The sequence below is a fragment of the Corylus avellana genome, chromosome 6 (assembly GCF_965113065.1).
Source record: "Corylus avellana chromosome 6, dhCorAvel1.hap1.2, whole genome shotgun sequence".
NCBI lineage: Eukaryota > Viridiplantae > Streptophyta > Magnoliopsida > Fagales > Betulaceae > Corylus > Corylus avellana.
Window position 1 is genome coordinate 1804560 of NC_142495.1, and position 108283 is coordinate 1912842.

At 35.8% G+C, this 108283-nt stretch overlaps 18 protein-coding genes and 1 pseudogene across 31 annotated transcripts; 9 read left to right on the plus strand and 10 right to left on the minus strand.

Annotated features, from left to right (window-relative positions):
* Positions 1-1141: 1141 nt before the first annotated feature.
* Positions 1142-4975, minus strand: PEX11C (peroxin 11c). Of its 3 annotated transcripts, XM_059603044.2 has the most exons (9): positions 4874-4975; positions 4537-4687; positions 2882-3098; positions 2387-2461; positions 2234-2308; positions 2057-2137; positions 1871-1945; positions 1572-1745; positions 1142-1392 (listed from the first exon to the last, which is right to left on the minus strand). In XM_059603044.2, the coding sequence occupies exons 3-9, from the start codon at positions 3071-3073 to the stop codon at positions 1357-1359; spliced, it is 708 nt and encodes a 235-aa protein (XP_059459027.2). In that variant the 5' UTR covers positions 3074-3098; positions 4537-4687; positions 4874-4975; the 3' UTR covers positions 1142-1356. The 3 variants fall into 3 exon arrangements, with proteins under 3 accessions (XP_059459027.2, XP_059459029.2, XP_059459028.2); XM_059603046.2 differs by lacking the exons at positions 4537-4687; positions 4874-4975 and adding an exon at positions 4439-4530; XM_059603045.2 differs by lacking the exons at positions 4537-4687; positions 4874-4975 and adding an exon at positions 4431-4530.
* Positions 4976-6937: 1962 nt separating this feature from the next.
* On the minus strand, positions 6938-9859 carry LOC132187035 (ARM repeat superfamily protein). 3 transcript variants are annotated; one of them, XM_088517089.1, is made up of 2 exons: positions 9772-9859; positions 6938-8855 (listed from the first exon to the last, which is right to left on the minus strand). In XM_088517089.1, the coding sequence occupies exon 2, from the start codon at positions 8817-8819 to the stop codon at positions 7134-7136; it is 1686 nt and encodes a 561-aa protein (XP_088373215.1). In that variant the 5' UTR covers positions 8820-8855; positions 9772-9859; the 3' UTR covers positions 6938-7133. The 3 variants fall into 3 exon arrangements, with proteins under 3 accessions (XP_088373215.1, XP_088373216.1, XP_059457170.2); XM_088517090.1 differs by lacking the exon at positions 9772-9859 and adding an exon at positions 9135-9747; XM_059601187.2 differs by lacking the exon at positions 9772-9859 and adding an exon at positions 9152-9746.
* Positions 9860-13765: 3906 nt separating this feature from the next.
* On the minus strand, positions 13766-18392 carry LOC132187424 (serine/arginine-rich splicing factor RS41). Of its 2 annotated transcripts, none has more exons than XM_059601729.2 (6): positions 18262-18392; positions 17224-17363; positions 15459-15571; positions 14748-14980; positions 14119-14382; positions 13766-13993 (listed from the first exon to the last, which is right to left on the minus strand). In XM_059601729.2, the coding sequence occupies exons 2-6, from the start codon at positions 17327-17329 to the stop codon at positions 13957-13959; spliced, it is 753 nt and encodes a 250-aa protein (XP_059457712.1). In that variant the 5' UTR covers positions 17330-17363; positions 18262-18392; the 3' UTR covers positions 13766-13956. The 2 variants fall into 2 exon arrangements, with proteins under 2 accessions (XP_059457712.1, XP_059457713.1); XM_059601730.2 differs by lacking the exon at positions 18262-18392 and adding an exon at positions 15754-15994 and having other exon boundaries at positions 17224-17312.
* A 1963-nt stretch (positions 18393-20355) lies between these two features.
* Positions 20356-21213, minus strand: LOC132186490 (uncharacterized). Its single transcript, XM_059600468.2, has one exon. It carries the CDS (start codon positions 21211-21213, stop codon positions 20356-20358), a length of 858 nt encoding a protein of 285 aa, XP_059456451.2.
* A 4795-nt stretch (positions 21214-26008) lies between these two features.
* LOC132186491 (xyloglucan endotransglycosylase/hydrolase protein 8) lies at positions 26009-27006 on the plus strand. Its single transcript, XM_059600469.2, has one exon. The coding sequence runs from the start codon at positions 26111-26113 to the stop codon at positions 26750-26752; it is 642 nt and encodes a 213-aa protein (XP_059456452.2). The 5' UTR covers positions 26009-26110; the 3' UTR covers positions 26753-27006.
* Positions 27007-29161: 2155 nt separating this feature from the next.
* On the plus strand, positions 29162-31337 carry LOC132188220 (RING-H2 finger protein ATL80). Its single transcript, XM_059602629.2, has 3 exons — positions 29162-29589; positions 30538-30635; positions 30789-31337. The coding sequence occupies exons 1-3, from the start codon at positions 29431-29433 to the stop codon at positions 31141-31143; spliced, it is 612 nt and encodes a 203-aa protein (XP_059458612.2). The 5' UTR covers positions 29162-29430; the 3' UTR covers positions 31144-31337.
* A 2412-nt stretch (positions 31338-33749) lies between these two features.
* On the plus strand, positions 33750-38256 carry LOC132186980 (Protein kinase superfamily protein). The gene is made up of 9 exons (XM_059601112.2): positions 33750-33869; positions 34723-34876; positions 35042-35132; positions 35239-35313; positions 35393-35481; positions 35630-35748; positions 36354-36494; positions 37479-37555; positions 37927-38256. The coding sequence occupies exons 1-9, from the start codon at positions 33773-33775 to the stop codon at positions 38071-38073; spliced, it is 990 nt and encodes a 329-aa protein (XP_059457095.2). The 5' UTR covers positions 33750-33772; the 3' UTR covers positions 38074-38256.
* A 433-nt stretch (positions 38257-38689) lies between these two features.
* Positions 38690-39786, plus strand: LOC132188392 (AP2-like ethylene-responsive transcription factor SNZ). Its single transcript, XM_059602829.2, has one exon. The coding sequence runs from the start codon at positions 38982-38984 to the stop codon at positions 39498-39500; it is 519 nt and encodes a 172-aa protein (XP_059458812.2). The 5' UTR covers positions 38690-38981; the 3' UTR covers positions 39501-39786.
* A 194-nt stretch (positions 39787-39980) lies between these two features.
* Positions 39981-44953, minus strand: PFC1 (Ribosomal RNA adenine dimethylase family protein). Its single transcript, XM_059600698.2, has 10 exons — positions 44678-44953; positions 44358-44507; positions 43824-43880; positions 43464-43565; positions 42980-43075; positions 42742-42826; positions 42243-42295; positions 41088-41171; positions 40658-40768; positions 39981-40538 (listed from the first exon to the last, which is right to left on the minus strand). The coding sequence occupies exons 1-10, from the start codon at positions 44909-44911 to the stop codon at positions 40473-40475; spliced, it is 1038 nt and encodes a 345-aa protein (XP_059456681.2). The 5' UTR covers positions 44912-44953; the 3' UTR covers positions 39981-40472.
* A 1331-nt stretch (positions 44954-46284) lies between these two features.
* On the minus strand, positions 46285-49106 carry LOC132186687 (putative disease resistance protein RGA1). Its single transcript, XM_088517376.1, has one exon. The coding sequence runs from the start codon at positions 48835-48837 to the stop codon at positions 46300-46302; it is 2538 nt and encodes an 845-aa protein (XP_088373502.1). The 5' UTR covers positions 48838-49106; the 3' UTR covers positions 46285-46299.
* A 1209-nt stretch (positions 49107-50315) lies between these two features.
* On the minus strand, positions 50316-54004 carry LOC132186688 (two-component response regulator ARR14-like; annotated as a pseudogene). Its single transcript, XR_015912635.1, has 6 exons — positions 53741-54004; positions 52684-52835; positions 52016-52168; positions 51523-51900; positions 51349-51425; positions 50316-50939 (listed from the first exon to the last, which is right to left on the minus strand). The product of XR_015912635.1 is annotated as a two-component response regulator ARR14-like (transcript).
* A 1009-nt stretch (positions 54005-55013) lies between these two features.
* LOC132186815 (5'-3' exonuclease family protein) lies at positions 55014-59455 on the minus strand. Its single transcript, XM_059600891.2, has 8 exons — positions 59114-59455; positions 58541-58717; positions 57695-57865; positions 57179-57360; positions 56782-57028; positions 56450-56585; positions 55817-56289; positions 55014-55502 (listed from the first exon to the last, which is right to left on the minus strand). The coding sequence occupies exons 1-8, from the start codon at positions 59306-59308 to the stop codon at positions 55260-55262; spliced, it is 1824 nt and encodes a 607-aa protein (XP_059456874.2). The 5' UTR covers positions 59309-59455; the 3' UTR covers positions 55014-55259.
* Positions 59456-61208: 1753 nt separating this feature from the next.
* LOC132186816 (DUF4378 domain protein) lies at positions 61209-64428 on the plus strand. Its single transcript, XM_059600893.2, has 3 exons — positions 61209-62088; positions 62863-62983; positions 63682-64428. Exons 1-3 carry the CDS (start codon positions 61525-61527, stop codon positions 64212-64214), a joined length of 1218 nt encoding a protein of 405 aa, XP_059456876.2. The 5' UTR covers positions 61209-61524; the 3' UTR covers positions 64215-64428.
* Positions 64429-70832: 6404 nt separating this feature from the next.
* Positions 70833-77452, plus strand: LOC132186492 (UDP-galactose/UDP-glucose transporter 2-like). Of its 2 annotated transcripts, XM_088517487.1 has the most exons (8): positions 70833-71421; positions 71929-71957; positions 72072-72273; positions 72812-73054; positions 73171-73272; positions 73360-73467; positions 73989-74158; positions 77188-77452. In XM_088517487.1, exons 1-8 carry the CDS (start codon positions 71296-71298, stop codon positions 77282-77284), a joined length of 1077 nt encoding a protein of 358 aa, XP_088373613.1. In that variant the 5' UTR covers positions 70833-71295; the 3' UTR covers positions 77285-77452. The 2 variants fall into 2 exon arrangements, with proteins under 2 accessions (XP_088373613.1, XP_088373612.1); XM_088517486.1 differs by lacking the exon at positions 77188-77452 and having other exon boundaries at positions 70838-71421; positions 73989-74411.
* Positions 77453-78383: 931 nt separating this feature from the next.
* Positions 78384-79456, plus strand: LOC132186773 (uncharacterized). Its single transcript, XM_059600832.2, has 3 exons — positions 78384-78602; positions 78762-78973; positions 79058-79456. Exons 1-3 carry the CDS (start codon positions 78419-78421, stop codon positions 79439-79441), a joined length of 780 nt encoding a protein of 259 aa, XP_059456815.2. The 5' UTR covers positions 78384-78418; the 3' UTR covers positions 79442-79456.
* Positions 79457-79509: 53 nt separating this feature from the next.
* LOC132186772 (SET domain-containing protein) lies at positions 79510-87587 on the minus strand. 5 transcript variants are annotated; one of them, XM_059600828.2, is made up of 16 exons: positions 87444-87587; positions 87249-87339; positions 86642-86816; positions 86432-86537; positions 85707-85789; positions 84490-84516; positions 84196-84362; positions 83934-84047; positions 83357-83437; positions 82365-82429; positions 81551-81607; positions 81252-81323; positions 80820-81065; positions 80316-80431; positions 79979-80074; positions 79510-79818 (listed from the first exon to the last, which is right to left on the minus strand). In XM_059600828.2, exons 1-16 carry the CDS (start codon positions 87495-87497, stop codon positions 79671-79673), a joined length of 1698 nt encoding a protein of 565 aa, XP_059456811.2. In that variant the 5' UTR covers positions 87498-87587; the 3' UTR covers positions 79510-79670. The 5 variants fall into 5 exon arrangements, with proteins under 5 accessions (XP_059456811.2, XP_059456810.2, XP_088373618.1 ...); XM_059600827.2 differs by having other exon boundaries at positions 79961-80074; XM_088517492.1 differs by having other exon boundaries at positions 79961-80074; positions 80820-81078; positions 81223-81323.
* A 1331-nt stretch (positions 87588-88918) lies between these two features.
* LOC132187124 (uncharacterized) lies at positions 88919-93860 on the minus strand. 2 transcript variants are annotated; one of them, XM_088517747.1, is made up of 2 exons: positions 93570-93860; positions 88919-90179 (listed from the first exon to the last, which is right to left on the minus strand). In XM_088517747.1, exon 2 carries the CDS (start codon positions 90153-90155, stop codon positions 89871-89873), a length of 285 nt encoding a protein of 94 aa, XP_088373873.1. In that variant the 5' UTR covers positions 90156-90179; positions 93570-93860; the 3' UTR covers positions 88919-89870. The 2 variants fall into 2 exon arrangements, with proteins under 2 accessions (XP_088373873.1, XP_088373874.1); XM_088517748.1 differs by lacking the exon at positions 93570-93860 and adding an exon at positions 91050-91217.
* A 268-nt stretch (positions 93861-94128) lies between these two features.
* On the plus strand, positions 94129-99716 carry LOC132188396 (ribonucleases P/MRP protein subunit POP1). The gene is made up of 12 exons (XM_059602834.2): positions 94129-94597; positions 94756-94859; positions 95007-95477; positions 95723-95819; positions 96047-96154; positions 96238-96465; positions 96793-96911; positions 96985-97512; positions 98273-98381; positions 98460-99049; positions 99160-99327; positions 99410-99716. Exons 3-12 carry the CDS (start codon positions 95026-95028, stop codon positions 99600-99602), a joined length of 2592 nt encoding a protein of 863 aa, XP_059458817.2. The 5' UTR covers positions 94129-94597; positions 94756-94859; positions 95007-95025; the 3' UTR covers positions 99603-99716.
* Positions 99717-102081: 2365 nt separating this feature from the next.
* On the plus strand, positions 102082-108001 carry LOC132187173 (Serinc-domain containing serine and sphingolipid biosynthesis protein). Of its 2 annotated transcripts, none has more exons than XM_059601387.2 (7): positions 102082-102190; positions 102686-102904; positions 104126-104365; positions 105518-105629; positions 105797-105971; positions 106994-107234; positions 107493-108001. In XM_059601387.2, exons 2-7 carry the CDS (start codon positions 102721-102723, stop codon positions 107783-107785), a joined length of 1245 nt encoding a protein of 414 aa, XP_059457370.1. In that variant the 5' UTR covers positions 102082-102190; positions 102686-102720; the 3' UTR covers positions 107786-108001. The 2 variants fall into 2 exon arrangements, with proteins under 2 accessions (XP_059457370.1, XP_059457371.1); XM_059601388.2 differs by having other exon boundaries at positions 107499-108001.
* Positions 108002-108283: the final 282 nt, after the last annotated feature.

Consider the following 108283-nt stretch of genomic DNA (forward strand, 5'->3'; position numbering starts at 1 on the left):
AATTTTTTGCATGACTTTTGCAAATCAAACATGAAATTAGTTAGTTAGGATTGAGGAGTTAGACCTTGTATTAAAGTTGAGATATATAGTCTTAGAGTAATGTTATATACTTGCCTCTTATCTTACTCTTATACCACTTGGCTGATGTGACCATTAGTTTTTGGATAAATCTTTATTAAAAAAAAAAAAAAAAAAAAAAATCAAGTGCTAATAAATATTGTCCCTACAACCCAGTGATTGAGAGTGAAATGAAAGATGAGCATTTAAAATTATTAATAGTTTTACACACTCAAACCTTGATACGATACGACTCAAATGTGACACGCAAACATGAATCGCCACCCTTTTCTAAATCGACAGAATTTGGAGCCTAAAAGGCAACTTAAGGTTCTCATTATATGATAATAGCTTGATGGCCAAATGATGTCCGGCCACTACTCTAGACAGCCTAATGAAAGTTTTTCACGGAGAGGCTTTTTATTTGCTTATGAAACTTTTCATGGTTTTTTTTTTTTTTTTTTTTTTTATCTGAATTTCCGAAAAAGATAACAGTTTTACATTTGACATCTTTTTATATTAAAGTCTTTCTTCTTCAATTAATAATCTTAAAGTGTAAGCGGAAAGACCCACTTGTAACTCCCCCAAAAAATCTCAATAGTGTTCATTTGTAGTCACAGGTAAATAATATTTCCAAATAAGTTTGGGATCCTATCTTCCTATATACTGCACATCGTTTGATTCGTTTCTCAGGATGCTGTGGGATTTTTCAATTATATAAAGGGAAAAATAAAATAAAATAAAAATCCAAGAGGCTCATGTATAATTTGTAGAATTTTGCATAAAAACACACAAGAAAATGACCTATATAGCAATCCAGCAGCATCCAACGATTCAAAAGTTTCACTCATAAGGGTTAATCTTGTTAATTAGAAAATTATAGGATGCTTTTCTTTTGATGAAGTAAAACCTCACCAAGGCAAGACCTACCCTGGGCAGTAAACCCCGAATACATAACCCACCTCGCCGGGCACTTTAACCACTAGGCTGCACCGGGTTAGGATGCTTCCTACCATACGATATAGAAAAATGATCAAGCATATTATGGATTTGCAAGTTTGTATGATCACTAGTAAAACCACCATACAATAAGCTGATATAATCATGCAATTACCAGCAGCTAATTATTAGTTAAACTATGAAACAAGACATGACCATGTGATATTTCGATTGTGAAAGAACACAATGAAGTGCTACAGTAGAGGCAAATTGCTTAAAGCTCAAACCAAGTTTATCTCATGAGTCTAAATAATTATTTGAATGACATTGGAGCACATTGAGGAAAGCATGATTCTCATTTCAGGATGCCTTGGACTTTGGCGGCGATGGAAGCAACTGCATAGCAGAAACCAGAAAATCTACATCAGCAAAATATGGAAGATTTGCAAGCACTAGTTGCTAGAGAAGCTTAATGTCATCAATATCAAAGCTAATTTTTTCATCATAATGGATTTTCTTTTTCCTTTTTTTTTTTTAATAATGAACAAGATTGGTGGCAAAGAATTGATAAGCACCTGATAACAAGAGATTAGCGAGGAAACAAATCCAAAGGCTCCAGTTACACGGGGGTTAACTTTCTTGGGTGCCAATTGAAGCAGCCCAACAGCTACCACTATATCCATGCCAGCTTTAATTAGGGCCAAAGACCTCTCATTTGATTTTTTAAGTTTGGCACGGTATTCCTCATTCTGCATCCATGGAGACCAAAGCATACAAGGGGGAGGGGTTCATTGGAACAGAAATCAGAATGGCAATTAAAAAAAAAAAAAAATTATGATGAGCAATCCATTGTAAAAAGGAATGGTAAACTTACTTGATATTTATCGTCTTTCTTAAGTTGCTTTTCTATCTTCTTCATTGATGCAGAAAGTCTTCCAAGCTCCCCAAGCTGATATAAGATGGGGCAAAAACACATAATACCAATATTTCCAGTTCTTTGGGGGTGGGGGGGAGTGGGGATAGAAGCCAATTGTTAAGAAAAAAACAGACAGCAGCAAACCTCAACCAAAGTGGTACAAATCGAAGAACCCATCCAACAGAAAAGAGAGATGCGGCCAATCACGTCAGCCCGATCCTTGTTCTACAACAAACCAAATATCTTTATTAAGAAAAAAAAAAATCAGAAATCAATATAGAACACCTGGAAACAGAAAAGAAAGAAACTTGCACTCCATACCTTATAAATGCCTGTCCTCCCAAGCCACACAATTTGATCAAGAAACAAGAATGTGGACAGTAACGCGTTTTTGGACTGTAGCAAGCATTAAAATAGGGTCACCAAGAAGAAGAGTATGAACAAGATCTTAGAGGTGAAAAGACTCATTCATACCTTTCCGAGCAAAACAAGGGGAAGGGGAGTTCCTGCCGGAGTTGGACTGATAAGAGCATGCAAGTCATTGACAAACTGCAAATCGACACAGTGAACCATAAGATGTTCCAGACTTAAAACTACTAGAAAGAAAAATCAGTCTCAGATTTCTTATGTAGCACAAAGTAGTTAAAAATTTACAACAAGAAAGCTTCCCTTATTATGAATTATATATTCTCTTATCTTTTTCTTTTTCTTTATTTTTTTTTAAAGTAAGTAATTAGCCCCACAGGGAGGGAAAAGGGGAGATTCTCTCATCTAATTATTTCTAGGAAGCAAACAAAGCATCGATAATTAAATAAAGCTTATAGATAAACAGTTATCTATAAAATGAACAAAAAGGTAGGTGACAGAACACAAGAAATTTCTTGGGCTTAAAAGTAAGAAGTATCAAATTATGCAACAATTCCAAATGAAACTAAATAGAAAGAGTTGGTTCACATCGTAAAACCAAACCTTGAAAAGACGGAAGACCTTCCGTGCCAAGCTGGTTGATTTGTCAACATTTTGGGCTGTACCAGGCTCTCCATTACTCAAGTATTTGGAACCATATTGTATTGCCCTGCATATCTTGTCCCTGGCTTCTGCCTTGTTCAAATACAAAACAACGAGAGCAAGTTCTGCCCTAGCTGCATCCAGCGTACTCATCTTTTATGCTGAATAGTGAATACACCTAAAAAAATTGAGGTCCCAGTTAATTTCATTGTAACTGACCAATAAAATGAAGAATAACACCATAAGGTCATGTTCTAGCATTATATTACCAAAATATAAGAAGAACAATAATCAACTTTATATACATGAGGAAGGGGAAGAACAGGTTCTTCTTGCAATGAAAAGTCACTAAGTAACAGTTCTTACCAATACCAACGATTTATTTATAACATGTCAATTAGAAGTAACGACATCAACCGACAAAATAAATTCTGTAATAAGATACACTATAAGAATCAAAATTTCAAACTTCCATATAATAGTATGTCAAGTGAACACTTTAAGAGTCGATTTCGTAAGCCAAACGTGTGTTTTTAAACAAATTTGCGAAAAGTGTCCCATTTGGGAATGGGCTTGAAAAACGAATGATGGTTTAAAAACATGGAAAAAGTCACAATTTCAAATTGCAGGTAAGAAGGTGTGTTTTTTAAAACGCACAATTTTAAAGGCAAAACTGCGATTTACCTTCAACGCTTAACTGCATCTTTAAAAATCACATTTTCATTACTTGCAACTTGAAATTGCTACTTTTCAAACTGCATGTTTTGAAATTGCTAAACCAAGCAGACCCTCAGTAGCACATAAATAACAGCCTATTAGCAGCCACTAAACAATGCAGAAAGGAAAGTCCCAACATCGTCTTCCCACGAAAGAATCACTACAACACCCACTACAGGAACAGGAACATTTGTACACTTATCCAAGCTCAGAAATCAATACAACGTATCTAAATCTTGCTCAATAACTGAAATCAGAAAATCAATTCCGTTTATACAAGGACAGTAGTATGAAAAACATTATCCAAGACCAACCAAACTGTTTTGTCTTTGGGAATATTCATTAAAGTCTGTTTCGTTGCTGAAAAAGAGTAGGATGAGGAATGAATCAAATCAATTACTCGGATTTAAGAATTTTCTGTTTAATTGGGTTTCACCAAAAGAGAGAAATTCCTTCATTTTTCCGGATAATACGAGGCTATGGCTTTCCCGGTTAACTTCTACTCTAAAACAATAACAACAATAACAAAAAAGAAAAAGAAAAAAAGCGAAACAGGAAACAAATCTTGATATAAAGACGATTTTGAATTCACCAAATTAATCAAATTAAAATATCTCAATCCACAGTAACACAAAAGTACCAATATGAAACCAAATAGCAAGCAATACCCAGCTGAAAAAAAAAAAAAAGAATCATTTCCGCAGAAAAAGAATACCCAGCTGAAAACTCAAATCTTTGCCTATAAAAACAAAATACTCAAATATTTAAAAACAAAAATGAAATTTCCCATTACCGGTGTACCTGAAGTGCAAATCAACGATAAAAGACCTGGGGTCTGGGAATTCTAAATTCTATATATGCACAAAGAGAAAGAGAGAGAGACAGAGAGAGAAAGGTACCGAAGCAAGTGGCCGATGAATTGGCCTCGAAAAGCGTAAAACCGCTGTCTCTGTGAACCTCAGAAGCTTTCTCTGGCGTCACCTCTCTCTGTGAATCGTTTAGCTTTCCTCTTTGATAGGCTCTGATAAGGGTTTCTTTGGTCCTTCTTTCCTATAACAAACAAACAAAATAATATAATTCTTATACCCACAAAAAATATATATATATATATATATATACACACACACACACACACACACACACACACAAGCTTTTCCAATGTACATTCAATATATAATTTAAGTTTATTCTTGACCGTTCGATATCAGTATTTTTATGAAGGCAATGGATCATCACCTGGGCCGCTTCAGCAAATTATTATCTACGCCGTTGTGATGAGATCTCTAGTATCTGATTCCTGAATGATTCAATTTCGGGGTGCCATAGTAATATTTTGGTCAAGCACGTATCTTAAGGAAGATATAGATGGACCGTTCATGATTTGTCATCTCTCATCCTTATCTGGATTGTTGACACTCCACTACTCTATTCAGACAAGTTTCCCAGACAAGCATTACGTACGCAGGGAGGTGCTTGGACACAAGCACAATGGAATTCTTATACTTGGTTTTCTTTGATTCTTCCTTTCCTTTTCTTTTTTTGCTTTTAAAACTATTTTCAGAAGTCTGTTGTTATTTATTTATTTATTATTATTTTTTTCTATTTTTAGATTATACATTAACAAATAATTCAATTTTTTTTTTTAAAAAAAAAAAAATCTGTATTCTTTCTTTATTGTTTGAATATTTGGATAAAACATGTAGCCAACTTATTATTCAAAAAATTCAAAAAAAAAAGGGTAAGTTGGCTTGGATGCACAGCCATCCCTCATAGGGCTGGGAACGGTCTGGTCGGTATCGGTTGGAGCATTTCTACTTATTGATTCATGAAAGTTGGTTAAGTCGGTTAATTAATCGACTTCGTACCGACAATAAATAGTTTCGACTTTTTTAGTTAATTGGTTAATCAATTAATATGTAGTCGGTTAGTACAAAAGATATGCTTTTATTAGTTTATAAATGAAAATAAAAAGTAAATTCATAGAGCATACACTAAAAAAATAACCACAAATCAGCTCGACAAGCACAGTAAGAAAACATACCAAATAAAATTCAAAATTCACTTAAAAAATATATTAAGTTGGTTAACCGACAAAAAGAAATTCTACCACTTACCGAACCGCACCGATGTTGAAACTGTATTTTTATTCCGCCTACCAACTACCGAAGTCGGTTGTCGGTTAATAACAGTTCGATGGCAGTTGATAGGTGGTAAATGGTACTTATACACTTAGACTTAGTCATCCTAATTTTTTTAAAATAATAATAATAATAATTAAAAGAAAAGAAAAATTATAGTTTTTTTTACGAGTAAAGCTCTGTTTTGGTTTCTCAACATTATAAGTAGGTGTATTTTATAAAAAATATTTTCTCAAATGTTGACCTCACTATAAACACTTCTAAAACACAGATTTTCCTTTTATATCACATAGAATAGTTTGAAACATATTAACAAACATTCTCCAATTTAGTTTTTCATAATATATTTTAAAGCTTTAGTTTTAAATTTGATATAAAAGGAAAAATTAAAGTTGTGAGATCGGAGACCTAAAAGCAGTCTACCTGCTGCATAAACAAACTAAATCTTCCATGATGTCATGTTACTTTATCTTATCATCAAGGAAGATAACAAATCTTTACAACGTCATATCCAAAGGTTTAACACATAGGATTTTGGCACCATTCCCTGTCACTAGTTTTCTCATTCAACATGAATGATAACATGTTTGCTTTTTTTATTTTAGGGAAGCTCAAAAGCAGCATTTTGAAACATCCTATTACTATTAAACCTTAATGCAAAGTTAATTTATTTGTATGCCCTATCCATCTTGTTCGGTTAGGAGCTTTAACACTTACTCAAACTGTTTAAACTCCTGTCCAAACAAGGTTAATTCCGTACAACCATCGGAATTGAGAGTTAAATGCACAGCAATGAAGCCATCAAGGTTCAAAAACCAGCTGGCAGCTGTCATGCTCAATTATTTAAATCCTTAAATTCTCTACCAACAAAGATGGACCATGGTGAATCATATACCACGCACAAAGACAAGAAAATTTATGAAGCACATGAACAATCTTCTATAAATTGTAAAATCTTTCCCTGATTCAGACGCTTAACAGCTAGCTTTTGATGTACGCGGGGAATTGCCATTATTATGGCTTCACAGACATTGTAGCAGAATGGATATTCATTTATGAACAGTATAAAATTCGAAATTTAAATTTGATCACACAACTCCACCAAAGAGGAAGAAGAAATTTGATTGCAAGAGGATTGTGTTGCATAGAGAAGAGAGGAAAATATGAAAGGGGACATATAGAGACCATATATTGAATAAATAGTACATTCACTGCATAGATCAATAAGCTTGCGCATTCCAGTTCAAATCAGGAACTACTTTGTTTCATATAGACTATGAAACAGCGATCATACAAAACATAAAAGAAAAAAATAGAAGGGAAAACATCATTATACAGAAGACACTGGAAAGTTTTATCTATTTCCTGCTGAACAAACTTCTTAGTTTTCCTCTTTCCAACCGCTCCAGTAGCTTCTTGGCACCCGGGATGTCCATTTCTGTAAGCTTTTTAAGATACCCAATTGCTCCATAAGAGATCATCAGCTTCTTACATTTCTTACTTGAGGATAGAGATGCAAGGCAGGAAACGGCGTACTTTTTCGAAGTGTTTTGTGGACTTGGGTCGAGCAATTGGACCAGATTCGGCACACTTTTATCATCCTTCTTAACTTCTCTGCAGTTTTGTGAAAGGATCATCAGGCTTGAAATTGCCTGCGCAGCAACCTCTCTAACACTGTTTGATTTAGCCTCAAGCATCTTGACAAGCAGAGGAATGCACCCAGCTTCACCTACCATTTTCTTCATCTCTGTTGAGCTACAAACCCGACAAATTGCCGATGCAGCGGCTTGTTGTGCACCCAATGATCCAGATTTAAGCACATGAACTAACCGGGGCAGGAAACCAAGAGAAAGCAAGACTTCTATGGAAACCGACGCAACCAAATTTCTTAATGCACCAACTGCAGATTCTTGAGGCAGTGGACCATCAAGATAAACCAACAGGCTCCTAACACCACCTTCTGAAATAACAGACCTTCTTAGATTGTCATTGCTGGCAGTGAGATTCTGCAAGCACTCTGCTGCATATTCTTTGGAACCCAACAAAATTCCACAATCAAGAAGATTGATCATAACCCTTACAATCCCTTCCTCGGCTAGGGTTTGTCTCACCTCCGGGACAGCTGATAGATTCTTCAAAGTACAAGCACCTGCAGCCTGAGAAACAGAATCACCAGTCCAACAGACTTCAATCAGTGGACGAACGCCACCATGCCCAACAATCGCACGAGCTGTGTCCGGTGACATAGACAATCTCTGAAGAGAGATTGTAGCCTTCTCTTTGCCCACTGAGCTACCTGACTCAACAAGCCTAATCAGAGGCGGCAGGACTCCTTCTGAAACAAGCCAATTCTCACAACTCCCTGATTCTGCTAGCGAACAAATTACAGTGACCGTCTTCTCCCGGATACGAGGAGATGTTGCTGTGAGTAATTGAATTAAAGCAGCAATATTGCTCCGCCCCAAAACAGCCAAAACATTCTTTTCATCTTCTTTCATTACTTCGACAAGGCTGTCAAGAGCTCTGTGCTTTGCTTCTAAGTGCCCGATCTGAAGGCGCGCAAGCAATTCCCTTAGATTACTATGAGTTGCAGCCTCTGGTTCGGCTGAAGAACCAACCACAGATAAAGGCAAAGTAGCCTCACCAAGCACCCCGGTCTTGATCAAAAGCCCACAATCCCTCAAATTCAAGTCCAGTTTCCCTAACAAAGCATCCAAGTCACTCTGCATCCTAAGCTTCCCTTCATACTTCTCCCCCACACACAACTCAGCTAATTCTATCGCGTTCTTCAACGTCTTCGACATGGCCTGCAATTGCTCCTTACAAAGTGCATTCTTTGAGAAGCAAGGGTGGCTCGACAAGTCTGATAAACGCAATGGGATCTGCTCCAATTTTGATATTATCATCTTCCACCTACCAGGGAACCCCTTCACCTCCCTAGCCTTAATAAGTGCCACTGGAACGAGCTCTTGGGCATGAGACGAGCACTCTTCAGCAGTCTGAGTATCTGCTAAAACCTCAGCTCCACTCTCTTCCACCATCATTTCAATATCAGTCTCGATCCAATTTGTTGGCGGAAGCTACAAGAAATGGAATTCAGAGAAAACCAAGGCCTGTTGTAAGCTAACAACCCCAGATGAGAAAACTCGGAAAGGATATGATATTTGCATAGAAAATTAGATGGCAGTGGAGCAGTTGCAATCATAAACACATGAATTATAAATTAAGACTGTAATAAAATAAAATAAAATAAAAAAATCAGGGATTAAAAAAAACTAGAAAACAAATGCGACAACATCAAGAGCTTCGAGAATCTTGTATGATCACACACAGCTTTTTTGCTGAAAACAATACCCGACCAACCAAATGGAAGTACCTAAAGATGCCCCACGAGTCCTTTCCACTGCTCTGTAAATGCAAGTGCTCATTTAATGCCAACACAACTGGATTTGATTATTCAAAGTATTGTGATGAAAATGAAAGAAGTTACTTTTAACGGCTAAGCAGTGCCGTCCAATTAAGATTTAAGCAGCCGTCGGCACGATTTTTTTTTTTCTCCCCAATCACCAAAATAGCCCTTTAAAATTAAGGGATGTACTAATTTATGAGGGTATTTTGGTAAGTATGAACTAAAGCTACAAACTTTACTTTTCCAACCAGAATGTGGTGAATACTGAATACTGTATCTTTTATCAGGTTTATCTACTGAGTTTTTGCAAAGCTGATCCTGATCTGTATTCAACGGTCAAGATTTCTTGGAGAGGTTGGGAAAAGTTGGAACCTTAGCTGTATTTTCCATGTTTCTCACATAGATGGAGCTTCCTGGTTAGAGAGAGAGAGAGAGAGAGAGACTTTGCTTTGAAGAGAAGGTAGAAGTCTCTATCTACAGGTGTATTTTATTGAGTGTATTTAATTTAATCAAAATGGACAATCCCCACAGAAAAAAGAAAATGTAAAGAAAATTCTAAGCAATCAATAAGAAATACAAAATTTTACCTCGAATTGACTTGACTTTCCTTAACTTTCAAAGGATTCTTCCACCACTAACAGCCACCAAACAGCGCCCCTCTCTCTCTCTCTCTCTGTGAATTGTTCTGTAGGAGCAAGGTAAAATAAAAATGATACATAATGAGCAATAATTCCATAGTAGCAGAAAACAAACTAAATTCCAAAATATAAAACAAAAGAGAAGAACGAGTAAAACAAAATTGCCTTTTTTGAATTAGGCATCAAAGAAAGGAAGCTGAATCAGCTTCAAGAACCAACCTTTAAGACTCAGTAACTCAGAAGGTGTCCCTTTTTCACGCAGAAAGCAAACCAACATAGCTTCATCTTCAAACCTCACTCTGTCTCTCTCACACTAAGCTGTAACTCAGAAATGCTTCCAAGGAATCAGCAACCCACCATACCTTGACTTCAAATCTTTCTCCTCTCTTTCTCACTCACTACAAAGAAAACCCAGAAATGCTTCCAAAATCAGCGATCAAAAAACAGCTGGATCTTCAAAAACTCTCTTCTCACTCTCACTTTCAGACGACACTGACCCGGAAAACAATTTCTCAGAATCAGATATAGCTAGGGCTAATTTTTGTTCCCTAACGAAGAAACTGACATCAAACGGTCGAAATCATTTAAAAGGAACAAAAAAAACCCAAGAAAAATATGCAGAAGAATCTTCCACCTGGAAGAATAGGAAGAGATCCAAGTTTGAAAAACGCTCCTAAAGAAATTCAGCTTTTTCCACTATAAGACACACACAGAAATAGTGCATAACAATCGCAACTAAATTCAAAAATCAAACTTCCTCTCTCTCTCTCTCTCTCTCTCTGTGTCTCTCTGGGTTAATGGAAGGAAATGTCTCCCTCAGATTCTCTGTAAAATAACGCATTATTTTACTGTGCATGTTTTAAAGGTAAATGCCGAACACGATGAGAGATCAGACGGCTGTGGTTGAGGTTCAGACAGAGTATCCGACCGTTGGGATTGGGTAAATTTTGAATATGCTTTTCGAAAGTTTACGTTACCAATGTGAAGAGATGGCCGTGGCTGCCACGTGTGCGGTGGAACGGTTTATGACTTTTCAAAGTGGTGCATAGGTTGAGGATTGAGATAGATACCACGTGCGAGGGAAACAGATCATGGGAAAGTGTGTTTCAGACGGTTGGATTTACCTATTTGACCTTGTAATGTTTTTTTGAATTCGGATCGTTTGTGGAGAGTCCAGCAATATATAGGGCCCGGCCTATGAACGCTCCATAATATTGTGTTTTAAACGTGTAATTGTTAAATTATTTTTAAAAATTAAAATGCAAATGTGGACCAACCAGAATTTGTTGCATTTGAAAAAGAACAAATAATGTGACAACAAGTCTATTTTTAATTAGTATATTTTGATTTCTCTCGATCATCAAATGCAAATATGCATTCTCAAAGCCTCAAATGATAGTTTAATTGGATGTGAACCACGCCTCATGAAGCGGAAGTTACTCGTTCAACAAATATGCATAATATGCATTCATTTTACAACTCCAAGAAAACACCCATTGAATTAAGTGACAAATGGGTTATAGTTTTGAACTAAAGAATGCAATCATGAGCTTGAGAAGAATCAAATAGTGTGATGTTGTTATAATATTGATCTCGTAATTAGTAGGAAAGAAGATGTGGACACCGAATGATTAAGCTAATGCATTTTGAATGTTTAAACCAAGGAAAATAATGATTAAATGGCTCATTAGAGTCATGTTTTTTCATCTCTAGTTGACATATCAATATCAGTATAAAAAGCCAAAGTGTCCAACCAATTGGTCCATGCCACTAGTACATTGACTCTACGACAAACATACCCATCTCATTTCTTTCAACTTATCCCTTTTTATTGTTGAATTTGTACCCACTTTTTCTTTGATATGTTTTTAGTGGGCGAGGTAGTGATGTACTTCCCAATGGCTGCGGTAACAAACAAGAGCTCCATGCAACAATAATAATATAATCAAATATATGAGGGAGAGGGTTGGGTGAGTGAACCAGGACGCGTGAGGATGGTCAGGGTGCGGGTGGGGCTTTGGCGTTGCGTAGCCAGGACGTGACGATGTTGCCTGTCGACTACGCACAATTTTCCCGAATTATTTTATTTTATTTTATTTTTGTATTTCCGAGTAGTGGTGGCCTATGTGGCTATGTTGCATCCACCCACCACTTTGCCTTCAACACCCACTGCTTTCAACTTTACAAGTAGGGCCGTAGCCCGGTGGTAATTCGACCACTTGCATTGAATTTGAGTAATATTAAAAATATGAGTATAAAATTATATAAATTAATTTAAATTTGAGTTCACCTTAATTATGACACAAGCCATTAAAATAGGTATGGATGATACAACCCGACCCAAAATACCATTTAATAATATAAATCGTGTGGAATTAACTCGACTTGACCCATGTGTATATATATATATATATATATATATATATATGAATTATGCAAGTGAATCATGAATTAAGCAAGTTGACACAAAATTGACTTGTTTATTAATCAGTTTTAATCGGATCAAGACTGTTTGACTTTAATTCTATTTTACTAAACCATAACATGTTAATTTAATATTAAGTTCGTATTAAGTTTGTAAGTCTTATAAAAAATTGTTAACCTTGCTTATAAGAAATACACATATATTCTACAAGTTGAATGCACTGTAAAAGGAGTAAGGGTATACATCACTCTCTATCTCTCTTTCACCCCTCCTAAAGCCTATATAGAATGGTCCCCTCAGCATTTGGTACATGAAGATCTTTATGATTTTTTGGTCACATAAGTTTTGAAAAAACATGAGGGAGATTGGAGGCTAATAATGAATAGATTTTTTTTTTTTTTTTTTTTGCCCTAGATACTATTTCCTGGTTTTAAGCTGAGTTACATGTATACCCTTTAGAAGTATGAAAACTTTATTTATTTGCTAGACAGTTTTAAGGGCATAAAAGTGATTGAATGACTCAAAATGGATTGAAGGCGGCGGTAGGAAGAGAACCAGAGAGGAGAAATAGTAAATGGAAAGCTTCCTTGAGGGCCTATTTTCTACTTGTCACCAAACGTGATGAGAAGTGATGGAAAAATAGTAAACCTTTTGTTATGCTCAAATAAATAAATAAATAAACCCAAGAGCTTTTTTTTTTTTTTTTTTTTTTTTGCGTAATGTGATAAATACCACCAGACAAATAAAAAAGGGTAAAATATACATTTCAAATAGAAGATCTCTCCTTATGAATATCCAATGAGTAATGTTATTTAGTAAATTGTTATACAATTACCCTACAACTTAATGATGTCACAATAAAACTAAACCGTTAGATCAGCATATAAAATAAAAATAAAAAGATAAAAAATAAAAACATGAGCTGAGTTTCACTACCACTTCATTATAATTGTATAACAATCTACTAAATTACATTACTCATATCCAACCAAAAATGGGGAAATTGTACACTTGTTCAACCATCTCTCTTTCCAATCTTGTTTTTGGAAGCATTTCCACAAGATCTCTCCTATTCTCTCTTTCATTCAGATCAGGAATGAGAAAGATCATCTCTTGTAGTCCTTTCTTCCTTATTCAATTAGAAAAAAAAAAAAAAAAAAAAAAAAAAACCATCTCTCTTTCCTTAGTTCCCACCAACTTTATCATTTCTTATCTACTTTGATTGCAAAGCACGGTTTTTGAGATGATGAAAATTACATGCTTTGAGTGTACACATCATAAACTCAGAGCGTATAAAATTTGGGCAACTTCAGAGAAGATGTTGTAGAGCCCATCTGTCTTGGACAAGTAGATTCCACCTCTTAGACTGTCCAGAACAGGTGAGCTCAATAACATTTCACAAAAGCAAAGAGGTGAGCCCAATAACATTTCCCAAAAGCAAAGAAATTTGGGCAGCGTAACCACTGAGAATGTTTATTTTCCTGCGAGCGAGAGAGAGAGAGAGAGAAGGGGGAGGGCTTGATGTGACCACTATGTTAAACTTGCTAACCAATTCAAAAGCATACGGAAGTTCACAATTACCGTACAAAAATACAAATAACAAGTAGATAACTGAGCCCTGCAATGTCTGCAACCAAACAACAGACTACAAAGTGAAAGAAAAAGCAAACCTACCAACGAACTGACTGGAACTTTTATTCTGCCTCTGTTCAGGAACGGGATCTTTCCCGTGGTGGTGGTGAACGGCTGCATTGTCAAATAGTATAGTCAAGATTCAAGTATCATCTATTAACATATCGTACAAGGTTGGTTGAACAGACGGACAAACAACTGAGAAAAGCAAATGTCTCAGAAAGATTTGAAGTTTGAACCTGTCATATCTCCCATTGACTGGGCTCTCAGGTCTTTCAAACTTGGGACTTCCCCTTGTTTCAGGTCTGGAACTTGGATTTGATCCATGGCCATAGTCTGGGCTATCCCTATTCCTACGATATGGACTTGGGGATCGCACACGATCATAGCTTCTCCTATCAGGAGACATGTCCCGGCCTCTTCTATCAGGACTATAGCCATTTCTTTTATCATCATCATCTCGAACTGCATATTCCACTGAAATGACCCGATCCATGAACTTACTGCACACCTCAAATATGAATAAGCCATAGTTAATATAGTGAGCAGATTTGCAAATAAGTGTTAGGCACCCATAAAACTAATTATTTCATAAGAAATGGTAGCGGTACCAAATCTTTTGCCAAGATATGAGTACCAAAATGATGTGGAGCTTATTCATTAGAAAAGATCAAAATAATTAATCAAAAAAAATGCTACGGGTACCAATGAATAAGCTCCTTGATATTCATCTCTCAGTAAAAAATTTGTTATCCATAGCATTTCTTTTATTTCATAGGGCTCTTTTGAAAAGCAACTATATTGATATCCAATAACTTCTTGATCAAGTATACTACCAGTCTAAGCATTTGCTGAAGGAAAATACAACCTCATATTCGTTGCATCCAATGCTTTGGTAGCATCATCCTGTGACTCATACTGAATAAATGCAAAATTCCTTCTAATCCTTATGTTCAATATTTTTCCATATTGATCGAAGTGCCTCTCTAGATCCCTTGTTCTCGTATAACTTGGGTCAAAATTAATGACAAACAAGGTTTTTGATGGTCGCGTGCTAGCTGAAGATCTTGAACCACCAGGCCTTCTAATGCCACGTTCATGCTGCAATACAATATATGGTGATTGGTTTGAAGGCTACACTTGGAGTAAAAACACCCAACAACTGTTGGGCACTAAATGGGTATAACGCTTGTCCATTTCAATGATTTCATCATGTTTAATACAAAAAAAACTATCCTTCTGACAAGAGTAAAGAGAAATGCAACATTCACAAGTGTGTGCCGTAGCATGAGCATGCACCACCAGGGAAGGGTATGTGGAGATGTAATAACCAAAACCATCATAACCGTTGAGGTGAGGTCTTCTGTGGTGATGTTTTATGAAATGAATCATTTGTGAACCTTAAGATAAATTTAATTAAAAAATAACTCATGCAAATCTGATATGTGTATGGGAGAGAGAGAGAGAGAGAGAGAGAGAGCATGCCTAACAAACATGCTCCAAAAATATGCGACACAAATATCGTAAAATGATCACATATCAATGTTCAGACCCAAGCAACACAAGCATCTTAAATCACCTTGGTCCACTCAACACGAAGTCGGCGGCCCTTTCGACCAAATTCTGTCCTGTCAAGTCTTCGAATTGCATACTCAGCATCTCGTTCATCTTCCATATAGACGAAAGCAAATCCTAGGAAACCAGAATGTTAAGAACCAGAGCAGGAAATTTTCAGTTATGTAAAAAAGTTGCCAAAAGCAAAAAATTCTGCTCGTGGACAGTTTAGAAAATGGGGAAATGTTGACTCGTCAAGCACCAAAAAATATTCATATTACAAGGAAAAAGAAAAAAACTGTCAGAAAGTAACACAACACCTGCCACTGGCTGAAAATCATCATGATTTCTATGTTGAAACGTGTCGGAAACTGAACACTGAGCAAAAATCATGAGGAATGAAAAAGCAATGGTATCTGAGGTAGTGTAGGATGGCAGGGCTAGGGCAGATCAGATTAATTCTTCTGGAAAAATACAAGAAGATGAAGCTTGGGCACATGCTAGAAAAGAAATGCAGAGAAGTACATCCACCCAAGAAGAGCATGGACATTCCAAGTAATCCTGCGCCAAAGAAATGGTTGAGTATGGGGGTTTACACTCTAATGAAACTTGCTTCTGTTGAGGGAAAATAACATATACACCCATTTGAAAATGATTATTTAAAAAAAATTAAATATTGACCCTCTTGAATATCAGCTATCTTTTTCTAACAGCTATCAGATCATGAATTTCATGAGAATCGAAAAGATGACATTAAATGCCATTTTTAAGGGTACTCCAAACAGCCAGAAGAAAGAGCTCAATTGATTAAACATGAAGGTGCCATCACATATGTGCACCCTCTGCGTCCACAAACTCAGCTTCTGTCTCTTTTTAAACTAAATACTATAATATTTCAACTGACAGGAAAAAGGCATTTATGTCATGCCAAGATTTTGATATAGTAGCAAAAAGTAATTTGGCTATAAAACTGACAAAAAAAATTTGTTTTTGTTTTGATAAATAATAAAGCTGACCAAACTGAGAAGAAATAAATCGATAATGTAACTGGTCAGTATTATTGTTGGGTCCTATGACTGATATACAAAAAGGGTCAATGAGTTCTTTCGATATTATCATTTTCAATGGGTGTATGCTATTTTACCCTTTCTTAAACATGTCAAAACCCCACTATAACTCAACATAACAGGACATTTTCATCGTTGAGTTGTGTAGTCCGAATAGCGTTTATTCATGCCCACCTTTGTTCAGGGAAATAGTTGCTGTTAGGTTTTTCCATTGCATCAGGACTTCTGAACATAAAATCTGTATTCTACCATACTTATAAAAATCAACCTAGGCATCAATACATGTGTTTAAACTTCAATATATACTCACCCGTACAGAATATGAGGAACTAGGATAACTCAGTAACGACACTTTTCCAGATTTCACCACATCAATGTAAAGCAAACCTTTATCACACTGATGGAAGCAGAAGTAGATACTAGGCATCATAGCTCAGAAACCCACATATAAAAATGTAATCAAGAGAAATCACCAAAACCAACAGCCCAAAGAATCTTTCATTTTTCTAATAGCTTGACCACTCAATGTGAGCTCAACATCCACAGAAGAGAACAGAAGTGTACAAAAGAAGCCAGTGGGAAGTAATTAACCATTCTATATTAGGTAGATCAACAAAGAATAACAAAACAAGTAACTGAACAATAAATGTCACCTTGGACTAATGCAAGATCAAAACACTAACAATAACATTGTAGGGAAAAAAAAAAAAAAAAAAATCTTACCAGACTTCATATCCACCCTCTCAACCCTGCCATATCTTCTAAAAAGTCGCTCAAGATCAGACTGCCGTGCATCAAATTCAATGTTACCGCAAAAGATGGGCTTCATATTCCTCAAGTTCCAAGAATCAAATTTTTTAACCCTTTAATGAAAAACATGTGGAAGAAAAAGGAGTAAGGATACAAGTATTTTATCAAAACAACGTTCAAAAAGGACCGCAAAAAGGTATACTTGTTTTCTATTTTTGCTAAGAATAATGTGAGAAGAAGGGGGGAGAATGAGGACGATACAAAGGTTTACTTAATTACCTAGCAAGCTTAGTCATTCTTAAGAAAGTTGATCTACAAACATAGGAACAAGCACATCCTATTGAAATCGTCTTAAAATAGCTTTTTCAGTTATCAAACTTGCATATGCATACACAAACAGCTCAAGTGAAAGAACCCACACAATAATACACAATGTTGATACCATACATTCTAATGCAATACGCAATTGCAAGCAATGAACTATGCCTTCCCATTAGGTAAATCATCAACTCCAAGGTACAAGTATGATCAGTCTTCTAAATCCTATTTTCCCAATACTTAGAAAACAAAACAAAAAGGACCTTCTTAAGAAGAATTCATGCCACACAAAAATAAAAAATCTGAATCGCTGAAATGAGCTCTGGCTAAAACAGCACCTCCTCCCTGTAAGAACAGAGTGGAGGGTGAAGTTGTGGGTTCAAAACCCGTCGGCTGCAAAGCCAAGTATCTACGCAATACTTAGCTACCCAATCTACAACTGCAGACAAAAGATCCATACAAAGCGACAAGCACACAATTTCTGATCCTACATTCACCCACCGAGCTTGCACATAATTACAAGCACTACGCCATTCAGTTCTTCAACTAAATAAAAATAAGTCAACAGCAAACAGATCGAAACAACTAGCTCAGATAACAGAAATAATTGTTTATAGCATACGAACTAAAATGAAAATAAACCACAAAAGAATTGGAAGTCTGAAAAAACAGAGTCGGATCCGTTGATATTACCGGAAAAGGTTTCAGTTTCGCACCCACGAAGCGTTGCGACGGAGGCGGATGGAGGTCTCAGAGAAACCCTAGGTGTAATTGGACAAAATGTGGCTCAGAAATGTCTTTTTCTTTTCTAGTTCGAAAACAGCTTGGACAGAGACATACCATCAGAGATAAAAGGGGAAAAAAAAAAAAAAAAAAAAAAAAGTCAGTAAAACGACGGCGTCCTTGAAGGAACAAATCTACACTTGGGGTAGTGTTTGGTCATAGGGATTGTCTTGTCCTACTCGGGAGATGTATACTAAGCCGCCAAAAAATGAATTTGCGTATATATATCCTGAAAAAATTTATTATTATTATTATTTTTTTTTTATGAAAAATGAAAATTCAGTCCTTGTGGTTTACTTGATTTGCAATTAATTTCTTGTGGTATTAAAATGAACTCAAAGGTCCCTGAGGTATGCCAAAAAAATAATTTAATCTCTACAGTCAAATTCCGTTCACTGACTTAACAGATTCTAATAGCGTAAAATATTAGAGCTAATATAATTGTGATACTTGTACTATTTAAGTCAGTGTCATACTAAAGGAATTTGTTAAATTAGTAGACGGAATTTGATTGTAGAGACTATATTATATTTTTGACATACATCAGGGACCTTTGAGTTCATTTTGATACCATATAGAGTTAATTGTAAATCAAGTAAACCACAATGACTAATTTTGCATTTTTCCTCTTTTTTTTTCTTTTTTTTTTTTCTTACATGTTCATACAAGGGAATGGAGAGACTTGAGAAATGGAAGATTCCAACTAATGACTTCCGCTTCATGAGATGTGGTTCACAGCCAATTGAGCTACTCATTGGGAACGAAAAATTTTATGATTATTATTCTAACATCTGAAAATGTAAAAATAATCCATAAATCTAACTAATTTTTCATCGATTTTATTTTTATTTAAAAAAAATTCCAAACTATTTTTTAACATAAATTTTAAAAGAATAAAAAATATATGATTACTCCAACATATACTTCCTGGATGGGGTCAACGTGTAATCAAGAAGACCTCATGGCCATGGGCCAAGGCTTAGCAAAGCGACCTCCATTGCAAGTTGGTGGGATGCTCACCTAATATCTACATAAATTTTTTTTTTTAAAAAAAAAAAGTATTGAATATACCTATACAACATGCTATGATTCCCCATAAAACGGCCAAAAGAAGTAATGGTTCCAAAAAAAAAATTAAAATTAAAAATTTAAAAATCTTGAAAAAAAACTATTTCATATACTTACAAATCTACATTCTTCAACTTGATTACGGCTTAGGCATTGATTATCATTTCTCATCTGCTGGGGAAGTACCAAACTTTGATTAGATCCCAATAATATAATATTATCAACCATGATTACGATTGATCCAGGTTTCATGAAGTTCATGGAAAATCCAAACACCAGAGACAAGTGGGCAAACTTGTCGAGAGAGACAAGCTAGTTTTGTAGTTTGCATTGTTTTCTTCTTTGTTTGTTTAATTTCTCTTATTATAACTAGATCTTCCAGCCTCCTTTCAAGTGTAAATGTCAACTTTAAATCTGTCCCCATTTCACCAATTCACTCTCCATAATGATTACCAAGCTCAGTAAAGAGAGCTAATATGAAAACATCAATGGGAAATTGAAATCGGTGCAATACCGGCCAACATATTCAAGAGAGAAAATGGGTGATTTTGTTGCTGTGGTGATTTAACCACCATTTTTTATTACGAGAAGTTTGGCCACCCAACCCAGCTATTTGAAGGTGGCCTAACTATTCTTGAAAAAAAAAATTGAATCGGCCAATTCTTTTTTCTACTAAAAAAAATAAAATTTATTTAGGACTTCGATTATTATTGTGTACCATAATAATGGAAAATGTTATATATAAAAAAACAACCAAAAAAAAAACATATATGTTATCACATATCTATCTCTCTCTTTCTCTCTTCAAGCGAAGAACTTATAGTATCACTTGAAAGCAACAGCAACTTCATATAAGTTTTATACAACATAAGACATGATTAGCAACCACTTGATTGCTGCAGATTAGCATCCATGGTGATCCATGCCTAGCTGGCTTTAATTTTCTCCATTATATGGGGAGCCGCTGAAGGTTGGAGGGACCACCACAGAAGAAGAAACCTTGAACCGCTTACTCCTGGTGCCCTGATCAAGATCCACATCATCAAAACCAATCTGATCTGGGCTATCCATGTTCCACCCCATCATTCGCTCCATGAACCCTTGCTCACCAAAACTAACCTCTCCAATATCCGACCCATCTGACTCCAGCCCATGTTGGCGGCCGAAACCGAGCCACTCAGCGCTGCTTTCCGAAACACTAGTAGAGCTTTCCCAAGAAGAGGGCGCCTCGTTCCCGAAATGGGGCACGATAATGCTTGGCTGCACCGCCACTTTCTCAACGCTGTTGATGTCCATTTGGTTTTGGAATTGGTAGTTTCTGAAGTGAAATATCTTAGCAAAAGTGAAGTGATCACTTACCCTACTTTTCGAGGATTTATTGTCGCCATTCCTTGCCATGATACTCTGCAGATTTTTGCTCAGTTTTGCCTTCAACGAAGAGAAGCTGAGCCCATGCCTCCCTTCAGATTGTGACGGCGACCCCCCATTGATTGGGGATGACGAACCCGATAGGCTCGAATTTGGGTTAACCGATGCAAAGTTGGTTCGGGCATTTTCCCCGCGTAGGGCTCGAGCCGCCTCGTCATACGCTCTAGCCGCTTCTTCTGGGGTGTCGTAAGTTCCGAGCCATAGTCTTACTCGTTGAGACGAGTCCTTGATCTCTGCCACCCATCTCCCTGACAGCCTTTGTCGAACTCCGACAAACCTACGGAGTGCCGGTTTGCTTGATTGCACCTTGCTGTTGGTGGCGGTGGCAATATTAGCGGTTTTCGTGGTTTCAGAACCTCCTGCCATTGACACAAAAATCGCAATAAACTGAGCTAGCTTTTAACTAGTTTTCTTCTGGCCGTTGATCAGCAAGGATTAAGAGAGGAATTTGTTATTGCATTTGAAAACTAAGCTCATTGGCATAGATGGTACCATCTGGCGCTATATATATATATATAAGGTAGCTGATAGCCCCAAGAAGAATGGATCCAGGCATATACCCATCTCTATTATTATTAGTTTGTTTCTTTACTATTTTTTAATCTATCAACTAAATTAAATCAATCTTTTGCTATGAGTTCAAAATTTTAGCTTAGTTTCATAGCAAAAATTTTGAGTTCGAATTTCATTTCTGCTAAATATTTACGTGTTAAGCTTCATTTATTAAAGAAAAATTTGAATCCACACGTAACGGAAAGCCTTTTGGGTAAGTAATAAACTCTCATATGAGAGAGCTTTTTGGATAAGTAATAAACTTTCATGTGAGAGAGATGTCATCACCTACATGATCAAACCAAACCAACTGTTTTTTATTGATTTAAACTTTTAGAATAAGTTTATAAAACAACTTTTTAAATCTCCAATCGTGTGCATAATGTACTTGCAAGTTGCCTAGCTAGCTTTGGCCCGATACGCGTAAGCTCTGTTCTAAGTATTAGACGGCTGCAAGGAGTGATGAAAAATGCAGTCTATATGCAGGCAGATGCCTATCTCTATCATGTCTTGTTTCTTTCTAATTTTCTAACTCTTCAACCACCATTTTTTTAAGCTTCAATCGTGTGCATAATGTACTTCCAAATTGCCTCGTCTTGGGCTCAATGAGCTTAAGCTTGGCTCGTTGGTTAAAACTACACCTAAATTCTCTGTTACATAGTGTAATGTTTTCTATGATTTAATGATGATTGCTTTTTCTGTTTTGCAGGAGGTTGTTTATGTACGTGGGAATTGAAACGAACTTGTGAAAAGAAGATTCTGGAAAAATGATTTGTACTTATTTCCATCGCACACCAAATTCTTCATCCTTCAACCAAGGCGATCGACCATGGAGCAACTCGAAAGCCGCGGCGCAATCAGACCCGAGCCAAACGGGCCGAACATGGAAAAATACAGAGAGAAGCCGACACAAAATGGCGGTCAAAGTTTGTCGGCTAGTAAATGAAAAACGGATTTGTAACGTTGCCATCGGAATTTTTTAAAACCCGGCGGGCAAGTTTAGTTTAATGGTTGCGACGTGGAGGTAACCGTTGGATTTTAGTCGTTGGAGATAGAATGATTTGTGGGCTCCAACACTTCGTACCGTGTCCTTTGTGCTGTTTGCATTTTCTTAGTGAAATAATGAAATATCATCCCTTAAATTTGAAGCAATTCTTAACATTAAATCATGTACTGCTAAGGCTTTGTGGGTTGATTGGAAGTACCCTTTTTTTAATTATTATTATTTGTTTTGCTAATCATGAGATTAAAATATTTTCGACAATTTAGACAGTAATTGTGAAACAACGTATAAGAAGCCCGCTCATCTGCCAAAATAAATTTTGGATTACTTAATATTTATTCGGACAAGTGGATCACTAGATCTCGTATAATTTTTGGTTTCACAATTATTGCCTAAATTAAATTACTAAAGATCCCAACACTCTATTTAGTCCTAATCATGAGGGTTTTGATACCCAAAATTGAAAATTCCGTTCCTTTCAAGGTGGAATTGAGACATTTGTCTTTTAGCACGTGGATGTTATGCACAAGACACGTGTGGAATGGCACGTGGAATCAATTTATGATCCAAATAGGTGATTATCCACAGAATCCTATGCTTCAAAAGAGCTTGTATAAGGCCTAATCAGATATATACGTGGAATAAGCATGCAGCATGTTCTCCTTCATGTTAACTGACTTAATTTGCAACTTGCTAATTTAGTCTTCTGGCCATTTACATGGTGTAAGATTGCTAAAAATCCCTTTTATGATATAAATTTGCCATAAATTTTTGCATATTTTGATCCAAAAAATCCTATTTATGCTTCAAAATGGATTTTAGAGGCTAATTATATATAATAAATATGTATAAGAAAGAGGCAGAGTGTTCCACTTGAGGCAAACTGAGTTTAGCAACCCACCAAGTGATGTTGTTTGTTAATTAACGTTGGGTAGCAAATTTAATGATTGCATCGATGATATCAACAAATGACCAAGTCATCATAAGTGAGCTGCGGATCGAGTTGAATCAATCTTCTACTTGACTGGTCATTTTCTCACTCACCAAACGGCATGCAGCTTACCTACTTTCCCCAAAGCATATAATAAAGTATACTTATTACATGCGTCCATAAACGATAATAGCCAAAAAAAAATACTTTTATGCTTTTTCATCTCGTACGGCATTTTCGTTTAATCTTGGTTGATGGAAGTTTTCTCATTATAGTCGTCATAATTGTGACAAATTATCACCATACCAAGTAGAAATTGGAGCCGGAGAGCGCAGGCCGAACACAGTCGACCGCACGGCTAACCTCAGATAACGAACGCCGGTAAAAGAGAGACCGAGATCGTGATAGGTAGAAGAATAATCTAATGCAAGAATGATAGATTAATAATTATATAATGAAAGAAGTGTTGCCCTCTGATTGGGCTCAACCCTAACCAAGTGTGATGTCAAATTCACGTCTTCTAGTGAGATACATTTTTTTTTTGGTCAGGTGTTACTTGCTGATGGAGGTATGGTCTTGACAAAGGAGTGGTGTCGAATTTCTTGCCTACTGATAGGTTACGACCATTTCTCGTCAAGACTAAAGGGATAGCTAGAATGAGGTCGAAGGGCAACTATTTTTTGTCCTGTATGGCTGTATCTCTCGTGGTTGTCTGATTAGTTTTTTTTTTTTTTTTCTAATAGTTTGTTGGTTTGTTAACTTTGTTCGCCTCGTAGGCGCTTGTGGTTTGGGCATATAGAACTACTCGGCCCATGCCTGCATTAATCTTAATTGAAGATGGTAAAATGAATATATTATATGTAGGATTGGTAATAAAATAAAATAAAATAATGCTTATTGTGAGGAGTCAAACCCATGCAATGCTTATGGGGTGGTACCCTACCATAATTTTTTTGAAGTCTTTTCATTATGTCTTCTATCTTTGGTTTCTTTGCCGACGTGGTCCTTTCTCAAAATGTTCGGCTGAGATTGATCTAATTAGATCTCAATCATCTTCATCGACGCTAAAGTAAAGACTTACTCAACTGAAGAAAAAAAAATCAGGAATAGTATATTTATTAATTGAGAAAATCTTTTATTAGAAACTCCTTTTTTTAGACATTAAAAACGAGTTTTGAAGCAAGTCATGGCCGATGAAATTTGAGACGTTCACTGCCAGCCAAACCTGTGGGTCCAGCGAGACCCACGCTGTCGGTCTGACCTGAGTTTTGCTGGCTATGAATTTTTTTTTTTCCTGATTTGGTGTGATTATTCTCACTTTTATTTTTTGCATTTTTCTTTAATTTAATAATTTATGGTGTGTCACATAATAATTGGAGGCTGTAGAAAATGTGTTATCAAGATGGACTTGATAGTAGGGTTTTCTTATTAATTTCGTCTAATAATACCGCAATTTCTAGTTTTTTTTTAAAAAAATTTTAATTTATGCAATGTCCTTCAAATTACAGAATTACTAATAAAGCTGCAATATCTTTTATGTGTAAAAATGACAAAAATACTTTTAATAAAAAATTTAAAAAAATCATTTTCCAATAATATGGGACATTTTACAAATTACAAACTTCATTATTGATTTTTTTTTTTTTTTTAAACATATCATACTCATTCATTGATAAAAGTTGCGAGCCTAAAACTCTTACAAACAGAGCAAAAAGCTCTGAAATAAATCATAGCCGAAGCTAAAGATACAGTCATCAACAATAGACCAAATCAACAAAAACACAGCATCCGCTAACTTATGACTAAATATCAGGTTAAAAACTCAGATCTGCATCAAACAGACATCATCTAATGCATAGGTAGCACTTATTCCTCGGCCTTGAGAGCAAAACTCTCAAGCCGATACTTATTCCTCGGCCTTAAGAGCAAAACCCCCAAGCCGATACTTATTCCTCAGCCTTGAGAGCAAAACCCACAAGCCGATGCTCATCCTCCTCGACTTGAAAGCCAGGATAAATTTCACATCCACAACCCAAAGGTTTGGACCAGTAATATCGGGCAGCAACCAAGCGCAACAAAGCAGGAGGAGAAAGCCTTATTACAAGCATAAATAAAACTATACAGGGAAATAAAAGGGAACAATAAAACTAATGCTCGAAAATAAATTACAGCAAATAAAATCAAATACAGGGGAATTCAAAGGAAATACAAAACAAAAAAACAAAAAAACAGGAAAATAAATGCGAAAAACACTCAAAGCGGGTCACGGCAGCCAGAGGAGGCCGATCGTGAGCTGGCCGGAAACCGCCGCGGAAGGTGGCACAAATAGCTTAGCGCGGGAGGGGCGCGTGAAAAGACCCGACAGCGAGTGGTGAGCAGCGAAGCGAGCGCGGAGGAAATCGGCGGTACACACAAACAAACAGGGAGGGAGAGAGTATAAGTGAAAACCCCCAAAAGCAGTATCCACCAAGAGATAATACAAGCACAACAGAACAGAAAATACTAAAGACAGAAACAAACCTAAAACAAAAATCCGGAAGCAAAGAAGGGAGGAGGGATGCAGGCAACGGGCATCACTCCTCCCCTGAGGCAGCGGCGCTCAGAAGGGGAGCTTAGGGTTTCATAAGGCTTAAGGTTTCTTTTTAAAATATTATCAGTTGAGGGATAAATGTACTACTTTCTCCAAATCATAGACTTCATTTGGCGCTAGCCGCAGTACAGAACAAGAAGAAGATCCAGTTTCCAAGTCAATCTCTCTCTCTCTCGGGAAACAAAAAATGGCTGATCCAGCTCTCCACCCAGAAACCCAACCCCTCAAACAAATCGCTATAGACTACACCCCAGAAGCCTGCACCCACTGCCCCAACTCCAACACCATCACCCTCACCTTCGACCACCGCGGCGGCGCAAGGTGGCGCACCACCACGAGATTCCTCTACGGCACCTTCAGCGCCCTCATTAAGTGTCCTACAGGGAACACCAGCGGCCTCAACTTCAACCTCTACCTCTCCTCCCTAGAGGGCGACAAATCTCAGGACGAAATCGACTTCGAGTTCTTGGGCAAGGACCTGACCATCGTACAAACCAACTACTACACTGCCGGCACCGGCAGCAGGGAGAGCATTCACCAGTTGGGTTTCGACTGCTCTGATGGGTTCCACGAGTATGTGATCAAGTGGGGCCCGAACGAGATCCAGTGGCTCATTGATGGGAAAGCGGTGAGGACGGAGAAGAAGAGGGACGGTGAGGATTTTCCAGAGAAACCCATGTTTTTGTATGCGTCCGTTTGGGATGCAAGCTACATTGATGAGGCGAGGTGGACTGGGAAGTATGTGGGGTGCGATGCACCGTATGTTTGTGTCTACAAGGATATTCATGTGCCGGCTGGGACTGCACTGGAGTCTTCTTGTGATTCGTGATCTGGGTTTTTTGGGTTCTTGTCTTCTTGAGGTGGGTGTTTTCAGAAATTCAATAAATTAAAAATGATTGATTTTCATTGATGTTGTTTGATTTTGGGTGGGGGTAGTCTGTTGTACTCATCATATTATTTGGTGATGATAACTGTTGATGCCCTTTTGTTTCCAACTTGTGTTTCCATTTGGTTGAGAAAAGTATTCAAGAGTTGCTTACTTGAACATGAATGAATGAATAATATTGGTTGATTACTCTGTAAGATTGTAGTTTTTATGCTTAGTTTTGCTTCGAAAAATGTTTGTTCAGACTGATTTATATACATATAGCAAATCTTATCAATTGATGGAGGTCGCCTAGAGCTTATTGGGTTTGCATATTGTAATATATGCTGTTTTTACTCACATCCAGCTTCATGTTGCAATGACAATTGAGGATTCCAGCCATCTATGACTCCAAGTTCTTGATTTGTTGAGGTGGGTATCAGTTTATGAAGGTAAATTGCCAACATAGTGTTAATGAGATATTACTCGTCTGCCTATTACCATTATATTATTACCTTCAGTTAAAAAGTTGAGACTCCAAACCAGGTAGTCCATAGGCCATAATTGACACAAGTAAAAACTGGGCTTAAAATTGACAGGCCCATAATAAAATCCAAAAAAAAAAACAGAGAGAGAGAGAGAGATTGGAATCCAAATTCGAAAGGCCCATGGGCCAACTGGTTAAACGGATGGGACCTTTCCTACAACCGTTTATGTTAGGACTTAGCAACCGCTTCTGTTAAGCACTAGCAGCAGATTCTCTATAGCCAATTCCCTTCCCTATGTTTAAGAAAAATCTCAAAAAAATCACAAAAAAACACCCATATCAGAAGCCCTAAATATAACCAACATCAAAGGTCTGGATCCCCTAAAATTCTTAGGAGAATTCTAGTTTCTGAAATTTCAGATCTAAGCCATTAATTTTTATCCAAGAGTCATTATTTTGTCACGTGTTCCACTAGTAACAAAATAATAATAAATTTTTAATGATATTAATAATTATCATTATTTTATTATTTTATTAATAGTGAGACACGTGGTAGGATAATAGCTCTTAGATAAAAATAAATGACTTAGATCTGAAATTTCAGAAACTGAAATTTCCCTAAGAATTTCAAGGGATCTGAATCCCATCAAATGACATCTACAGTGTTCTCAATGCATTGGGAAACACTGTAAATGTCAAATGCATTATTAAATTGTAAAGAACTAATTCTCTCTCCTCTCTTTCACATATCCCAACAACTTTCTCTCCTCTCTCATCTTTTATTGGTTGCAATGATAAAAAAAAAAAAAAAAAATAGTATCAAATTCATATAGGAAAAAATAAGAGAATCTATTGTGAAGTGTTTTTTTATAAGGAATCAAAAAGTAGTTTTATTCTCAAAATTAAAGAAAAATTGTTAAGAATCTGCTGCTAGTGCTCTTTAGACTTAGGAACCACTTCTATTAGGACTTTAGAAAATGGATACGAAGTCAGAATAAGGTTTAGAAGATAAATATTAGAGGTTAATAAGTTTTTCATATTTTGTCTATATTATTTTATAAATTCAATAGATGAATTATTAAATTTGTAGAGTCCACCATTGACTTATGTAAAAGAATTGTGTTGCCCTACTTAAACATGTGGTGCTTTTTGACTCGAGGAGAGCTAGAGTGAAGATCACGTAAAATGGTCTATTTTCAGATTAATTCTGCGTCATGGAAATTGGAGCATTCCTTGAAAGACTTCCAAGTCTTCCACTCCCTAGCTGTTTCAACTATAATTATACAAAGACAAGGAAAAAAAAAAGTAAAAAGACCGACCACAGTATTCTCAATAAACAAACACCGTGTAGTTTGGATTTCAATAATTTTATGGGCCAACTGTTAAAAGTAAATAGTAAATAGACAGACAATCTAAAATTTAGTTAGACATATGGACATTATATTAACTCTATTATATTTACTATCAAAATTAATAACAATTTAAACAAAAATCAGTAAAAATCTCTATTGCGTCAGCTTGCCCTTCAATGAAAAAGTTTCCGTTGGACAAAATTGAAAATGCTCACCAAATTTCACCAAAGTCTATGCCTTATCCAGAAGTGGCAAGGTTGAGAGACAGGCGCAGCCTCAAAAAGCAGAAAAGGGCCTCAGATTCTCTACCACAGTACACTCTCGTAGGAATCTCCCAAAATTTACTCTCTTTTTACCGTTGAGTTCCTTTGCCGCCAAAACTGGCAACCGTCGTCAACCGTCTGATCCAGAACCTCTTAAATCTGTGGGGTCCCTCCATGTTATGGACCCCACGAATATGATTCCAAAAGGGCAAGAAAATGAGCACTCTTCATCCTATCACATATCCGACTTGTCATCCCACCGTCCGTTCGTGGCCCCAAGTCTTCTTAACTTTTGAGTCCACCCCTCCGTAGTCCACCTGAAGAAATTAGGCCAATCGTGCTTTGAGAACTTGATATTTCTCGAAAAATCATGATCTGGGTGACTCTTTCCAAGTCAGTCTTGTTCTCCTCTCCGCTTTGTTTTCCGTCTTCTGTGGTTTAGAACTTGTGGGTGTTCTTGTTAGTGTTGTTTCTTCATCTTGTATTGTGCTTTCGGACCTCTGGGTGTATTTTGTTTGTCTGAGAATTGGGAAGTTGGAGATGACGGGTTCAGGAATGAATTTGATTACCGCTGTTATTGGGTTTGGGATGAGTGCAACATTTATTATATTTGTCTGCACAAGAATAATCTGTGGGAGGCTCCGCAGGGCGGAATCACGGCCCATGTTCGAGATTGAATCAGGGATTGATCTTGAGCAGGTACGTACTGTTCAATTATCTCTTTGCTGGGTTTTCTTCATTTTTGGCTGGTAATTGGTAAGACTAACTGATTGGGTGTTTTGTCTCAATTTGTGAATCTATGCCGAGTGTTGTAGTGAGTTGTGCTAGCTTGAGATGTTTTAGCATATTGTTAGTTCTTGATTGTCCTTTAATTCACATTTACTTACTGTAGTAACTAGAATCAATATGCAATTTGGTTGCTTTAGGGTTGAAATATAAAGGTAATAACAAAATCTAGGGGAGATTTATGGGTCTCGTGAGTGAGTGTGTCTCTGTGTTTGAGTAATTGAGTGTGTGAGTGTGTTTCTATATATTATATATGAACTGTCATGATTACTTGTGAAGATAGCTTTCTCTAATATATATTAGCAGATTGTCTACACTGCATTGTCTATAAAAATTGTTAGAATATATGAACTGTCATGATTACTTGTGAGGATAGCTTTCTCTAATATCGGCAGATTGTTCTACACTTCGTCTATAAAAATTGTTAAAATATTAATTAAGTAATTAAATCAATGATTTCTTATTAGTTTAAGCTTTTGAAATAATTAATAGTTTAATATGGTAAGTTTTAAGTTCGAATCTTGATTTCATCTTTCACATCTTATTTCTATTAAACATTTTATGTCTTACTTATTAAGGAAGAATTTGAACCTATACGTGAGGGGAGTGTTAGAGTATTAATTAATGATTAAGTCAACTATTTTATATTAAGCTTTTGAGATTAGTAGTAGTTTAACAAAAATATCGACTGTGATTTTTTTTTTTTTATTCAACCTTAAGCCTAAATTTGCTTTCTTCCCACTTACAAAGTGGGTGGCTTTATAGGATCATCTTACAAGAAGGTTGCACCTGCCTTCCTACTTCTCTCATTTGTAATTGAGCTTACAGCAATGGTATTAAATTTTCACTATTTGCTGACAGCCAGAGCCTGGGGTTAGAGGCCTTGAACCAGTTCTGGTTGCTGCGATCCCTACCATGAAATTCAGCCATGAAGCTTTCAGTTCTATGGAAGATCCACAGTGAGTTCAGCCGCCAATAATTGGTCATTGAATAAAAAGTTCCTTTTATTTACCTTAAAATCCTATGTTAATTTAAGTGGTATGTCTCAAAGAGACTTTTTGTTTTAGTTCTCCTCGGATAGACATAAAAGGTTAGTTCTTTTGCTTCTGCAGGTGCTCAATATGTTTGGCAGAGTACCAAGAGAAAGAAGTACTACGAATAATGCCCAAATGCGGCCACAATTTTCATCTCTGTTGCATTGATGTGTGGCTCAGAAGACAGTCTACTTGCCCTGTCTGTCGTCTACCATTACAAGACTCTTTTGGAACAAAACATGAAAGACCACCTGTGTTTAGTATCACTCAATCTTTTGATGATTCTGAGGTCTCAATGGAACATTCCCATCTGTGGCTGCTACCTGGCCTTGAGCGTGCAATAGAGAATGTAAGTATCCAAGGGCATGTTGAGCCTGTTCTTGTGAACACCCCAGAGCCAACACTTTCTGGAGAAGCAGAAAGAAGACGATGATGAAAGCAACTCAAATTTATTGTGCTCCAGATTGTAATACATATCTCTGTAGAGTGGGTGAAAAGCTTTTAGGTTTTGAGGCATTTTATGATTGGAGATTTTTTATTCCTACATGTACAGAAATTTCCTATCCTCTGTTGCATGACTCAGACTCAATAACTTGGAATTGTTGTGAAAAAAAAAATCCTCAAAATTCTAAGAAGTATCAGATGAAGTTCAATCGATATTTGGCATTCTCATCCAAGCATCCATCTTTATATAAATTGAAGTTGTTAAGCATTCGGTATATTGTAGCTTTATACATATAGTGTCCAAAAATAGAAAGTGAAGCTTCCTTGGAAGATTGCATACATTATCTAAAGTTCTAGCTAAATTTTAGCTAAAATGCTTCAAATGCACTTCACTTCACATCATATTATTTATTTTTTTCTTTATACCATTTAACTATTATCTCTCTCTCTTTCAAACCCATTGTTGTGCTCATGTTGTAGAGCCAAGAAACGAGTGCTCGTTGCCACTACCAAAATCGTTGTGTAAAGTCAACAAATCTGTGCTTGTTACTGTACCACTTCTAAAAGCCGCCACCTCCTGCTCTTTCTTTAGCCCAGACCGCCATGCTCTCTCTCTCTCTACATCTCATTGCTCATCTAAAGCTTGTCACTAAAACCCTACCCATCCCCAACACTCGGATTGTCACGCTCTCTCTCTCTCTTTCTCTCTCACGAACCACACTCGTCGCCAAAAGTTCGATCGCCGCCCCACTCACTACCACAATTGCATCTTGAAACTCACAACATTGGGGAAGCCAAAGAGTGGAGGGAGGTGAAGCCACTTGGGTGAGAGAGTCGAGGAGAAGGACTGCTGGAGACTCGTCGAAGATTACGAGTCAATCATGAGACGAGCCGCAACGAAACTTGCGGTGCGAGGTGGCCTCTAGAAGCTAGAGAGAGAGAGAGAGAGAGAGCTAAATAAACAATCAACAATTTTATGTTTAGAGAAAGCTACATTACCAATCCTAATTTTGATTGATACTGTAACTCATTTTCATATTAGGCTAGGGATAGTTAATCCAATATAAAATAGTTTTGGGTGATTGTATTTCTAATTTTACGTAACAACCCATTTAAGACAAGCCAATATAAATGGGCTTAGTCATTCTGCATATTATGACATATGGTGACTCGATTGTGAAATGCATTTTGCCCAGTTTCAAATTCGTTGGTGCAAACCAATGGCCTCATAGCTTTGAGGAGGAGGCTTGAGGTTTGACCAATTGTTAGTGTGAAATTTGTCGGGATTTATGAAATTGATGGGATGAGATGAGACGTTCTCCTATCCATTGCAAAAAAAATAAAAAAAAATTGTGAAACTTTCTTCAAAATAATGATGATGTTGCCCGATCTGTTCCAAATCTCATGGAATTCCAAATCTCGAATTAGTGCGGTTTGAACCTTTTATTTATTTATTATTATTTTTTTTTTAATGCATGCGAAAGAAGAAAAATAAATATAAATAGAGCCTGTATCTGACAAGCTCTGCTTATATTATAAGAATTGCAAAGCGCTTAGAATGAGATTTGTTATTGATTTTCTTCCGTTCAATTCTTATAAATTTATGATTAAATTTATGGGGTTCACAGTATCAAAAATCATTTCTAACCGTTTCAATGATATGATTCATCTTTACTTGTAGTTAATTTCATGTTGGCCTTGATTTTTTTTTTTAACATGTTCACACAAGGGAAGAGAAATTCGAACTAGTGACCTTTACTTCAAGAAGCATAGTTCACACCCGATTGAACTACCCCTTAGAGACCATGTTTGCCTTGATTTAAGCATTGTTTATCTTTTAAATTGGAGGCGTATCGTATATAGTGGCTAAAATGGTAGTTAATACCCGTATAGCCCAATAATGGTATGGGAGTTAATTATCTATTACGTAGGACCGTGTAGGTAGGAAGAACAAAAGTTGCAGGACATTAACAAATAATTTAAAAATATAAAATAATTTTTTATTTTTATGTTATGAAAGAAATTTTTTATTTTTATAAAAGAAAAAAACACATAAATAAACATTAAGGGTCTGTTTAGGATTGCGATCTTAATAAGTGTGATTTTAAAAATGCTATTTTTAAAAATTACATTTTTAAAATCGTTGCTTTTTAAAATCGTAAAAGCACTTGGTAAAATATGTTAAAAAATATTTTTTTATTAAATATTTGTTATGCGAATTCATAATTTTGGTTTAAATTCGCACTTTTCAAATAAGCACCCCTTAATCTGCTTATTGAAATCGTAGATTTTTTTCTTATTTTAAATTAAGTATTTTTTAAATCGTAATACCAAATATCTTACGTTTTGCGATACCTTATAAAAACATAAATTATTCTTATGAAATCGCAATTTCAAACACACCTTTGAGTCTGCATTAGATAATAGTCATAAAAATGAAGTACTCATACTACGTATTAGTTATTACACCAACCCTCTGCTTGGAAAAAAAGAAAAAAGAAAAAAGAAAAAAAACATATCTCTATCATACACGTGTTGCACTTGCATCTAATATAGTCCTACCCAGTACCCAGCGCCAGTGGTAACACCGTAAAAGCGTTTTGGAGCGGAAAGAGATAATGGTGGCACACGTAGGAGTCGTGTCTCTCGGCTCTTGCTTGCCTTCTCTCCCTCGTCTTCATCGGCCCTGCTCCCCCAAGCACACACCATTTGCCAGTACGTACAAATATCACTAAGAAAGTGATGATTTTTAAAATGTGTATGAGCTGAGTTTAGTTGTCTCTCACTAATTTGAGGCGAAATGGAGTCGATATATGAGCTTTTTGGCACCCCACATCGGTTTTTTTGGGTGTGCATATACATGGGATTTTGCTACCTCTACCTTCTTGTTGTTTTGGTTGTTGATTACCCATAATTGATTTTGATGAATTTCTTGAGCTTTTTAGCTGTCTATTTATAGTGTGAGATTAAATTATATTGCTTTTCCTAAAAAGAATTATGATTTGAACCTTAATGGAGCAAATTCATGGAATGAAAAGATTACCCCCAATATATAGAATTTCCCTAAGAGCTTCTTTGATGCCTGTTTGTCTTGCGGTGGAGACAATATATTTGGTTTCTGGATATTTACCAATTGATGATACGATGTTCTCGATTTTTTTTTTTGGTGGGTTTGTAATTTTTTAATGTTCTTATGGTTTTGAGCTGTGATGGAGCAACTTTGGGGTTATAAGAGATTTCCCATCAGTGATTTGATGTTCCTAAGAATTGCTGTTGCAGTTGATATGTGCCAATTGTGTGCAGGAATGGAGGCAATCATAAACTTTAGTTGGTCTTGGGTCATTTATTCAATGACTTATTTATACGATGATTTAGATATGAATTCTATGGAGCTTTTGTCTAATTGAACTGTAATAGGGATGATTTATTGAGGTTTGGAGATTAAGAAAGCTTAAACTCGTTAAAATGAAAAACTGTTAAGCTGTGTTCTTGTGCCATAAAATTCCGTTTGAGGGAACCTATGTTTTAATTATGCTGGTCAAATTAATCAGTATCAGTTGCTTGGCAGTGGCCACGACGAGTGAAGATCCGGTTCGTGAGTGGATTCTCTCAGAAGGAAAGGCAACACAGATAACAAAAACCAGTTCTGTAGGCGGTGGTTGCATCAATCTTGCTACTCGTTATGATACTGATGCAGGTTCTTTCTTTGTAAAAACAAACAGGTAGAGTGGTATGCCAAATTTGATATTCATATGATTCAATCCTATATTTAGCCATCTACTGATGCAAATCTGCTTCTGATTTTAACACATGAATATACAATTTAAATCCTTTTAAAATCCACGTCAAAGTAACACATACATTATGATTTTGAAACACTGGATCAGGAGTATTGGTCCATCAATGTTTGAGGCAGAGGCTCTTGGTTTAGGTGCCATGTATGAAACCAGAGCAATCCGTGTGCCTAAGCCATTTAAGGTATGCAAGTTTGATTCTGTAAATATTTAAGTAACATTGTTTATCTTCGACATAAGTTCCCTATTTGGTAGTAAAGCTTAAGTAAGCCTGTTGTCAAGCATTGTAGGTTGGACCCCTACCAACGGGTGGTTCATACATCATCATGGAATTCATTCAATTTGGTAATTCCCGTGGCAATCAGGTGAAGCTGCAGAGTTATATGAATATGATGTCGGTGATAACAACTTGTGTTTGAATTTTAACCATTTGTTGGTCCTCAGTCTGTTCTAGGGAGGAAACTTGCTGAAATGCATAAAGCTGGAAAATCAGAGAAAGGCTTTGGCTTTGAAGTAAATAACACCATTGGCAGGTAAAGTATTCTGGGTTGTTGAACTTATCGTCCTCATACATGTGCGTGCACACACACACACACTCACAGCACACATGCACATGCTCATGCCCGCACATAGAGAAATACTGATTGAGTTCTAACAGGGTCATCTATATTTACCTTGTAGTACACCACAGATAAACACTTGGTCATTAGATTGGATTCAGTTTTATGGGGAGCATAGATTGGGTTACCAGTTGAAGTTGGCCCTAGACCAGTATGGTGATAGCACCATTTATGAAAAAGGTTAGATTGCGTTTGAAATAATGTTTCTTTCCATCAGATTACTATGATTCTACATCGTAGCTTGTTATACACTTGTACATACCTCGATTAAAGATGATCTTCTCTATCAATTCAACTCGAATAAATGTATAGCAAGCATATGAGGTGGCTTACTTCCTATTATGGTTGTGCGATTATATTTTGGAACCTTTTTCCTGTTTGAAAGTGATGATCCCATGGAATGGTTACATGCTTATGTCTTTCGCTTTACTATTGCATTTAAAAGTGCAAGCCAACTGCAAGATAGTTTTAGGATTCTAAAGTTACCCTTTTTATATCAACTGTCTCCTCAAAGATTAACCAAGCACAAGCGTCAGTTGTGAGAATTCTGGGATCTAGAAAACTTATAAAGGTAACTTCCATGGGAAAATTAAATATCTTATTTGAGTAAATACTGTCCAAATGTATATTTGATATATGATATCTGACTACAATATTATGTGAAGCTTACAATGCGACTCAAAATATGTAATAGTATTTTACCAATCAGAACATAATATTCATTTGTTAAAAAATATTTATGAATATGATTGATACACGTGATGTTTGATTATCATATGTAACAGGACAAAGACTGGTGAAGAGTATGGTACCTCTCTTTGAAAATGTGGCGATAGAGCCATGCTTGCTACATGGAGACCTGTGGAGTGGAAATATTAGCTCTGACAACAATGGCGAGCCTGTTATACTTGACCCAGCATGTTACTGTAAGTCCAAGTTAGTTGAAATATTGTGCCAGGACATATCAGCTGTGTTGCTTTTAACCATTGAAAATTGACGTTGATACTACTAGTAGTTATGTGAAGCTGGATCCTTTATAATTTTTTGGTTGCTGAGGTTATCTTCTGATCAAATTACTTAATGATTGGGAATCTGAGGATGGACACATCCTGGCTGGGTTCACTAGATGAAGAAATCAAAGAGTACAATTTGGCATGCCTTTCATAGTTCAAAACTGCGCAGATAAAAAAGATGCAAACAAAGTTTCTTCAGGACTTTCTCTCTTTTAATGATAAGACACAGAAAAAGTTACTAACATTGTTTAGTCAAACTTTTAAGATACCCAAGGATGTTAAAGGAGGCTTCTTTATTTTAATGAGATGAGGGTGATTTGGACACGGGGATGCAGCTTCATATTTGTACTGGCAATTGTCTTCAAAAAGACTTGGAGTTGGGCAGTGGAGGGCATGTTCATAAATAAAGGTTGTGTTTCGGATAGCAGTGTAGTTTGGATAAGAAATTGGCATTTGTTTAATGTCAGTTGTTTAGGCTAGAAGACTTCTATTTTTCTCTGAAATCCATTGCTCTCATATATGCTCATCTATGCATGCCGTAGTGCTTGTGTTTGTGTGATGTTTATAAAACAACCAAAATAAAACCACCTAGTTGCAATAGGTATGATGATAATTTTTGCATTTGAGTTTGACTATACTTAATTGATTTTCTTGTTCTTTTTTCTCCTACTAGCTATGTGGTTTCTTTTGTATACTTTTTGTATACCTAAGGGTGCTTTATGCTTTTAATGATATCTTCATATTATCTTGATTATTTATATTAAAAAAAAAGAAAAAGAGATTGCTTAATACTTTTACTGTTATATAATGTGTGTCATACCACATGAATAGTGTTGTAGAAATTTGATAATTTAAAGCACCAAGTGCAATGACACTGTTAATTAACTTTTCTTATAGATGGACATAGTGAGGCAGAATTTGGAATGTCGTGGTGCGCCGGCTTTGGGGGAGCATTCTATAATGCCTATTTTGAGGTATTATCATCTTCTAATAGATAATCAAAAGAATTTCAGTAGCCTTGATAGGCGTTTGATTCAAACCTAGAGTTTTTTTTTCCCGGGTTGAATCATAGATTACCAAACACAACTAGATTGTATTCTTATCAAGTTTTCTGGAGAAAAACTAAGACTAACCCAACCTCAAGCTGATCTATGCTTGTATCTTGAAGTTATCATTCTATCTAAACCTTCTCTATATTTCTTTGTAAGCTTTAGCTTCTCATTGTCTGCATTGATATTATTTAAAAAAAGTTATCTTTTGTTAATAGCTTGCCTGCTCTCATTGTCTGCATTGATATTATTTAAAAAAGGTTATCTTTTGTTAATAGCTTGCCTGCTTTCTCCAGGTGATACCTAAACAGCCAGGCTTTGAGAAGAGGAGAGATCTTTATATGTTGTATCATTATTTGAATCATTACAACCTCTTTGGTTCCGGCTACCGTTCATCTTCCATGTCTATAATAGATGACTATTTAAGGATGTTAAATGCGTAGCATTGCATCTAAAATGATCATGATGTTCATACACAACAGGGTTAATTTCGTTTGTATATTTTGCTGCTTTCTGGGGCTCTGTAAATTTTTCATTGGCTGTTCTGTTGAGTTACAGAAGCAATCTTTTCATCGTTAAATTACATGGTAATATAGAGCAATCAAATCATTACTGTTTTCATATGTATTTGAAGTTCTAGATTGAGAAAGTGATATTCTTTTAGGAGATTTGCTTCCTATTCAATTTCTTCTTATGGAATGAATCATTATTTATTTCGATAAAAAAGGACAAATTTAATTATTTTAATTAATATTTTAATACTCTCTTCATGTGTAAGATCAAACAATACTTGAATTAGAAAATTTGTTTTGTTTTTGTCTTTTTACATTTTGAGGGAACAAAAATACTCTTCCAATATAACTAACTGGATATTATTTTGTTCAAATGAAGTAGAGAACTGAATATTATTTCGTTCAAATGAAATCGAGAGGATGTTAATTTATTGTTAATTAATTGAATGGTAAATGTCTATTTAAAAAGAAAAAACCTAAGAATTGCTTTTGAAGTAGCAAGAAAACTTAAGGACTTGATTTTTCCCTAAATTAAAATATAAAATTATGTGAAAAACAAAAAGAAGTAAGAAAACAAAAATGCTTCAAAATCAAAAGGCCCCCCCTAGACCATTCACATCCGAGGGAGCCCAACACACAACTAACTAGTCCACAGACACCTGCACTTCCAAGACCACTTTCTGAACTCAGAATCTCCAACTCCTGTACCCCAACACACACGAGGTTCTGAAGAGAGGACATTTCTATCGGAGGAAACAAAAACAAAAACAAAAACAAAAAAGGAAAGCTTTAGACAGAGAAGGGAAGAGGAAGGAAAAAAAAAACAGAAAAAAAAAAGCATGGAGGGCATGGCCGAGACAACGCCATTGGCAGAGCAGCTGGTACTCTCACTAGAGCAAGCGACCCACATGGCCAAACAGCTCCACACCACCAATGATCCAACCCACCTCCTCCAAATCTACACCTCCCTCCACCAAGCCCACCACCACCTCTCCACGTTCCTCTCCAAAACCCAGTTTCCTCCTCCGCCTCCCGCCGCAGAAAACTCCCTCTCCTCCGCCACCGGTGCCATCGCCGGCGACGAAAACGACACCGATCCGATGCAAATCATGGACGGTGATGATGCGGTGGAAGAAGCTGAGGAGAATTCGAAGGGCATAGTTGAGAGCGTTGAGGAGAAGATGAGGAACTGCTTTATCAAGAATAAGCGGCCCAAGCGGCGGCTATCGCCTTCGGCTTTGGCAGTGGCGGAGGAGAGGAGGCTGAATGATGATGGGGATGGGTGGGGAGTGAAGGGGTTTGATCCTCATGCGACGAGGTTGAGGGCTTTGGACCTTGTCTACCAGTTTCATGGCTGAGGGAGCAGAGCAAGTCGAAGAAACAGAGCAAAACAGAGTGGTTCTCAGTTGCCTTTGTGATGACAGCTCAGATAATATATTTTGTTCTTTTTTTCTTTTCTTTTTTTTTCCTCCACTTTGATTTATTATGCGGCAGGACGTAGATTTTGATGGAATAAAAATGGAGAGGAAAAAGATTGGGAGATCTTTTTTTTTGGGGTTATGGTAATTATGGTTAAGGGTAGATTGTACAAGATCAGGAACATGTTGAATGAGCAGGAAATTGTTCAGCCTAGGGAAACCTAATGTTGGGATTTAGTCAGTAAATCATTCTGGCTTTCTTTTTCCAGGCCATTGTGCTTGGAATCTGAACGAGCAAGAAGATAATTTTCATTATTTGCTTGATTGACCTTAGCGACGAGATATTTTACGCCGAAATAAACTAACCTAAATGAAAGAACTAATAAACCCTTAAAAGGAAAAGAAGGTGATTTTCTCGTAAAAGCATCACAATTCACAACACTGGTATTCTTCAAACTTTCTGAATCAAATATTCATCCTTATTTACAATAGAGTAGTCTTAGATGTGTCATTCGGGTCATCCGATAAAATTATAACCATACAGAGTAGTCTTGGATGTAATACAGTAAAATACTTGATAGGATTATCATATAATGCAAGACCTATGGTGCACTCCATGATCATATTCATTGCATGAACTTGATTTTTGCGCCCAAAAATGGGGTCTCCACTATAGATATGCTGCTATGGCCATAAAAAAATTCCAGTCAAAGGAAACGTGCCCACAGCTCACTTCCATCTCTGATTCACCTTCGGCCATGGATGTTCACCTTCAGACTGGTCTTACTTTTGTCATTTTTAACTATTTGAATCATATCTGGAGCAATTCCAACAACATGGTAGATCAGGATCTTTGCGTGTGCGCCTGGTGGGTGTTTGCCTTTAGGTTCCCGTTCATGGAAACCATAAGCACTATACTTTCACAATCAAGTTATGCAGATTCACAAAATCATCTAAGGTAAGCTCTTCTGGTCTAGACTGAAAAATCCATCAAATTTATTAATAACATTAGCGGAGTTATCGCCAAATGAACAAGTTTTTGCAAGAAAGATGAATATAGTATTGAACTGTTAACTACTCTAATTACCAATACTTACGGTAATTGGAAGACCAACACTTCCCAAAGCTTTTTCGATTTCAAGGGATGTGCATATGTGCTGAAGTGATCTCCGTAACATCTTACGTTTCCCGTTGAATGCAGAATTGACCTATATCCCAAAAACAACAAAGGCACGTTACCAGAAAGGGTAAATGAACATTAAAAATTAAATGGGAGTGTCTCGATGATATAGCTCGCAACAAAATCATCATCATATAGATGGGCTTGGTTCATGTTGTAGAGTTATGGAATGGGGTTAGGTAAGTCCTACGTTCAAATCTTTCTAGTAATAAGCAACAGCATCAATCAATAAATAAACAAAATAAACATTTGGGAAAACTTCAACTGTAAATTTATCTTCAAATAATTTTCTGCTGCATGTCAGCCATATGTAAGATAATAAATTGCACAATGGAAATTGAAACAACCATTGAGAAGAAGCTCTTTGTGGAAGAAACTCGGGGATACTCCGCCGGTTGCTTCAGCTTAAACGTAACAACAGCAGCATCAACCTACAGAAACATAAGAAAGGATCAGGTTAATCTCCAATCATTCAAAAAAGTGATGCAAAAAGTTGTCTCAACAGACGTGCATTGTATATAAGATGAGATGTAGGAATGGGTGTTGGTGATAATCATCACCAAGTATCCTTCCAAACAACAGCTATGGGTGTTAGCAACTACGACAGTTACAGAGAAGAAAAGAAAAAAGCTACCAAACAGGTTAATGCGTGACCCTACAGGTTTGAATTGAGTGATTCTCTTTCTCGTACCAAAAACTAAGGATCGGTCAAGTTTTACTTTTTATAGAGATGGTAACAAGCATAATGAGCTATGTTACACATAGATGTCTGCTCCATAGGGAAGGAAAAGTTTTAACACACAAAACATTTGAGTTGACAGGCTTTGACCAGTATTCTGACAATGATTCATCTGGCCACCAACTGATGGATTTATTTGAAAGCACAACCTCAGGAGAAAGCATACAAGCGGCGTGGCCCAGCTACTTCTAGTCATGAAACCGAGTAATGTCATGCTCACTGTGCAAAAGAATTGCTATGTTGTCACCATTTTATGGTGTTTAGTCTTCTCCTGTATCATATATTATGAATGTACAAAATATTCTAGCTCTGGTGAACCTCTCCAAGGTAGGGTTCTTTAGACCCACCTCTGCAGAGTGAACCCCGGTCTCATACACCACACCCTCGGAAATTTCCCTATACAGAACTGGTTAAGTCACTAGCTTTCCACCCGGGGGTGTGGCCCCAAGGAATTGTTTGCACCCATAAGGTGTTGAACCTTGGACCTTGAAGGGAGCAATACCTCAAGACCAAGGCCTTCACCACTTAGACCAACTACTTGGGGCTTCTAGCTCAGTTAAAATCTGCAGGATCCTGAGTTAGCTCATGATAGGACATGGAGAGACAGCCAGTTGTGATTGACGAGGACTTGGCAAAAGTTTCTATTTCGATTGTTACGCACATTAAAAAAAATAAATAAAAAAAAATAAAAAATTGCAGGTGTCGGAAATCATATATATATATATATATATATATATATATATATATATATATAATTACTTACATTGGGCTGAGGGAAAAAATTTGTCCTTGGGACCTTAAACTTGTATTCAGGATCTGACAAGGAAATTAATAAACAGAAAGCCTCTGTCATCAAGAAGTATAAACAATACTCACCAAAAAAAAAAAAAAAAGTATAAACAAAATTGTGCACAATCTTCTCGATAATAGATAGAGCCATGACTCTACAGCACCAAATTTTGATTGCATATTTCAATTACCTTGTTTTGGCTCCTTTAATTATATTAATTATCGTTGCCCAGAAGAAACAGAGATAAGACATAACAGTTATCTAGGTCATGGGTTCAAGACCCACTAGGTGCAGTGATAACTTATCCACATCACATGTTTTAGATTCTAAGTTGCTATACCATATAGCTACATATAAATTTATTAAAATCAGGAATAACTCATTAATGCATGCATGCTAAACAGATATATTTTAATTGCTTTCAATTTACTTATGAAAAAAATGTTAAACAGATGATAGTATTGCAGGACACCTGAGTAGAAATTGACAAAGACATTGATGGGCCAGTACTCTGATGTTCGCAAGGATGATTCCACCATGCGCACTGCTGTCTCCTCCTGAAAATAGTTGTTTAGTGTAGTGACAGTAACTAGACAGGTCTGTAAATAAATATAATTATGATCTAAATTTTATCTTTTTAGATCAAATATCTGAGAGGTACAACACCAACGTGGATGGTAGAGGTTAAGGAAAAAAAAAGGTATGCTAACCTGGAGTAAGAGAGAAACTTCCGAGAAAATGTCACCCATTGGAAGGAGTAGTTTGACTACTTCTGTGCTAATATTGAAGGGTATATTGGAGACTACCTGTAAATGAGAAATTTATCTAGATTATTCTATATATTGGAGAATTACATGTGAACAAGAAACACGTATTTATGCTGTCTTTAGTGTTGAACTAGTATGGAGTTTAAAATTAAAATATACATACACCATCAGAACTGAAGCGCACACACAAACAACAATACATGCATTATATCATCTCAGGCACATGTTCAGGTATGTCTGAGACACGTTTCTGAAAAAGTGCAATGGATTTAACAGTCCACGCTACAAAGACTTGTCCTAAATCCCTTCTCGCATGGTATTAACTTATTTCTTTGAATGAATAACAAGTTAACAAAACATCAAATTCAAGATGATGGAGCAATAAAAATCAGGCACACAAATAATGTACATGAAGTAGGGTTCTCACTTTTGCACGTCTTGATTTTGACTGGTCCAATGACTTTATACTTCCCAGCAATGACAACATATGGGAGCGAATGTGACATTTGACGAAGTCCTCTTCTAAAACCTACACTTTTCACCTAAAGAAGTCAATATCATCCAGAATGTATTATTGACAATGAGAACCTAAAAGCACCCATATAGATGCTAACAGTTATAACTGTCAGGCACTTCAATGTATATATGGAAAACTAACATACAGAATGATATAAGAAGTTCAGAGCAACTAACCATATATCACAGCCAGTTTTGCATAGTATTCAAGCAACTTGCAAATTTACTATGCATCTACTACAATATATGTATCACCAAAAACGTAATGTACCTTAAACCTGTCTTTGCCTGCAAATCTTTCACTCACAAGAGTGGCCATATGTGGATCCTAAAAAGTCAAGACAAATGTATTAAATAAGTCTCTGATATCGAAACAGAAGATAAAACATTTCTTATTGCTCCTCCGTTTCAAAATAATTAATAATCTTTTCTTTTCTGGTTGTCTCAAAATATATGATATTTTCTAAAAATGAAAATTCATGTTTCTTTGATTTCCTATAATGCCCTCATTTAAAAAAAGAAATGACAAAAATTCGTGCCACATCTAATTCAAGCAAAAAATATTTTAGGAAGATTACCATATATTTTTATATTTTCATTAATAGTAATCACGTTATTTCAAAACACATAGTCTAGCATTTGGGTATTTATTGCAACAAATTGCACTCACGCTCATTGCTTGCTTGCTTCCCAGACTTCAGATAATGCCAAATTGCATCATATACAAGTCAAGGAAGCTTGTGCAAGCAAGCATAAATTTTATCACCGGAGCTAAAAAGTAGGCTTTATGTTCTAAGCAACTAACCTTTTCAATGGCAAGAACAATGGCACCGGCATTGATGAGAACATTAGTCAAAGAACCCGTCCCAGGCCCAATTTCTAGCACAACATCGCCTTCTTCTACACTGGCTACACTGGCGAGCTGCTCATTGATCTCATTATTCAGCATATAATGCTGCAAGCACAGCCGTTCATTTCATTGGTACATTTTATCGAACAGCTGGTGAACACCAAACAACTACCTTCCCGGACACCATAATTGCAAAAGCAATTACTAAGACTACAGCTACTGTCATTTATATTGACATTTTCTCAGGAACCAAACAGAAGAGAAAGCAAAGAGACCTGGCCGAGGGATTTTCTTGGGGTGCGACCTTTGGAGTTGAGAGCTCTGAGAGTGGCGTGGTAACCGTCTGGGCTTGGGCTTGGGCTTCTCTTCGCGCAGGCTGTGTATAGCGGAATGGGGCTAATTCTTCTTCGTGCGCCGGCGGTGCTATTGTGCGCCGGGAGTGAAGCTTTGAGGGTTCGTCTCGGAGGTATTGGCGATAGAGATTGGAGGGGAAGAGATCCGGTGGTCATTGTCGTCAGTCTCCTCGTGAAACTTTGAGAAAGTGCTTTGGCCAATGTTGTGCAACAACGCTATCTTTGATTATTGCTTTTATTTTTTAAAAAACCGTTGGAATATTTGAGCGCTAGTCCCAATAATAATAATAATAATAATATAAAATATTTACCTTACCATTTTTCAAATGTTAAATTTTTTTTTGAAAAAATTCCAGTCTTATTGAAAAATGATTACGAACATAACGCTCTTATATCACAGAGTAAAAAGCTATGAAAAATCATAGCCGAAGTTACGAGATTACAAATCATTGATGCTTACATAAAAATCAAACATTCAAAACTTATCTATGACATCAATATCCGCTAACTTATGACTATTTTTCAGTTGTAACGCCATATTTGTTCAAAACATACTCAAGTCAATGCATAGATAGCTCATCTTCTTCGCTCTGAAAATAGATCACATCCACAACCTAGAGGTCTGGACAATCCTTATTCAAATAAAAATACCAAAAAAAAAAAAAAAAAAAAAAGCCAGCCCCAACAGAAAACAGCTATAAAAGCACATATCTGCTCCTAAGAATACTAGATCTACTCCTCATCGCCAAAACAGTAGGGAAACTACATCATTTTCCTCGTAAATTGCTCACGAAGCAGATTTAAAGAAAAAACTATTATTCAAAACAAGCAACACAACCAGCAAATACTGGAGTGGAGGAGATGATGAGCACTGGCCACCATTGGCACGTGGTGGAGCAGATAGAGGAGAAGGGAGGCGCAACACCTTGGAGGGCGGGCAGTAGTGGCTGGAGTTGCTGATTTCTAGTCGAAAAACACTTGCAAAAACATAGAAAACCAAGAAAAAACGCGCAAAAGGAAAGGGGGATTAGGAGGGGGGAGAAGATGAGGGCGCAGGTTTTTTGCTCTGAGTTTTTCAAATGTTAAATTGAAATGTCTTTATAAGTTCTAATTTTGAAAAAACATCTTTTGTTATTTTATGGAATTAGCTTCTACATCGACAAATATTATCATTTCTTTACTTTTATAATTGGGCAGCTCCGATTAAAATATTGAACGGTCATGATTTGTCAAAACAATAACTATGACGAAAAAGAAAAGATACTGAATTTAATTATTGTTCGAACACTTACAGATATATTTATTTGTTTACATTTCTTAATACAAACTATAATGATCGAAGTGTTTACAATAATCAAGGAACAAATATCTTTGACCTCAGTTGCATTGAGGCTTAATATTCTCTTGCTGAAGTCATGTCATGGAAGCTGCAAACCAAGCGAAAAATACGTGATTACAAAAGAAAAATAAACAAATAGTATTGACAACTGATATTGAAATGTTAGAGAGAATGTAAACATACTAACGACTTCTTCATTTTTGGGCTAATCCAGTTGAACCGTTGGTATATGAGCAATCTTGGGATGATCTTCCTCTTTGCATTTCCTAACTAATTCATCACAATCTTCGATCGTCAATTCTCTTAGTGCAGTGAGACGATCCATCCCCTCTGGAAGAGATGACAATTTGGTGCAATAAAAAATTTCAAGTGTGCGAAGTGATTTCAAACTTGGTAGCCACTCTGGTAAGGCCATCAAGTTATGACAATCACTAATACTTATGATCTCTAAAGTGCTAGCAGATCCTTTGAGCCATTGTGGCAAAACCTCCAACTTCGGTAAACTTAAAATCTTCAATTTTCGAAGGCTCAACTTGAGATTCCGATTGTCTTCTCCTCCTGTCAAACTAAGCTCTTTACAATTCTCAATTATCAAGGTCTCTAAGGCGGTTAGGTGCTTGATATCATGTGTCAAAGAGGTCAACCAACTACAACCTACGATAACCAATGTACGAAGGTTGGTAAGGCACCCATCCATCCCTTGAAACAAAATTTCTAGTCTCCAACAGTAATGTAAACGCAAAAACCGAAGAGAATTCAAGTGCCATGCACCATTCTCAAACAAGCATGTATAAGTTGTTGTTGTTGCCGTCAAATACCTAAGGCTGATCATCTTCTTTATATCTTCAGGCAACCGCTCAAGTTTCGGACATCCATGAAGTAGTAAAGTTTGCAACTTATACAGCTTGCAAATGGAATTAGGAAGTTCCTTGATTCTGCCATTCCAACTTAGGTTCAGGTATCTCAAATGCTTCAAAGTACAAATAAATCTTGACAACACCTCAAAAGAAGAAAAACTTAAATCAAGCACTCGTAAGTACTTGAATCTCAAGATGCATGCTTCAACTAAGGTCGATACTTCGTTGGTTTGGAACAAAGTGGTTCGCACACCACTGCTCAACGTGTAAAAGTAGTTTGGAATTTGTAGACCATTGTGAGAAAATAACAAATGACGAACTGTTCCAGCAATGTTTTGGGTATGAAAGTCAACTGCTGAACACTCTTCCTCTGCAACCTTGAGTGCAAGATCATGGACAAGATCGTGCATTTTAAACCCATACCTATAGTACCAGAGTTCATTCTGAACATCTTGGAAGAAAGATCTAGACCACAACTCCTTGATATACATGTCACCGACATCTTCCAACTCTAGATTTTGACTATTAGGTGTTTTATTAATGAGTCCATGCGCCATCCAAAATTGAATCAATAAATCACTATTGAATAAAAAATCCTTTGGGAAAAGAGAACAAAAGGCAAAGCATTGCTTCAAATAAGATGGCATTTGATCATAACTTAGTTTTAATGCAGGTAAAATATCACCCTCCTTTTGTTCTAATTTCCATATCTCACTATCTCTCACAGATTCCCACTCCCGTACATCAACCTTGGAGAAAAGTAGGCTGCCTAAAGTTCTTATTGCCAATGGAACTCCTTGACATTTTTTCACAATTTCTTCTCCAATTTCTAAGAGGTTTGGATATTGTTTGTCTTCCCCTTCCTTAAATGCCCATTCCACAAATAAAGACAAACAATCGGTATGGGATAAACGTTCTAAAGTGTATGTGAGACCAGTTCCCATAATGGAGACAACCAAGTGACTACGCGTTGTCACAACAATTCTACTTCCCTCTAAACCACCACTTAACAACCCTTTCAACTCAATCCATTTACTCCGATCCTCGTTCCAAACATCATCCAAAACAAGTAGAAACCTCTTATCCCTTAAACACTCTCTTAAACGAGTTTGACACGTATCTACACCCCAATTCTCATCAATTGCATCAATTGCACATTTAAGGATTTCTTTAATTAATCTAGCAACATTAAAATCCTCAGACACACAAACCCACATCCTCAAGTCGAAATGGTCAGCTACATGTTTATCATTGTATACCAACTTAGCAATTGTCGTCTTTCCCAAACCTCCTAATCCAACTATACAAATGAGATTGACATTTCTGTCAGCATTTGGCTGCATCAAAAGATCTATTATATTTTTTCTATCATCATCCCTACCGATAACATCTGAAGGAAGAACAAATGAGTGGGTTATTTCCCTCCTCCTGTGCATGACATGGTTATCTTCAAGCCGTGCTATGAGATTAAATTGATCCTTATTAGCTGCAATCTTACTTAATTTCTCTTTAATGCCCATGATTTTGTGACCCAATTTAGAGCGGAATGCAAGGGCGCTACAGCCTGAAAAGCAACCACGTACCTCTCTATTAGGGCGCCCATATGTTCTGAGCACTTGCTTCCTTAGAACTTCGCACTCAACTTCATCAAGCACATCCTCGGCAGCATAAAAAATATCTTTAAGCTGCCTTAGCCAGATGCTCAGCGCCTGATTGGTAGCTTGTTTCTCTTCAGCATTCAAGAGCACGGCTTTAATGGTTGTCATGGTGCCCTCAAGCTCTATCAGCTCGCTTTTGATGTCCAATACCAAGATGAACTCTCGGTAAGCAAGGGATCCTAGCTTCTCCAAGATCTTAGTTGCGACGCCAGAGGCAAGTTCAGCCATGTCGTTGACTTGGTAGATGTCACAGGACACCGAAGATCCAGCCGTAAATTAAGGTGTCACAAATTGCAAAGAAAAATAAAGGGAGGAACCGATGGGTTGGAGGGTGGAATTCAAAGGGATTTGGGGTTATCTGGGTGAGAAGACGATTGTATCGGTGTTTCTGTCGTGTTATTCGAAATCTACGAAGAGCAGCTGGAGGTAGATGAAGAGATGAATCTCATCTCTCTCATAAATATCGTAGAGCAGCTGGAGGTAGGTGAAGAGATGATTCAGATGAATCTCTCTCTCTCTCTCTCTCATAAATATTATAAATAAATAGAAAATGTCATAAATGGCAGGAAAACATGGCTGACTTTTGTGGCAAAAGGGCTCCTATTTTTTCTCTTCTTTTCATTTTAGAAAGAGTCATTATACAAAATTACACTCTTATTGTAATAGGTTAACGTCAGATTCATATCTTATATATTTGGGGAAAATGCAGTTTACCCCCCTGAAGTTTCAGGGGTTTTTTAATTTTAACTCCAAAGTTTAAAAATTGGCAATCTACCCCCCTGAAGTTTCAAAAATTGGCAATTTAAACCTTCCGTTTAATTTTTCCGTCTAAATGGACGGAAATCTGTGAAATTACATCACTACCCTCAGTCTTTTTAAAAAAAATTTCCGTCCAATTTAACGGAAAAATTAAACGGAAGGTTTAAATTGCCAATTTTTGAAACTTCAGGGGGGTAGATTGCCAATTTTTGAACTTTGAGGTTAAAATTGAAAAACTCCTGAAACTTCAGGGGGGGTAAACTGCATTTTCCCCTATATATTTTAATCCCAATACTATAGATTTAATACTTGTCATCACAGCTTGAATAGACAAAAGATATCCTCCAATCAATCTTTCATTGTAATGCAAGTAACAAAATAGCAATCAACTAAGTACATCAACATCAAATACACTTAATTCCTCAAAACTGAAACCTTTAAACTCAACTTGAAAAACAAATGTTGAAGTTGTGATGTCGGTGTTCTTGTACATGGCCCTTTCACACCCTTGTCGCTTTAAACGTTGAAAGAAATGGCTTGTAAGTGCAAGGAGAAAATCCACTTTACCCCCTGAAGTTTAAGAAGTTTTTCAATTTGAATCCTAAAGTTTAAAAATTGGCAATGTACTCTCTCAATGTTTCAAAAATTTTCAATTTAAACCTTCCGTTACTAATTTCCGTTAAATTTGACGAAATTTTTTTTAAAAAAACTTGAGAGTAATTATGTAATTTTAAAGATTTCCGTCCAATTTGACAGAAATTAGTAACAGAATGTTTAAATTGAAAATTTTTGAAATATTAAGGAAATACATTGTCAATTTTTAAATTTTGGGGTTCAAATTGAAAAACTGTTGAAACTTTAGGAGATATAAGTGAATTTTTCCCTTTTAAGTGTAAAAGAATTATTAAGATGACAAGACAAAAAAGACCCTACAGTCTACACAAAGGTCAATGTAGAGCAGCACTCATATACCTGGATGCAAAACTTGATTACCAGAGATCAACAAATTCCTCGTCATGGAAGTGGAACAGACTAGTAGGGTCTTTTGCAGTATCAAACCATTCATCTATTTCTCCTCTTTCAACCCCAAAAATATCATGTTCTTCTGGCTCCGGTGGCGGTGGAGGAAGTAGTTGTGGCTGCAGAAATTGTTGTTGCAAGGAATCACTCAGCAATGTTGGGCAATATGTTGCATTTCCAAAGCCAATACTATCCACACTGAAGGGATCTGTGTCCCCTCTGAGGATTTCTTCACCATTAGAATTTCCTGTCTGGCCAAATCCTGCCAAGTCATTGCTAGTGATCCAAATTCCAACATGGCCAGAATTGGGATAAGTAGAATCTAGCTGATTCCTTGGTTCCATCAGTTGCCCATACAAAGGATTTGATATATCACTACAGCTTGACTCTAGTTGATATGATGTCACTGGGGATTGATGATTTGAAAATTGAAGAAATCCATGTAAATTGAATGGTGCTTGCTGATTTGATGCCATACTTGATCCAGTGGTATCTCTAGTCATGGTCTTTTGGATTGCATCTTGTTCCCGCTTCAAGGAGAGACGATATTTCTGCAACAGTAACATTTATGATAAGTTATTTTGGGTCAGTACTCACACCACTGTGCCATAAGCAGATACCGACATGTAAGGAAAAATTGAAGTATAGATTAGAAGACTTCTTGTATCCTCTAAAACAAAAACTAGAGTTCAGGAAACTGCAGAGTCACGAGGAAAAATATGAATTCCTCATCAAGTTAGGACTTTTGATGTACTAAAATGATTGAGCTGCAGATAAGTTTGCATTTGCCAAAAGAGAATTTTTTTTTTCCCCCTCTTTTTTTTTTTCTCTGCATGGCAAATTGGGATTCGAGTATTACTGTTTATTGCCACATTGGAATCCAAGCTTGCATCAAAGGGTTCTTGTCCTATCACTTCAAAAGCAAAATTTTCATAATATTTTGACTTTCAGAGTACAAACCTGTAAATGGCTTGAAATATTTTCCTTTTTTAGTCCCTGGACATTCATATGCTGAAGTATCTTCTTTGGATGAGCTCCTAATCAAGACCAAAATCAACTTCTATAATTATTAAGAGTAGGAACAGAACCAAGTAGGGTAAATTTCCATCAACACTAAAATCAAGAACTGCTTACCGTCAATGCCTAATACTCTGATAGCTTCCAGGAATCTGTTATGTAGATCATTTGTCCAAATTAGCTTTGGCTTCTTTATGACAGTTGAATCGTCATTGTCTTCCTCCTCATCTTTCTCAATTGCTTCCGGCACTTTTCTTTTGGCCTTTCGGTGACTCTGCTGCATTTTGTTCTCAAATGATTGAATCTCTATATCAGATGTTTCCCCCTGAAGACTGCTTACTCCATCAGTGGCTGCTGTTTCCTCTCTACTCTTCATTGATGCAAACTGCCATAGGTTTCTTACATTGTTCAAGGTAACTGGTTTCACAAGATAGAACATAGCACCCTTGAACAGGCTGCCTAACATAGCATTCTCATTATCATCAGCCGACATAACTGCAATAGGAATAAAAGACCATTGCTGTCAGAGAAAGAAGAAAGTGCCCCATTGAGAACACTTTAAAGTAAAATAGGAAATTAGATCAAAAGCTGGATCAGGAGTGATACATACGAACAACTGGTAATTTGGACATTTCTCCCATTCTCTCTAGGAACTCGTATTTATCCATGTCAGGCAAATGAGCCTCTGCCAGAACAAGGTGAAGGTCATCTTCTTTCTCCCGTACAATCGACAACGCGACAGTGGCTCGTTTTGCAATTAAAACTGGTGATGAAACGATGAGGAAAATTTAGAAAATCATTCTAAATGAGATGCAAGTTCCAGATGCTACTAAAGTCTGATATGCTTCTTGGGTTGCAAAGTAAGACAGAGGAAAGGACAATAAAGTCTATAAACATATTATTTCTGAAGGATGTTATACATACTTGTGTTGGAATTATGGAGGGATATGATGTTTTCCTAGAATGTAATGTAACATCTCAGTGTTCATCACAATAACATGAAGGAAGCAATGAATAGAATACCATCATCATTTCCGGCACATTTTTCTTTGATCAGTAATATAGGTTGTAAATTTTGGAAGAGAGAGAGAGAGAGAGAGAGAGTCATGGTGCATCCAAAAATTAATGTTATAAAATGAAATACATCTACTTATGAAAAATAAAAGAAACAATTATGATCAAGGTTGCAGAAAAATAATGAAACATCCCAAAAACATATAAAATAATGACAAAAGAAAGAATTAATTGTGTCTTCCTATAATAATCTCTACTGATTACCTTTATAACCGAATTTATAGAGCATTTTCGATATGATTGCAAGACATGAAGAATCGCCATCCACAACCAAAACGGTGACAGCTTCGGGCAATGGACTGGCATTTATCATAGACTCAATTGAGATGGCCTTCTCACAGTTCATGCTGTTGAAGCTATAAGGCAAGGTGAAACTCCGAGATAGGGAAGATATCTTTGGTTTGAGTACACATAATGTTTAGACCACAGAGAGAGAGAGAAAGAGAGAGAGATGCTTGTACTTAAATACATACTATTCTAACTTACCAACGGGAAGTTTCTTTTGCACTTTGTTTGTTTTTGCAATTTGGTTAACAATGGCAGAAAACTTTCCTATTGCTATTGGCCAGCAGTAGCAATTAAAACCTAGAAACGTTGATTTGAGCACCTATAGTTTTTCAACTCTTTTGAAGATTGTGGAGACCTTCCAAAAATCAATGTCCTCTAAGGTAGGATGAATATTTAGCATGTCATTTATTCTAATGTAAGCTGCTACATATAACGAGGGAATCAAGTTCTTAATTAGCTTCCATGTTAAGAAGATTGTAAAATTTTGCTCATATAACATATATTTGAATACCTTAATAAAGATTCCTTAATTACTTTAAAAGATTTGTTTCATTTAATTTTAAAATGGCAAAACCTTAATTTGTTCAACAGTAGTAATCAACAACAGTTGGGTATGATAAAGATGGGATGGATGAATCAAAAGAGCTACATTTCATGATCTTGCATGCACCTCCATTCTGAAATTTAGAAGGAAAATTCTGCTTCCAATGTGATTAACAATTTATTTTAAATATTTCTGTTATACAATAACTGGGGAAATTTTTCTCCTGAGTAATTAAATTTTTATTTCAATATTTGAATTACAGAAATACCAACTTACATCTCCTTTACTAATTAATCCTGAAATTAGGAAGAAAAAAAAAACTAGCAGAAAAAATTAACACATACTGACAGATGTACTTGCCAAAAGAGAAGACAGATGCTGTGATTAATGATATTCCTTAAACTAAAGATAGAATTTATAGAATGTCACCTGAAAAGTCCTTGCTCAGTGCCAAGTCTTGACAAGGCACGCCACCTTTCATGCATAGAATCAAGCAGTTAAAGTGTCTTCGAGCATCACAATATAGCTGGCTTTGCTTGGTGTGGAGGTGCAGTGGCATCAATACCGAATGCAGAATCAAATATTGTCCACCATCGCAAATCAACTCAATATATCATATGTATAGTAAAATTTCATCTGTAAAACCATGTTTGATTTGAAATCAGAAGCTGAAGGTTGAGTCCAAGGTAGCATTTGATTGTAATTGTTTTGGATTCAGTTGGGCAGTTCTTGACCCGAGGCCCTATTTTGATCACACAATTGTCCTTTGGGGTGGCAATTCCAATTAATTATTAAAAAAAAATGTTTAACAAGGACTGATCCAAGAGTTAAGTGGCATTGCTACGTCAGCATATGCGATAAAGATTTTACTGGAGATATAAAAGTGTGATTTTTACTATTACTCTGCTAAGAGCATTAACAGCAGCTCCCTTATAAGTAATTTTATTCTCAAAATTTAAGGAAAATGTCAAAAAAGTAAAAAAAAAAAATACTCACAGTAGAGTCTCTAAATTTACCGCAAACATGAGAATCGCTACAGTTGGGTGCTGTGTAAATTTGGCATGGTGGTGCGAGAACCAAGAAAAAAGTCAATATTTTTTTTAATAAAGAAATTCTAAAGAACCGAGAAAAAAAAAAATTGGCTAGGCCCCTCCCATAAAATTTCATGGTTCCGTACTTGGTCACAGTTGAAGAGGCAGATCGGGTGGTGGGATCTCAGTTGAGTCAGTTGGAGCTTCCTTCCACATATGGGTTTTGGTTGAATTCTCTACTAATGACTAGTTCGAAGAATGAACGAAGAAGAAGAGAAGAGATACAAGCTGTGTGAATAGAAAAGCGTGACAAGAAAGGAATTTTATGAACATAATAAAGCTTTGATTGGATTTATCTATAGCGATCCTTATGTTTATGACAAATTTAAGGACTCTGCTATGGGTTACTTTTTATAACTTTTTTGACATTTTTCTTAAATTTAGGAAATAAAACCACTTATAGGGTACACGAAGTCACTTGCCGGGTTCCTGGTTAAAAAAATTTAAAAAAAAATTAAGGAAGATAGAGGATGGGAGTAAAAGTTAAATGTTTCAGAGAAGTAAAGCACTCCATTTGTTTGCACAAGCTGAAGTACTTCACACCATTGTTTCAATCATAGCCCTGTCTCATTGCATTGATTAGCAGAGCACTAGTTCTAACACCCAGACACTATTACCAGGACTTTGATCAGATCAACCTGGACAAACAAAGCATTGAAATTTGACAAGGATAACAACTTACGAAGAAAAAAGAAATTTGATTTACACAAAACTAGAAACAGAGGAAAACGTCGGGATCCATCCTATATCACATAAAAGTATCACCTTAATTACAAAAATAGACCTCATCATCCTAAACTTCAGATATCAATTCATGATATCTACTGAAGAGAAGGATCCAAAAAGCTTAAAATGTCCTAGTCAAACAAAAGGCGACGCCTCACTGACTTGGAAAGATTTGGACTTGATACTTTCCTCTTCTCTTCTAAGGCCCCAGCACCCTGATCTTCTCCTGGTTTTACCTGAGTTTGTACTTTGGTTGAACGGTAGAATTCAGTAATGTTTAGCTGGACACTGCTTGATCTTTTTGATTCTGAGTTTGCATTGGTCCCTTCAGATCTTGAGCTCGAATTCTTTCTTTTTTTCGATTCTTTTAGTTCCTGCAAAATTTCAAGCACAGAGAACTAATTATGCTGTAACTCCAAAATTAAGGACTGAGTTAATGTAATGATGCAGTATGCTTATAGCACAGCAACTTCCTGAAAAAAGAACAAAAAAATTTGCTCTTTACCTGCTAGGAGCCTTTATTACACAAAAATACTATCACCAAATCCAACATTTAACTAGACTTCTTCACTTTAATGGCCTCATTTTACAATATCTACGTTACAATCAAAACTAAGAAAAACTCCAGATAATAAGGGGGGTAAAATGGGAGATGAAATGGCCAAGATATAATAGGAAAATATCATACCTTTTCATGCAAAAATCTGTCAACCTTTTCTGGAAAAGCAGCTCGAACGAGGTCCATATTTTCATCCGTCAACAGGTAGCAGCAGCCCTCATCAACATGAACCTTGAGGCCATCGGACTCTTCCAATAAATCAAGAGATTCATCTAATTCTATAGCATCATGTTGCATATCAGACTCCTCAGAAGGGATTGTATGAATAACACTGCCCAGGGCAGTCACATCTTTTTTCCACTTGACCACATAGAATTGATGTCCATATCTTATCTTCACACGCAGTACAGAGTCAAACTCATACTGCCCATATAACAAAGTTTTTACTGGATTTATAGCCATGTCTCTTAAGAAAATGGTGGACATCATAGGAAGCATCATCTGCCTAGTGTAAGATGGCTCCCATAGCTGATGAAAAGCTAAGAAATCAACCAGCATTTCCGTTTTTGGGTCTCCCCAAGATATGCAAGGGCCATCTTTAGCTGTTAGAAAGAGTAATTAATTACTTTTTATCTGGGAAAGTTTTCATTTCATGCATTATTCCAGCATCCAAAATCACATTCAGTCCATGTCAATATCATAACACCAATTTTCTGATAAATATCCAATTAAGCAAAGACTCATCAATCCAAACAAACGTACCAGTAAAATAACCATTGTTGTTGCACAAATACATTTTAATAATCTCCTCGTTGGGGAAATTTGACTCCAGTGCAATCTTGTTGCAAATTTTTGTTCTCCAATTTTCTTGCTTCTTCTGTTCCTTTTCTCTCTGTAACTGCCACTCAAACACCATCAAATGCTTTTAATAAGAAACAAAACTCACATTGCACACAAACAATAGAGAAGCAATTGCAACTCGAAATTATCCCAAAATGTTGCTATGACGATTTTAAAAAGATTAATAAACTAATCGAAATCAATAAGGATATACCAATACAAAAAATAATAATAATAATAATAATTTGACATACCATATCACAGGAGGCGCAATCACATTTAAACCCCTCTGGCTTTTTCATACAACCCTCACTTTTACTGGTGCTGCAGTATTCACATGAAAACTTAAAATGAGCTTTCTTGCTGCCAGGATGTCCGCAGAAGGAACAATGAGAACATCTTATCTTCGGTGAGCTCTCATTCGAACTGGGTATAGAATCATCTAAAGATTTGATATCACCATGAAACAGAGGAGTGTCCCCATTGCCCATTTCACGTAACCTGCATGAAATAACGCCTTCCATTATAAGGTATCAATCCCAACTAAACATAACATCATCACGACATATTCGTTCACGAATTATTAACAACACAAAATAAAAATAAAAGAAAAACAAAGAATTGACATATCAAAACAGTTAAGAAGCACACCTATTCAATATCTCATCCTCGTTAAAAGCTTGGACAAGACGAAGAGCTGTCTCAAGCCCAATACCTTGCACCCCACTTAAATTATGGTCATTTCCAACCAAAAGAGAGATGGCTATCAAGTGTTTCCTCTTCAATCCAAGACCAGCTTCAATATCTGACATATGGTAGCATTCAAATGGTTCCTGCAAAGAATGAGATTCTCATGCTCGCCAAGAAGGACGCTATGGCAAAAAACAACTTAAGAAAGAACACTGGGTTTCAAAAAGTTGGAAAGAAAGAATGGAAATGCAATGTCAAATCTCTATAAGTAACAAAAACAATACTGCAAAACTTAAAAAGTTAAAAGATTAAGATTTTTGTTTGATCCTGAACAGATAGGAGCACAAAGAAATCCATGAACTACAACTAGCACATAGATGTAACAACCACATTAAAAGCACTTAATTGGAAGGTGCTTCAAAATGAAACCTAATGCTCAATTGACATGAATAAACCTCCTAAAGCATTTGTACTTACTATGGAATTGGGCCGAATGCATTTTATAACACATTTAGCCCCAAAAAGAAATGCATCACTATCAGCTGTGATGCAAGCATCTACATAACCTTCACTGTTTAACTGTGCACACAGCGCTTCAGCCTCTCCTTTTGCTTTCAATACAGGCACCCCAAATAGCTCAAGCAGTTCCTATCAAGCCACTACTAGTTAATAACTGGATAAAGATTCCAAAAGCATCACTAACAAATCAAATATGAAAGCTGTATAACCAACAAGCATTCAGCATGTAGTATAAAGAGATCTCCATATTAGATTTAAGATAAAATAAAAAATTCCAAGAAGAGCTATGCTGATCTTACACCACATGAAGACACACAAAGCAATACAAATATGAAGGCTGGTTTGCCCAGTATACAACTAAATGATAGGGCAGAAGTGTGCTAGGTTACTAACAAATTCGTCAAATTTCTTTTACAGAATAACCCTACAATAACCATAGCAAAATTTGCAAATGATCCCACGCAAAGCACACACCCAAAGAAAAAGAAGGAAAACAAATGTAACATATGCTTTAATCTTATCTGAATCTTTTAACACCCTTCTGTTTCTGTATCACAAGTACAGTGACTTAACCTCAATCTCACAGAATACCCTCCGCTGATCTTCTAGACAATAAAACATTGACAAAAACACAAACTAAATTTTTTAACTGTTGTAACTTCATTCAGTTTCCCAGGTTCCTCAACAATAAAAAGGAGAATCATCACCAAAACTATATAGATTGAAGCACATCAAAGGAAAAACCAGAATTCCAACGACATTTATAAGCTGACAATAGTAACTATGATAAACGAAACAACCCACCACACACTCTCGGACACATTTTGAGAATGCACTGTTCCTCTCAACCGAAACACCCTCTTCCGCCACCGGCAAGTCCGACAAATCAATGCCAGAAGCGCGAAAGAATCTCGCAATTCTTGCCTGCAATTTCAGCGGCGATGGAGTTCCATCAACGACAAAGACCGGAAAAGCGCCAAACTGCAAAAATATCAATTGCTATTGTTACAAATAAAAAATCAAATCAAATTCTATGACTTATAAGCAAAACCTCAAAACACCACAACAGATACTAGATAGAAACCCAAAACTTTCTTTCACGTTTTTCTTATGTTCTTTTTCTACGCGGCCAAATAGAAAATTTAAATAATATTGAAAAAAAAAAAAAAAAAAAAAGGGCCCAAAAGGAACACAAGCACGTAACTCAGCCTAGACAAGTCTTTCAAAACAAACAGAAAGTATTTAAAACCAAAAAAACAAAAGGGTCTCCGTAAAACGCCATACTAAACACACCGTACACCACAAAGCCCAAAAATATTAACTTTCTGGCAGCCAAACAGGAAACAAAATCGTGAGAACATAGAAATTCAAGAGCACCTTGGAGAAGAGATTGATGGTACGGAAGAAAGTGAGCCTGAGGTGTGGGTTTCTGACATGGGTTTTGATAGCGGTCTCGTGCTGGACGATCCAGATGGAGAGGTCCACGGCGACCCATTTGTTCCTCAGGAAATCGGAGCCTTCGGGTCGGGCATATGGTTTAAGCAGGTCCCAGAAATGCCCTCCCACCCCCATTACTTTTCGAAATAACGAACTGGGTCCTAAAAGAAAATGCAGGCAAAAGGGTGGGTTTCGGGTTGTACGGACTATGACTGTGAATTGTGATAGTATTAATCGTTTTGGAGAAGAGAAGAAGAAGAAGAAGAAGAAGAGAGAAGCAGAACGGACTTGCGCCGTTATGTTTTTCTGTTTTTTTGGTGCCGTTTATGTGATTGAATGGGCAAAATGTGGATTTTGGGCCAACTCTTTAAGCTCTTGAGCCCAGCCCATGCAAGGAGGTTTAAATGGGATTGTCAGGCCCATTCTCTTTCTTAATTGAATTTTCAGTTTTTTAGTGAGAAATGATTGGTGTTAATATATATATTAATTTCATCTATATTAATTTCATCTTTACAAATTAAACGTTATATTTTTGAACCTCACATAAGTTAATAGTGGACTCTACAAATTTATTAAACTTATAGAAGAATATGAAAAAATATTGACACCAATCATTTCTTTTTATAAAAATCTAATAAACTCATTTTCTAAAATTACATTATAAAAAAAAAAAAAGTATATTCAAGGATTTATACATTAAATTAAGATGTGAATTATTTCGAATCATAACATATCATTACACTCTACAGTCAATTCCATTGACATTAACTCGATTGTAACTCTTTATTTCTTATCAGTCTTACTCATTTATTAATATTCAATGACTTAACATTATATTCATACATAATATCAATACATTTTAATTTATCATATAAGTCATCTCCTTCAAGACTGACCACAAAGCCGCAACATATTTGATCTCATACTCGACCAACAGTGTTTAATGCCATACTCAACATGGTGGCCGACTCTCATATTAAATTTATATGAAAATTAATTTCATCCTAATTGTAAATGGTTCCCAATCCCCTCCCACCACTTGCAATCACTACAACATCGGATACCATATGCCAATGGGGTCTACGTGTCTCTGAAAATGTCAACTGAGTAGTGCAGTCTTGTCGCAAAAAAAATAAGAACTAGCCACGTGCAAATCCCTCGATGACCTGGCGAGGAGATAGTGGACAAACTGAAAAAATGGGGGAAGATCTTGTGAGTTCATGTAATCTGTCTCATTGATTGCAAGATTGTAAACCTACCATGTACCTGTATCCAAACGGACCCCATCGACCCCATGCAAAGATCATCTCTAGAATATTTTATTTTGGCAGGTTTAGTTAAAGTGAAAAAAATGAGTAAAACGTGAGTATTTTCTAGAATTTTCAATTTAATATAGTTAAAGAGAGAGCGAGAGAAAATATATATAACAATATAACAATAACATTATTGTCATTTATTATAGATGCAATTATAAAGCAACAGAAACTGTCATTTCTCATAATGATTTTGGTAATGTAGTTCAACATGCTATTTGAAGTGACACTTTCATGTAGCCTAGAACAACTTAACCCGATTTGATCGAGGTGTAATGAACTATCCGCATCAATTTTTATTGCACCTGATCATTGTTTGATTAGACTATTTCGTCAAAGTGTTATTAATTGAATGATTTTTGACATAATTTTTAACTTTTTACGGGATTTATCGGTCCAAATAGATAAACAAAATTCCAAAAACTTGCTTAGGCATATGAAGCAGCAGAAAAATTGTTAGGATTCAATTAATGTCATAGTAGTGTGTGGGGGCAGTGTCTTAATTAATTTGCAGTTGTGATAATAATGCAATGGTGACATTACTTTCCATAATAGGCCTCTGCATGTTTAGAGACAGAACACACCAGAAAAGGAAGCAATTAATATTATGGATCACAAAATCAAATATGCAAATAAATGCATGTGAGCAGACACAGATGACAGTTAAGTGATCCGACCTGAGGAGTCAACCCATTTTCCCCCTGACGACATGCTTCTCAGCTCTCGAGTGACAAAGTCCAAGCAACCAGAAAATTAATTAAGATAATCTCCAAACTCATAAAACAGAAGCATCCACGCTTCTACGTTGCTTTGTCTTTTTCCTCCTATTATTTTTTCATGTCCAGCAGTTCTCTCTGGAGATCTCCACCTGGAAGCTACCTCTCCCTTTCTTCTTTACCTTCTTCACCCCTTTAAATTCACATCTCCCCCTCTCACTCTCACTCTCACTCTCACTCTCATACTTTCATGGCCAGCTAGTCATTTTTTGTTCTGAACTTTCTTAGCCCCCCATAGCCTTTTCTTTATTCCCTTGAAACCATGGCTTCAACCATGGCTAGGCCTAGAAAGCTGAGAGACTTCCTCAATGACAATCCAGATTCATGCTCTTCAACTGGGTTTAAATCATTTCGTTTGAATTCAAAAGTTGCATCAACCAGAATTTCAGCCTTCCAAGCCGTGATTAACGCCGTCAAGAAACTCCCGTTCACCACCGTCAAATCCCACTCTATTTTCCCAAGAAGCCTGTCGCGGAGACTGTCAAGAAAGCACCGGCCGCCAAGCAAGCCACGTGAAATCAAAATTACGGTCAGAGTCAAAGACATCGTGCGGTGGGCATCGTTCCGGGACTTGCTGGAGGAGAAATCTCGGCCCTCGGATTTCGCTTCTTCCCCTCATCACTGCACCACCACCACGGGATCCACCAGTACCACCTGTAGCAGCAATGGCTCAAGTTGGTGCGAAAGCGACTTTACCTCGGAGTATTTACCGCCCTCCTGGGGAAGTACTTCTCAGGAGTACGGTGAAACCGAGGTTCATCTCGGTAAAAAATATTTACCATGTGTCGGTAGGAATTACGTGGAGGCGGCTTCAGTGGCCCCCGAGGTGAGCAATTATTTACTGCGTCGCGTCTATATATATATTGCTTGTGTCTGCTGCTGAGGGTCCTTGGATGATTTACTTTAATTTTATATCATTGTGTTTCTCCCGCTAAGATTCTATTGACTATTGGGTTTCCTATGTCTTTTTCTTTTTCTTTTATTATTATTATTTTTTAAAATACTTTTTCTTTAACCACATTTATAATATGAAAAGTGCTACATCCCAAATTTTTTTCTTAAAATTAGTTTATAAACGATGTGTCACTTAAGATTTATGATTTTGGAAAGTGTATCACCAACTCACAGGATGGTGACACATCATTTAAGAACCAACTTTTGAGAATAAAATTTGAGATGTATAGCATTTCTCATATAATATATATTAACACTAGATCGCTTTGATCCATCGTGGCTCTTGTCAGATTTTTTTTTGTGATTTTATCTCATTTGTGACAAATTCACAAAGTTTGTTTATATCACATTTACGAGGAATGAGGAAGTTGTTTATAGACTATGTTTATTTGTGTGTTTTTGTTTTATGTTCTTTAAATAAATATATTAATAAATAAAAAATGCTATAAATTATATTTTTATTTTACTTTTATTTCATTTGGTCATATGATATTGTCGATCAACTTTAAAATTATGTATTATTTAAAAAAAAAAAAAAAAAAAAAAAAAAAAAATCTAAGTAGACAAACAATTCTAGTAATTTCTTTATATGTTCTAGCTGTTATAATTTTGTACTGATTTGGATTGGCCTGATTAACTCTAACAGGTAGAGACAACAACGTGCGATGAGAAAGAACAACAAAGCCCAGTTTCGGTGCTTGATTTTCAAGATGGAGATAATAAGGACCCATTCTCGTCTTTTACCCGAAGCCTTGCCGGTGTCGAGAGTATGTTCCGTCTAAATAATTAATTATTATTATTATTAGTATTATTATTATTTTTTAAGCTTAAATCTTTTTAGATAAGGGATGAGTTTAACATAATATTAAAGTGTGAGTTCGAACTTCAAACCCTCACTCTCATGGTTAATCTCTATTTCAAGTACTCCATGTGAATTAAAATATTTCACATATTGCCTCTTCTTGGAGAAGACAATTTAAGTTGTAAGTCGAGGCATGTATATAAAATTACATATATCAACATTAATCCAACTTATTTAATTACATAAGTCACGTCATTTAATCTTAACATATTAATTTCGTATGAATTTGGTCGGATTCGCAGATCATATCAAAAATTGTCAACCCAATTTCGACCCATATGTGAATTTTTTTTTAATCAACTATTTTTTATTAACTTAAACTTTATAGATTAACTAGGAATTTAATTAACACATCTTTTCCTTGTCATTTTTTGCTACACGTCTTTATGCTCTAATAGGGGCCTTCATTTTTTTTCGTGTCCATTAAAAACATTTTTTTTTTAATCGGTGACAGTGTGAAGAGAGAAAGATTGGTGGGTAATTAGCCTAGTTGTTCTGGGAATTATAATGCTTTCCTTAAATTTGTGTGTATGCTTGTGGGTTTCAAATCCTTGGCATTGCATCATGAGAACAAAATGCTAAGAATCTATGATTTTCTAACAGGGACAAGACAAAATCTTATGCAAAAGATCCAGCAGTTTGAGAATCTTGCTAAACTGGAGCCTTTCGACCTGGAGGAATGGATGCCACTGGAAGAAAATACCAGATTTGAAGAAGAAGAAGAAAATGAAATTGAAAAGAATGTGAGGGAGCTGTTGAATGATGTCAAAGCAACAAGTTCAGTTGATATTGGCAAGGCCAAGGTGGAAAAACTATTGTTTGATTTCTTTAGTGATGAATTGATGAGTAGCAAGAGATGCCAAAGTAGGAAGGATGATGATGATGATGATGATGCTGCTGATGAGTTCAATTGCGAGATGGTAAGCATGGCAAAAGCATGGATGAAGGGGGATCATAATGGGTTACATGAATGGGGGGTAGAGCATAAGAAGGAGGCTTATGTTAGTGAAATGGATGGAAGAGAGAGGTGGAGCAGCTTTGAGGAGGAGCAAGAGGAGATAGCTTTGGAAATTGAGACTCGGGTTTTAGGGTGTCTAATGGATGAGGTTCTGGTTGATCTCTTTTTACACCGTTAAATGCTGTAAAATTTAATCTAGTTCTTTTCCAGCTTTGTTTCTTAGGGCATTTCAATTTTGGCTTGTGAAGAGGGGAGAAGAAACTCTTATGAGGGCATGACTCATGCACATTTTTGTAGGGTCTATGTAGCATTAGTTGATGCTAAACATTTGTGAAAAAATAAATAAATGAGGAAGAGAAATTCTTTTCAGCATGTTAGAATGGCCAGCAAAATGCTTAACGCATGGGATTGCAATTGTGAAAAATGGGTGAAATCCTGCTCTCTTTTTATGTCATTATAGATGTTTGTACTATTTTTGGATTTAACCCTGAAAATGACACAATGGTCCATGAAAAAATCTTGTCCCATGTCAGTGGGCTTTAGATGTCCAGCATGTTTTAGACATTGGAAAAATGGTTCACATGTCTCTTTCAATTAGACATCAACCTCCATGGACCATGGCAAAGCAGTGGCCTGATGTTAGGCCCAATAACAACTTCATGTCCAACCCATTAAGCCAAACACTTGCATTCTAGTAAATCCCTCAAAAAGACCAATAATAATAATAATAATAATAAACAGAGTAGGTTCTGTTTGTTAACTTTTTTGTTTTCTTTTTTCAAAATAAAAACAATAAAAAATAATTCAAATACAAAACGCTCATAAAACCACAAAAAATATTTTTTACCTTTGTGTCACACCACACCAAAATACTTTTCAAGCTAAAAACAAAAAATACCACAAAAAACACGTTAACAAACATAACTAGTAACCATAATCTTTCCATCTTATTTAGTCCCGCTCACGTGACCAACTAGCAAAAAACAAACCTCAGTGCATAAGTAAATATTTCAAATCATAAATCATAGTCTAATCTTAATCGACACTTCAACAATCCTCATGTGCTCTTGTACATCAACTCGAAGTCTCCAAGTAAAGCCTAGTACATCGGTATACATAACTTTTCAATTTATAACAAGTGACATGTCTGGAAAACTACTATCCGTCCTCAAAACCTTCGGTAATCAGCCTAAATTTACAAACCTCCAAATTTTTAATTTATTTCCTATCACAATCTTATTTGTCTAATTATAAATTTTAACCCTAAGTGCCACGTTTTCTGGAGGAGGTCATGTTACATAGCTATTCTTAATATATATTTTTTTTATTCGCATAAGTATTCTTGTTTGTGTGTGAAGTATGATTACACTTTGTGTGCACCACAAGGCTACATGAACCCACCCTGAAGTTTTGGATCAATCATATATATATATAGATTGATCTATCCTACGGCATTGAAGAAAATAATATACTAATTGATCAACAAGTCAATTGGAACAATTTGTTGGTCCATCGATTCAGCAATACACTCAATTTTCGTGCCTTCAATTTTCTATCAAAGGTAGAAGAACTTCTACGCAGGTACAAGAGTATAAAAACTCTTTCCCCCCAATACATTCCAATCTGTATGCGATCACCATGTGCCCCCAATTTAAAACTAAAACCTCCAGTCAAACACAATTGCTAACCACTATAATCTATCACTGTCTACATTCGTATTCGCACGTTAAATTTAGATCGTATTAAGGTATAAGTATAAGATTATATTAAGTTAATTATAATTAAGTATAAGATTATATTAAATTAACTGTAAGTTAACTCATTTAAATAAACAGGTCAAACATTCAACTATTGTCTACTAATTTTGAGTTGAATTCATATCGGGTTTATGGGTTGTGTCAAAAATTGATAGTCCTTATATTTCGTGTCAGATTTAGGTCGTGTAAGTAAGACTACATAAGTCAATTTTAATCCGACCCATTTAATTTAACAAGTCACACCCATCAATTCTAATACGCTAATTTTATATTGAGTGCATGTCAGATGCACGGGCCATGTCAAAAAATTGTTATCCCTAAATCGCGTAAGTGAAATATTGATTTATTTATTTATTTTTGTTAAATCACAAACTTAAGCCAGGGAAAATTAGCTAGAGAGTACGTACCGGGGTTGTAGCCTGATCTTGTTCCATATGATCCACAATATTTGTAGCCTGTTTCTTGATTCATGGGCATGCACAGCTTTTTCTGACAGTTCTTAAATCTGAAAATGTTACCGTTAATTAGGCCGCGACTTTGAGTCTCAACTTGTTGCCTAAAGATGATACTTAATCTGGTATATTGCTTAGGATCAAAGAAAGGACCACTTTGCTCTCTTTGAGGCTGTGATTGTAGTAGCTGATTTTTCTTCTTCTTTTTTTTCAATTCATGCGCATGAACATATCGATCTTTGCCGACCGTTGATAATTCTGAAACTCCTACATTCTTTCTTAAAACGACATGATATTTGGTATTGATGAGGATCAAAAAAGAAGAAGGGACCATTTAGTCTACGATCGTCGGAGTTTTGTTGGTGGACAGTACTGGAGCTAGCGGCCAACAATGGGGGAAAAATATATGTGTTCGCCGGTGGCGGTGACAAAAAACTAAACAAGTTGAAGATGAGAGTACGTTGAATTGTATTTTCACGACAGCGATGGAGGTTTTGTTTGATTCTTTGGATTTGGCGATGAGATTTTATCCTTCTATCGGCTGAGAAGAATGGAAAGGAGGACCACTTCGATCGGCTGAGAAGACGCCATTCATGCTTGTTGTTTGTATTTTTCTTTATTCAAAGCGATTGATCAACTAATTCGATAATCTCAACAACAAAACAAAATAAACTAATTGGATAAATTAATCTCCACAAAACCCCATAAAATCCTTTTGGGTTGGCTGTGATATATTAATATACACATTCAAAATTACACGTATATATTCTCAGACATTTATTTTCAATGCTAACATTATTTTAATCATTTTAATTACATGTGATTCATTTAATTAAATTAGCCTAATTAACTAAGATTGGGGCATGGTCCTCGAGTGGTTAGGAGGATAAATTTGTCCCCCAAAAGAAAAGAACAATATTACCCTCCTAAATGTACTAAATAGATTCTCAATTTCATTTGAAATTGAAATTATCATTTTCCCTCGAGCTCATAATGGACCGAAGAGTATCCAGTTCATGGTTATGACACAAATGAGACACATGTCTTCATAATAAAAATAAATAAAATATTATTTAAGGTTTAAAAATAATAAAATTAAATAAAAAAATAAATGGGGTGGCTGACCACCACCATTTTGGGTGGGGGTGGCTCAAGGGTGGCAGAACCACCCCCATGACCTGTGGGGGTGGTTTGTTCACCCTCAACTTGCAAAATGGAGGCAGCTGAACCACCTCCAAGAGCCTTGGAGGTGGCTCGGCATATATATATATATATATATATATATATATGCCGAGCCACCTCCAAATATATATATATATATATATATTATTTGGCCCTTGAGAGTGGCCAAATCACCCCCAATGGAAGCCACCCCCTGGCTGGCCATTGGCTAAGGGGTTGGTTCAGCCACCCTTTGGCTGGCCATTGAGCCACCCCATTTTATTTATTCATCTTTAAACTTTAATTTTTGTTTTATTATTATTTTTTTTATTATGAAGACATGTGTCTCATTTGTGGCCCGAAACATGAACCGAACTAGAGAGGGTCGGGATCCTTGAGGAGGGTATGGGTTTTATGGTTGTGTTTGGCAATGAAATGGAAAAAGTTAGTGGAACGCTACTGTAACATATTTGATTGATATGAGATAAAAAAGTAAAAATATTTTGTATAAAAAAGTGAAAAATTTTATTTTGTACTAATTTTTTTATTTGAATAATAGTAAAAAGTAATTGATATGATGCAAAATATAAAAATATTGCAGTTAATTTTTAAGAATAATTTTTAAAATTTTTGAGTCCTGTTCGACACTTTCCCAAACAGAGCCGTATAAGTACCAAGCATACATGGTTCCTTCAATTGCGCGCACCTTTTCAAGATCATTAAAGTTTCACCGACTCCATTAAAACCAGAATATCTCGATTTGTGCCATTCGTACCACCTCCCTAGTTTAACTCAATTGATATATATATATATATAAAAATTTTGGCCCAAGGATTACTGCAAATTGAGCCTCTCACATGGACATGGCATTGCCAGCGGAAAAAACAAAGGATGCAATTGCAAGCTATTTAATGCTATTAATAAGTCAATTTATTTGGAAGGGTGAAAATAAATTAGCACGCCGGCAAAAAATTATTATTATTATTTTTTGTTATTAAAATATTAAAAGAAAAAAATTGCTGTCTGGCATTCTTAGCACGCGCGTACTCTGAATCACGGCTCTATTTGGAAATACCATTAACGCTGACAATTACAGTAGGAAATTGCAGGCATATTTACAACAATGAAATGGTGAAGATTCATTTTACAATCAATGTTTTGTTTTCTTGTATTTAATAGCTTTATGCTGCCAAGTCAAACGAAATACTCTTAGGAAAATTCATTTAGGCAAAAAGATATAAAAATTGAGATAAAATTGTCCTCATTTTTTTAAATTGGGACAATTTTGTCCCACCATTTTGCCTAAGCGACTAGATCCATTTCTCATCCCCGTCATTCTCTCATCCTCTCAATTTTCAAAATTACTATTAGACATTTGGGTCTTATGTGGATCTTACACCATAAGTTCAACGGTGATTTTGAAAATATAGAGGATGAAAGGACCAGGGAAAGGAAATTAGTTTTTTCTTCAAAAATAAAACAACAAAATTTGTTTGGTAAATTTATTGTTTTAATGGTTAATATGGTAATCGCACGCCAATTTGTAAAGAAGTTTATAAAAAAATGTGTATATTACTTTGTTTGTTAAACCATTATCTTTCTCTCATTTTTTTTTTTATAAATAAAAATATTAACAAACAACTTAAAACATATAATTCTTAAAAACTGAGGTTACATCATAATACTTTTTCAAAGCAAAAAAATCCTCCTAAAAGCATTAAAGAGGGGTCAAAATTATATTGGGAAAATATATAAAATAAAGGGAAAACTTCATTTTATCTTCTTGAATTTTTACGCGATTTGACAAATTCTCAAATTTTAAAATCTCTCAATTTAGGTTCATGAACTTTTAACTGCTCTTAATGTGGACCCCTTCGTTAATTTTAGCCGTTAAAAATACCAAGAAAAACCAAAATAATAAAAATATCTTTAATTTTTGTTTTTTCATTTAAAAAAACGTTTTGGAATTAAAGGTAAAGTTGAAATTTGTGTGAATTGACTAGAGTTTGGCGTATGTAAATAAAAGACAACTGGTACCTTTCATGAAGAACTTGACTGCATCTCTTTTTATTCCCTTTTGGCAATTATATTATATTCTTCATTAATCTCGAAATAAAAATGTTGATTTAAAAGGATACCATTATTAATTATCCGATTAAAAAATATAAATGTTTGTTAATGTTTTTTATATAGCGTTTTTAATTTGTTTGAATAATTATATGTAATATAAAGGTGAAAGTTATTTTGAGTGTTTTGTGTTTTTAATTGTTTGTTAATATCTTTTGTTTTGAAAAAAAAAAAAAAATCAAATGAAGCCTAATGATTTTGTCAACGTATTTTTTTTATTTTATTTTTGCTTTTTGAAGAAGATAATGTAATAAAGAAAATTAAAAAGAATTAGAAGCTTTACTTTAAATATATTCTGCAAGAAGTCTCAAGCGGAGAGAGATCGAGAGACTGATAGAGATTTACATTGAGATAAAAATATATATATATATATATATAAAATAAAATAATAATAATAATAATAATAAAAACTTGAAAGTTGAGTCAGTTGTGTTAAATCACCACTTATCCCAAAAGCTTAAGCTCATAGAAAGAGATAAATTTAATCAAATAATCATTACTTTAACAACTATGGATGAAACCACGTTTTAAATTTAAAAAATAAAATAAATAATTTTTGTTTCACTTAAAAATGAAGAGGATATATATAGTACCCTAAGTTGTAGGTTAAGTCAAGTTTTAAATTTATTGAATTTTTTAGTAAAATAAGTTTATGATAACAATTTATCTTCATAGTTTAAGTTAAGAGTAATGCTAATATTTTAAATATATTGAAATTTTTAGTAAAAGAAATTTATCGATAACAATTTATCTTCATAGTTTAAGCTAAGAGTAATGATAATATGTTTATACACTACCGAGCTGATGTGACATTGTTTATCAACTTTTAGATAATTATTTGTAAAAAAATAAAAAAATAAAATCAAACCCAATAGAATTAAATTGTAACGAGGGTTTAATATATAATATTTCTCTTAAATTAATAAATATTGGAAAATAAAGGAGAAAAATTACCATGAACTATGTTATGGTGGTTAAAAAATATTGAACATGTAAACACAATAATTTATTATATATATATATATATATATATATATATTAAAGAAATGTGATTCATTACTCAAAACGTAAAAATAATTTAACCTTACAATCACATCAAAGCACTTTTTCAAATCTAATTTTTATTTTTTTTGATTAAAAAAAAAAAAAACTTTAAAAAATAAGTTAACAAACATACTTTTCTTCTAAATGCTACTATTTATAATACTCATATATGTGAAATGGATATAATAAATGTGGGTTACCAAGACAAGAAACTCACCCAAAGGTTGTAGAAAGAAACCATACACACAATCCACATTTGATTAATTGATTACAGCTCTGCACTTTCGAAGGATTCTCGTAATATTTTCCGAGAAAACGTACATATATAGAAAAATCTCTCTCTCTCTCTCTCTCCACCCCAAAGCCAGAGTTGTGCGGAGAATGCAACTCTGCGTCTTCTCTCTCTCTCTCTCTAAAAGACAATATTTTCATCTAAATCTTCCATATAACGCATGCTTTGTGCATGTTTAGTGGAATCAAACAGAAACCAGTTTCCGTTTACTCAGTCTCTCTCTGCCTCTCTCTATCTCCGTCTTTGTGTGCGAGGGTCAACATGCAAATGCACCGAAAGCCAAGTTGGTATTTTTTGATTCTTTAATCAAACTCAATAGCCAACGCTTTCATTGATTTGGCCGCTTTGATCGATACCCATATCGAATAGGAGGGAAAGAGTCGGTGAATCTGTGAGTGTGAGTGTGCTGAAAAGGAAAGGAAAGCAATGAAGAACGAGGAGCAAGCGCGGTCTTTGTTTGGGATTTCGCTCTCAGACAGACCCAAATGGCATCAATTCTTCATTTGCTCCGCTGGCTTCTTCTTTGGCTATCTTGTCAATGGTGTCTGCGAGGTAATCTCTCTCTCTCTGTATTGGCGTTCTGTTTTGTAAATGAGAAAACTAAGCGGAGTCTTACAGTTTTCCGTTTTATTTTTAATTTTGCTAGGTTGCTGAGAATACTCTGAAACAGAAATATATGCTTTCTTATAATTTTCGTTTTTTTTTTTTTACTCTGTTTCTTCAGAGAGCAAGCTTAGGCTGCATCTTTAGTTTGCGAAAAATATTTTCTTTAATGGCGGAATTATGAAGTTTTTTGTTTCAGTACCCTTGTTTGGTTTCCCAGAAAACAAAAGAAAATAATAGGAAAATTTGACCTTTTTTTTTTGGTTATGGGAAAAGAAACGAGTGAATCGTATTTCTTAGATTGACTTTTAATGTGCTAAAAATTATCCCTGTATACAATATTCTACATCTGGAATTTCTGGAATGAATTAATTTGGATAGAAAATCTCAATAGTTCATTCAAAAGATATATAATTTATGAGTTGCTCTTAATTTTTTTTTTCTTCTAATTTTCAGGAGTATGTGTACAACAGGCTCCAATTCAGGTAAGTTAAATTTATTGGTACTGTTTTGTTTGGTATATATGATTTTGAGCTTTAATTAAGGATTTGTTGTCATGATGGATTTCTACGAATTATTTGATTGTTTTTTTGTTCCAGCTATGGTTGGTATTTCACATTTGTTCAAGGATTCGTCTACCTGTTTCTGCTTTATGTCCAAGGCTTCACCCCCAAGCAAATGGTGAACCCATGGAAGACATATGTGAAGCTCTCTGCTGTCCTTATGGGTTCCCATGGACTTACCAAAGGATCTCTGGCTTTCCTTAACTACCCTGCACAGCTTATGTTCAAATCCACTAAGGTAACCAGCAAATTCCATGTGCATTTTCTTTTCCCTTCAAGAGCAAGCAAATTTTAGCTGGACAAAAGCTTCTTACTTTGTAATAATGGAAATTAAGTAATTGTAATTAATAACTTGAAGATTATTCCTTAAAAGCTGGTAAAGTTATTGAGTTCATTGTTTTTTGCATACTAAGCTGTCCCATAGTTATAACATGGATCAGAAATTTAGTCTCACATCTGTCTCTTTGAATTTCCATAGAGAGTTAGTTACCTCTTTGAGTTAGGCGTCCAGCTCCACTCTATTCTTCTAGAAGGGGTTTGTGTCATTTGAGCCAAAACTCATTAGCAACAACCCATTTGAGATTTAAATTGAAGTATTTTTATTTGTAAAAAATCTGCTGATTTTCTGAAGTTGATTGAGGTTTTTAGGAAATCATTTTTTGACATTATTTGCTAGATATTCACTATTTATCAGCCTATATAATTGACAGTTTGAGCCGAGTACATTTCCGGGTCCTCAAATATGTTTTCTCATTTTTATGATTCTGGTACTTTAGGTTCTGCCTGTGATGATAATGGGTGCATTCATACCGGGCCTGCGGCGGAAATACCCGCCTCACGAATATCTCTCTGCAGTACTCTTGGTTGTGGGTTTGATCCTCTTCACCTTAGCAGATGCACAAACTTCCCCCAACTTCAGTGTAATTGGTGTCATAATGGTATCTGGCGCTCTAGTCATGGATTCCTTTTTGGGTAATTTTCAAGAAGCAATCTTTACCATGAATCCTGAAACCACGCAGGTGAATTTCGTGTCCTAGTGATCTCTCTGTGGGCGTTTAAATGTGAATAAAGGCATCCATGGAAAAGCTGTGATCTTCGCATTTAATTTTTGAGCTTATTTTATCTTCATGCGCAGACAGAGATGCTGTTTTGCTCAACCGTAGTGGGTTTGCCTTTCTTGATTCCACCCATGCTTATAACGGGAGAATTATTCAAAGCATGGAGCTCATGTTCACAGGTAAAGGATTGGAGGAAAATACTTATTTTTTACCCCCTAAACAGCTTGGATTGCATGTTCTAAAAGATCTTCCTGCTTTTCATGCAGCATCCATACGTTTATGGCGTGCTAGTGTTTGAAGCCATGGCCACGTTTATTGGCCAAGTTTCTGTCCTCTCCCTCATTGCCCTCTTTGGTGCAGCCACCACTGCCATGGTACATTGTTATCACAAGCTTTTTCCTTGCTCCCCATCTCAATTTATGCAAATATATATATACTTTCAACAAAATTTCATTCATTTTGCTGTGCTTGTAAAAGATTTCCATCAATGTGTTGGACCAATTAGAGTAAGTTTGGGACTTAGATTGCAACCTAAAAGTTTGATTGACTACGTTCTTAAAAAAATTACGTTTTGAAAATGTAAAAAAATCTACATTTTTAAATCAAACGTTTATCTACATTTTTAAATCATGTTTTCAAATCGTAAACCCAAATGGATGACACTTAGTCGTTAAATATCTCACAAACTCAAACAAACTCTTAAGTGTCATTAACTTTCTTTAGCAATTGATTTTTTTCAAGAACAAGAACCTATATATATATATATACATGGAATAATTATTAAAAAAAAAAAAAAAAACAATTATAATATTATATTTGGTCTTTAAAAATAGGTCTAAACGTGAATGAGTCTAATTTCAGGAAGCATGAATGTATTTCAAATTTTCATTGACAGGTGACAACAGCAAGAAAGGCGGTGACATTATTACTTTCATACTTGATATTTACAAAGCCATTGACTGAGCAACATGGGACTGGGCTTCTGCTCATAGCCATGGGGATCACATTGAAGCTCTTGCCTGATAATAAACCCAACAAGAGGGCCTCCTCCACCTCCTCTGCCAAGCCAGCCACCGGTGAAGAGATAACTCTCCTAGAAAATGTAGGACAACATGAACAAAACAGGCCACTAGTTTGAAAATTATCACTCTTTTATAACAACAATAATTAATTCTTTATATTATGCCCCCTTTAATCGAATTTTCTAGGATGTAGAAAATTATGCTTATCTTTATTCTTTGGGTTCAATCTGTCTTGTGGGGGCTGAAGTACATTGGTCCCAGTTCCACCATTTCTATATTTTCCCTAAAATCTGAGTTATATTAATTTAATTGAGTAATGCTTCTGTCAGCTTTATTGGCTCTTCCATACTCATCTTCCCAGCCACACACTTCGTATGTTTCTATTGATTATTTGGCTCCTCTCAATGAACCCCGATCGATATGGCTCATAAAAGTTATGAGAAATTTTGTTAAATCCAGACTATTAAAACTAATTTTTTTAAATTTAATTTATTAAAATGACATTTGTTATTAGACCACGCTAGGTTAGAGAAAAAGGTGAGGTAAATAATTTTTTTTTTTTTTTAATAAAAAAAAAAAAAAAAAAAAAACCTTCACTTATTCCATTCAAATTGTCATATATTTTGCAATGTGACCCTCAAAGTTCAAAAGTTTGTAACGTGGGTATGTATTGCTTTCGATCACTCGTTACTCATTAGCAGAAGTGACCAAAAGATTCCTGTTTCGATCACTCGTTACTCATTAGCAGAAGTGACCAAAAGATTCCTGTCTATAAAATAAAAAAAATAAAAAATGTGATTTTTTTTTTTTAATTAAGGATATATTTATGTTTTTATAAATTTTAGGAGTATAAAAAACATGATTGAAAAGAGACTGATATATCATAAACACATTTTACAAACTTGTAAACTTTGAGACCACAAATGATAAGACGACAATTTGAAAGGGATAAGAGAAGTTGTTCATTTTCCTTTTGAATTAGTGCCTTTCAATCTATATCAAAAAGGAATTTTGATATAGACTTTTAGTATTTAAGAAAAAGGAACATAATTCGAAATATTCAAGTTAAGGGAGGCGACAAATGATAAGGCTAAGGCTTTGGCTTTGGCTTTGGCTCAAACAATGAAACAAACTATAAAGGAAAAAATATAAAATGGCACCCAAACTACTTGTCATTTGTAATTTAGCCGTCTAATGTTCAAAATGTAATAAAGTAGTCCTTCAAACTACTAACCAGTTTCAATTTGGCTACTTCGTTAGTCAACACGGTCAAAATGGATGGAAAAGTAAAAATGACGTTGTTTTGTTAAGGTAAAGTTACTAAAATGCCATTTTAGGGAAAAAAAAAATTAAAAAAAAAAGCTCACTAAATATTTTTGTTTTGCTTTCAAAAAAAACCCTTGCACGACAACTATATCAGACTTTCGTCCAGCATTGAAGCACTCGTCTTCTTCATCAGGAACGCTCCAGTTCGTCACTTCCCAAAACATTAGTCCAATTCTACCCAACCTTTAGACCCATAATTGAAACCTAAAACCCAGTACAGGTACTGTGTCCATGCCTGGAGAATTTCTTAAATTAACTCTTTAACAAACTGAAACTACAGAAGTAGACCTCCAAAAAAAAAATATACAAAATTGGTATCGTAAGTTTGAAGTGCATCTATGTTAAACTCTTTTGTCAGTTTTTGGCATCTAGAAGTCGCCCATCATCCTTGTTTGTGTACCCTTGTTCTGATCATGTGCATGATTGATGGTGGATGTTGCCTATGGATCAAAACAGTGTGCTCGAAAATTTTTTGCCCCATTTTGTAGCATGCACAATCTTTTGTTTCAAATAATGGAGTTGTCTGTGTGTAGCATGCATAAAACATTTTCTTAAACAGAGGACCATTTCTCAATTTTAAGCAACAACTAAGGCTGGCATTGCGAGTTGTAGATAAGAAATTAATGGTCCTCTGTTCGCACACTATAGAACAGGAGAGAACAAAGGGTTATCTACAATGTAGACAATTCTTATTATAGTTTAAATCTTTGCTAACTAGCTTGAGGAATATAATTATTGGATAAAATAGCATTATTTATTGCATGCTTAAGGCCTTGGATTTTCCTCAAAATTTTCAATAAGAGATTAATGAATTTTTGTAAAGACATAAAAAGGACTCCAACCCAAATATATTTAGTGAATGCTGGACATGAAAATTCGCTCAAATTTGAAAGAGGAAGGATAGAGCAATAGACAACTTTGAAAGAGTTGTATGAATATTATGATTATACCACAACTTTGAAAGAGTTGTAGAGATATGAAAATTTCCACAACTTTGTGTTTATTTTCTTTACTCCGTCATGTCTTTATTTTTCTATTTGACTATCTTTTCTTTCATCCTTGAGAAAGTTCAACAACTTACTAGTCATGAACATAACATTCAACGTCAACACAAAAAAATTGGTTTGTCCCACTCCACAGGGACAGACCAATCTTTTCATATTGAAGTTTCAACCTTCGTTCCCAGTCTACACGCCTGTTCCCTCAATTTTTTATATTGAAGTTTTGCGAGTCATGGACATTGTTTTCATAAGCATTGTTTGATCTCCAACGAGTTCTCGAAAAAAGAAAAGAAATTTGATGATGTTAGTGTATTTAAGAAGTGATTTCTCAACAATTAAATGCATTATTTAACTAATTTATTGTGTGTATTGCAAGATTGACTAGGAACTTTTACGCATTTCTTTGATGCCCAAATTGACATGGGTGTTGAACAATTGAATTTTTTCAAGAACAAGAACCTATATATATATATATATATGGAATAATTATTAAAAAAAAAAAAAAATTATAATATTATATTTGGTCTTTAAAAATAGGTCTAAACGTGAATGAGTCTAATTTCAGGAAGCCTAAATGTATTTCAAATTTTCATTGACAGGTGACAACAGCAAGAAAGGCGGTGACATTATTACTTTCGTACTTGATATTTACAAAGCCATTGACTGAGCAACATGGGACTGGGCTTCTGCTCATAGCCATGGGAATCACATTGTAGCTCTTGCCTGATAATAAACCCAACAAGAGGGCCTCCTCCACCTCCTCTGCCAAGCCAGCCACCGGTGAAGAGATAACTCTCCTAGAAAATGTAGGACAACATGAACAAAACAGGCCACTAGTTTGAAAATTATCACTCTTTTATAACAACAATAATTAATTCTTTATATTATGCCCCCTTTAATCGAATTTTCTAGGATGTAGAAAATTATGCTTATCTTTATTCTTTGGGTTCAATCTGTCTTGTGGGGGCTGAAGTACATTGGTCCCAGTTCCACCATTTCTATATTTTCCCTAAAATCTGAGTTATATTAATTTAATTGAGTAATGCTTCCGTCAGCTTTATTGGCTCTTCCATACTCATCTTCCCATCCACACACTTCGTATGTTTCTATTGATTATTTGGCTGCTCTCAATGAACCCCATTTCGGATGTGCTTGATATGGCTCATAAAAGTTATGAGAAATTTTGTTAATATTAAAACTAATTTTTCAAATTTAATTTATTAAAATGACATTTGTTATTAGACCACACTAGGTTAGAGAAAAAAGTGAGGTAAATAATTTTTTTTTTTTTTTTTTAAAAAAAAAAACCTTCACTTATTCCATTCAAATTGTCATATATTTTACGTGACCCTCAAAGTTCCAAAATTTGTAACGTGGGTATGTATTGCTTTCAATCACTCGTTATTCATTAGCAAAAATGACCAAAATATTCCTGTTTATAAAATAAAAAAGAAAAGACAAGAAAAGAAAAAAAGAAAAAAAACAATGCAAAAATACAAACCATTTAACTAACAATTAATCAGAAATGATTGAAAATAGACTGATATATATCATAAACACATTTTACAAACTTGTAAAGTTTGAGACCACAAATGATAAGACGACAATTTGAAAGGGATAAGAGAAGTTGTTCATTTTCTTTTTGAATTAGTGCCTTTCAATCTATATCAAAATTCCTTTTTGATATAGACTTTTAGTATTTAAGAAAAAGGAACATAATTCGAAATATTCAAGTTAAGGGAGGCGACAAATGATAATTAAGGCTAAGGCTAAGGCTTTGGCTTTGGCTCAAACAATGAAACAAACTATAAAAGAAAAAGAGTGACAGCTTGGTGCTACGTGCCGGCTCAGTCTCATGCATGGTGACAACGAGACCCGATCTCTTTTTTCACTCTCTTTAACCCCCGTTGTTCATCAACGTCTCTATCAAACTGTGAAAAACATTTTGGATCATAAACTGTAAAAAGAGGAAAGGAATGGCTGAGACTGAGAGCAATGGCGGCGCCACCACCAGCCTGCTAAGGGCAGAGGGAGATAGAGAGAGACCAAGAAAGCCATGGAAGGGAGAGTTTGTGAAGAGCATTGTGTATGCTGGCCTTGATGCCATTGTCACTTGCTTCTCTCTCATTTCATCCATCTCCGCCAGCACTCGCTCTTCAGGTATATGTTTAAGAGTTTTACCGTTTTTTGTTGGTGAGTTGAATTTTACGACATTTGAGCCTACCAAATACAAGATCCATTAAATATTTTTGAACGAATTTCCTCTTGCCAACGGTTAAAAAAAACAAGAAATCATTGAGTCACAAGTGTTGGTTGTAGGGGATGTGTTGGTGCTTGGATTTGCAAATCTGGTTGCTGATGGGATATCGATGGGGTTCGGGGATTTTGTGTCGAGCAGCACCGAGAAGGAAGTGGGTGTCAAAGAAAGGGAGGTGACTGAGTGGGATATCACCCACCACGCCGCTGCTGAGCACCGGGACTTGCTAAGACAATATCAAGCCCTGGGGATGGACATCAACGATGCCACCATGGTATCCCTTTTTCTCTCCTTTTTCTTTTGAAATTGGTTTTAAACAATTTTTTTACGAATTCCTACGCAACATATTTGGTGCAAGGTTGTGAACATATTTGCAAAATACAAGGACATCATGGTGGACGAGAAGATGGTGGCTCAGAAAGGAATGCTGCCGCCGGACGAAGCAGACAAGCCATGGAAGCATGGTCTGGTCACCTTTGCCGCCTTCATCGTTTTCGGGAGTGCCCCTCTCCTCTCATTCATCGTCCTTATCCCTTTTACACACGATGACACTGTCAAGTTTGTTGGCGCATGCGTCCTTTCTGCGTTGGCGCTTGCGCTACTGGGGATAGCCAAGGCCAAGATTGCAGGCCAGAATTACACATTATCTGTAGCAATGACTCTGTTCAATGGGGCAATCGCCGCAGCCGCCGCATACACTCTGGGCTCGTTGCTTACCAAGGTGGCCGGCCTAGAAGACTAAATTATAATGCAGATTTGGCGTAACCACGATGTAACAGTAAATGCATCAAGCAGAAATCTATCTAGTTGTTTAAGAGTGTAGTTTATGAATATAAGTTTAGTCTTCTCTACAATTAAAAAAATCATACCTGGAAACTGGAAATAGCCTGTGAAAATATCTGACTTCTCAGAAAAAATTGCCAACCACGAAACTCATGTTCTAAAATGATAAAGGGGAAACTAACAAACATTCAGTTCCCTTCACTCAGTGCTAGTTGCAAGGCATGCTCTGCTTCCTTCAGAAACAAACGGGTCAGTTGCTTTTGCCCCCATCGATATTGGATACATGAGCGCCTGTTTCTGCTCGACTTCTGTTTGGTTAGGCCATCTGATTCTTTGCTGCAGGGCATGCAAAAGAAAAAGAACATCAAAGATTCATTTTATAGTTCCCCAGAAGATGTTTTCAGTTGAAAGCAAGATGAAGATGGAGAAGCAACAGTTTCAAAGACCACAGGCATTCATCAAGACAAAAAGATGCTACCTCAAATTTTTCTTGTACCTTATTGGCTGCTCCTGGCTTTCAGCAGTGCAAACTTCTTTAAGAAGTTCAATGTCACAGTCCTCTGTTCCAGAATTCTCTTCAAGATCCATCATCCTTGCATGCACAGAGATCAGAGTCTTAGGAAAATTGTGAATTCTTTTCTTTTTTGGCAGATGACAAAGTGATATAAATTTTTCTTTTAAATTGTGTGTAGCACTTCAAATTTGTTCAACCTTTGTGGGTTTTCAACACAGCTTGCAAGTTAAAGCAAGCAGATTGAGAAGTTAAATACTACTGATATTACAATGCAGAGTATCAGCAATCAATATTCAACGAGATAGATTCCAGTGGTTACTTTGTCTGGAGAAGATCAACAAGCAATTGCAAAGCTCCAGAATCACCACAAGCCTCCCATACTGCTGCATGGACTTCTGTATCAGATGGTTGCCTCTCCCCTCCAGATCCAACAAGCTTAGTAAAAGCAATAGATTCAATCAAGAGTTGAAAACCAGAGGAGAAAGAATTTGAATCATAGGTGGGTTCTTTCTTTGGGATCAAAATAGTAAATCTCTTATCAATATGGAAATATATCCCAACAATTTATCAACAAGTAAAAATATCACCATAGTCTAAAGAAAGCTAGCACGCTGATTTGCAAATTATCTTTCCAAAGTAGTTTGAGCAGCTTCCTTCTATTTACGACTGGATGTTCTACAAATAATAGTTTATGCTATATAAACAAGGGCAGAGTTTTCCGCCAAATAATAGTTTATGCCATATAAACAAGGACAGAGTACTCGGAAGTTATAAAAAGGCAAGGTATCCATGGTAAGGAAAGATGACGCTAGAGAAACTGCACCTCTTCCAGCATTGATTGAACCTGAAAAAGCTCATCCTCCTTCAAGGCTATGGTCCTCAAGGCAGTTAAAAATTTCTCGGGAAAAACCAGCTTGTTTAAGTAAGAGGGCGTCTTGCGCTGACCACTCCAACTATAGTTGCAAACTTGACCCTCACACTTATCATTCCCTTTGCTTTTTGCTGTGCATTCTGAAAAGAAGCCATGATCCAGCAAATTTCTTGGTAAAAGACACCGCAGTTCAGCCTTCTGTAAGCACAAACTAGATTTGTTGATAAAGCAAATTTTATTTTGGAGGAAAAAGTAAAGCAGTATGGAAGAGAATTGTGCATGGATGATGCATGCACTGAAAAATTGATGAGTAATACAGATGATAATCATGATATATCAACATGAAACCACATACCACAAAATTAAGAACAGATGATACTTGACCTGTGCTTCAAGAAGCTGGGTCTTCGAGTCAGAAAAGGGGACATTCTGGATTGCCTCCATGGGATAATGGACCTGTGTACTCACCAAACAACCAATGAACCATGTACCAGGTCTTGGTAGCTCACTATAATTTGTTAATTTAGGATTAACGGTATATATGGCTCTACACAGTTAAAGGACAGGACAATCAACATACACAAAAAATGGTCATCCTCAAGTTGAGTTTGAAAGGACCTAACCATCATAAATTAAAATTACTTAATTAACGGGAGCTACATATGTCGCATAGATGGCATTACCATTAGATAGTCATCCGGATTGTTATCAATGACAAAACCATACAGATAAAGTAGTTCCTGCATCAAATGCAAGGTAATGAATTTGTATTAACAAGTTGACGAAGCTCTACAGTCACTCAAAATTATACAAGCTCCATTGATTGGAGCTTCTGTCAATAAATGTACTCAAAAGGATTTAGATAATTGTCATTCCAAAACACATGAATAGTAAGATGGTTGAAAAAAAGAAAATGAATTCTCAATCAGACCTTTTGCATCTTACAGAGAAGTGAGCATGATATGTGTATGGCATAGTACAAGTTGAAGGTACCATGATGAATATGGATCCGAGTAGAGGAAACAATTGAAGGTTCACTCTATTAATTTATAAAACATGATATATGACTACAGATTGAATGACATAGAAAAAACACTATCTGTGTAGCAGAGCCCAAATATTAGAAATAAGGCCTTCTCCAATGGATCCAACAATGACAAGTCAAAACAAAGTGAAATACACAAACAACTCTCATGAAAAAAAGTAAACTCATATGAGGAAGCAGTCAGAGAAAAGTTACATGCAAGTAGACAAGTAGTATTCCATGTATTTGTCCATAGCTGTTTCTAGAAACACACTGGTGTTGCCTGTAATTCCACACCATTGGTATACACGAGGACAAAGGCAACCGTCTTAGAGAGAACATATAATGCATCAAGAGATAGTCAAATCGCAGGTGGCACCAGCTATGATTAACAGATATGCAAGAAAACGCTAGTAAAAAGGTAATTTTGGCATCAGAAAATAAGATATCCCCTACAAGACAACACAAAGTACCTCATTTCCTTTGTTACCATAGCTGATGGAAATCTCTGTCTCGATTTCAAAAGGACTTTGTTCAGCTGTCCAATTAGGAAAAAAGATCATTACTAGTCAGCTATACCGGCCACCAAAAATAACAGCAGAAAGGAAACAAACTGATGCAGGACAAGCAATAATCATGGAAATACACAGCAAAATTAGGGCAAAGACAGGAGAAAGAAGCTAAAAGAAGAGAGAGAATGACCAGAAAGAAGAAGCTAGAAAGAGAGAAGCCAAGGAAAGACAGACAAGAGAGAAGAAGCTAGGGGAGAGAGAGAGAGAGAAGAATCAATTCTTCAATTTCTTTTATTCATCAAGTTTGCCTCCATTGAAGTACAAATCACAATTAAGTCCTGTTTCGTTTGCGGAATAAATCATTGGAATGGACTAGCTAATCCTAGGTATAGCTATTCCTTTGTTTGGTAGCACACTATTCCTGAAAATAGTTTATTCTCATGGGACTACTAATCCCATACACAGGATTATTAGCTAATCCTTAAAGAATGTAATACATTTTTCAAAAATACCCATATAATTTTTATTTTTATTTTAAACTTAAAACAAAATAATAAAAAATAAAAAATAAAGTAGGTGGCTTGACCACCATTGGGGTGGTTGGCCACCCACAAAAGAGGTCGGGGGTGGTCGCACCACCCCCATCGCATTATGGGGTGGCTACGGCCACCCCGCGAGTCGTCGGGAGTGGCCGTGGCCACCCTCGGCCACTTCTGTGGGTGGCCGACTACCCCAATTTTATCAACACCATTGACTCTTAAAAATTAAATATTAATAACCCAATTAACTAATGAAATCTAAATAATAGAACCCAATTAAGGTTCTTACAAACAATTAAGATACTCATTAGCAGCTGCTGCTAGCTGCATGAAACTCACGTTAAAGGTCAATATTTGAACCTAGCACCCATGTAAATGAAAAAACCTACTACAAAATCAGGAAGAGGATACTACCAGAAAGAAGGTACATAGAGCAAGGAACTCCAGTTATTGATCCTGTTCCATCAACTTCCCATGTTGCTGCCGCCTTCAAATCTGAAAGGTCAAGTTCTCAGCCAATAAGGTACAGATACATATAAAACTTTTACAACGCAAATCGAATTTATAACAGTAAAATGAGCATTTCTAACATCCATTGTCCAAAAGTTACCTACCCAACCATTTCTGTACAGATAAAAAAATGGTTGGATAAGTGACCATTTTTTATTTTTGTTTGGAAACTCAATTGGCCAAAAGTTTAGAGTCTTTGGAAGGATTATGTCTAAATTGAACACCCAAGAAGCAATTTCTAACATCCACTTGGATCCACAAATAATAGTAAGTATTGCCATAATGAAAGAAGGAATAAAAGCAGTGAGGTAGAAATTATAAAATAGATAAAGCAGATACTAGGACAAAGGTTAGAGGAAATTACAAAAATAAAATAAAAACGAAGTCTACAATGTTGGTAAAACACCACTACCTAAAGAAAGGGATTGACAAGAACCAATGGTAAATTAGAGAATCTCAGAATTGTGAATAAATGCCATACTATGATTGCAAAAGTCAATGCCAGGCACAAGACCCTCCACCCAAATAGTCTCCCCTTGAATTGATGTGGAAGTCACTCCATTGGCTTGCCTATCAACATCCTGAGCCCTACATCCTGATATGAGATGGCCATGATATTAGTTCAATAGAAACATCTTACGTTCAAGAAAGACCAGATCTCGCACCCAGCTATTTTTTTACTTTACAATAAACAAATCAGAAGAAAGGATTCATTGACAATACTGAGGAAGAGATACCCTTACCTTTTTCATCCCTTCCACTGATCAACTCTCCACTGGAAATGTGATTAGTGGAATTCTCAGAATCTTTGCCAACTGAAAAGTTACTGTCCTCTACTTGAGTTTGTGGAAATACATAAGAATGTGGCAGAGGAATGTTCAAAGCACGAGACCAAAATACAGAATTTGCCCTAGTGCCATGATAATTGTGAAACATTAGTCAACAAATTTTTAAAACATAATTAGAAGGCGTAAATTTAGGAGAGGAATCACTAGATCACAAAAGATCATAAGAACTGTTTAAAAAAAGACACGTACCAAAGGAAATCTTCAAAGCACACCTCACTGGAAAAGAAGCAATTTGTATATGTTTTAGTATTTAACAATAGCAATGAAGTTTTAAATATATGAGTAATTGATGATGAACAGCTCATCACTCTGAGAATCATGAAACATGTAATTTTAGATAGCTCATTAATCATAGGTAACAAGCAATAAAGAAAAATCTAGTGAATGCCTGGGTAACGAAGTGAGTCTAACCATAAATGATCATTAGCTGAAAGAAGGTGTTTTACAAACCAATAGACAACCTACATTTCTAAAGTTTGCAGACCATCACTGCGTGCATTTAGGCCACTGTCAAATCTATAAAGCAAACTCAACTCAGACATGCCGATATAAAGCCATTATCTTTATTAACCACATTATAGATTGATCACAAGCAGAACAATAATGATGGATCATCATTTCCAGGAAATACCATATAAACACATTTCCTAAATTCTCTTCAAGTTCCTCAGCATGAAACAGCAGCAAGAATGTTTTTTTTTTCTTTAATTATTTTTCTGATTGCACAGCAGCAAGGTTGAATTGCAATGTAACAGTCATATTTGACATAAATACAATTTCATTATTCTGAGAGGCTCAAGCTTTCTTTGGTGGCCTCCAATGTGACAGAATGGATATATCCACCGTCCAATACCAGAAACACTTAATTCAACGGACATCAATATGCATATTACCAAAAATTCAGATATGCAATGAAGACAAAACTAGTAAGGCTTGCCAACTGGACCTGTCATTCCTAATTAGGGCATCTCCAAAGTCTATACTGTAGTACAACACATAGTTTGCTGATTTTATCTAGTCATTTGTCCTATTTATCTACATCATATTTATACAAGCATAGCAAGCTCAAAAGAAAATATTTCTAAAGACCTGTTGTCTAGGTATAGTAAATTTGTTAAGGACTAAATATCCAAAGGTTCAATAGTCTGAAAGATGACAGGATAAATCGTGTGAGTCCTCAAATAGTAAAAGCTTCCAGCAGCCTGATCAAGAATGAAGGGTTAGTCGTTAAAAAAATCAATAATTCATGACACAGGCTATATTAACGAAAGATGAATTAACAATTCAGCTTGCAGAAAGTTTAGGATAAGACATAAATAAGTTGGCATGATTATGATAAACTAATAATGCTCAAGGACTGTACAAAACTTATTAAAATATTTCTGATACTATAAAGGACTACACACCTTTCTAAATCCCCATCAAGAGCTAAAAGTTTCTTCACAAATCCCTTCACTTTATTATCATAGAAAGATTGCAACCTTTTCTTCTGCAGTTAAACCTGTCTTTGGTCACATATGCTGTACAGGGAAGTTTCAAAAGACTACTTATACAATATGCATGAATGAACATATGTATGTAGCATGTGCAGATGCTAAAGGTAGCACTAGAAAAGATATCAACCCCCCCCCCCCCCAAAAAAAAAAAAAAAGAGAGAGAAGAAAAACAGAATGGATCTTTTAGTTTACATTGAAAGTAGAATGAGACAAAAGAAAAGGCAATCAAATCTCAATTTCATTGCAAAAATCAATACCATTATACTATGCTTACTTTTATACGAGTTGCTTCTACAAGAGACAGCATCAGTTTACAAATTATACAAGTCAAATTGAAGTCAACTGAATGCAGAAACACTAGCCATAACATCAAGAGGACATTTCAGAATAACATGAAAGAGAAATGAACCGATGTATTTTTGACATGAGTGTCTGTACAAAGCCAAATAGACCATAACGTCTATCATAGAAAACAGTCAAGATTTTTTCATAGCGTTAATTGTAAGAAAATATAGACACTCTTTTCTCATACAGTACCATCTAGATTAATGGCATTCTGCTAATTGTCACCCAAAGAAAAAGATCTAGCCATTTGGTACCTATAGGACATGAAGATGTGCCCAAAAATATTTTACCTGCAATTCAGTGGCCTGATACAACGTTGTTCCCTTCAGCTCCAAAAGCACATCATCAGTAAACCAAAGTGGATTTCCAAAAGTGGTTGGAAGCATATCAAGGTACCTGATAAAATCAACCACCCTAGATGATTCCAATCACTTTTTTTTTAAAAAAAAAAAAAATTAATCATCAATTGAGACTTCAAAAAGAAATGCATTTGTACATACGGTTTCCATGAAGAATTGTTACGAAGGCGCTCTAGAGTTAGGAACAAAATCATCAAGAACCTGTCATCTACTTCTCCTTCTTCAAACAGTGCTCTACATTCTGGTCCAAGAAGAGGATCTTGCAACACTCTCATAGGAGTTATTGCTAAATCTAGTGGAACAACCAATAGAACACCTGACATTTTTTTCCACAATGAATTAAAAGAAAAAAGTCTCTCCCTCAATTTATGGATTGCTGAAGAAAAGAGTTTATAGAAACAGTTCCCAGTTATTTTTATGCTGGTGTACCTCAAAATATGAGGTGACAATCATTCCAACAATAAAATATGTTGCTTCTACAATCAAATCAAGCAAAATAGTACTCTCAAATCAAAAGCAATCCAAGATGCCCACCCAATTTTTTTACCTCATGATCTATGTTCTTCTAGTTTTCACTATCTGGGTCCCAGTAAATCAAAATTTTCACATTGAAAAAACCAATCTCCATTAGAAGGCTTTACTTTCCTCAGCTAGAAAAGATAACAGAGAGCTAATTAAACAAACTACTAGTAACTAGATTGCATAAATATTATATGTAAGTATGAAGTGATTAGAAGTTATGAATTACCATCAGAAGCTTCATTAGCAGAGAAAATACCAAACCCTTTGTTGGAATCACAGTACTTGATCTTGCAACCCCGTAGTTCAACTCTGTTCACCTGAATTCATGACCCAAGTTATTGGAAAAACTCAAACTAAACTCATATCCCAAAACGTTGTTTGATTTATAGAGAACAAAAACGTGAAAAGAAGAAATGGAAACCTGTAACCAATGGAGGAACCGTTCGAGCTTCGCTTCTTCTTCTGGGGTAGCCATTGCTGTGCGAGTATCCGCGTTTGATAGCTTTAGACGAGAGACCGTTTACAGCGTTGGGTTTCTGTATCAGAACCAATGTTTAAAGCTCTGACGAAATGGTAGTAGACGGCGTCGTATTATAGAATCTCAAAAGCCACATTAATGCCTTTATATTTATATTTTATTTTGTGGCCGAATAATGCTAAAAATCCGATTATTTTCCTTTTTTTCTTTTAAAGTTGATGTGATATGGTCTCCCATAACATTTGATATAATTTATATATGAAAATTAATTTTTTTGAAAAACTTCACTTTACTCTCTTGAACTTTCATGCAATTTGACAAATCCCCCAAAACTTTCAAATCTCACACTTTGGACCCTTGAACTTTTAATTTCTCTCAATTTTGACCCCTCCATCAATTTTAGCCGTTAAAAATACCAAAAAATCCCTGATTTTCATTTTTTTTTTTAAATAAAAAAACGTTTTGGAATTAAGGGTAAAGTTAGAATTTTATACAAAAGTTAGGGGTATAAACGTCATGTAACGTTTAAAATCTGACGGATGGATCCAAATTAAGATAAATTAAAAGTTTAGAAGTCCAAAGTGAGAGATTTGAAAGTTGAGAGTTTGTCAAATCGCGTGAAAGTTCATAGAGCTAAAGTGAAGTTTTCCCTAATTTTTTAGTTGAAATACTACATCATCTCTATCCCTCTTTATTTATAAATTTTTTAAATCCATTAGATATGTAGAACACTAGAATCCAAATTTAAGTCCTACAAATCCAACTGTAAATTTTTAAAAAATATGGATGAAAGATGGATTAGAAGATGGTCTCTTTTGTAAAATTTAGCTGGTTTTTAATTTTCTCTTTGTAACTTTAGATAAGAGGGATAGAGTGAATTGATATTTATTTTAGGATTGGTTTAGAACTGGACTAAAACGGCTTTGTCGTTTAAAGAGGGTCTATAGTATTTATTTTTGGATCAAATTCGAATTGAATATTGAAAACAAAAAGATAGCTCATCATTGTCTACTCCAACATTTGAACTAAAATATTTCTATCAGGTTTTAGGTCAGGAGCTGAAATATGATAGACCCTCTTGTATAAAATTCTTTCCCTTTTTTGGAAATTTGACAATTTGATTATATTATGGAATTAATAAAAAGTAGAGTAATACCACTCGTTGCACTCATTTGACATTGATCGATGTGACGTTTTAAGTGATTTTTTTTTTTTTTTTTTTTTTTTGTTAACCACTTAAAAACAAAAAATTACTTAAAATTGTAAAACAAGTGGGCAGAGTGCATTTGTCAAGCTAATCATTCGCACAATGAATCCATAGGATTGTCACCAAGAAGGCGGCAGATATTCTTCAAAGAACATAACATCAGCTTCTTGAAAACAAAATAACAACATCAAGGCTGTTACATATAGACTCCAAATGAAAATTTTGCTACATTTCTTGTATATAAGACTCAAGACCATCGGGTTCAAAAACAACATACAGCCTACTAGAGCATTTGCAACATATGCCCTATATGTCATTTCATTCCCTATGTGTAAGGAAAATTTCAAAAAAACCAAAAATACACCTACATTAGAAACCCTAAATTTAACCTACACCAATGGCTACATTGTAGCTACACAATGCTTTATTTTAATGCTAAAATACCACAAGTCTCTCTCCTCTCATCTCTCACGTTTCCCAATCTTTTCTTCCTCCTCTCTTCTTCTTCTTCACAGCACTTCCATCTTCCTCTCCGCCTCAGTCAAGAATAGAACTAAACAAACAAAAAATTGAAGACCAAAATCTTCAAAATGATGAAACCCATAAATCCCTCAAAAAAACAAATCACAAATCTTCAACCCAAAAACATTGAATATTCCACCACTCGAAATCAGCAAAAATCAACAAACAAAAAATATATCAGAACCTAGAAATCAATGGAGACTCTAGAGAGAGATTGAGAGACAGAGATGAGAGAGAGATTCCGAGACGGAGACGAGAGAGAGAGAGAGATTTAGAGACAAAGAATAAATACAAAGACGAAGACGAGCGAGAGAGACACACAAAGATGAGAGACAGAGAAAACACAGACGAAGAAGAGAGAGACAGGGAGAAAAGAGACCGATTTTTCTAGAATAGACAAAAAAAAAAGTAAAAGTAAAAAAATACTATTTTAATGATATAGGGAAGATTTAAGGAATTTATTGTGAAGTGTATTTAGATAGGGAACTAAAAAAGTAGTTTTGTTCCCTAAATTTAAAGAAAATGGTTGGATGTCTGTTACTAGTGCTCTTATACCTTAATTGTATATTTAAATACAATCTCCTCATGATTAAAGAGAAACAATGAAGGAAAATTTTTCCAATCATGAATTGTCATCCGTGTCAAAGGATTTTCAGTTTCCCCTTGGCCACAGAATCCTTTGCATGCTCCAATCGACACAATGCTTTTTGAGCCCCGGACAACCCGGAACATGACCCGGTAGCCTCTAAAGTGACAGCAAAGTAAAGATAAATAGTGCATAGGAAACCCAGGAGAACTAGAGCTGTTAAAAGGAATCGGTGCCTTTGGAGGAGTGTTGACCAGCTTAATGAATCATCCCGTGAGAATTGCTTCCTGAAAGATGGTGACCTACGATGAGGAGAAGCTAGAATGCTGTCAAGAACCATGGCTTATACACTACCTGAGCCAACCTGAAAGTTGTGTTCAAGATGACAGGTAAAAAGGCAACGTTAACACTTGAGAAGTAAAATATGAAAGGGTTTATTTCTCGCTTTTTAAGAATTATTTATAATTGAAAGGGTGTAAATACATATATACATGAACATATGTAATGATACATAGAAGCAGAGAACTGTTAAATATTACACAATGAGACTGACTGTAAAATAGTCACTATAAGCAGAAGCATCAAACTTTTTTATGACAAGGAACAAGGCAACAAGCTAATAAACTGTACAGTTACCATGAGAACAACAATGACAAAGGGTGATCACTTATTTAAAATAGAAAATGAAAGGGTTAGGCTTTGTTTGGCAAAGCCCTTTCCTTAGACATTGTAGTTGATGTAGATTGATGTGGAAAAAAAGTAAGAATGTTTGATATAAAAAAGTGAAAAAGTTTTGTTTTGTAGTGATTTTTTTTTTTTATTTGAATAATAACAAAAAGTGAAAAAATTAGAATGTTTTGACTTTTGATGTTGATTTTTTTGGGAAATGGTGATGAACAGTAACAAAGGAAAATGAAAGGCTTTGCCAAATAAAGCCTTAAAATCAGCATCATAGATGTATGAAAAGGATCCGAAGTGATTGTTAATAATAGCCAAGTAACAAATGACGCTCAGAAAGGAAGTAAGAAAAAATTCCAAGAGGTATTGGTAGGGTCATCATAGAGACATTGCTGTATGCAGCTGAAATGGAACTGTTGGAAAAACGTGTAGTGGGTATTGAAGTCTAAAAGAGAAATGTTATACAAGTATCATTGTAGCAGTATAAATAGAACACTTGGCAAAACAGTTAATTAATAACTCTGGAAATCAAGGCCAAACAAGCGGCCACACCCACCTAAGTGTGAACGAGATCAGGGATAAGTATCAAAGCTACATGTCATTTTCTCTCAGCAGGTCACAAGCGCCTAGAATTTTAAAGAAGCAAGAATGAAAACTGTAAACCAATCATGGAACCCCATATGCAATTACCATTTCAACTAGGTCACTGCATATGGAAAGATAAAAGTTACACCATATGGAAGCATTATTGTCGCATACCCCCCCCCCCCCCCCCCCCCCAAAAAAAAAAAAAAAGAAAAAAAAAAAAAAGAAAAAGATAATGCATAACAGAGAGAAATATCGAGTATGGATCTTGAGTAAAGTGCAAGTGTACAAAAAAGATCCACCATAAGATTTCAGACATTACAGCTAATACCAAAGAAGCCTTCATTATTTATCTTCTTTTGTTATTTGTAAAATTCCCTAGAAGCAATATTTCAAATGTTCCAGCCTTAGATGCACAAAAAACTAACTCAGCATTATTCTGTGACTGCCACAAACAAATGAAGACCAGTGAAATCGTATCTTATTCAAATACCCAGTAAAGTTAGAAGAGAAAGATATCCGGGGTTATTATCAATGGGCCAGTACAACTTGGGCACTAGTGGCCCAAAACAGCAACCAGAAAACAATAGGATTCCTGGGGATAGAAACAGTTCTTTTCTTTAAAAAAAATTTGGGAGGGGGGGGGTGGTGGGTGGGGAGGCAAACTTAGACAAGAGCATAAGCAAAGCAATGCCAATTCCTGATGCTAAGCATTCATTCACAATAAAGTTGCTCATACAGAGTTCAACAGTCGCTCTAAGGAACACAGGAGTTATCTTTCATTAATATGCAACTTTCACTGGGATGGAGAAATGTTTCTTCAAGTGAATAAGCAGGAAAATGCTAAAAATAATTGCACAAGATCTAAGAGATTGGAGTAGTCAAACATAAGTTCTTAATCTGAAGAACTACTATTAAAAACTGTTTAATCTGTATTATTATGAATAAATTTAAACTTTTTAACTATTTATTTAAGAAAATAATTGCATGCAGCCCAACGGAAACACAATCTAACTTCTCTGCCTAGTTCATACATACCTTGAACATTAACTGTGAAACTATTCCTTACCAGTAAAAGGCCAACTTTCCAGAACAATGTCAAACAGAGTGAAGATTACATCCCTCAATTTATAATGTGGCATACAGTGAAAAACCCTGACAAGCACTTTTACTCAACTCAACTAAAGAAAAGAGTAGTAAAAATATTTTAAAAGGATATAAGCCAGGTGGGATTTCTCAGGACTTGCTTGGAACATATCAATGTGTTTCTAATTCACTATACTTATCATTACAATAAATTGGTCACTTAAATATAGTACATTTACTAGCTATATATTGCCAATTAGTGAGAAAATACCAAACCATGTAACCTAGATTTAAAGCAAGAGTGCTGCAGCATAATTGCCTAGTGACAGTACTCGAACCTTCAATAAAGATATCACACAACTAATCCATTGGGAAACCAACAAGGAAACAACGGATAGCATGGCCTCTCATCTCTATATGGATAGCTTACCTCCTTGTCTATAACAAGTTTACCATTCATAAGTTTATCATTATTTCAACATCTTCAAGTGCATAACATGATGGATTGTATGTTACCTTCCCAGATTCTGTACCAACTAAAGCCACCCCACATTTGCATTCTCTAGATGTCAGGTAAGAAGATCATAGCATCCTCTATGAGTATTTGTACACATTTTGGGTGGGGAAAAAAATAAAAGCTAGCAACTTGAAAAGAAGCCAGTGATACCAAGGATTCATTTTAAGCCTAGTGGTGATGTAATGGGAAATTCCATCAAAGAATGATCCATTCTCCATTGAGAAAAGGTTACGTCTAAGAAATCCTCCACATCAGTATCAACCTATTCAGATAGGATGAAATATACACGCATAATTTTGCACAGCGATTAAAACTGCATATTGTGCAATCCATGACATTCATTCATCAATATTGATTCCGATAACATAAGCCAATCAGGCATAATTTGAGGGACCTTAATGTAGGCAAATCATCTTATCCCTTGCTTTAATATTAAGCAAAAAGGTCACCATCAATTATCTTTTCGCATTTAGTTTTATTTATTAGTTTAAATCTGATTCACAAGTATTAGTAATTAGCAAAGCAAGAACATTGACCTTGTACCTAAGAAGTTCCCAAATCCGGATTCTAGATCTCTGTCTCCTCGCCCAATCACAATCCTAAAGTTATGCCAAAACTCACGTGAAAATACATCAGACCCATATTAACACACCTACAATAAGACATCCTATCTCACACTCACGCACACACCTGTCATTTTCCATATCAAAGCAAAAGCATATATTAAAAACCCACCTCCAACATTTATCAACAATCAAAACCCAGTATCAAAAACCAAGAATTGTCCTCAAAACATGAACAGAAATGCACATATGTCAACCCAGCAGCTCAGATCTGAAACCCATAAAAGAAAAAGAAATTAATATAGAACAAGAGAGAGAAACCTACCCTTGAAGAAAAATGGAAAATGAGATCGTTGCGGAGCTGACGCTCTTAACTCTTTGTTAGCTTTACGCCACGCTTCTTTATTCTTTTTCTTTATTTGTTTTTGGGGTTCTTACTTCAGGGTTGGCTACGGCCTACGTGATCTCCTTATGTCTCGGCTTCAACGTGGAGATGCCAGGGCTAACCATCTAGCGTCCCTGATAGGCGGAGAGAGAGGTGTATATGTTGTGGATTTTCGTGTGATCCATGGAAGACTCGTAAAGTATGCTTTCTTAACGGGGGAAATGATAGGGTCACAACCACGGGATTTTATGATGTAGTTGAATGGTCAAAATTAAATTTATTAAAAAAAATCTTTATTTTCACTCCTATTAAATATTTTTAAAATTAAGTTACTTTTAAAATTTAATATTAATCATTGATTAATTACTACTGTTATTAAAATAACAACATGTAAACTGATCGACAACCAAATAACCTAACAAGAGAGAAGTCCTACGTGTCATTTAAAAAAAAAAACAAAAACCAAACGAAACCTAGAAGCATCGGTTTCTAAAAATCAAAAACCACAAGAACGCTCTCCCTCTCCCGCTCACCCTCTCTCTCACAGTCTCACTCGGGCCACCGGCGACCTCCGTTGCTTACACCGGATCAGCCCACCCAATTTAACAAAACCACCATAATCTCTCTTTTCCCTCTCTTGCATTACAGAATACCGAGAATATATAACAAGGAAGAGGATATTCAAATCTAAATCAAACTTCTTATGATTTGAAGCACTGGTGACCCATAATCCCACAAAGGAACCCAACAACTCTTCTCCAACCTTCTCTTTCCAATTTTCCATCGAATAGGCTATAAAACCAAACAGGAGAAAAGGAGAAAATGCTGTAAAACCAAACATACAAGCTGACAGAAAATTGCAACTCAAAATATGGTGGCCGTTGGGCAGTGGCCAGTGGCGAATGAGCGTTGGGCAGAGGCCGGTGTTGAGAAGAGACAATGGATTTCTGAGCAATTACAGTGAAAGGGTGAGGGGAACGATGAGCTATTTAATCCGGTGTTTTGGTGTTTATTTTATTTTGTGTTTGAGGTTGATGTGGACAATTTTTATTGGATGCCGTAAATAAGTTGGTTTAGGAAGGGCACTCTTTATCTTTACACGTTTTGTTTTCTCTTATTTTTGTAGTACAACAACAAACGGAAACAGACAGAAAAGGGTTTTGGCTAAAACCCTAACAGAGAAGGAAAAGCGACACCGTCTCTCTGGTTGTTCTCTCCGTCCAATACCAGGTAACCCTAAACCTAACCTCTGCAACATCGATAGGAATTACAATCTTTACTTTTTCTACTGAAGTTTTAACCAGCTTCACCGCAATGTGATTTGTCGATTCTGAAATTTTGCTTTCTGGTTTTCCAAATTTTGGTGTTTTATTCCAGTGGGCAGTTAATTTGGTGTATGATGGCTGCTTTCGAAGGAAGCAAACGGTCTCAAGCTTCAACAACTCTACCTCCACGCAAAATCAATGTCAAGAAATTCACGGAGTCTCGAGGTCCCGAGCTTGAGGCTCTTCATTCAATAGTCGCGGATCGGTTGAGCAATAATTTCAGGTCTCGGAGGAACAAGAGACGGAGAACCACTGCATACGACAATCAGGTTGCGAGGAAGAGATGCAGGAAAAGGCGGAAGTTGGGAGGAGAAGTTGATAAGGGCAATGCTTTGGACGAAGATAAGGAGAAGAAAGTTCCTCGGCGTGTTCGTCGCAGAGTTGAGCTTCGAAAGAATCCGGAGAATGGTTTTGTTACTTCTGGAGATGGGACTAAGAGACTGAGAACGCATGTTTGGCATGCAAAGCGGTTCACAATGACGAAACTCTGGGGTTTTTACCTTCCTCTGGGTTTGCAGGGAAGGTAATGGATTATTATTATTATTATTGATTTTTTCTTCCTCAAAATGTATGACTTAAAGAGATATTTCAAAGTCCACGAATCTTGTTTTGAAATCATAGAGGATTTTGATGTGCAAGTGATTGTGCCATTAATTGCCCAATCGGAGTGTGCATGTGTGTTAGATTCTATACTATGGTTTAATTCTATTTATGATGGGAAATATATGTGGCTAACTTATGAGTAAAGATTTTAATTTTATTATGCAGAGGAAGGGGTTCTAGGGCGCTCTTGAAGTGGTTCAAAAACGGGGTGCTCGTACATGATGCAAGCTATCATGTTGCTGTCCAATTGGAGGGTCCGGAGGTAGGCGTTCCCTGTTCTTTGTTACAAGATTTTCTATTCTACATCTTTTTCCCCTTTCTGTTCACATTCTTAGAGAATAAGGGCCCCTTAGGACTGTGGAAGCAATGCCTTTAATTGTTTGTCATAAGAGCTACTTAAAGCTCCATGAGCCGAACAAAAGCTATGGTGTAATATGTTTCTCTTCTGTTATGAGATTCTTAATCTAATCTCGTGTTGTATGCTTCCAGGATTCGTTAATGTCAGTTCTAAAAATGGTAATGGTGGCTTCCCCTTCAGCTCTTTCTGAAAATATGTCTCGCTCTGTTATTTCTGGTGTCATATATGGGAGTGCTATGGTAGGTTATCTCATTAAGCCCTCTGTTATGGACAGGGATTATTATTTAAGGAGTTGGATATATGAACTCCTTGTTCTTTGCAGCTTCATCATGTTGGAGCGCCTGTTTCTCAGTCAATTGCTCCTGTGACCTATATGTGGCGATCCATTCTTCAACAGAATAGAGATGGTGATGCCATGGATCATGATGGTGATGGATGTAACAAGCCAGAAAGTATTGAGTGTTCTTCCTTTCGCCAGATTTGGGTGTGGATACATGTTTCTGCTTTAAGTGAAGGATTTGATGCTCTAAAACTTGCTTGCCAAAAAGAGGTACAAATTTTAAATTTGGTTCTCATAAGAGCATCATATGTTGCATTACTTTTTTAGAAGCCTAACCTATTGAAGCTTATTGGCTTAAACTCCCAACCTCCAATGAGGTGTCACTTGGGAAGTCCTCTATATTCCACTAAGCTCATAGCTAATGGTAAAACATGTTTATAATGTATGCCATTATATCCTTAGATAACAATTCCAGTAATGGATTTTGCATTTGTCTAGACTCATAAATGGTAAAATAGAGAACCAGCTGAGCTAGTGTTTAGATCACATGCTCCTGTAATGTTGATGTTATATTTGTTTCATGTTTTCTATCTTCAGATGGATGAGAGGGGATGTTTGGTCAATTGTTTTTCACGTGAAGGTCAACTTGCAAAACTCGAAGTATTGGGATCAAAGGCATTCCGACATCTTCAAAAGATATTACATCCTGTTACTTGGTAAGTTATTTGAAGGTAGAAATAGTTTGTAAGTTATTCCGACATCTTCTAATGGCGCTGACTGGCTGTACAGTTCTTCTGAGAATTCTTGGCAATTGAAGAGGCATTCAGCTGCAGTGTTGGACAATGACTCTCAATTTAAGAGGTCTCCTGTTCTTGAAAATGGAGAGAATTTTTGTACTCATGCAATTTTGTCTCTTAGAGTCAAGGATCCCCGCATAATGCCTGAGACAAGGATTGCAGATGTTCCAGAATCACTTTCTGCTGGTATGCTCAGTGTCCCAGAAGCTGAAATTAAAGAGCATGCTGCATTAACAGGAATATCAAACAACAACAAGGAGTTGCTCTCATCAATTTGTTCAAAACCTGAAGGAAAGAGCACTATTTATTATGACAATGAGTTATGGAATAATAGCAGTGGAGTAAGTTCCCCCGTGGAAGAGAGTGTTTTATGCATGGAAAAACATAACCGGCATATGGATAACTTTTGTCTTGATGATCTAAATTCAGGAGTGTTGAACACTTCAACCAAGGTGCAGTGCTCAAGATCTTGCCCTATTCTGCTTTTAAAAAATAATAACCAAAAGGGCTCTCTTATGGGGTAACTCCTTTCTTCCTGGTAAAATTTTCAATTTTGTGTTACTAGAATAAAATTGTATTACATAATCTTTTGCTTGGTTTGTGACTTTACATTTAACATGTGTGTTACTGCTCTTGTTCACTTACTGTCAGTATTTGTTGATGTTTTTAGGCACCAGTGTGACAGTAGTGTTGTCTGACAAATATGGAATAAGTGTCACTTTGCATTATAAGGGTAAAATTAGCAGTTCTTTATGAAATGTAGAAAAAAGCCTATATATATGAGATGTAACTCAAATTTTAGATCCTAAGTCTATTTGATTAGCCTTTTCATCAGCATGTGCTCAGCCTTCCATAGTGGAGATTTAGTTTTAAAAATAAAAGATCTTGCATTGGACATTAATGTTTTACAAGAAGAACATCATTTTGGCTTCTGTGATCCATTCCATTTAATATTTAATTAATGTTCAAAAATGAAGATAAGCATCTTGATTTTCTTGAATGTTTATTGCAAAATTTGAATTTGAAGTGGTCTGTAAGATAAGCGATATATCTGTTACACATGTTTCTGGAGGGAGCAAATTGTGATTCCATTTGTTAAAACCGCCTTAAGCTACTCAGTGGATTAAACCAAATTTATTTTCTTCTTGTCTGTATCATTTTTTTTGTGCAAAGCTAACATGATTGGGAAATATTGATTTTGTCAAGCATGAAATATACAACTGCCACAATGTTTTTTCGATATTTAGTATCTCATTGGTGTTTGTTTTATTTTCTTTCAGATGGTCCATTGTACTCCCCTTAAGTTGGATCAGGGCCTTTTGGGCTCCTCTTGTCTCCAAGGGAGCTCATGCAATAGGTTTGAGAGAGAAGCACTGGGTTGCATGTGAAGTAAGTCTTTTTTCACCTTACAGCTATACCTTTCATTTCTAGGTTATCAAACATTTATAGTAATCTTCTCTCTTGTAGATGGGGTTGCCATTTTTTCCTTCAGATTTTCCTGATTGCAATGCGTACACAAACTTTATGGCAACTGAAGCTGCTGCCTTTAATCAAAAAGCAGAACGTTGTCCTCCTGATGTAAGACCTTGGAGAGTTCCCATTCCACCCCCATGGGACACTGTCCGGCTTGCTTTTAACGAAGGACCTACTAGAGTTGGAAATAGGGAAATTCACAGTAAGGAAGATATGGTTGATGGGAATTTATTGTCCAACTCTGACTCTGAAAATTTTAGTATATCATCATTTGTACATCATGGTAGTCAATTTGATGGAGTGGTAGCAAGGACATACTTTGCGCTGACTGATTTCATGAGAGAAATTCAAGGTGATCGTTTGCTTCTATTTCCTCAACAACCAGACAGGAAGACAAGTATTTCTAAGTTTATGAAGGATGAAAGTACGTTTGTCCTCGGCCAGAATGCTATTGCCCAGTTTAGTCATGATCGTAAATTATGTTATCTTCGAATTCTTCTCCATGCTTATAAGGAAGGCGTTTTCGAAGAGGGAGCAGTTGTGTGTGCACCTCAACTTACTGATATTGAACTGTTGATTACAAGGTAGTTAATTCTTGAAACTTCTCTATCTTGGTTAATGACTTTTTTCCCTTCAATTAACAACTTCTCTATCTTAGTATCTTGAAAGTGTGTTACTGTCGTTATCATTGCAGGTCAGGAAATGACAAGGGAGGACTTCAAATGCCTCAATCTGCTGTGAGATCATACTTCAAGGAGCAATCTTCTGCTAGGTGGGAACTCCACATACCAGAAGATGCTGGTGTGAGGGAATCTCATCGGTGGCCGATCGGCTTTGTCACAACTGGATTTGTTCGAGGGAGGTCGGTATACTGTCCTTCGCCACCTAACAACTGCTTACTTCTTTTGACCATAATATAATTATTGGGTCGGATTTGTGTGCAGCAAGAAGCCAGTGGCAGAGGCTTTATGTGAGGCAGTCTTGCTTGCTCGTCTTAGAGAGGAGCAGTGGAAGAATATGCCCAGAAAGCGAAGAAAAGAGATCTATGTGCTGGTTAGGAATCTAAGATCTTCATCGTATAGGCTTGCTCTTGCGACCATCGTCTTGGAACAAGAGGAAGATGTGGAATTTACTTGAGCTGCTGGAAACTCGTGGTTTTTGTAAATGTCATGTAGAAAATGAGATCTGTGTTTGTTTTTTTTTTGGCGTTATTTATTTATATCTTTGCAGGTAAATACCTGCACTTCTTTTCTCGCTGAATTGAATTGAATTGACGTTGGGAAAAAGAATACCTTTGTGCAAGAAGAAAATATGTTTGCACGATATTTAAAAAAAGGGAAAAATATAAAAAAGCCCCCCATACTACCAGCCGTTTTCGATTTAGCCCCATGATGTTCCAAAAGTCATAAAGTAGCCCCCCAAACTACCAATCAGTTGCAATTTGGCCACTCCGTTAGTCAACACCGTCAAATTGGATGGAAAATGCAAAACGACGTCGTTTTGGAATGTTAAGTTACTAAAATGCCCTTTTGAAAAAAAAAATCAATTAAAAAAATGCCCACAAAACGACGTGGTTTTGAGAAAAAAAAATTAAAAAATTAATTAAAAAACTGCACCCCGCGAGCTCCGGCCTCACCTCGCCTCTCCGGCGAACCAGCACCCCGCGAGCACCGGCCTCGCCTCGCAACCCGAACTAGCTTCCTCAAGTTTTCCAAAACAAGATGAAGGAGAGAGAGAGAGAGAGAGAGAGAGAGAGAGAGAGATTTTCGCACTTTCAAATTTGTTTCTTTGGATTTTGATTTTCACATCGATTTTCTCGACACGTTCTTGGGAAAAATCGCAGGTTTCAGTTTCCTATGAATATTTTGCTTTTTTGGGCAGGGAAAATCTATAGAGCTAGTTGACTCCATTTTTGTTGAGGAGATCTATTCTATAGCTTTGACAGGTTGTAGGTGTTTGGGTCGCAACTAGTTCTTTTCGCCTGGCCGTCGATCTTTGCAAGGTTTTCTTCAAGTGTAAGATTAATGGGTTCAATTTTTTCTTGTTTGAGACGCCATTGATTGTACGAAGAAAAAGAAAAAAAAAAGTTGAAGTTCCTCTCTCTTTCTTGTGAGACTCGGAATTGTACTGTTCTCTTTCTCCCTGTGTGTGTTTTTTGCTGGGATTAGAATCGTGTAATGCTGAGGTCAAAGGTTCATAAAACTGGTCTGAAAACCTTTGTCTCAATTGGGTGTGTCTGGTTTTCGACACAGATCGCTAGGAATCATGGTTCATGGAGATCTGAATCAAAGTCACCCTAGCCTCGCAACCCCAACTCAAGTTCGCCGACCCTCTACAGGTCTCGCCTCAAGGCTGTCGGCACTTCTATCTCCATTGAACCACCGTTTTTTTAATTAATTAAATTTTTTTTTTCTCAAAAATGGTGTCGTTTTGGGGCTTTTCTAAATTGATTTTTTTCTTTCTCAAAAGGGCATTTTAGTAACTTAACCTTCCAAAACGACGTCGTTTTGCATTTTCCATCCAATTTGACGGTGTTGACTAACGGAGTGGCCAAATTGCAACTAATTGGTAGTTTGGGGGGCTACTTTATGACTTTTGAAACATCATGGGGCTAAATCGAAAACGGCTGGTAGTTTGTGGGGCTTTTTTATATTTTTCCCTTAAAAAAATTTAAACGATATAAAATTAGTTACACTGTTATATATAACATCAAATTCTGAACATAAACTGACTTATTTTTATTTCTAAGTTAAATGGAGAGGATCCTTGTCCTCTAATTGACCTACACATCTGGTATAAAATTTACACGTGAGCACAATACCTTGCAAGCAATTTAAATTTGTGATGTGATATTATAATCATTAAATAAATGATGTGTTGAAAAGTTTTCACACCACCTTGTGTTATAGAATAAGATTCGTTTTATTAAATTATTTTATGGTCAATTTTTTGTTTTGTTGAACCTAATTCGTATGCATAGTGAGCGTCATGCATTTATAAATGGCGTGGCAATATATTAATATGTGGTAACAAATACATTATTAAATATGTAAAATCTAATCTAAATAATAATTAACAAAAATATATAATTTAAATCATGAAATGGAGAAAGAACTTATTCCAGCAATTCACATTGTATTGTCAAGTCAACTATAATTAAATTTAATTATTTAGTTGTCGATGTAGAAAGTTTTATGTAGACTGCGAATCGACGTATCAATTACTTCTAATAAAAAAATAATAATAAAAAATAAAAAAATAATGTGGTAGTTCATATAACACTTCCGCGTTGACTACGATTAAGAGCTTATTTGAGATTGCGTTTGAGAAACGTAGCTTTTAAGTCAAAAATAGCTTTTAGGTAAAAACTTTATTTTTAAGCTTTTGCCAAAAGTTTTTTTTTTTTTGTTTTTTTTTTTTTTTGTTGTTGCTATTTTTAGACTTTTTGAACCCTTAAAAGCGTTTTTATTTTTGTTATCAAACGAATACTTTTTTCTTTAAACAGATTTTTTAAGTGTTAAAAGCACTTTTAGGCCTTTCTAACGCAATCCAAACAGCCCTAAATTTAACTAATTTTATAACAACGCGACCGAGTTCACCGAGTGACTCAAGACAAAGTCTGTCTCTATTTCTACGCAAAAATACGAGTCCCCACTGAAAAGCAATCCCTTATTCTTCTTAATATCTCGTCTTTCTCTCCTTCTCGATCTCTCTCTCCCCCTGAGGTACAGAGCTTCATCTTTTACTGAATTTTGTTTTTTGTTTTATTCCCTTCAATTTGCTCCCGTTTGGCTGCCGAGAAAACGGAAAGGAAGGAAGAGAAGGAAAATTTCCTTTCCTTTATTTTCTCGGCAACCAAACGAGAGGATAAGGGATCATGGTCATCTTCCCTAGCATGTGAATTGAATTGTAGGGGATGATTGCAGTTTGTGATCAAATCGTGATTCTTTAAAATTTCACTTCGATTTGACAAAATCAAAGTTACGAAGAATCTTTGATTGATAATTTTAGGGTTTTAAGCTTGCTTTGTACTCGAGGTCTTTGTCCTTTGACTTCAACTTTCGCTATGGATTTTTCGTGTTTGTTCTCTTACAATTATCAGCTACTTTGATTTTTTTCTTAAACTTTGAAATAGAAATTCAATCCAAGCTTTGAATGTTAATTTCTTGATGATGATGATAAGGAACTTGTCCTTTTTTTTTTTTTTTTTTGACAAGTAGACTTGAAACTGGTGGATTGATTGTGGAAAGGGAAGATGTGGGCAGCTTCTTGCCTTGCGTCGTGCTGCGCAGCTTGCGCTTGTGATGCGTGCCGGACGGTGGTTTCAGGGATTAGCCGGCGGTCCGCAAGAATTGCGTACTGTGGCCTCTTTGCACTTTCTCTGATAGTTTCCGGAATTCTCCGTGAGGTTGCCGCACCTCTAATGGAAAAGCTCCCGTGTAAGCCTTCTGAAAATATTTAAGGGTGTTTGCTTTTTCTTGTTTACTCTTTCATTTCTGGGGGCTGTTATGAGTATTTTGTATGCTTTATATTCTTCAGGGGAATCTGTTATACTGATATTAAATATATACGTGATGTGCCAAAACTTCACTGTTGTATGAAAACAAATGCAAGTATCACTTTTGTTATGTGATGTTTATGAAATTTTCGTATGTTCTTGCAGCTAGTAGACATAATATATGACACCTTGGCTGGTTCGGTCATATGAGAAGAGACTGTAAATGATTTGGTGCTAATGGTCTCAGCATTTTATTTTTATTTTTGGGTAAAATCCTGTCGTTCCCTTGAATTGATTCTCTTTTGGATCTGTAAACTCGCTAAGGGCTAAGTGTTGGCTTGCCTGCGGCAAAGCCAAATGACCTTGTAACAATCACGCATCCTTGACACAATCCCATCTCCGTAGTCGCAAAAGAAAAAAGTTGTAGAAACATCCATCAAGATTTCTTTGTATTCTAAAGAGATAGAAGTATTAGAAAAGGAGGTATACGATGATATTACTTGTTACCAATTTTCATAACTTGTTGATTTGAATTATGCAGTTTGTTGTTAAATAATAAGATATACATTATTCATGAAGAAGAAATTTAGTTGAACTTTAACCTAAGGAGGCTGTTAGATTTTCCATGAATAGAAAACTTTGTAATAAATGTCATGATTTTGACTTGGACTGTAAAGAAACTAGCTAACATTTTATAGTTGACTGCTATTACATTAGGATGTGCCTTACAAGCTGTCTTCCCGATTTAATATATTGTTGATTTAGTGCAAAGTATCCGTTTTTTCAAGAAATCTTCCCAACTAAAGAGTTTCAAACATAGGGGACTCAATATACGAGATGGATGGCATCATCTTTGATGATCTTTTTTTCCCAAGTATTTTGTTTCTATCGTCATTCTTGTGACCTTTGATTTTGTAACAAGTGTATGCAAGTGTGCAATGTTTCATTAATATCTATGTTTTATCATATTTCAAACATTTGAGTGTTTATGTGCCAATGTAATAACTGCGAAAGGGTGATGAAGAAGCCCTCTTCCCATGGAAGTTTGATAAGAATTACGCACTTGATGTATGTTGCAACTTGAAGTAGCCAGTGATGTCTTGGTTGTGTTCTTAGCTACTGTTTAAGGATGAGACTAATCTCATTTTGGTCATCAATGCAGGGATTAATCATTTTCATAAGACACCAGACAGGGAGTGGTTCGAAACAGATGCTGTGCTGCGAGTTAGCTTGGGAAATTTTCTTTTTTTCACTATTCTAGCAGTTCTAATGACTGGTGTGAAAAGTCAAAAGGATCCGCGTGATAGTTTGCACCATGGCGGATGGATGATGAAAATCATTAGTTGGTGCCTTTTGGTAATCTTAATGTTTTTCCTTCCAAACGAGATTATCAGCTTCTACGGTAAACAATTTTTTCCGTGCATAACAGTTTTCCTTCTAATTTTCATTGGGTAGAAATTCTAAGCATATTAAGGTGCTACACAGTCTCAAACTGTATAATTGGGAAAACTTCTAATTTAAGCAAGTCATTGGTAATATTTTACAAACTGTTATAGAATTACAAGTCTATTGCAATGTTAAGGAGTAAGGACTACTTGTAGTTATTACTTATGGAGAAAGAGGTTCTCTTTTTTTGAAGTAAATATAATTTTTTTGATAGACCAGAGGGAGTAACTTAGATATACAGGTTGTATACAAAAGCTCTGCCTAAATGGAAATAACAAATACAATGAATTAAAAGACCTATATGATGGGCTACAATCTAATGACATCCAAAACAATAGGGAACGGACAAAACCAGACTTTATGAAATTACAATTATGTCTTCAAACTAGATTTTTGAACTTCGTCACATCCTTGTTCTGTATTTTGCAATGGAATGTAGCATACATTAGGTTCGATAAAGGTTAAAAATAGGGCCATTAACGTGACGTGTCACAGTACTCTTGATTTGAGTAATGCTAATTAACATGACATGTCGAGATCTTCATTCGTGATTAGTATGATAAAAGTTCGATCATAAGATAAGCTATGTATCTGTTTGCCTGTAATATGGTGATAAGTATTAGACAGAGTATGCGTTAGATTACGAACTTGTACTTCCAGGCATGTTAAGCATAATTTGGGACTAAGATCCTGGAATTAATACTGTTTATTTTACTAATTAAGAGAAAAAGATAAATAAATGAATCTGGTAAAGATAATCTACTTTCAAAACCTTTTTAACAAAAGTTCTATATCTAAGCCCAACCCCGACCTGACACCACTGGAATCAACTATTTAATTCCGACCAATGTGTGGGCTAGGTAAACCAACCAAACCCCATTGGGTCGGGTCAGAATCGCCGGGTGGGCAAGCAGCACTAGTTTGGGCTTTCTTAAGAATGTGTGAGGTGAGGTAATGGTATTTGTCTGTTATGGTAGAAATGTCACCATAGGGAGGAACTGATGAAGATTAAAAGAATGACCTGCTTGAGATTTTCCTGTTTACCTAATTCAGTGAGAATTTTTTTATTAGTTTACTCAAGCTGACAGCTATATTTTATTTTTTGCAGAAACAATATCGAAGTTTGGCTCTGGATTGTTTCTTCTTGTTCAAGTTATGCTTTTGTTAGATTTTGTTCATGGATGGAATGACAAATGGGTTGGATATGACGAGCAGTTCTGGTAAGTGTTAGCTTTTATTATTTCCTTGTCGCATGTCTTATTGATCACCTTTGATAGCTTTTTGTTTTCTTCTTAGAGTATATTTTGCATTCTTCATCCAGAGTTTTTTTTGATAAGTACATTCTTCATCCAGAGTTAACCTGACTTTATCTTCTTTCTTTATATAGGTACGTCGCCCTATTTGTTGTTTCACTTGTTTGTTATGTAGCCACATTTGTCTTCTCAGGATTTCTCTTCCATTGGTTCACACCGTCTGGCCAAGACTGTGGTCTCAACACCTTCTTTATTGTCATGACCCTGATCCTTGTGTTTGTTTTTGCTATGGTTGCCCTGCACCCTGCTGTAAGTATATACATTGTCATTGCCTGATATAGCCAACTATTACTGGTATTGATGATTTGAGTTGGAGTTATGTTCAGGCTATGTCTGCCTACAACTAGTGTATGCTTGAACATTTCTAATCTGGCTGATCTTAAGTTGTGATTTTTTTACTTCTTCCTCATTGATGTTGAAATCCAGATCAATAGTCTTATGATTGGTCTTACTCTAATGTTTTAGCTTATGAGTTTGGAGGAGAGGAAGCTATTAAAAAAAAGTGGATGGTTCAAAGTATAATCCATATGATATTGGAGTATGGAGCAATTCTCTTTTCATTTGTTCCATATAATTAGAACTGGATATTCAACCTAATAAGAAACTAGGTGTCATCTGTTTTCCATTGTGGTCGCTGGCATTAAGGCAACATCAATTGCATGTCTGTTCATAAAACTCGTGCTTGTCTTGCTAATTGCATACCCTTTATTATTGTGATTATCTTTAGTTTGCTTTTTCTAGAGATAATTTGACATTGTGATGTTCACGTTATAACTGAATTTTTTGAATAGTCAAATCATGAATATTATTGTATTGTCGAATATCGAGTAGAGACATTCAAGAGATTGATTGATGTGTTGATCAAATGGAAAAATCAATAGGACTTGTTAAATGATTTTCTCCATTATTTCAAATATTTATTTGATAAATTACCCCTTGTTCCTGATCACTTGATCATGATCAATATTCTAACACGTCTTCTCATGTGTGGATCTAGACTCTCCTCTAATGAATAGAGTCCAACATGTGGAGTATTAAACTTAAATGAGAAATATATTATGGAGACAAAGTTAAAACTCAACACCACTTTCTCTGATACCATGAAATTTTCATTTATCCATTATCGAAAAGCCTGAACTAATAGAATATAATAAATTTAATCAGTTAATCAATATTCTAACACTCATTAAGTGACTCCATTGAATGTACTAAGTTCATTCCCATTACAAGGGTGCTTGTGGTTTCTTGTCTCATTGTAATTGTGTTTTCAGGTAAGTGGAAGCGTTTTGCCAGCTTCAGTTATTTCTTTGTACTGCATATACCTCTGCTACAGTGCACTTGCTAGCGAACCAAGGGAGTACGAGTGCAATGCTCTTCACAAGAATTCAAAATCTGTTTCCACCGGTACTCTTACAGTTGGTCTACTTACGACAATTCTGTCAGTTGTCTATTCTGCGGTCCGTGCTGGATCATCTACAACTCTGCTCTCCCCACCAAGTTCCCCTCGTGCTGGTAAGTTTTGACTTTAAATATATGAATTCTTAGCATGCTTGTTTATGTGCAATCCTTTTACATGATGTCAATGTTTTCAATAGTAAGTTGAAATAGAACATGTTCTTATAGTGAAATTAATTCTGTGTCCTTGGGAATCTAATTTTTATATATAATGTTGATAATGGAAAATAAAAAATTAGAACATACAAGCATTTCTGTGTCCATGGGCCACAAAAACTGATGTTCTCTCTTTAATTTTCCGGTTTCCTGTTGAAGGTGCAGGGAAGCCTCTGCTTCCATTGGACAACAAGACTGATGAGAAGGAAGAAAAAGAGAAGGCCAAGCCAGTTACATATTCATATTCCTTCTTCCATATCATTTTCTCTCTTGCAAGCATGTACTCAGCTATGCTTCTGACTGGGTGGTCGACTTCAGTTGGGGAGAGTGGGAAGCTGGTCGATGTGGGCTGGTCTTCTGTGTGGGTCAGAATTGTGACTGGGTGGGCAACCGCAGCACTGTACCTCTGGTCTTTGGTTGCCCCTATTATGTTCCCAGAAAGGGAGTTCTGAGCACCTCTAAGAACATATAAATCTGTAAGTAAATTTACTATATGCATGTGTGCTGATTCTGACTTTCTTTAAGACGAAAAAATTTATATCCCCCGCTGTATGAAAGGAATGTTTGTATTGGACATGATCCGCTGAGAGGAGCCCCATGTTGAGTGAGCATTGAAATGTGGCTCTTTAATTATCATGATAGTGTTATTTACACCCCTTTCATTTGCATCGTTGACATCAAATCTTACTTGTCATTTCTTTTAATTTTATTTCGGAGGAAAATTGCTTACCTGATCTTTGGGATTTCCCAAGTGTACCAAACTGATCTTTGGAGCATCAAAAATATCATGAACCGTAGGGTCATAGTCATTCAGCTGTTTGACGAAAGCCATTAAATGCATGTTTAGATTCACATCAAAGTCAATCACAAGTGACAATTGACAATTGATGACTCAGGCTTGTTGACCTTCTAAAATTATAATTTTATTTCCAAAAAAAAAAAAAAGAGAG

Excerpts from the sequence above, each read along its gene's own strand:
- LOC132186492 (XM_088517487.1), top strand. The coding sequence starts at position 71,296 with ATGAAGAACGAGGAGCAAGCGCGGTCTTTGTTTGGGATTTCGCTCTCA. Across the intron at positions 71,422-71,928 it reads TTGTCAATGGTGTCTGCGAG|GAGTATGTGTACAACAGGCT; the intron begins GTAATCTCTCTC and ends TCTAATTTTCAG. Across the intron at positions 71,958-72,071 it reads TACAACAGGCTCCAATTCAG|CTATGGTTGGTATTTCACAT; the intron begins GTAAGTTAAATT and ends TTTTTGTTCCAG.
- LOC132186815 (XM_059600891.2), bottom strand. The coding sequence starts at position 59,308 with ATGGGGGTGGGAGGGCATTTCTGGGACCTGCTTAAACCATATGCCCGA. Across the intron at positions 57,866-58,540 it reads AATGTGTCCGAGAGTGTGTG|GAACTGCTTGAGCTATTTGG; the intron begins GTGGGTTGTTTC and ends GTGGCTTGATAG. Across the intron at positions 56,290-56,449 it reads CAACAATGGTTATTTTACTG|CTAAAGATGGCCCTTGCATA; the intron begins GTACGTTTGTTT and ends TCTTTCTAACAG.
- PFC1 (XM_059600698.2), bottom strand. The coding sequence starts at position 44,911 with ATGACCACCGGATCTCTTCCCCTCCAATCTCTATCGCCAATACCTCCG. Across the intron at positions 43,566-43,823 it reads CAGGCAAAGACAGGTTTAAG|GTTTTAGAAGAGGACTTCGT; the intron begins GTACATTACGTT and ends TGAAAAGTGTAG. Across the intron at positions 42,827-42,979 it reads AAGTTTCTCTCTTACTCCAG|GAGGAGACAGCAGTGCGCAT; the intron begins GTTAGCATACCT and ends AACTATTTTCAG.
- LOC132188396 (XM_059602834.2), top strand. The coding sequence starts at position 95,026 with ATGATGGCTGCTTTCGAAGGAAGCAAACGGTCTCAAGCTTCAACAACT. Across the intron at positions 95,820-96,046 it reads TCCAATTGGAGGGTCCGGAG|GATTCGTTAATGTCAGTTCT; the intron begins GTAGGCGTTCCC and ends GTATGCTTCCAG. Across the intron at positions 99,050-99,159 it reads ATTGAACTGTTGATTACAAG|GTCAGGAAATGACAAGGGAG; the intron begins GTAGTTAATTCT and ends TTATCATTGCAG.
- LOC132186980 (XM_059601112.2), top strand. The coding sequence starts at position 33,773 with ATGGTGGCACACGTAGGAGTCGTGTCTCTCGGCTCTTGCTTGCCTTCT. Across the intron at positions 35,749-36,353 it reads TAGCACCATTTATGAAAAAG|GACAAAGACTGGTGAAGAGT; the intron begins GTTAGATTGCGT and ends CATATGTAACAG. Across the intron at positions 37,556-37,926 it reads TCTATAATGCCTATTTTGAG|GTGATACCTAAACAGCCAGG; the intron begins GTATTATCATCT and ends TGCTTTCTCCAG.
- LOC132186772 (XM_088517492.1), bottom strand. The coding sequence starts at position 87,497 with ATGGCTACCCCAGAAGAAGAAGCGAAGCTCGAACGGTTCCTCCATTGG. Across the intron at positions 84,363-84,489 it reads TGCTTTGAAGATTTCCTTTG|GGCAAATTCTGTATTTTGGT; the intron begins GTACGTGTCTTT and ends TCATGGCACTAG. Across the intron at positions 83,438-83,933 it reads CATTGACTTTTGCAATCATA|ATTTGAAGGCGGCAGCAACA; the intron begins GTATGGCATTTA and ends TTGACCTTTCAG.
- LOC132187173 (XM_059601387.2), top strand. The coding sequence starts at position 102,721 with ATGTGGGCAGCTTCTTGCCTTGCGTCGTGCTGCGCAGCTTGCGCTTGT. Across the intron at positions 102,905-104,125 it reads TCTAATGGAAAAGCTCCCGT|GGATTAATCATTTTCATAAG; the intron begins GTAAGCCTTCTG and ends TCATCAATGCAG. Across the intron at positions 107,235-107,492 it reads ACCAAGTTCCCCTCGTGCTG|GTGCAGGGAAGCCTCTGCTT; the intron begins GTAAGTTTTGAC and ends TTCCTGTTGAAG.
- LOC132187035 (XM_088517090.1), bottom strand. The coding sequence starts at position 9,203 with ATGAGCACTTGCATTTACAGAGCAGTGGAAAGGACTCGTGGGGCATCT. Across the intron at positions 8,856-9,134 it reads TAGGTACTTCCATTTGGTTG|CTTCCGCCAACAAATTGGAT; the intron begins GTCGGGTATTGT and ends CATTTCTTGTAG.
- LOC132186687 (XM_088517376.1), bottom strand. The coding sequence starts at position 48,837 with ATGGCTGAACTTGCCTCTGGCGTCGCAACTAAGATCTTGGAGAAGCTA.
- LOC132186773 (XM_059600832.2), top strand. The coding sequence starts at position 78,419 with ATGGCTGAGACTGAGAGCAATGGCGGCGCCACCACCAGCCTGCTAAGG. Across the intron at positions 78,603-78,761 it reads CGCCAGCACTCGCTCTTCAG|GGGATGTGTTGGTGCTTGGA; the intron begins GTATATGTTTAA and ends TGTTGGTTGTAG. Across the intron at positions 78,974-79,057 it reads ACATCAACGATGCCACCATG|GTTGTGAACATATTTGCAAA; the intron begins GTATCCCTTTTT and ends ATTTGGTGCAAG.
- LOC132188392 (XM_059602829.2), top strand. The coding sequence starts at position 38,982 with ATGGAGGGCATGGCCGAGACAACGCCATTGGCAGAGCAGCTGGTACTC.
- LOC132187424 (XM_059601729.2), bottom strand. The coding sequence starts at position 17,329 with ATGAAGCCCATCTTTTGCGGTAACATTGAATTTGATGCACGGCAGTCT. Across the intron at positions 15,572-17,223 it reads GAGGGTGGATATGAAGTCTG|GATTTGCTTTCGTCTATATG; the intron begins GTAAGATTTTTT and ends CTGGTTTCCTAG. Across the intron at positions 14,383-14,747 it reads TTGGATGCAACGAATATGAG|TAAGTTCATGGATCGGGTCA; the intron begins GTTGTATTTTCC and ends TGAGGTGTGCAG.
- LOC132188220 (XM_059602629.2), top strand. The coding sequence starts at position 29,431 with ATGACGGGTTCAGGAATGAATTTGATTACCGCTGTTATTGGGTTTGGG. Across the intron at positions 29,590-30,537 it reads CAGGGATTGATCTTGAGCAG|CCAGAGCCTGGGGTTAGAGG; the intron begins GTACGTACTGTT and ends ATTTGCTGACAG. Across the intron at positions 30,636-30,788 it reads AGTTCTATGGAAGATCCACA|GTGCTCAATATGTTTGGCAG; the intron begins GTGAGTTCAGCC and ends TTGCTTCTGCAG.
- LOC132187124 (XM_088517747.1), bottom strand. The coding sequence starts at position 90,155 with ATGGTTCTTGACAGCATTCTAGCTTCTCCTCATCGTAGGTCACCATCT.
- PEX11C (XM_059603044.2), bottom strand. The coding sequence starts at position 3,073 with ATGAGTACGCTGGATGCAGCTAGGGCAGAACTTGCTCTCGTTGTTTTG. Across the intron at positions 2,462-2,881 it reads AGGTCTTCCGTCTTTTCAAG|TTTGTCAATGACTTGCATGC; the intron begins GTTTGGTTTTAC and ends GTCGATTTGCAG. Across the intron at positions 2,138-2,233 it reads GGAGGACAGGCATTTATAAG|AACAAGGATCGGGCTGACGT; the intron begins GTATGGAGTGCA and ends GGTTTGTTGTAG.
- LOC132186816 (XM_059600893.2), top strand. The coding sequence starts at position 61,525 with ATGGCTTCAACCATGGCTAGGCCTAGAAAGCTGAGAGACTTCCTCAAT. Across the intron at positions 62,089-62,862 it reads CGGCTTCAGTGGCCCCCGAG|GTAGAGACAACAACGTGCGA; the intron begins GTGAGCAATTAT and ends TAACTCTAACAG. Across the intron at positions 62,984-63,681 it reads AAGCCTTGCCGGTGTCGAGA|GGACAAGACAAAATCTTATG; the intron begins GTATGTTCCGTC and ends ATTTTCTAACAG.
- LOC132186490 (XM_059600468.2), bottom strand. The coding sequence starts at position 21,213 with ATGGCAGGAGGTTCTGAAACCACGAAAACCGCTAATATTGCCACCGCC.
- LOC132186491 (XM_059600469.2), top strand. The coding sequence starts at position 26,111 with ATGGCTGATCCAGCTCTCCACCCAGAAACCCAACCCCTCAAACAAATC.